Raw genomic sequence first — 110953 nt, forward strand, 5'->3', positions numbered from 1 at the left:
CTGAAAGGCCAGCAGCAGTCCTGGGATTTAGAAGATCATGGTGAGGTTACTTCTCTCTGGGGAAGTGAAAGTCCACAAGAAGCCTAACGGGTTGGGTTCCCTGCATGAAGCACAGTTTATGAAATGGTTGAGTTTTCATTGATAGTGGGAAGAAGCAAAAGAGAGAAAAAAAAGTCAGAAAGTGCAACTTGAAAGATGAGGACTGGATATCAGGAGAAAGAAATGTCACTGGAAGGGCAGTGCTGTGGTGCAAGAGGTCACCCAGAGGGAGCTGGATCAGGCCACGCTTTGTGTTCCAAAGGACAGCCAGTGAGGGTGCAGACACACCAGTGAAGGTGCAGAAATGCTGGGCTGCGAGCAGGTAGGGAAGTGAGACGGGTGTCTGCAGCCTGCAGGGAAAAAGGGTCAGGGGTAGGACCGTGTAGATCAGCCTGTGGTGGAGATGGCAAAGGGCACTGACAAGGTTGGAAGGGACCAACAGAAGCCAGGTCTCTGTCCCCTTGGCCAGGGCAGTTGTCTCTGCCACTGAGGCCCAGGAGCAGACATGTTGTCCTCATGGCACTGGGGCTTGTTGCCTCCTTGCAGCCCCACGGGGAAGCTGGAAGTTGTTGTCCCAGTGTTGTCTTTTCCTCGACCTTGCACATCCACATCCACGGTCCCAGGAAGAGCCTTGAGCCGTGTGTGAGGGACAGGAACCCCCTTCCCATTGCCTGGAGCTCATGGCTTCTCCTTTCTGCTTCAGAAAGCCAACCAAGGGGTTTCTCAGCATCAGAGCTGAGGAAAAGACTAAAAGGAGACCTCATGGTGGCTTCAGCTTCCTCACAAGGGCAGAAGGAGGGGAAGGTACTGATCTCTTCTCTCTGGTGACAGTGACAGAACCCAGGGAATGGCAGAAGATGTGCCAGGAGAGGTTTGGGTTGGACATGAGGAAAGGGTCCTTCACCCAGAGGTGCTGGACACTGAACAGGCTCCCCAGGGAGGTGTCACGGCCCCAACCTGACAGTGTTCAAGAAGAGACTGGACAACGTCCTCAGACACACGGGGTGACCTGTGGGGTGTCCTGTGCAGGGACAGGACTTGGACTCCAACTCAGGACATTCTATGATTCTATGAAATACTAGGTCAATAGCCCATGTTTCCATTGTACAGATGAGATTGAAATATACACATCATGTGCATGTCCTTTGTGTGCATGTGGTGAGATGAACTCAAGTGAGTACAAATGCTATCAGCTATTCCTTGGGGTGCCTTAAAGGTCAGTGGGACAGAGATGGTGTTCAAGGGTCTCTTCCAACCTGCGTTATTGTAGGAGTCCATGAATCTTTTCCTTGGAGAGCTCTTTCACGTAGCTCATGGCTTGGACACGTGCACTCTCTACTGGGTCAAGAACTGGCTGGAGGGCCGGGCGCAGAGGGTGCTGGTGAATGGGGCTGCATCCAGCTGGCGGCCAGTCACTAGTGGTGTCCCCAGGGGTCAGTGTTGGGTCCAGTCCTCTTTAACATCTTTACTGACGATTTAGATGAGAGGATTGAGACCATCATCAGCAAATTTGCTGCTGACACCAAGTTGGGAGGGAATGTGGACCTGCTGGAAGGCAGGAGGCTCTGCAGAGGGATCTGGAGAGACTGGAAAATTGGGCCGATTCCAATGGGATGAAGTTCAACAAGGCCAAGTGCCGGGTCCTGCACTTTGGCCACAACAACCCCTCCAACAAGCCCTATGGGGAGAGGCTGAGGGAGCTGGGCTTGTTTAGTCTGGAGAAGAGGAGGCTCAGAGCTGAGCTCAGCACTCTCTAGAACTACCTGAAGGGCAGTTGTAGCCAGGTGGAGATTGGTCTCTTCTCCCAGGCATTAGCAATAGGACAAGGGGCCATGGGCTGCAACTCTGCCAGGGGAAATTGAGGCTGGAGATTAGAAAGCAATTCTGTGCAGAGAGTGGTCAGGCATTGGAATGGCTGCCCAGGGAGGTGCTGGACTCACCGGCCCTGGAGGTTTGTAAACTGAGATTGGACATGGCACTTAGTGCCATGATCTAGTCAATGGACTGGGGTTGGACCAAGGGTTGGACTGGATGATCTCTGAGGTCTTTTCCAACCCAGTCCATTCTGTGATTCCGTTATTCTGTGTGATTCTGTGTGTGGGGTGGAAGGAGCTTCAGAGGTCCCTAGTGGAAGTTACAGCTCAAAGCAGGGTCAGCTCTGGCATCAGACCAGGTTGCTCAAGGAATATCAGTGTCTGCAGAGCGTGCACACGAGCCAGGCAGCTGAGACACCATGATGGAAATGGAGACAGGTCTTGGGAGCAGTTCTCTGAACAAAGGGAGCTATCGGCATGCTAGGCCTCCTGGGATTCCTAGGAACACCGCAGCTTTTGGTCCAGAGGAGTGTGATCCCTCCTGAGGTGTCAAAACAACACCTGGGACTGGGGTAATTTCACCTTCAATGGCAAAATGCAGAGCAGGAGGGATCTCAGAGCTCCCAGGTCTCTGCGGGAGGGTGAGGACTTCAGAGACCTTACCAAAATGGATTTGCTTACAGAAATTCCTTCCTTTCGCAAAGAAGGCGGCAGAAGCACACACTGGTCGTAACCTCATTTTATTGCCACAAGAAAGGTGCTCTCAGCCGGGAGCGTGAGCCAGACCCTGTGTTAAGAATCTTAGTTCCTTATGAGCAACTCACATCCTCATATTTACAATGGACATCAACTCTCGGCTTTGCCCATGATATTCCTGTTGCCATTCACTTCTCAGTATTTCTACACGGGACCCCCCCCACATAAGGACGCTTAACACACATTTAGCAGCTGAGTCTGCACAATCTTGTTGCAACTTTGCTGCTTTCAGCCACTTTGATCCCGTTTCTCCTGGCAACCCCACTTGGATGGGTGAGGTCAGGCAGTGGAGTTCTCCTGCGCAGCCTGGAAGAATCTTTGCCCTCTGACCTTTTCTTATGTAAACTGCCACACTCCTGCTTTGCATGGGGGCAGGACACAGCACATGAGGCCACATGGCCCCACCCCCCCATTGTGAGGTAGGGCAGGACACACGGACACGGCCACGCTCGCCCAGCCTGGCGGGGGCAGATTTTGTCTGTGCTTCTGCCCGGTGAAGGGCTGCAGCGGCTGCAGCGGGGTCAGGGGCTGCCGCCCCTCACAGAGCCAGGGACCGCGGCCGTTGGTGCCCTGTGGCAGCAGCGTTTGGTGGCCGATGACATGACGCGTGGTACAAGAGGACGGGGGCCCGTGGCATTCAGCTGCCCTGAGCCCCGAGCCCCCGGCAGTCTCATGCAGGAGCAGGAGCAGAGGCAGGAGCTGGAAGTGCTGCGGGCTGACCTGGGGGAAGAGCGGCTCCGCACCCAAGAGCTGCGTCGCCGCTTTGCCGCCGAAAGCCGGGAGCTGAAGGCGGCTCTGGAGCGGGAGCAGCAGCTCCTGGCAGAGCGGCTCCAGTGGCAGGGGCAGCAGCGACAGGCGCAGGAGCTGCAGCAGCTGCTGGAGCTGAGCCAGCGGCAGCGGGTGGCAGAGACCCGCCAGCAGCTGTGCTGGAAGGTGGCTGAGCTCCGCCAGGGACAGGAGCTGCTGCGGCGGGAGTGCACCGCCGCCCTTCGCCGGGTGTGGGACCTGCAGCGCCAGCTGGCCCAGGGGATGGGGAGGCCCAGAAGGAGCAGCAGGGAGGCCTGAAGCAAGCTCCGGGACCTCCTCAGCAAGCTCTGCTGGGAGACGGATGGCGACCAGCCCACCCACATCCGCCACCTCCGCAACCAGCTGCAGCTGGAGAGGAGACTCTTCATCAAATACATCCTGCAGCGGTCCCAGGGCCAACTGCCCGCCTCCCCTGGCACGGCCCAGCCCCAAGGCCCTCCTGGGCACCAGGGCCACCAGGAGACACAGAGCTCCTGCTCCTCGTGCAGAAGAGGGCCCCAGGCCCTGGCAGCACCACAGGAAAGACCGCCAGAAAGCCACAGCGCTGGGCAGCAAACAGCATGCAAGGCTGTGGCAGCTGCTCGGCTCCAGCTGCCAGAGGGGGAAGCCTCAGTGCTGCTGGGCAGCACGTGCAGCCGCCTCCTGGAGAGGAACACCTGCCTGCAGCGTCTTCGAGAAGACCTGGAAAGGCAGAAACGTGCCCTTGAGAGGAAGAGCCACCTCCTGACAAAGGAAGGCTCTCCAGAAGCGGGCAAGGAGGCACAGAGGCTGCAGCAGAAAAGTGCTCAACTAGCTGCCCTGGCCTGGCAGCTGCAAGAGAGATCCAGACAACTGCAGGCCACCATCCATGGCCTGATCAATACTCCAGTGCCGCTGCCAACCCAAAGCCAGCAGCTTTCTCAGCAACCTGAACGGCTGCAAAGAGAAAGATGCAGCCATATCATTTCCAGGACACCTCAAGCTGACCTGGCAGCAGACAAGGAGTCCATCCTCCTGGAGGCCATGAGAAAACAACCGGCAGCACTCCGAGCATTCATAGCTCGATACAGCTATGATCCTTTCCATGGTCCCAATGAGCGGCCTCAACTAGAGCTTCCTCTGGTTGCTGGACAATATGTTTATATCTTTGGAGACATGGATGAAGATGGGTGGTATGTGGGAGAGTTGACCAATGGCACAAGGGGTTTCATCCCCTCTAATCTTGTTGAAGAAGTTTCAGATGACGAACCACCTGATGACACCAGCGTCTCTTCAGAGTCAAGTGACTGGTAGCAGGACCCAGATGATACAAGGAGGAATACAAGGAGGCTGTTAGAGTGTGCAGGGATGCGGTGAGGAAGGCCAAGCTCCACTTGGAATCAAATGTGGCCTGAAATGTCAAAGGAAGGGCTTTGTCAAGTACATGAGCAAAAGGAAGGTTGGGGAAAATGTAGGTCCACTGCGGAACGAGAAGGGTGCCCTGGTGACAGATGATACAGAGAAGGCAGAGATACTACAGAGTACCTTCTTCGTTTCCATCTTTAATGCTAAAACTGTTCCTCAGGTATTCCAGGCCCTAGAGACAGGAGAGAAAGGCTGTTGAAAGCAAGACTTTCCCTTGGTTGAGGAGGATCAGCTAAGAGATTGTTTACACAAACTGGACATCCACAAATCCATGGGCCTCAATGGGATGCAGCCACGAGTGTTGAGACAGTTGGCAGATGGTATGGCAAAGCCACTCTCCATCATCTTTGAAAGGTCTTGGAGAACAGGAGAGCTTCCTGAGGACTGAAGGAAAGCCAGTGTCACTCCAGTCTTCAAAAAGGGCAAGAAGGACAACCCAGGAAACTACAGGCCAGTCAGCCTCACCTCCATCCCTGGAAAGGTGGTGAAACAGCTGATTCTGGATGTCATCTCCAAGTGTGTGGCAGAAAAGAATGTTTTCAGGAGTAGCCAGCATGGGGTCACCAAAGTGAAATCACGTTTGACCAACCTGAGAGCATTCTATGATGGTGTGACTAGCTGCGTTGATGGGTGAAGAGCAGTGGGCGTTGTCTACCTTGACTTCAGCAAGGCTTTGGCAGTGTCTCTCACAACATCCTCATAGACAAGCTCAGGAAGCACAGGCTGGATGAATGCACAGTGAGATGGATCATGAACTGGCTGGATGGCAGAGGTCAGAGAGTTGTGATCAATGGTGCAGAGTCTGGTTTAGGCCTGTAGTTCACCATGGGGTCAGTACTGGTTGCAGTCCTGTTCAGCCTGTTCATCAGTGACCTGGATGAAGAGACTGAGTGCGCTCTCAGCAAGTTTGCTGATGACACCAAGCTGGGAGGAAGGGCTGACACACCAGAAGGCTGTGCTGCAATTCAGTGAGACCTGGACAGGCTGGAGGACCAGGCAGAGGAGAACCTGATGAAGTTTAACAGGGACAAGAGTAGGGTCCTGCACCGGGGGAGGAATAACCCCAGGCATGAGTACAGGTGAGGAGTTGACCTGCTGGAAAGCAGCATTGTGGAGAAGGACCTGGGAGTTCTGGTCGACAACAGGTTGACCATGAGTGAACAATGTGCCCTTGTGGCTAAGAAGGCAAATGGTATTCTGGGGTTCTTGAAGTAGAGTGTGACCAGCAACTCAAGGGAGGTTGTCTTCCCACTTTACTGTGCCCTGGTGAGGCTGCATCTGGAGTACTGAGTCCAGTTCTGGGCTCCCCAGTTTAAGAAGGAGAAGCAGTTACTGGGGGGAGTCCAGCGGAGAGCTATGAAGATGATGAGGGGCCTGGAGCACCTTTCTGATGAGGACAGACTGAGAGAGCTGCATCTGTGCAGACTAGTGAAGAGAAGGCTGAGAGGGGATCTCAGAAATGTTTATAAATATCTTGAAGGATGGATGTCAAGAGGATGGACCAGACTCTTTTCAGTGGTGCTCAATGACAGGATGAAGGGCAACAGGCACAGACTGAAGCACAGGAGGTTCCATCTGAATACGAGGAAAAACTTATTTACTTTGAGGGTGACGGAGCACTGGACCAGGCTGCCCAGGGAGGCTGTGGAGTCTCCTTCTCTGGAGATGTTCAAGAGCCAGCTGGACACATTCCTGAGGGATCTGGGGGAGTTCAGCCTGGAGAAAAGGAGGCTGAGGGGAGACCTTCTCACTCTCTACAACTGCCTTAAAGGAGGTTGTAGTATGGGAGGGTGTTGGTTTCTTCTCCCAAGTAGCAAGTGATAGTATGAGAGGAAGCAGCCTCAAGTTTTGTCAGACGAGGTTTAGATTGGATATTAGGAAAAAATTCTTCCCGGAAAGGATTGTCAGGCGTTGCAACAGGCTGCCCAGGGCAGTGGTAGAGTCACCATCCATGGAGGGGTTGAACAGACCTGTAGATGGGGTTCTTAGGGATGTGGTTTAGTGGCAGTGTTAACAGTTGGACTCAATGATCTCAAGGGTCTCTTCCAGCCAAAATGAGTCTATCATTCTAAGGCAAACAGCATCCTGGGCTCTAGCAGCAGGAGCATAGCCAGGGAAATAGATTATACCCCTTTTCTCAGCATTTCTTACACCATCTTCAGAATATTTCCTGCGTTTTGAAATCCCACAATGCCAGACAGACCTAGAAAAACTGGATCCAGTTCACCAAGGTGTTTAGGGTGATAAAACATGTACTGTGAGAAGAGGCTTGAAGATCTGGACTTGACCATCTGGTAAAAGACATCTTGGGAGGGAAAATGTACAAGTATTACAGAGTTCCCTGGAAGAATGAGCCAGATTCATGTCTGTGGTAAAAGACACAAGGACACGAGGCAAGAATGAGAGGCTCTGAGCAGCAGTGACTGGCCACATGTAGGTCTGGGAGAGAGGGTCAGGGAATTTCAGTGAAAAATAAGGGGATACCTGATGGGTTTAGTGAATACTTAAAACCATGTCTGAAAACAACAACAGAAAACAGTCAACACCTGCAGACGAAAGAGGAGCAGGACATTTCTCCTAGAAATAAAGCAAAAAGGAAGGCCTCTCCTGTCCAAATCGGGCATAATCAAGACGACCCGATCTTGTGTGCATGCCTCAGCCTGGCAGATGGGGAATGCACGTGGCTGGGTGTGGCTGTGCTCAGTCATTCACATGAGCTCACCTTGCTGGTCAATACTCTTGAATGCAAAGTCTTCAGTGCCATGGACAGGTAAGAGTGTAGTTTGCCAGGTACATTATGAAAACTCTTGTGTTCCTTGACTGTATCATCACGGGTGTCATTAAAGACCCCAGTGTGATGGGCTTTGTGTTCACACAATGCCTGCAGCTGTTGGATAGAGGAGGGAGAGACCTTGCCTCTTGGGTGACATCTGATGACTGATGCCTCTGGCTGATGGCATCAGCCAGTGGCACACAGGCAGCAAATACCTATCCCTGTGAAGCCGTCTGGGGTGTCTGCCACACACCTGTCCTGAATGGGAATTGCATTTATCTAAGTGTTCTGCTGTTCCTGCAGGCCCCGGCATCTCCTCCAGCTCTGTGGGCCTCAGTTTGAACACTAAACTGAGTAGGTACCCCGACTTCTGTAAGTCATTGCCAATATAGACAGTCACGATCCAGTATAAACAGCAGCAGAAGAGACACACTGAGCTCTCCCTATCACATGACTTGAACTGTTCACATGAACACCTCTATAGGCTGCCCTATAGGCTACTGGGATGAAGATACTGCGTGCACCCTCAGCAAGGGTGCACTTGACCTCGTGCTACTGCAGGTGGCATACTTCCTGTAAATGTAGTTCTAAAGATAGGTTGTGACTTATCTTGGGAGTTGGCCACGATGATCCTTATGGGTCTGTTTCAACTCGAGGTATTCAGTGATTCTATGATGAGCAATATCTGATTTATCCCATGGACAACAGGAAAAGGTGGAACCTGTTAGAGACAGGTTTGGGGTAAATGTTCCAGTTATAGGTGCTTCCACGGTGATTAGGAAACACCACATTTTCCTGGAAGAGAAGACACTTGGGTCTTGGACATAATCCAAGCCTCAGCCATGGTGGCCATAATCCTCTTAGTGTGTAAAGCATCCCATGTTTCTTCTTTGCAAACTACAGAGTCACCCAGATCGGTCCCTGAGCTGGGTGTTTAACCACCACCTCATCTTCAGGACTTTGATAGGGGTTCATTCCCTATATTCCCAATTATTTCTACTCCTGGGAAGATGTTTTTCCAGCCTTCCCAGTGGTGTTCACTTTAAGGGACCAAGATGATCTCCTTGTCTAGTTCCCCAGAGTGGTTTACCTTACTTGAGATTGGCAAACTGTTGTTCTTGTCACCTGTACTGCACCACGGGATCATAGAATCGTTTTGGTTGGAAGAGACCCTCAAGATCATCGAATCAAACCGTTAACCCAACCCTGGCACTGCCCCATGTCCCTGAGAACCTCATCTTCATGTCTGTCCAGCCCTCCAGGGATGGTGACTCCAGCACTGCCCTGGGCAGCCTGTTCCAATGCCCCACAGCCCTTTGGGGAAGGAATTGTTCCCCAGATCCAACCTCAACCTCCCCTGGCGCAACTTGAGGCCTTTTCCTCTGCTCCTGGTGCTTGTTGCTGGGGAGCAGAGCCCGACCCTCCCTGGCTCCAAGCTCCTTTCAGGCAGTTCCGAGATCAGGTCTCCGCTCAGCTCCTGTTGTCCAGCTGAACCCCCCAGGTCCCTCAGCCGCTCCCATCACACTTGTGCTCCAGCCCCTCACCAGCTCCGTTCCCTCCTCTCAACTCGCTCCAGCACTTCAAGGGCTTTCTTGTCATAAAGGGCCAAAACTGAACACATGATTCGAGATGAGGCCTCACCAATTGGTTTTCATTCCATTTTTCATTTTGTTTTCAGCCAGTGCTTCCTCTGGGCAGCACTCACTCATGCAGAGTATGAGTCTGTGTATAGACACAAGTGGCTCCTTGCTCCAGGACCATCTACACTGCTCTGAGCTCTGTCAGAGCCATCAGTCCCAACTGTGAAACCTTCCCGGAACTCTACCAGTTATCATGGAGGAGAGCAGCTGGGAGGGCTCCACCAGCATCCCCATTCACTCTACACTATCGCGTCGCTTGTTTTCCATATTTGTCTCATCACTTGTCACTCGATGATGGATGGACAAAGCCCATCACTGCACCGTAGTCTTCTGCATCACCCTTAGGAGTAATGGCTTTCCAGTTAAAATTGGTTTTAAACTAGGAATAGGCATAATTTATCTTTCCAGAGTTAATGGCTTGGTAGTTGGCAGCCCTTTGTACACCACGAGTAGCACTTTCTGAAATGGAGAGTAATTCCACTGGGAGCCTTGCCAGGAGTTAGAGCCAAAGGTAGTAGGGGACTCCTTCCTACCTTGTGCATCTTGCTGTCATCCCCTTTGATGTCCCTTATCACCTATGCCTATATAGAGAGTAAACGGGTGTGTAGGGTGGATGGGTCCCATAAAGGGGTAGGATGCATGAGTGGATCCTAGAAAGTGTGGGATGGATCCTATAGAGTGTAGGACGGATGGGTTCTTCCATAGAGTGTAGGATGGATGCATCCTATAGAGTTCAGGTGTCAAACACCTGGCCTGCCACCTTAGCTTAAAGGGGTACTCTTGACTGGGCAAACATTTCATTTTTTAATAAATTAGCCAGATACATGAACTTTAGCAATTACATGTTATTTTTTTAAAGTACCTGTAAAAAGATATTTTGCAACCAATAGCCAGGGTCCCACTCATGAACTCTACATTGTTTCCCATGGATACGACCCCCTCTGCCCTATGGGGAAGGGGGTTTAAAGGAAGGGTGGCCCTGAGTATTATTTAACCTGGTCCTAAAGGACATCTTGGTCTTTTGCTTAGGTGGCACACCATACCATCTTTGGTGGAACAATTTGAATTCCAAAATGTCCAGTAAGAGAGAGATTGATGCAGAAGGAAGGCAGTTTAATGATAGATGGGAAAGTGAATACATGTTTGTGTACATGTACATGTACATTCAAGCCTTTGAAGGCAACTGTGAGGCTGATGTGGCCCCTGGTGAAAAGGAGCCTGACACCCCTGCTATAGAGTGTAGGGTGGATGGATGGATCCTATCGAGTGTAGGATGGATCCTATGGAGTATAGGATGGATGGATTCCATCGAGTGTAGTGTGATTGGGTCCCATGGAGTGTAGGGTGGATGGATCCTATAGAGTCAGGGTGGATGGGTTCCATAAAGTGTAGGGTGGATCCTATGAAGTATAGGATGGATGGGTTCCATCGAGTGTGGTGTGGTTGGGTCCCATGGAGTGTAGGGTGGATGGATCCTATGGAGTCTAGGGTGGATGAGTTCCATAAAGTGTAGGGTGGTTGGGTCCCATGGAGTGTAGAGTGCATGGGTTCCATAAAGTGTAGGGTGGTTGGGTCCCATGGAGTGTAGGGTGGATGGATCTTATGGAGTGTAGCGTGGATGAGTTCCATAAAGTGTAGGGTGGTTGGGTCCCATGGAGTGTAGAGTGGATGGGTTCCATAAAGTGTAGGGTGGTTGGGTCCCATGGAGTGTAGGGTGGATGGATCTTATGGAGTCTAGGGTGGATGAGTTCCATAAAGTGTAGGGTGGTTGGGTCCCATGGAGTGTAGAGTGGATGGGTTCCATAAAGTGTAGGGTGGTTGGGTCCCATGGAGTGTAGGATGGATGGAACCTATAGACTGTAGGGTGGTTGGTGCCCACAGGGTGTAGGGTGGATGGATGGAGCAGGGGTGTCAAACTCATTTATACCTGAGGCCACATCAGCCTCGCAGTTGCCCTCAAAGGACCAAATGTAATTTTAGCACTGTACAAATGTAGGATCCTATAGAGTGTAGGGTGGTTGGGTCCTATAGAGCACAGGATGGATGGGTCCCATAGAGTTGGGTCCTGCAGAGGAGTAAGTAAGAGTTTCATCTCTTAAAGCAGTTGATGCTTCATCATTTTTCTGATCTCTGTTTCATACTGTGGAACTTTTCTACTTTTCTGGTTTTGTCTTCTTTTATATCTTCTACTTCTTCCTCTTCTTCTTCTGTGATGGATGGCACAGTTTTCCATCCTCCATCAGGTACCTGTTAACAACATTGTAACATCAGGTACCTACTAATACCAACATAACCTCTTGACTTGGTCCTTGCCGTGTTGGGTCAGAAATACCAGTATTTAATTCCTGTAAATGCCAGCCAATCACGTCCATACTTTGGCCAGTCGTTTCCTCATCTTGTCCCCTGATCAGCAACATCTACAAACTGTCAGATTGTCACTTGGGTTGGAAGGATAATCGATCCTACCTCTGTAATAACCAAATTATTAATCTAATCAATTAATTCTTTCATCTTATTGGAAAGGAGCTGGCGAGCACAGGTGATGATGCTCATCCTCCCTCTGCATCCCTGCGGCTGCGTGAGGCTGGACGTTAAACCTTGTCTAAGGGAGACTGGACTTAAACCTGGTATCAGGGGAAGCTGAACTTAAACCTGGTATCAGGGAAAACTGAACTTAAACCCGGTATCAGGGTAAGCTGAACTTAAATCCACTATCAGGGAAAACTGAACTTAAACCTGGTATCAGGGGAAGCTGAACTTAAACCCAGTATCAGGGGAAGCTGAACTTAAACCTGGTATCAGGGAAAACTGAATTTAAACTCACTGTCGGGGAAAACTGAACTTAATCCCAGTATCAGGAGAAGCTGAACTTAAAACTGGTATCAGGGGAAGCTGAACTTAAGCCCACTACCAGGGAAAACTGAACTTAAACCCAAGCTGTGCACCTCAAACTGTTAAGCCGAGTCTTTTTTTAAACGAAAGCAGCACACGTGACCCCATTGCTCTAAAATGCGTTTATTTCTTTAAAAACCACTTTTTTTGAGAGAGGTAAAATATTTATTTTAATAATATTTTTGACCTATTATTTGACTTATGTTTCTTTTTCTGGTGTAATTTCTATTTATAAGGTACGTATATATTGGTAATGATGTGCATGTGTATAAATAAATGCATATACATGGGGGGTGAACAATATTTTAGGGCTCGAAAAAGATTGGACACGATCCGGAGGGGGGGCTGATGGCGTCAGGGCCCCATTGACCACGATCCCCCCCGCAACGACATTTGGCGATGACGTCACCCCTCTTCTCCAGCGCGTGCCCAGTGCGGTGACACCGCCCCCCCCCCCCCCCCCGCCCCTCCCTGCGAAGCGCGGAGGATGCAGGGCCGCAGGTGGGTGCGGGGCTGGGGGGTCCGGGGTGCTGGGGGGGGGATGTGGGTGCACTGAGGGGTGAGTGTGATTTTGGGGTGCAAGGGGGGGCTGCTGTTGCGTGCGGGGGGTGGAGTGGGGTGAGTGCAGCGCGAGGGTCGCACGGGGGCGCGGGAGGGGGCCTCAGGGGGCGCGCCGGCGTGGTGCATTGTGGGTAATGCATGCATTGCGGGGTGCGGCGGGGGGGTGGATTTTGGGGGTGCATCATTGTGCAAGCTCTGGGGTAGGTCTGGGGGTGGCGCATGGGGGGAGGTGGATTTTTGGGGTGCAGCGGGGAGGTGCATTGTGGGGGGTGCCGGTGCTTGGCAGGGGGGGCAGCCCCGAGGGTGCTGCGCTGCACATCAGCATCCGTGCAAGGGTGGTGCATTGTGGGATGCGCATGCGCTGCCGGGGGGGGAGGGGGGGCACGGGTGCTTTCGAGGCATTTTGGGGTGTTGGGGGTGGTGTTTGCATGGGGTAGGGTGCATGCACAGAGCTGTATGTGTGGGATGCGGCATGTGCGGCATGTGAATGTTGCAGGCATGTCGGGGTGCACGGTGCATGCACAGTGCGCGTGCACGGAGATACATACATGCACTGCGGTGCACGCGTGTGCTAGGTGTTTGGGGGGGGCATGAATCCCTGGGGACATGTGGAGCTGCATGTGTGTGCAGCATGCACTTGCACCCGTGTGCACTGTGCATGCATGAGCCTTCATCTGCATGCACCCATTGCACATATGCACCCCCACATGTGTGCGCCCCATGGTGTGTGTGCATTCAGTGCATGTGCACAGAGCTGCAGGGGTGCAGGAGCATGCAGGTTGCATCCTGCACCGTGTGTACCTGCACAACCCTCTGTGTGCACACATCCCTTGCACACCTGCACCCCCACGTGTGTGCGCCTCACGGTGTGCGTGTGCTCAGCGTGTGTGCATGGAACAGCAGAGGTGCAGGAGCGTGGAGGGTGCATCATGCAGAGTGTGTACATGCACAGCCCTGTGTGCACATGCACCCCTTGCACACGTGCACCGTGACACGCTTGCTGCATGTGTGTGCACCGTGCGTGTGTTCGCTGCCAAGTGCACGCGTGTGAGCGTGTGTGTGCAGGGATGTGCACACGTGCTACAGATGTGTGGAGGTTCCTGCACACGCGCTGCTGCAGGCATGTGGAGGTGCACGTGTGCACGGTGGGTGTGTGGACGTGCTGCACTTGGGTGCGTGTGCACACGTGCACGGGCACTACTCAGAGCCCCAGTCTGGCTGGGTTTTCCCCCAAAAGCTACAGCATTTCTCCTCTTCCTCCCCAGGGAAAGCATGAGTGGGGCTGGGTAAGTGGGTTGGGGAAGTCGCACCTCTACTGGCTTACTACTAGGTTACTACTTGCTTCCTGAGATGCTACTGATAAGATACTGCTGGGATACTCTCAGCAACCTCATGTGGGAGTAGTGAGGTACTACCCAGACACAGCTGAGATACTCTCAGGGTACTACTAAGATGCTATCAGGAGTTTACTGAAATGCTCTCAGGATACTCTGCAGATAGTACTAAGGCACTCTCAGGGTGGCACTAAGATACAATCAGGATACTATGTGGATGCCACTGGGATACTGCAAGAACGCTGCTAAGGTGCTATCAGGGCAGTACCAGGATACTATCAAGACACTACGAAGATATTTGCCACATTTTTTCAGAGTTGCTACTGAGATACTATTATGAAGGTACCACTGGGGTAGTGCTTACTCACCATGAGGATACTCTCAGGATACTACAACAGAGAGGGTTAAGATGCTTTCAGCATAGTAACGTTGCACTAAGATAATATCTGGATGTTACATAGCACTATCAAGATACTATCAGGACACTACTAAGATAGCAGCTGTGAATATTACAACATGATTAGGATCCCATCCAGACACTGCTTATATGCTATTGCTCTAGACATAGTATCAGGATATTACTACCTGTGCTGGTACACCATCAGGGCAGTGGTAAACTATTCAATAGATGCTACTAGGATATTCTCAGTGTAGCACATAGGTACTATCAGGATGTTGCTAAGATGTTACCAGGATACTGCCTGGATACTCCAAAGATACTGCTGAGATACTGCCACAATACTATCAAGGCACTACTAAGATACTACAGGGCCATTACTAGGATACTACTAAGGGTACTGCTATGATACTCTGAAGATATTATCACAACACTACTAAGATGCACTCATTTTTTAGTAGGATACTTCTGAGATCCTACAAAGGCACCAGGAAAGATAATGGTAAGATACTTCTGGGATACTATCAGGGCAACACTCAAACTTTTGGGATACTGTCAACACATTTTTGATACTAATATGATACTTTCAGGCTACTACTAAGATAGTGATATAGTATAAGGGTACTACTAAGATACTACCAATTCAGTAAAAAAGATAGTGTTATGATACTTTTTACATACTATCAGGGTAGCACTAATATACTTGTGGACCACTATCAACACTTTATTGCTACTAGTAAAGTACTATTAGTATAGTATCAAGGTATCAGTGTATTTCTATGAAGACAGCACTAAGTTGCTGTTCGGATACTGCTAGGATACTATGGAGATACTGTTGATGTGTGAGCTCTGGCAGTAGGGTTTCAACCCATATGGCAGCAGCAAAGGGAACAAGGAGCCATGGTGTTGTAACCTGTGAGTAGCCTCACGGGCACCCTCTCCTCACAGCTAAGGTGACGTGTTGGCGTTGAGGAGGATGGAGGCGCCTCTTGTAAGCCTGGAGGAGGAGTTCGAGGAGGGGCCCGTGGACGATGTGGAGACCCCGCTCCGCACCGCCGACCCAGCGCTGGCCGAGCTGGAGAGCTTCTCGGCCGAGATGATGAGCTTCAAGTCCATGGAAGACTTGGTGCAGGAGTTCGACGAGAAGCTCACCGTCTGCTTCCGCAACTATGACGCGGCCACCGAGGGGTTGGCCCCGGTGCGGGGGCGGCTCCAGGCACAGGAGGAGGAAGAGCGGCTGCAGGATGAGGAGTGAGTAAGGTTCCCCATACTCCTGGGAGCATGTGCCTCCTCGCACGCCTGCAAAATCCACCCCCCGGTGCAGCGTGATTGTACAACACGTCAGGAGTAATGCTGTAGTATTCTATGAGTCAGAACTCCCTCAGGGTCTGCATGCCACCTTGCATGCTAGCAAGGTACACCTCACGTGCGACTCAGCCCCCTGCATTGTGGCACAGTTGTGCAGCAGTGTGGAGTAGCTGTGCAGTATCGTACGAGTCGCTGTATAGGATCCTATGAGTAGGCCTGCATGCCTCCTTGCATGGTCATGAGATGTGCTCAGTCCCATGGCCTGCAGGCCTCCCTACCCCATTGCAGCATGGCTGTGTAGCACATCAAAGTAGCGGTTTAGTATGCTATGAGTAACGCCCCTCTGGGACCTATTACACTTCCTTGCATGTTTACAAGATCTCCACTACATGCAAATCCACCCCCACCTTGTGGCATGATTGCATGGCACCTTGGAGTAGCTGCATAGGATCTTTGGACTTGCCATGTGGCATCCTTGAAGTAGTTTGTAGTATCCTTGGAGTAGCTGTCTAGAATCTTTGGAGTTACCATGTAGCATCCTTGAAGTAGCTTGTAGCATCTTTGGAGTTGCTGTGTAGCATCCTTGGAGTAGCTTGTAGTATCCTTGGGACTAGCTGTGTAGCATCCTTGGAGTAGTTTTGTAGGATCTTTGGACTAGCTGTGTAGAATTCTGTGAGTAGCCATGTAGGATCCTTGGAGCAGCTGTGTAGCATCCTCTGAGGAGGCACAGCAGGGTGCCCCATGCCACATTGCAATGGGGCCCAGTCTTTGGATGAGCACCCCCCAGAGGTTGAGCCATGTAAACCTTGAGTAAGTTGTGAGTAGAGCTCACCGTCCTGCTTCCCCCCCCGACAAAATACAGTGGAAATTGCATTAAAATCTATATTTTCATAAGAACCTTTTTTTTCCTTGAAAATGCCTTATTTTTGCCCAGTTAGTGTAACTTTCCTAATGGAGTTTTTTATGTGCTTAAGCGGGATTTCCACCCTCAGGCCACAATTCCTAATGCTCATTTCTCACAATGCAAAGTGGTCATTTTCAATGTAAAAACCCCCAAATCCTGAGGCCAAATTGCTTCTCAGAACTGGCGAAATCAATGTTTTTTGGGAGCAAAAAGGGCGTTTTGGCCCGGTGCCAGGGGCGCCGCGCTGTCGCCGGCAGCCGCTTCGCGGCGCCGCTTTGTGCCGCTCATTGTGTCTTTTTGGGTTAGTTTGGGCAAAACAAGGCCCTTTTTTTTTCATTCTCCTTGAATGAGCCTTGTGTGCATGGGTGGGGGATGGGCTGGGGCCTTAAAGACGCTTTATTTCCCTAATTATTAACCATTTCTGGCCGTAATTAACGCAGAATTCTGCTGCCGCTTTGCCTGAGCCCACAGGGTGCTGGCCCTTTAAGAGCGGGGCAAAAAGAGCTAATTTAGGGGGATAATAATGTATTTTTTTCCTTACATGCCGCATTTTTATGAAGAATAGGAGTATAGGGGTGGGGTTTTTTGTGAAATATGTAAGTTAGGGGGGAATTAAGATCAGGTGAGGAGGGAGATGAGAGAAATAGCCCAAGATGAGTGGTTTGGGGGACTGGGGAGGGGCAGGTGGTTTTGGGGTGTTTTAGGGGAAATCAGGATGTACGCGACCCCACGTTGGACTAAAATTGCCATTTCTGGTGGGAAAATGGGTTTACCTTAATTCTAATTTCTTTTTGTGCTTTTTTGCCCGTCTTTGGCCTATTTCTGCATTGTTTGACCTTGTTCCCTGGTTTTGACCCTTTTCTCCGTTTTCAACCCTTTTCCCACTGTCGCCACTTTCTCTTTCTGTCGCCTGGTTTCTCTTTCTCCTCCTTCTCTCCTTTTTTCTCCACTTTTCCAGAATTTTCCCCATTCTTCCCCTTCTTCCCCATTTTTCTTCCATTTTCCCACTTTTCCCCCTTTTTTTCCCCCTTTTCCTCCTTCCTCTGTTCCCCATTTCCCTCTGTTTCCCTCTCTCCCTTTCCCTTCCTTCCAGCTTATCCCCCTTTTTCCTTCTTTTCCCCCTTTCTCACTTTTTTCCATTTCCCCTCTTTTATCCCTATTTTCCTTTCTGCCATTTTCCCCATTTTCCCTTCTTTACCCCCTTTTTCTCCTGTTTTCCCCCGTTTCCCGCCTTTTTCCTCTTTTTCCTCTTTTTCCCCTTCCCCCCTTTTCCTAGTTTTCCAACTTTTCCCCCTTTGCCCCTTTTTCCCTCTTTCTACCATTTTTCCTCCTTTTTCCTCTTTCCCCCCATTTTTCCTCTTTTCCCCCTTTTTTCCACTTTTTCCTCTTTTTACCCTTTCCCCCCTTTTTCCTCTTTCCCTGCTTTTTCTCCCTTTTCCCCCATTTCCCCTATTTTCCTCTTACCTTTTTCCCCCTCCACCTTTTTTCCTCTTTCACCTTTTTCTACCCCTTTTCCTCTCTTTTCCCCCCCGTTTCGCACCCTTTTTTCCTCTTCCCATTTTTTCCTCTTTTCCCTTTTTTTACTGTTTCTCCCTCTTTTTCCTCCTTTTCACCTTTTTTTACTTTTTCTCACTTTTTTTGTCCTTTTTTCTCCACATTTTTCCCTCTTCCCCCCGCTTTTTCCTCAGTTCCTCCCACATACACCTTTTTGGGGTGAAATTGGGACAAACTGGTTCAGCCCTGTGGGTGAGAATCCAACACCCCTAATAGTGACACAGAGGAGGGGGGTTTGGGGGGGGTCAGGACAGTTTTGGGGTGTTTTGGGGGCATTTAGGAGCATCAGGGCCAAGTTTTGGGGTGGTTTGAGGCAGTTTTGGGGTTATTTCCAAGTGGGTTTTCCCAGCTGTTTTTCAGGGTGTTTCTGTGAGTTTTGGGGTGTTCCAGGACCATATTTTGGGGTGTTTCACGGCACTTTTGCGGGGGTGACAATTTGGAGTATTACCCAGTGGCATTTTAGGGGCATTTCAGCACATTCCATGGCTGCATTTTGGGCATTGCAGAAATATTTTGGGTTGTTGGGCAAGCTGAGGGATGTTCCAGAGCATCACCACAGTGTTTTGGGTTGTTTTCGGGCATTTCTTTGAGGTATAAGAGCAGCTTTTTGAGGCGTTTTTGGATGTTTCTGGAATATGTTTGACGACAGCATTTTGGGGGCTTCCCTGGGGGCATTTTGGGGTGCTTTGGGGTGTCAGGGCAAGTTTTTTGAGTATTCGAGAGCTTTTTGGGGTGGGGCTTTAGGGACAGCATTTTGAGATGTTTTGGGGTGTTCTGAGGCAGCATTTTGGGGCATTTCGGGCAGTATTTTGGGAAAACATTTTCTGGTATTTCCGGGTGTTCAAAGGTGGCATTTGGGGACATTTGGGGGCATTTAAGATGTTTTTTAATATGTTATTTGGTGTTCTTGAGCATTTCAGGCTGGCGTTTTGGAGCTTTAGGGCCTTTTGGGTCATTTTAGTGTGTTTCAGAAGAACATTTTGGTGTATTCCAGGGCAGCATTTTGAGGTGTTTTGGGGCCTTTCAGAGTCTCTTGGCACTTTGTTGCGGTGTTTTAGGACAGCATTTGGGGGTTTTTTGGGGGCTTTGGGGGCATTTCAGGATGTTTTGGGCATTTCGGGGCATCATGGTTATGTTTTAAGGTGGCACTTTTGGTGCATTTCAGGCTCATCTTTTGGGGCATCTGGGGACATTTTGGGACCGTCGCAGTGACCTTTTTGGGGCTGTTTTGATGGCAATATTTGCAGTGTAGTATTTGGGGGTATTTAATGATGATATTTTGAGAAGCATTGCGATCTTCTAAGGCAGCATTTGGGCTCTTCTGGATTATAATTTGAGTTGCTACGGGCTGTTTCTGGCATCTCGTGGTGTTCCGGGGCTGTGTTTTGGGGTGTTTTAGGGCATTTTGATGTGCCTGTTTTGGGGTGCATTTCTGGGGTTGGGGGCAAAATTTGGGGGTCACCACTCACCGCCCACCTCCCCGCAGGGTCTGGGACGCTCTCACTGATGGTTTCGCCCCCCGGGGCTCCCCCCGGCCCTGGCTGCTCCCCGAGGCCGAGACCCCCGACAGCACCGACCCCCAGGTACAACTGTGACCCCCCTTGGCTCCCCACATCCCCCCTATTCCCCGCATGATCCTGCGGTGATGCTTGACAGCTGTCAATCAACCCCAAGGCTTGGCGACAATCAGAGAGCACTGCAAACTACCCCAAAAATGGTATTTTGGGGGGGCCGTAGCACCAACGCAGCGGGTGTTAATGTTTTAAAGCGAAATCACACTGAAATGGGCAAGATGAAGTGTTTGATTTTGGCAATCTGGTCTTTGACAGTTTGCCCCCAAGCCAGGGGTGAGATGGTATGTTTTTTGAGGTAGAAAACAGTATTTTCTTCATTATAGTGAGTTCATGCTGTGAATAGTGGCATTTGGGGTTGTGGGAGGGCTGCAAAGATGCCCCAAAATCCACTGGGTTTGACCCATTTGGATGTTACACAACCTGTTGCTTAACTGGGGAGGAGAAGGTAAATATCTTGGCTTATTTTCTGCTAAAAAGGTGAAATAGCCTGCAAAAGGTGGTAAAAAAGAAGATGCCTCCCTGTCCAGCATCTCCATCCAACATCTCCCCATCCAGCGTTCCCCTCAAACATCTCCCCATCTGATGTCCCACCCAATGACTCCATCTGACCTCTTCCCCGTTGAGTGTCACCATTCATTGTCTCCCAATTCAACATGCCCACCATCTCCATCCAGCATCTCCAACACCTCCTCCCATCCAACATCACCATCTAATTCATTAATTCAAGCATCTGTCCATCCAACATCTCCATCCAACATCCAACTTCTCCATGTCCATCTTCACAGTCAAGTGTCTCCATCCAACTACTCTCCATCATCTCCCCATCCAACATCTCTGTCTCCTTGCAACATTTCCCTATCCAACACTTCCCTGTCCATCATCTCCCTCTCCAGCTTCTCCAGCATCACCATCCAGCATCCCTGTGCAAAGTCCCCATCCAAAGTCCCGTCCAACATTTCCCCGTCCGCCATCTCCATCCATCTCTACCCAGTGTTCCCTGTCCAACATCTTTCCATCCAGTGTTCCTATCCAATGTCTTCATCCAACATCCCCATCCAACATCTCCACCTAAAGCCCTCATCCTCTATCTGCCCATCCAACATTCTCACCATCTCCATCCAGCATCTCCAACACCTCCCTATCCAATGTCACCATCTCATTTATTAATTCAAGCATCTCCATCCAACATCTCCATGCAACACACCTGTACTTCAACCTGCTCAACTTCCCAGTCCAGTGTCTCCATCCAACAGCTCTCCATCATCTCCCCATCCAACCTCTCTGTCTCCTTGCAACATTTCCCCATCCAATGCTTCCTTGTCTGTCATTTCCCTGCCCACCATCTCCATCCATCTCTACCCACTCTCCCTGTCCAACATCTTTCCATCCAATGATCCCATCCCGTGTCTTCATCCAACATCCCCATCCAACATCTCCACGTAAAACCCTCATCCACTATCTCCCCATCCAATATCTCCCTGTCCAGCCTCCCCATCCACGTCCCCATCCCGTGTCCCCCCCATGCAGCGTGTCCCCCTGAGCTGTGGTTCCCTGGTGGCTCTTCCTGTCTCTTGTGCCAGGGCCATGTCTGTGGCTGTGCCCATGGTGCCACCATGGCCACCCAGCCCGTGTCTCCTGCAGCTCTGCAAGAAGGAGGAGGAGGAGGAGGAGGAGCTCACCGAGAGGAGCGAGCAAGACTCGGGCATCAACGAGGAGCCACTGCTGACAGCAGAGCAGGTACCCCTGGTCCTCATGGCCACCAGGACACCCACCTGTCCCTCAAAATCCAGCCCCAGCGTGGACTCAGCCCACCCCAACCCTGTGGCCACCTGCTGAAAGCACAAAAATAAGGCCAAATCCTGTTGTTTTGGGATGTGGGATGCAGGACATAGGGTACAGATGGGGATGTGGTGCAGGGTGTGGGGTTGGGGTGTGGGTGGGATTGGGGTGCGGGTGCGTGTGAGCGGCACAGGGTGAGGATGAAAACGTGGGAGGTAGATGTGGGGATCGGGGCAGCTTTTTGGGGTGTTTCTGGGCAGTTTGGGGTCTTCCCCAGGGGCATTTTGTGGGATCAGGGCAGTTTTTTGGAGCACGGGAGAGCTTTTTGGGGTGGGGGTTTGGGATAGTATTTTGAGGTGTTTCAGGGTGTTCCAGGACATCATTTTGGGACATTTTGAAGAATTTTGGGCGGTGTTTCTAGGTGTACAAAGGTGGCATTTGGAGATGTTTTGGGGCATTTCAGGGGTTTTTTTGGGGGGGAGTGGTGGTTTGGAGCATTTCAGGGTGACATTTTGGAGCTTTGGGACGTTTTGGGTCATTTTGGGGTGTTTCAGAAGAACATTTTGAGGTGTTCCAGGGCAGCATTTCGAGGTGTTTTGAGGCCTGTCAGAGGGTCTTGGCGCTTAGTGGGGCTGTAGGTTCCAGGTTGGAGATGAGGGGCAGGGGATGGGGGGGCAGGTGCAGGATCCAGGATGGAGAGTGGAGGGAGCAGGATGCAGACGCAGGTGCGGGATGCAGATTGGGATGCAGATGCGGATCTGGGGTCCAAGTGCCCATGGGGGGTGCGGGATTTGGGTGCAGATGGGAATGGGGGATGCAGCTGCTGGATGCAGATGGACAGCGCAGGTAGAGAAGGATGCGAATGAAGTTGCAGGATGAAGGGGAGGATGCAGGATGTCAGGTCCGAGATGCAGATGGAGGATGTGGGTACAGGATGAAGGGAGCAGGTTGCAGATGGAGGATGCAGGTTCCAGGATGCTGATACAGATGGGCGATGCAGGATGACAGGAGCAGGATGCAGATTGGGATGTAGGATGTGGGATTTAGATGCAGATGGGAATGGGAGATGCAGCTGCTGGATGCAAATGATGGCACAGGTAGAGATGGATGCAAATGCAGGTGCAGGATGAAGGGAGCAGGATGAAGGAGAGGATGCGGGATGTGGGGTACGGGATGCCAATAGAGATGGAGGGGGCAGGATGATGGGAGCAGGTTGCAGACGGTGGATGCAGGAATCATGGTCCAGGATCTGGATTCCGATACAGATGCAGATGCAGGATGAAGGGAATGGGATACAGATGCAGATGGAAGGTGCGGGATGCAGGATCCAGGACGCTGATACAGATGGAGGATGCGGTATGATGGGAGCACGATGCAGACACAGGTGCGGGATGTAAATTGGGATGTAGGATGTGGGATTTAGATGTAGATGGGAATGGGAGATGCAGCTGTCAGATGCAAATGGATGGCGCGGGGTAGAGATGGATGCAAATGCAGGTGCAGGATGAAGGGGAGGATGTGGGACACAGGGTCCAGGATGCCGATGGAGGATACAGGATGCAGGGTTCAGGATGCCGATGCAGATGGAGGATGCAAGATGGAGGATGCAGGATGGAGGGAGCAGGATGCAGATGGAGGAGGGGGGTTGCAGGTTCCAGGATGCAGGATGCCATTACAGACGGAAGATGCAGGTGCAGGGTACAGGGGATGATGCAGGATCCAGGATGCTGATACAGATGGAGGATGCAGGATGAAGGGCAGGATTGAGGATGCAGGTTCCAGGGTGCCGATGCAGCTGGAGGATGAAGGGAGCAGGTTGCAGATGGAGGATGCAGGGTCCAGGATCCTGTTGCAGATGGAGGATGTGGATGCAGGATGAGGGGGAGGATGCACGGTCCAGGATGCTGATACAGATGGAGGATGTCACTCCAGGATACAGTGGAGGATGTGGGATCAGGATACAGGATGCCAGCGCAGCTGAAGGATGTGGCTGTGGGCTCTAGGGTGTAGATGTGACATGCAGGTAGGATGCAGGTGCAGATGGAGGACACCGATGCCCGGCAGGTCATCGAGGAGCTGGAGGAGCTGATGCAGAGTTCGCCTGACCCTGAGGCCGACCCTGAGGGTGATGAGGATGAGGAGGAGGAGGAAGAGGAGGAGACTGAGGCTGATGCTGAGGGCAAAGGCGGTGGTGAGGGCACGGAGCCCATCCTCCTGCGGGAGCTGCGCGCTTTCCCCCCTGCCTTCAACAACAACTGCTCCCACGAAGGTACGGCCAGCAAAACCCCCGCCAGGCACCTTTTGGGGGCAATTCCAGCCAAAGTGGACAATTGAGTCTCTGCAGGCTGCAGTGTTTGCACGCTGTTTGGCCAGGAGAGGGCTCTTGGCAAAAAATTAACCCGACGAGGATCTTGCTTGTAGCGTTGCTTTAAATGCACCCAGGGTTTAGCCTCGCTCACTGCGCATTTTGCAAAATGCTTTGTGCATTGTGTGCAGCACTGAACGGCTTTTGCTGAGCACGTTGCGCTTTTCCTCAAAGCACTTGGCGTTTTGCAAAACACACCGCAGCAATGTCCTGTGCCTTGCATGGGTGGTGTCATGCACCGTCCTTTCTCCATGCACACCGAGCTTTGTGCTACACTTGCCCAGCATTTTGCACAAATGCCTCATGTTCTTTGCATTGTGCTGTTCGCAACCTGCATTTCGGGAAACGCACTTTCCTGACGGCACCATGTGTGTGACTGAGCGCGCCGGACGCTCGGCTGAGCTGTGCACGGTGCATGTTCCCAACTGCACGGGGCGTCTTGCTGCGTGTTTCACTCGCCTGAATGCACCGAGTGGCGCTAAATGCACCGCACACCAGGCGTTGACCTGATTGCACCCTGCGTTTTCCTGGTTGCGCCATGCATTTTGCTAAATACATGAAAAATCTGGTGGTTCTTTGGGACTAATTGCATTTTGCATTGCCTCAGTTTGCTAAGCACCCTGTGCAGCGCACATTTAACCGCACCGTGCATCATGCAAGGCGTCTCTACCTGTCCAGCATGTGCCACTAAATGCACAAGGCTTGTCGCTAACACCAAGGTGCATGTCAGTAACTTCCCCAAGCGTTGTACTAATTGCTCTGTGCATTCCCCTAATTGCACAGTGCGTTTCATTTGTTGCACCGTATGTGTCACTAATTGCACCAGGCAATTCGGTAATTGCTCTGGGTGCGTTGTTTATCACGCCAGGCCCGTCAGGAATCGCGCGATGTGTTTGTTTATCAGTGGCCCAATAAATGCACCGTGCAGCTCATTAATCAGGTGATGCATTTTAGCAGTTCCAGTCTGCGTTTCGCTAATTGCACCGTGCATTTCATTAATTGCCCTGGGAATTTCACTAATTGCACAGGTGTATCACTAATTCCCCTGGACGTGCCAGTAATTGCATTGTGCACATCACTAATTGCACCAAGCATGTTATTAATCATATCAAGCACTTTACTGTTTGCACCAGGAGTGACACTGACTGCACCAGACATCACTAATTGCACTTAACACATGGGGCGTTGCACCAGTTGCACCGTGCAGCACACTAATTGCTTCCCTTAATAATTACAGTGTGCATCTTGCTAATGACATATTGCAATTTTGCACCCCTCAGCCTGCATTTCCCTGATTTACTGTGCATGCAATTATTTGCATTGTGCATGTCACTAATTGCATGAGGCATTCAGCTAATCGCCCCCAGCACCTTAATAATGGTGCCATGTGGCTCATTATCACCGTTTGCAAACTCCAGCGTGCATTACGCTAATTGCCTTGGGCATCATGTTAATTGCATCAGGCATCACCCTGGTTGCAGTGTGCATTGCGTGCATTGCACAGGTGCCTCACCGGTTGCAGTGGGCAGCCCCATGCACCTAATAATTGCAGCCCGCACCGCACTAAGCGCACAAAGCATTTTGCAAATTTCAATATGCATTTTCCTAATTACACATCAGTGATTGCACCAGGCTTTTGATTAATTGCTCCATGCACGACACTGGTCGCGCCAGGCATTTCTTGCACTGCACGTTGCACTTATTCCACGTTGCATTGCACTTTTTGCACCAGGCATTTCATGCATTGCACTGTGCATTGCACTTTTGACACTGGACATTTCATTTGTTGCATTGTGCATTGCACTTTTTGCACCAAACATTCCATTCCTTGCACTGTGCATTGCGCATATCGCAATGAGCATTTTGCTTCTGCACTGTGCGTTGCACTTTTTGCACTGGGCTTTTCACTTATTGCACCAAGAATTTCATTTGCACTTTTGGCACTGGGCATCACGCTTATTGCAACTCTTGCCATGCACATTTCACTTGTTGCACCAAGGATTGCACTTTTTGCCCCATGCATTTAATGTATTGCTCTGTGCATTGTATTTTTTGCACCAGGCATTTCACTTATTGCTTTGTGCATTGCTTGCTTTTCACTGAGCATTCCACTTACCCCACCGAGCATTGCACTTATTGCACTGGGCATTTAGCTTGTTGCACCAGGAATTGCATTCATTGTGCTGTGCATTGCACTTTTTGCACTATGCGTTGCATAATTTGCCCCATGCATTACACTCATTGTGCTGCGTGTTGCACTTTTTGTACTGGGTGTTTCACTTATTACACCGGGCATTGCATTTATTGCAACATGCACTGCAATTTTGCAGTAGTCATTTCACTTCTTGCCCTGTTTATTGCCCTTATTGCACCAGGCATGTCATTTATTGCCCTGCGCATTGCATGTTTGGCACCAGGCATTGCACTTAAAGCACTTTGCATTTCATTTAATGCACCAGACATTTCATTTATCACACTGGGCATTTCGTTCATTGCAATATGCATTGCACTTTTTGCACCATTCTTTGCCCTTATTGCACCAGGCATGTCATTTATTGCCCTGGGCACGACGCTTTTTGCACCCAGCATTTCACTTACTGCTTTGTGCATTGCTTGTTTTTCACTGGGCATTTCACTTACTGCACCGAGCATTGTACTTATTGCACCAGGAATTTAAGTTATTGCGCTGTGCATTGCATGCTTTGCCCCATGCATTGCACTCATTGTGCTGCGCCTTGGACATTTTGCACCGGGCTTTTCATTTAATGCACCGCCCATTGCAATTTTGCACAAGGCATTTAATCATTTCATCTATTGCACTGTACATTGCACTTCTTGTGCTGTTTGTTGCCCTTATTGCACCAGGCATGTTATTTATTGCACTGCACATCACACTTTTGGCCCTGTGCATTGCATTTTTTGCACTGTGCATTTCAGTTTTTGCTCTGTGCATTGCAGTTTGTGCACTGTGCATGGCAGGTTTTGCACCGTGCATTGCAGTTTTTGCACCGTGCGTTGCAATTTGTGCACTGTGCATTGCATATTTGTGCTCTGTGCATTGCAGTTTGTGCACTGTGCATTGCAGCTTTTGCACCATGCATTGCAGTTTTTGCACCATGCATTGCAGTGTTTGCTCTGTGCGTTGCAGTTTGTGCACTGTGCATTGCAGCTTTTGCACCGTGCATTGCATGTTTGCACTCCGTGCATTGCAGTTTTTGCTCTGTGCATTGCACTTTTTGCACCGTGCATTGTAGTTTTTGTTCTGTGCATTGCAGTTTTTGCACCATGCATTGCAGTTTTTCCTCTGTGCATTGCAGCTCTTGCACCGTGCATTGCAGTTTGTGCTCTGTGCATTGCACACTTTACACTGTGCATTACACGTTTTACACTGTGCATTGCACTTTTCGCACCATGCACTGTACATTTTGCCCCGTGCAGTGCAAATTTTGCACCGTGCGTTGCAGTCTGTACTCTGTGCATTGCAGTTTGCGCTCTGTGCATCGCACGCTTTACGCCGCGCATTGCGCATTTTGCACTGTGCATTGCATGTTTTGCACCGTGCACTGCACTTTTTGCACCGTGTATTGCAGTTTGTACTCTCTGCATTGCAGTTTGCGCTCTGTGCATCGCACACTTTACACCGTGCATTGCACATTTTGCACTGCGCATCGCATCTTTTGCACTGTGCATTGCACTTTGTGCACCATGCACTGTACTTTGTGCACCATGCACTGCAAATTTTGCACCGTGCATTGCAGTTTGCGCTCCGTGCTTTGCAGTTTGCTCTCTGTGCATCGCACGCTTTACACCATGTGTTGCACGTTTTGCACTATGCATTGGATGTTTTGCACTGTGCCCTGCACTTTTTGCACTATGCACTGTACTTTTTGCACCATGCACTGCAAATTTTGCACCGTGTGTTGCAGTTTGCACTCTGTGCAACACACGCTTTATGCTGTGCATTGCGCGTTTTGCACTGTGCATTGCATATTTTGCACTGTGCATTGCACTTCTTGCACAGTGCATTGCACTTCTTGCACCGTGCACTGCAAGTTTTGCACCGTGCATTGCAGTTTATGCTCTGTGCAACTCATGTTTTGCACTGCGCACTGCACTTTTTGCACCGTGTGTTGCAGTTTGCGCTCTGTGCATCACACGCTCTACACCGTGCATTGCACGTTTTGCACTGTGCGTTGCATGCTTTGCGCTGTGCACCCACGCTATTTGCACTGTGCATTGCACTTTTTGCACCGTGCACTGCAAATTTTGCACCGCACGTTGCATTTTGCACTCTGTGCATCGCATGCTTTACACTGTGCATGTTTTGCACCATGCACTGTACTTTTTGCACTGTGCACTGCAAATTTTGCCATGCGTTGCACTTTTTGCACTGCACATGGCACGTTTCACCCCATGCGTCTCCCTAATGGCCCCGCGTGGGTCTCTGCCGGGGTGCCCGCTGCAGGGCTGGCCCGTTTGTCCCCGCGGGAGCTGGCGGCGGCGCTGGGGCGCGCGGAGGCGGCGAGCCGGGCGCTGTCGGCGGAGCTGGTGGCGCAGCTGGCGCGGCGGGACGAGCTGGCGTTCGAGAAGGAGGTGAAGACGGCGTTCATCGGGGCACTGCTGGCCGTGCAGGGCGAGCAGCGCGAGCAGAGAGAGGCCGCCCGGCGCCGCCGCCGCGACCGAGGGCTCAGCGTGCAGGGCGGGCGCCCCGCGAACAACATGCCCCGCAAGGTGGGGACATGGAGTGACGTGATGGGGGGACAGGGGACAGGGCAGAGGGATGTGGGGTGGGGAGACGTGGGGCAGGATGCAGGGACAGGATGAGTGACGGGGCAGGAGGATGAGGGACAGGGGGATGTGGGGACAGGAGGCACGGGGCAGGGGCATGGGGGATTTGGGGACATGGGGCAGGGGGATATGGGGACAGAATGACACAGAGGGACACGAGACAGGAGGGTGTGGAATGGGATGCCATTATATGGAACAGAACAAAGGGACATGGGACATGGGAAGCTGAGGTGGGAAATGACGGATGGGGAGACATGGGGTGTGGGGACAGCATGGGGACAAGGATGGAGGGGACTTGGGGGGGGGGAGATGGGGGCTTGTGGGGGACATGGGGTAAGGGGGTGAGGGGTGGGGTGACATGGGACAGGGGGATGTGGGGACAGGGAGATGAGGGATTTGGGGACGTGGGGCCGGGGGATGTGGGGACCAGATGGGTGATAGAGCAGAAGGACATGAAACAGGGACACGAGGCAGAGTCATGAGGGATGGGGGAATGATGGATTTGGGGATATGGGGCAGGGGGATATGGGGACAAAATGGCAGAAGGGGTTGTGGGACGGAGGTACATGGGACAGGATAAAGAGACATGGGACATGGGGACCTGGGGCAGAGGGGTGAGGGATAGCGGGTCATGGAACAATGGGATGTGGGGGCAGGGCAGAGGGATGTGGGATGGGGCAGAAGGACATGGGACAGGGACACAGGGCAGGAGGATGAGGGATGGGGGGATATGGGGACAGGGAACAAGCCAAAGAGAGATGGGGACATGAGGCAGGGGAATGAAGGATGTGCGCCGTGGGATGATGTGATGTGGGGACAGGGGACAGGGCAGGGGGATGTTGGGTGGGGAACGTGGGACAGGGATGAAGGGACAGGATGGGCGATGGGGCAGGAGGATGCGGGGATGTGGGGGCAGGGGGATGAAGGATTTGGGGACATGGGGCAGGGGGATGAGGGGCAAAATGGCACAGGGGGGACATGGGGCAGGGGCACATAGGACAGGATAAATAGACATGGGGACCTGGGGTAGGGGAGTGAGGGATGGGAGACATGGAATGGCATGATGTGGGGACAGGGCAGAGGGATGTGGGATGGGGGATATGGGAGAGGACAAAGGGACATGGGACAGGGGGACCTCGGGCAGGGGGAACATGAGATGCAGGGACAGGGGGACTTGGGTTGGAGGGAGCTGGGGGCTTGAGGGGACATGGGAATGAGGGATTTGGGGACATGGTCCAGGGGGATGCGGGGACAAAATGGCAGAAGGGGTCATGGGACATGTGGACATGGAACAGGATAAAGAGACATGGGACGTGGGGCAGGGGAATGAGGGATGGGGGGACATGGAATGATGTGATGTGGGGACAAGGGACAGGGCAGGGAGATGTGGGATGGGGGAATATGGGCTGAGGTGACATGGGACAGGGATGTAGGGACAGGATGGGTCACAGGGGATGGGGCAGGGTGAGGGATGGGGAGGATATGGGAAGGGGACATGGGGCAGGGATGTGGGGCCAGGGGGATGTGGGGCCACAGGACAATGGGAAGAGGGCAATGTGGAGACAGGGTACTGAGATGTGGGACAGGGGAACTTGACGTGGGGAACATAGGGACTTGAGGGACAGGGTAAGGAGATGAGGGGCCATGGGACAGTGGGATGTGGGGATAAGATGGCACAGAGGGACACAAGATGGGAATGTGGGATGGGGGGATGTGGGGACAGGGACATGACGGGCAGGGGGGGACATGGGACAATGGGATACAGGGACAGGGGATGTGGGACAGGGCAGAGGGATGTGAGGCAGGGGGATAAGGAATGGAGGGACATGGGGCAGGAGGACGCGGGGACAAAATGGCATGAGAGGACATGGGGCAGAACAAAGGGACATGGGGACCTGAAGCAGGGGAATGATGGATGGGGGGACCTGGGATGAGGGGACGGGGGGATAAAGGATGGGGGGACATGGGACAAGATGGGTGATATGTAGCAGGACAAAGGGACGTGAGGATCTGGGGCAGGAGAATGGGCGAACATGGGGACAAGGATGTGGTGACAGGATGTGGGACAGGGACACAGGGCGGGAGGATGAGGGATGGAGGGATGTGGGGACAGGGCGATATGGGACAAGAGGATGAGGGAACAAGAGGGGATGGGACAAGGGGACATGGGCACAGGAGGCTGGGGGCACATGGCTTTGAGTGTGAGTCCAGGAGCCGGGAGGGGACACGAGTGCCCATGGCGGTGCCACGGGTGACGTCCGTGTCTGCGGGAGGTGACAGGGTGACACGGGTGTCCCCAGCGCTTCAGCATGGAGGGCATCTCCAGCATCCTGCACTCGGGGCTGCGCCAGACCTTCGGCCCCGCCGCCAGCGAGAAACAGGTGCCCTTTGACCCTTTTTCCCCCCAAAATTGCCCACATTTTTAAATTCCATAACCTCACTCCATCCCCTACACCCCAAAAATCACATTTCACCCCCCAAAACCCCTCCCTGGGGCTTCACAGTTGGGTGGATTTTGCAGCACGCGATTAATTCGATACCCCCCCAAAATACCTGCGAGTTCCAAGCAATCGCAGCAAAAATCGTGGAGATTTTCCGTGTTGGCATCAATTTGGGGTGATTTGTGACAGTTTTGTGCCATCTGGGTCATTGTTTGGTTTGTTTTCAGTACCTGAACACGGTGATTCCCTATGAGAAGAAGGGCTCGCCGCCCTCTGTCGAGGACCTGCAGATGCTCACCAACAGTGAGTGCTCCTTCCAGCTGCCGTTTTGGGGCAAAATCAGCTGGTTTGCGTCACCCGATGTGGCGGATTTGGGACACAAACACCCCTTTTGTGTTGCTTGGGGTGTGTTATTGTGAATTCAGGACGGAATCCTCTTTCTTTCTGGTTTATTTGCGTCGTCGCTGCGCGGGCAACTCGAGGGGCGATCGGCCGTGTCGTGTCATTGCGACAAAGCCCATTTTGGGGGGGAAAGCCCCATTTTGCAGCACAGTTTGGGCGCGACCACCCATTTTCCATCACTGTGGCTGATGTGCAGCACGCACCTTCCCAATTTATCACCCTCAGCAGCGCCGATTTGGGGGTAAAACACCCATTTTGCATTGCTGCGGGTTGGCGATTTGGGGGTAAAAATGTGTTTTTTGGGGATCTCTGGTGCCTGTGGGGCTGTTTTGAAGGGGACAAGGGACATTTTTGGGGCCGCGGGGTCACCTCACATGTCCCTTTTGCCTCCCAGTCCTGTTCGCCATGAAGGAGGGGAACGAGAAAGTGCCCACGCTGCTCACGGACTATATCCTCAAAGGTACCTGCTCCCCCTGCATCCCTCGTGCATCCCTCGTGCATCCTCTGTGCATCCTTTGTGCATCCTTCATGCATCCCCTGTGCATCCTTCATGCATCCCCTGTGCATCCCCTGTGCATCCCTCGTGCATCCCCTGTGCATCCCTTGTGCATCCCCTGTGCATCCCCTGTGCATCCCTTGTGCATCCCCTGTGCATCCCTCGTGCATCCCTTCTACATCCAGCATGCACCATTGTGCACCCCTCATACGTTCCTCGTGCATCCGTTTCACTTTCCTTCTGCATCCTCTCTCCATCCCATTTGCAGCCCCTGGGCAGCCTCGTGCAGCACTCGTGTGCACTTGTGCATCCTTGCACACCCACACGCACACGGTTCTTCATCAACCCCTGTGCAGACTTGTGCATCATTGTGCACGCTTGCGTAGCCCAGTGCATGCTTGTGCACTCTGATGCGTGCCAGTGCAAGCCTCATTGTGCGCCCTCGTGCATCGTGTGTGCTCATGCATCCCCATGCACACTCATGCATCCCCCTGCACACTTGTGCATCCTCGTGCATCCCTATGCACATTTCTACATCCTCATAGATCCTTGTGCGCCCTCATGAATCTCTGTACATGCTCGTGTATCCCTGTGCACACTCGTGCATCGTTGTGCATCCTCCTGCATCCCTATACATGTTCATTTACACTCCTGCATCTCCATGCATCCCCACGCATCCCTGTGCGCACTTGCACATCATTGTGCGTCTTCTTACATCCCTATACACGTTCATACACACTCATGCATGCTTGTGCACCACCATGCAGCCCCATGCACACTTGTGCATCCCATGCACACTTGTGCATCATCGTGCATCCTCATGTATGCTCTTGCACAGCTGTGCATCCCCGTGTACACTCGTGCATCACTGTGCATCCTCAAGTGTGCTTGTGCATCATCATGCATGCCTGTGCACATCTGTGCATCGTCGTGTATACTCGCACATCCCCGTGCATACTTGTGTATCATTATGCATCCTCGTGCATCCCTGTGCATGCTTGTGCAGCCTCATACATACCTGTGCACTTTCATGCACACTCCTTGTGCATCCCTGTGCACACTTGCGCAGCCTCACACACACCTATGCATGTTCATGCCTGCCCCTCGTGCATCCCTGTGCACGCTCGTGCATCATTGTGCACACTCATGCATCCCTGTGCATGTTCGTGCATCCCTGTGCGCATTCGTGCATCATTGTGCATCCTCATCCTTATGCATGTTCGTGCGCATTTGTACATCATCATGCATCCCTGTGTGCTCTTGTGCATCCTCATGCGTCCCCGTGCGCCCTCGTGCCCCTGGTGCTGACCCGTCCCTTCTCTTGCAGTTCTCTGCCCAACCTGATGCCGCCGCCCCCGGAAAACGGGGCAAAACCCCAGGAAAATGGGTCACCCGCGACCCCCCCACCCCGCACTTCCCCCCTTTGCACAGCTGGGAAATAAATAATTCGTTTCATTAATTAACCAACCGGCCTCCAGCGTCTCCATTGTCCCCCCCCGGCTCGCCATGCGGTTTGGCAACCATTTGATCCAAAAAAATGCACTTTTTGAGGTGGAAAATACCACAATACAGACGAGGACTTTGCTGCCGCGCTCGTGAATATTCATCTTATCAAATATGCAAATTTCCAGCTCAATGAGCCGCCGGTGCGATTGGCACTGGATACGCGGCTGTAAATTGCAGTTTTGAGGGGATTTTTCCCGTTTTCAGGCTTTTCTGTGGCCCCATTTTCTGCTAAAAATGGTGCAAAAGTCACCTCCCTCTCCCCCCCCCCAAATCAAGCCATTAATTAGCAGCAGCTCATTAGGAAGTGGGCAGGGCAGGGATTGGATTTTGGGGAGAATTGCTGGGTTTTAAGGTTTCACCCTCATTTTTCAGGCTTGTCCCTGATTTTGGGGTTATTGCTCATTTTTGGAGACCATCACGTGTTTCCGGGCAACTTCAGGCAGTTTGGGGCAAAGTCACTTATTTGGGGGAGATTTATGCATTTTGGGGAGAGCATAGTTTTGAGGGAACATCCAGTATAATTTGAGGAATGACCTATTAGAGAGCAGCGTAGGGAAAGGGAGCTGGGGGTCCTGGGGACAGCAGGGTGAGCATGAGCCAGCACTGGGCCCTTGTGGCCAGGAAGCCAATGGGACCTGGGGTGGGTTAGAAGGGGGTGGTCAGTAGGTCAGAGAGGTTCTCCTGCCCCTCTGCTCTGCCCTGGGGAGACCACACCTGGAATCTTGTGTCCAGCTGTGGCCCCTCAGTTCCAGCAGGACAGGGAACTGCTGCAGAGAGTCCAGCGCAGCCACCAAGATGCTGCAGGGAGTGGAGCATCTCCCGTGTGAGGAAAGGCTGAGGGAGCTGGGGCTCTGGAGCTGGACAAGAGGACACTGAGGGGGGACTCATTGCTGGGGATCAAGATGGAAAGGGGCAGTGTCAGGAGGATGGAGCCAGGCTCTGCTGGTGACAACCAGGGACAGGACAAGGGGCAATGGGTGCAAACGGCAACACAGGAGGTTCCAGTGAAAGAGGAGAAGCAACTTGTTGGGGTGAGGGTGTCAGAGCCTGGCCCAGGCTGCCCAGGGGGTTGTGGAGTCTCCTTCTGTGCAGACATTCCAACCCGCCTGGACACCTTCCTGTGTAACCTCATCTGGGTGTTCCTGCTCCATGGGGGGATTGCACTGGATGAGCTTTCCAGGTCCCTTCAACCCCTGACACTCTGGGATTCTGTGATACAACACATTTTGGGGTGAACATTGTTCATTTTGGGGGATAATAATTTTTTTGAGAATACCATTCATTTTGGGGGAGAATCCCTTATTTTGGGGAGAATATAAGTGATTTGGGGGTGAGAATCACTCATTATGGGGAGAATCATTTTTGGAGACTAGAACTCATTTTGGGCTGAGCATCACAAATTTTGGGGACAATCACGGATTTTTGGATAATATCACTAATTTTGGGGGGGAATCACACATTTTATGGAGAATCCATTTAGGGGGAGAACCACTTGTTTTTGGCGAATATAACTAATTTTGGGTCAAAATCAGGTCATTTGGGGGGCGGGGAATCACTTATTTTTGTAGGTTTGTCAGTCGTGGATTCTGGGTCAATTCCCCCATTTTGGGGGGCTGATTCACCTATATGGGGGAGATTTTTACCCATTTCAGGGGGTTATTCACCCACTTTAGGGGATTATTCCCCCATTTCGAGGCTAATCCACCCATTTTGGGGGTTTTCTACGAAGAAAATACATCTGCAAACCCTCATCTCGTAGCACTTTATAATAAACCGCCAGGAATTAATACTAAATCACAACGAATCCTTTATGAAATTACAGATACATTCACACCAGATCAGTATCGAAAAATAGGCTTTTCTGCCCATTGCGTCTCTCGTCGATTGTTTCCACCCCCAAGTTGCTTTTATTTTATTCATTTCTCTCCTCAAGAGCCAAAAAAATAAGGACAAAACGGGCAAAAAGCCGCAAAATTCTTCTTACAGAAACCTGCATTTATGGGACGAACCTGCAGAAGAAAATTCCTTTATTATTATTATTATTATTACCCCGTGTTTTCTTTTGTGTTCCCCCCTGCACATTTTTAGGCAAAATCCACCCTTTTCCAAATTAAAACAACCTACAGTACATCAGGTTGTTTTTCCTGATCATCCCCTGTGGCTCATTTGGATTAAAACTCCACAATTTTCCCACATAATATCAGGGGAAAAAACACCTTTCCAGCAGCAATAGTGAATTTCCTCCTATCTGGGACGTCAACATTTCATTGTGGGTGAAAATCTGTGGTTTTAAATTCATTTTTATCCCAAATCGGTGCCAAAATGTCTCATCCCGACCTGGCGTCATCTCAGCCCTTTAGAATGACGGCGGGTTTTTCCTCCAGATTTCATGGGGGTTTAGCACATAAATTAAAGGATTTGGGGACATTTCCTCCCTTTTCCCAAAAGTTGCATCTGGAGTCAGCAAACGAGCGCAAAACGGGGAGTTTTGGGCAATCAGTGAAAACCTCAGACCCAATCTGAAGCAGAATTTGCGTTCGCCAATGATTCTTTTTCGCCGCGTGTTATTTATTCCCATGAGTTGTTTTTTGGGGGGGAAAAGACCCAAAAAGCATCAATCCTGGGGTGGTTTGTTGGTTCTTTTTGCACCAAGAAATCCAAGCGACGGACGCGGTGGTGCCCGGTGACAATTCACCCAACAGCGTCGTGTGGGGGGAACAGTTTCCCCTAAAAACGTTTTCTTACCCAAAAATGACGGAGGAAAGGGAAAAATAAAAATAGAACCTAAAAAACAAACAAAAAAAAAAAACCACCCAAAAAAATTAACATGGCCACAATATGTGCCTTGTAAACAAGCGTCTTTCGCTTCCCTGCGCCGACGTCGCGCTCCCTTGGCATCCGCCAGTGCCTCCAATTTGCTCTTTTCTCACCAATTCTTCTTTTGTTCTCGCCATTTTTGGTAATTTTTGGCATTTTGGGGGGAATCAGAGTTTGTGGTGCTGTCGCAGGTGTGGGGAGGGCACAGGACGAGCTATTCCAGCGAGTCACTGTGGTCCAAGCTGAGGTCAGTGCCAGGCGCTGCGGGGCCGCCGGGCTCTTCCTCCAGCTCTTCTTCCTCTTCCTCCTCCTCCTCCATCTCGTCCTCGTCTTCCTCCTCCTCCTCCTCCTCCTCCTCGGTGCCGTCGAGCGAGTCGTCGTGGGCGGCCAGCATGGCCTGCTGCATGGCCATGGTGGCCGTGGCTGATGAGAGGGGTTGCAGGTTGTCCATGGTGAGCGAGCCTGAAATTTGAAAACAAAAATGGAGAAATTACAGAAAGAAGGACTCCTCAGATAATATAAAAAAGGATCAAAAAAGTGCAGAAAGCAAGAAAAAAAAATAAGGAAAAATCTTGTTTTTAGCCAGAGTACGTGTCCCACCTGCCCCAGACATTCCCCAAGGCCCAATCCTTCATTTTTTTAGCTCATGTGTCTTCATCAAATAACAAGAAACCCTCACTGGTTGGGCACATCTTCATCTTCTCTTCATTTCCACTTTATCTTCATCCTCTTTCACCTTGTCTAGTCCATGCTCATCTCGGCTTCCTTCACCTTCTCTTCATCTTCTCTGCTCCTCTTCGTTGTCATCATCTGTTCTCTGTCCATCTTCTCTTCATCTTCTCTCTTCCCATCTTGTCTCAACTGTCTTCTCATCTCCATCTTCATTTTCATCATCATCTGTTCTCTGTCCGTCTTCTAATCTTGTCTCATCTGTCATCTCCATCTTCTCTTCATCATCTGTTCTCTGTCCATTTTCTCTTCATCTTCTCATCCCGTCTCATGTCTTCTCATCATCTCCTCATCATCTCATCATCTCATCTCATCTATCCCATCGTCTCATCTCATCTCATCTCATCTCATCATCTCATCTCATCTCATCTCATCTCATCTCAATCTCATCATCTCATCTCAATCTCGTATCTCATATCTCATCTCATCTCAATCTTCATCTTCTCTATTCTTCATTTTCACCATCTGTTCTCTCTTCTTCTTTCTCCCCATCTTCTCCCTTCTTCTGATCTTTTTTTGTCTCCTCTCCCCATCTCCTCCTTCATCTCCTCCCCAGCACCTCAGGAGACATGATGCCCCAGAGCAGATGATCCTTGAGGAGATGCCTCATCATAGGTGCCCTTGGCCAAATGGAAGGACCTTCTTTCATGAGCCACCTCTTCAACACGTTTTTTTTCCCCAGAGGAAGATAAAAGACTCTAGAAATCCTTAATCACCAACATCAGGCCGTAATTTAATGTGTGGCCACCCCACCCAGGAAGGGCAGAGGCCACCCAGGTTTGTCCTTACCATCAGGATTTGTCCCCGAATTGCCACCCTGCTGCTGCAGGACCCCGGCCGCGATGGAGTTGGGCCAGAACCGCTGGGTGGGCCGGTGCTGAGATTTGATTTTCTTGGCTTTGGGCGCTGGGTCGGGGTTGCTGGCGTCGAGCATCGGCTGCAGGATGCGCCGCCGGGCATTGATGAACCTTGCCGGGGAAAATGAAAGAGTTGTTAACACCAATTTTGGGTTAAAACAACAGAAATTGAAACAATTCAATGAGTTGTAATACAAAACCCTTTTGAAAGTGATTGCGCAGTCCAAAAAAGCTTGTGTTCTACCCAATTTGATTAGTCTGTGGCATGTTACCAATAATTTTCCCAGCAGAGTTGGAGGTGGCTACATCGTGGCTTCGCCAGGAGAGGGCACTGAGACTCCACAAACGAACACCAACAATTAAAAACACACCGGCCCATCTCCCAAAAATCGTCCCTAACCGCCCAAGTGACCCCCAAAAAAGCATTAAATAGCATGAAAAAGAAAATCTCTAAAGTCAACAAGATGACCGGGCCACGGACACGCTCACCAGTTGTTGACTTGCAAGAGGGTCAGGTTGGTCTGGGCGGCGATTTGCCTCTTCTCGTCCTCCGTGGGGTAGGGGTGCTGGAAAAGAAGAGAGATGGGGCAGCAAAATGACATCCCTGTGCGCAAAACAGTAGCGCTGAGTGAAGAATTTGGTGGTGTCCTGAATTTGCAAGACACAAAGGTGGCATCCGAGAGCATCACAGGTTCCCCAGTGTCCTTACGGCTCTTCCTTGAAGGAATATAGTTTGGGGTTTTTTTTAATAGTAGCAATTTTCCAGCAGTGGTTGTTTTTCAAGGTTGGATTTGGGCTTCAAACCCCGTCATCACCCAAAACGCTCCTTTGTCAGATGCATCAATCAAACACCCCAAAACATCTGCACTGGGAGACCACCAACACTCAACACTTCACCCAACCGTGCTAAAATCCTCCTTTCCAACCCCAAAAATTCAATTATTATCCAACCAGCCCCATATGTCATTTTTCAGAGCTACGAGCCAATACCGGTGTTGAGTTGCAACTTGTTTTCCAGCTGTTTCCCCCCAAAATGATGAGATTTCTTTGAGAGAACCACCCAAAGTCACGGTCCACAGGAGACTTCCATACCACCAGGGATGCCAAAGTGGTTAAAAATGTCTCTTTTTTGGTAAAAATCTCTCCATCGCTGATGCTACAAAACTCCAAACTCAAAAAAATGAGGAGCACCAATGCTCCGAGGTTTCAGACCACAACATCTCTGATGCCCGATGGAGAAATTGCCCAAGGGTCACAGAATCACAGAATCCCAGAATGTCAGGGGTTGAAGGGCCCTGGAAAGCTCACCCAGTGCAATCCCCCCATGGAGCAGGAACACCCAGATGAGGTTACACAGGAAGGTGTCCAGGCGGGTTGGAATGTCTGCACAGAAGGAGACTCCACAACCCCCTGGGCAGCCTGGGCCAGGCTCTGACACCCTCACCCCAACAAGTTGCTTCTCCTCTTTCACTGGAACCTCCTGTGTTCCCGTTTGCACCCATTGCCCCTTGTCCTGTCCCTGGTTGTCACCAGCAGAGCCTGGCTCCATCCTCCTGACACTGCCCCTTTCCATCTTGATCCCCAGCAATGAGTCCCCCCTCAGTGTCCTCTTGTCCAGCTCCAGAGCCCCAGCTCCCTCAGCCTTTCCTCACACGGGAGATGCTCCACTCCCTGCAGCATCTTGGTGGCTGCGCTGGACTCTCTGCAGCAGTTCCCTGTCCTGCTGGAACTGAGGGGCCACAGCTGGACACAAGATTCCAGGTGTGGTCTCCCCAGGGCAGAGTAGAATGACCATGACACCCAGGCAGAGAGCAAAGGTCCAACCATCCAGGAGAAAACCAATTTATTTTAGTCTTTTGCTCCAGTTTCAGAAATCTCAAACCATGGGGCTCTCCTGGCACCCGGCTCCTCAAGTTTCTGCTTTTCTACATCATCTTTCTGTTGGCAAATCTGTATCCAGCCCTCCAAAAGTATGGGAGATGCAGGACACAGCTTGCGATGGCAATGCTCTTACCCTCAATGCCAAAAATTCACCATTTTCCGTTTTAAAAAGACTGGAAAGTTCCCAACCAGCTGCTGTTTCATGTCCTGGGTCATGTTTAACCCCAAGCTACTCCTTGGAGATGTTATGGTCCATCTTGGGGGTCTCCAACCTTCCTGGCTGCTCAAGCAACCGGCTTCTGAGACATTTATCAGCCAAATTATGCAGAAGAAAAACACCTTTTTTTTAGCTTTCTGTCCTCCGTCCAGCTCTGCTTTTTCCTTGCATGAAAATAAACCGGTTGTGTCCTCTGAGCTCCCCAAAAACATGGTGAATTTTGCAATTCTGCATTTTGACTACCAGTTGACACAAAGCTGTGGAGCTTTTTCCACTCTGGTTGGCTGGAAAAGGGTATTTTTTGAGTTGTAAACTGCAAAAAAAAAATACCCATCACCCATCCATGATAATTTTTGGGAGTCTCGCTCTGTTTTTATTCGCTTCGTCATGCACTAAGGGAGTATTTTTGCCACCTGCAGCAAAAATGCTTGCAACCCAAAATACTCCTAAAGTAAATCAAAGCTGTGACTCTGAACAGAAATTCAGACAAACCACCACCTTGATTTGTTAATTTTTGGGTTTTCTTACGGCTTGCAGGGTGTTTTGCTCACCATGAGGTGCTGGAAGAGCCAGGAGCGCATGATGTTGGTGGCGTGTTTGGGCAGGACCCCCCGCTTGTTCTTGGACTTCTTGTCCTCGCCATCGAGGAGGGAGGTGAGATCCAGGTTCACCTGATGGGGGAGAGAATTGGCTGAAATTCCCCCCAAAATGAGCAAAACCACCCCCAAAAATGAGCAAAACTAACCTAAAAATGAGAGAGGAGCAAGTGCAACAAACAGGAGCTCATAGGGAGCATCAAAATCCTGTTTTTCTTCCCCAAAACAACTTCCATTAAAATCCCTTTTTTTCCCCAAAACGCTAGCATTAGAATCCCCCATTTTCCCCAAAAAACTTGCATTAAATCTTCAGTTTCGCCCAGGATCTCTATTAAATATCTTATTGTTTTGCCAATGCTTTGCAAAGGGCAATGAGCGTTTTCTCTCCGTGGTGCCACCGGCACAGTTGGGGACCGTGGTGATGGTGTCACAACCATTTTCGATGTGCAATGAGGGGGTTAAAGTACTATTTATTAAAAAAGAAATAGATCAAGGATGATTTCACATAGTAGAGGTTAAATCCCCACCACCCATCAACCTGGATTCCTCCCCCTCTCCCACCATAAGGAGCAACGTGCCCGTCCAGTGAAAATTTGCTTCCCCCCCAAAAAAAATATCAAAAATAAAGATGGAGGAGAAGTTTTAATGAGGTCACGGGAACTGAACAGTGTTTAAGTTTAAAAGGGATATTTTATTATGATTTTATTTCCCCAGCTCTTCATCAAAAGGCAGATCCGGGATGAATTAAACATCAGGCCCCGCGGTTCCCCTGGCTCTGGATGAATAAATCGGCGGCCGAGGTGCTTGTCCGGGGCTCCCCCCCTGCCCCGATATTCCCCGAGCGCCTGTTTTTCGTGGTGCGAAGGGTTTTGCTGCAAGATTTGAGTCTGTGGTGGCGAAATATTGAAGGCAGAAAATTAAAAAAGGTAATAAAACCTACCAGCTGTTGCTAAAATGCCCTTTTTTTACAAAATTAAATTGGAGTGTTTCAGAAAAAAATTTGCATGGGGGGATGTTTGTTGATCAGCAGAAATCAAGGGGTTTTGCCCAAATTCCTGGGGAATGGGGTTTTGGAGGAAATCGCAGAATCCCAGAGTGTGAGGGGTTGAAGGGCCCTGTAAAGCTCATCCAGTGCAATCCCCCCATGGAGCAGGAACACCCAGATGAGGTTACACAGGAAGGTGTCCAGGCGGGTTGGAATGTCTGCACAGAAGGAGACTCCACAACCCCCTGGGCAGCCTGGGCCAGGCTCTGACACCCTCACCCCAACAAGTTGCTTCTCCTCTTTCACTGGAACCTCCTGTGTTCCCGTTTGCACCCATTGCCCCTTGTCCTGTCCCTGGTTGTCACCAGCAGAGCCTGGCTCCATCCTCCTGACACTGCCCCTTTCCATCTTGATCCCCAGCAATGAGTCCCCCCTCAGTGTCCTCTTGTCCAGCTCCAGAGCCCCAGCTCCCTCAGCCTTTCCTCACACGGGAGATGCTCCACTCCCTGCAGCATCTTGGTGGCTGCGCTGGACTCTCTCCAGCAGTTCCCTGTCCTGCTGGAACTGAGGGGCCACAGCTGGACACAAGATTCCAGGTGTGGTCTCCCCAGGGCAGAGCAGAGGGGCAGGAGAACCTCTCTGACCTACTGACCACCCCCTTCTAACCCACCCCAGGTCCCATTGGCTTCCTGGCCACAAGGGCCCAGTGCTGGCTCATGGTCACCCTGCTGTCCCCAGGACCCCCAGCTCCCTTTCCCCTACGCTGCTCTCTAACAGGTCATTCCCAACTTATACTGGAATCTGGGGCTGTTCCTGCCCAGATGCAACCCCAGGTTGCAACGCAGCCAACAGGGAGAGCAAGTTGTCTCAATAAATCAGTTTTTAGTCCAACTTGATGCAAGAATGAGGCCATGTGGGGAAAACCTGAAGAAAAACAGAGGAAACGGCCAAAAAATACCCCCAAATCCATAAAGAAGGGGAAAAAAGGAGACTTTTCCCATGGGTGATGTTATTGCAGTAGCAGACAGGAAATGCTGGTGATACCAGAGCCAAGGAGTAAAATATTTATTATACATAAAATTAAAATAAAATAAAATAAAATAAAATAAAATAAAATAAAATAAAATAAAATAAAATAAAATAAAATGATATGATATGATATGATATGATATAATACCATATAATATTATATTATACTATACAATATAATATAAGTCTTATTATATTATATTGTATTATATTGTATTAATCATATCATATCACATAAAATATTATATCATTTAGATCATATCATTATCATATCATCTGATAATTAGGGCATGATTAATACTATATATTATATAATATAATGATATATGCTCTAATAGAATAATATATAATTATATATTACTATATTTATTGCATACTATAAATATTCTATATTGCTTATATAATTGTGTATAAATATAAAATTATATGGTCTAGATTATTAAGGATATATTGCAATACTCTATAACACTTGTTATAAGCATCACTACAATTTGTGAGGTCGTTGCTATAATTCATTGGGCACCCCAAAGCATCCAGCTGATGTATTTAATCAACGTTCCTTACTAATTAAGAATTTAGGATACTCCAGGGGTTGAATTTATGGAGAAATCGGGGCCACACGTCACAATGGGTCTCACCTGTGCGCTGGGGATCTGCAGGGCGCCGGGCGCAATGGCCTGAGCCAGCACCTGTCCCTGCGACGTCACCATCGTCACCGGCTGGTACAACGCGCCGCCTACGGAACAACCCAAAGAAAACACCTCACGGGGTGGTCCCGAAATCCCCACACATCTCCCGCCATCGCGCCGTGGTCTCACCTGGCACGGCGGGGGAGCCGCCGCCGCTCATGGCCAAGTTTGACGGGGGGAGCGCCGCCGGCACCACCACGCCGGGCGCAGCGTTGGGCGCGGGCGGCAGCGCCGCAGGGGAGCTCTGCAGCATCTCCTGCGGAAAGAAACACACCACAACCCTAATTTTACACACACGCAACATCCTAATTTTAAATACCGATAATTCCCAAATTGAACGATTTTTGAGTATTTAATGCAATATTGGACGGAAGAGGAAGGGGGAGGGGGAGGGGGAAGGGGAAGGGGGAGGGGGAAGGGAAGGGGAAAGGGAAAGGGGAGGGGAGGGGACGGGAGGGGAGGGGAGGGGAGGGGAGGGGAGGGGAGGGGAGGGGAGGGGAGGGAAGGGAAGGGAAGGGAGGGAAGGGAAGGGAAGGGAAGGGAAGGGAAGGGAAGGGAAGGGAAGGGAAGGGAAGGGAAGGGAAGGGAAGGGAAGGGAAGGGAAGGGAAGGGAAGGGAAGGGAAGGGAAGGGAAGGGAAGGGAAGGGAAGGGAAGGGAAGGGAAGGGAAGGGAAGGGAAGGGAAGGGAAGGGAAGGGAAGGGAAGGGAAGGGAAGGGAAGGGAAGGGAAGGGAAGGGAAGGAAGGCTGTCATCATTATGGGGGAATGCAGAGGGATGCAGGACTTTTGTGCATTACACTGATAATATTTAGAAAAACTTTCATTTCCAATAAGCCAAAGAAAACTAAATATCTCTAATTCGCCCAACTGTAATGGAAATAAAACCGCCCTCATTTCTTGCAATAAAAACCTTTTTCCCCCTTTCCTACCCATTTTCCCTGGTGTCCAAGTGGTTTGCAGCTGTCGAACAAAATGCCAACAAACGGGATTTTTTTTCGCCTTTTTCACTCAATTTCCCCTAATTTTGATGCATTTCTCCAAGAAACCCATTTTTTGGGCTTAAGAAAATAGGATTTATCTGGACTATTAATAAGCAACAACACTGGAAAATGTGACCACGCAAATGTGGACGGGTCAGGAAAAGCCATCACTCCTCTTTTCCTTGCAAGTAAACTAAAGAGATGGTAATTTGAAGGTACAAACTAATTAACTGGACATCTAGACATGATGTGGGTGCATCATTCGGGTACCCTTGTGTCCACTTCAGTACAATTCCCATTGCTGGGGGGAAAACATGTCATTGTTGGGCCTTTTATGGGGGGAAATATCCCTAGGAAACCAAACGTCCTTGGAGAACCTCAAAAACCTGGGGGTGACCAGAGATGTGGATCAGCCTGGGGACCTCCTGTTTTATCTTGTTTTTCTACGATTCCTCAAAAAAAAAATGACATCTACGAGGGAAGAAATTGGAAGAAATTGGGAAGAAATAATTTAGGATATCACAAAACTGAAACAAGAAAATGCTGTTTCCAGATCTAGTGGTCAAAGTCATTTTCAACAGCATTTTAGGAAAACTGTCCCAAAACACCAGCTCAGCAGTGCCCAAAAAAGCAGAATATTACTAATTATTAGAAAAAGATACAAAAAAAATATCACATTTTTTCTGCAGTGACACTGAGAACCCAAGAGCACCCAATGGAAGTAAAGACTCAGCCTTAAAATAAATACAGATCACAGAATCACAGAGTCACAGACTGGACTGGGCTGGAAAAGACCTCAGAGATCATCCAGTCCAGCCCTTGGTCCAGCTCCAGTCCATTGACTAGATCACGGCACTAAGTGCCATGTCCAATCTCAGTTTACAAACCTCCAGGGCCGGTGAGTCCAGCACCTCCCTGGGCAGCCATTCCAATGCCTGACCACTCTCTGCACAGAATTGCTTTCTAATCTCCAGCCTCAATTTCCCCTGGCAGAGTTGCAGCCCATGGCCCCTTGTCCTATTGCTGATGTCTGGGAGAAGAGCCCAATCCCCACCTGGCTACAACTGCCCTTCAGGTAGTTCTAGAGAGTGCTGAGCTCAGCTCTGAGCCTCCTCTTCTCCAGACTAAACAAGCCCAGCTCCCTCAGCCTCTCCCCATAGGGCTTGTGTTCCAGTCCCTTCCCCGGCCTTGTTGCTCTTCTCTGGACCCTCCAGCACTTCAATCTCTTTCCTGACCGGAGGGGCCCAGAACTGAACACAATACTGCAGGTGTGGCCTCCCCAGTGCAGAGCACAGGGGAAGGGTCACTGCCCTTGTCCTGCTGACCACGCTGGTTTGGATACAGGACAGGACACCATTGGCCTTCTTGGCCACCTGGGCACACTGGTGGCTCCTGTTGAGCTTCCTGTCCATTAGTCCCCCCAGGTCCCTTTCTGCCAAGATATCTCCAATATTTTAAAAAAATATATTTTGCGTGCTAATTGCCTTGGATGGCAAATGCCAGCCAAAATTACATTGCACTTGGGGTTTGCTGCAGTGGAAAATGTTTGATATTTTAGGTCTCAAAGTTGAAATGTTTCCAGCGACTTGGAAGCTTGAGTGTAAAAAGAACTGTTTCAGTAGGTGTCTCTGCAGAGCCGCATCTCAGTGCTGATGGGAAAACATGATCTCTCCAAATTAAGTCACTTTAATGAAGAAAAAGACCAAAAAAACATGAAACAACCTTCCTTACAATGCGTCAACTGCCAGCGATCAAGTGTCCAAGTGTAGACAAATGCTACTTGGGCTGATGTCCTTCCTCTGTATGATGTTTATTAATTTTTATTTATTTTGGGGTGGCACACACCAAAATTTGCACCTCATCCCAACTCTGTGAAATGTGCTTGCGATCGAGATAAGTTGGGGAAAAATTGGGGAAAAAAAGAAAAGAAACCAATGAGTTTAAGGAGAAAGAGTTGGTCAACCTCAAAGTCATGGAAAGGAGGTTCTTAAAGCTCCTTTGTGGAAGGATGGAGATGGAAAAAAGAACAAAGTTGGATTTAAATATTAGTAACAGAGAAACTCCGGCTTGTCCACTGGGCAAAGTTATAGAAATTAAGATTTATAGAGAGAATTACTGCATCAAGTCCAGCCAACCCAACTGTCACCTCCAACCACCCACACAATGGGTGGGAAGATGAGAAGAAGAAATGGCATCCTGAAAATGCCAAATATGAATAAATAGTGCCAATCTGCTGCGATTCTCACTCAAAACAACAGCTGGGAAATGTGAAATGTAACCCAATGTAAGTGTTCCTAGAAGTATGGGGTTCCACCAGATGATCGGCTTTGTGGTGGGGTTTTTCCTGGAAGCGAAGTCAACTGGAGAGCAGTGAGGACAACTTGGATGTTGAAGGGAAGTTGAACTGTTGGGTTAAATTGGATTTTCCCCATGCAACAAGCACCTCTCCTTTCCTGTCCCTGTCTGAAAAACACTCAAAAAATATTCGTTACATGAAGGGAGAGAGTTAAAGAGTCTGGTGAGGACTCACAAAAGTGAAAAACAACCAAGAAAAATGGAAGAAGAAGAATTGCTTGGTGGGTTCGCAAGGCAGAGAAGCTAAAACTCTTCCCCAAAATAACACACAGTACAAAGAACAAAGTGATGGAGAAAACAGGGTAGAAAAATGTCAGTAAGGTAACAAAGGTTCAGGGAAGGCTGAGAACATAGCCAAAAATGCTGGATTTTCACCCAAATGTGGCCAACACCAGACTTGGCAGTGTGAGATTTCGGCAAGAGGCAAAACACTTGTTTGGGTCTTTCTCTCCTCTCTCCATCACCTTCAGGCATATCTGCATTTCCAGAAATTCTTGCATTTTTCATCTTCGAAAGCACAAACGACACCAAGCCGAGGGCCGTGCTATTGGATACACCAGGGAAATTCAACCACAATTCTCCCGCGACAACATTTTGACAGCTCTGGATGTTGTTTTCTCAATTTTGGTTGACATCATTGTTATTGCGCATCCATAATTTCTTAAGCAGGCCGTCCTGTGGCAAAAATCTTCACAAAAAAAGGAAATATTTGGCTTTCGTGACCAACCTGGTGCATCTGCTCATAAAATGGTTGATGCCGCTCCCATGCCCTGAGAAAACCTTGTTAATTGATATTAACCACATTTCCTTTATTTTGATTTTTTAAAACAATTAGCCACCCCTTAGCTGTTTTACCTGCGTTACAGAATCCCAGAATCACAGAATGTGAGGGGTTGAAGGGCCCTGGAAAGCCCATCCAGTGCAATCCCCCCATGGAGCAGGAACACCCAGATGAGGTTACACAGGAAGGTGTCCAGGCGGGTTGGAATGTCTGCACAGAAGGAGACTCCACAACCCCCTGGGCAGCCTGGGCCAGGCTCTGACACCCTCACCCCAACAAGTTGCTTCTCCTCTTTCACTGGAACCTCCTGTGTTCCCGTTTGCACCCATTGCCCCTTGTCCTGTCCCTGGTTGTCACCAGCAGAGCCTGGCTCCATCCTCCTGACACTGCCCCTTTCCATCTTGATCCCCAGCAATGAGTCCCCCCTCAGTGTCCTCTTGTCCAGCTCCAGAGCCCCAGCTCCCTCAGCCTTTCCTCACACGGGAGATGCTCCACTCCCTGCAGCATCTTGGTGGCTGCGCTGGACTCTCTGCAGCAGTTCCCTGTCCTGCTGGAACTGAGGGGCCACAGCTGGACACAAGATTCCAGGTGTGGTCTCCCCAGGGCAGAGCAGAGGGGCAGGAGAACCTCTCTGACCTACTGACCACCCCCTTCTAACCCACCCCAGGTCCCATTGGCTTCCTGGCCACAAGGGCCCAGTGCTGGCTCATGGTCACCCTGCTGTCCCCAGGACCTCCAGCTCCCTTTCCCCTATGCTGCTCTCTAATATGTCATTCCCCAACTTACACTGGAACCTGGGGTTGTTCCTGCCCAGGTGCATAGGACAATAATTAGTGAAGTCGTCCCACCTGCCATTTTTAAACACCGGTCCCGTGATTCTTCAGGCCTCTGGCCCTTAAAACTCAACTGATGGGTACAGAGTATTTCCACCCTTTTTTTTTACAGCTTATTCGTGACAACTCAAAAAGACTCAGCGAGTACTGAGTATATTCAGGCACTTGAAATTTCTTGGTTGGATAATGAGAAAAAATTTTCTGTCATATCATCATCGCTCCGTCATCCTCATCCAACGACCAGATGAGACAGCAGCTCCTTCTGGTCTATCACCGGGAATATTTTGGTGCCCGTCACCGCTGAGACGGTGTTTCCCCTCCACTTGGGTCTTTCTGGGGAGAATTCTATTTAGCAATTGCCTCCAAATCTTCACTTGAATTTCTCAACTTTGTCTTGCCCGGAAGGCAAACGGCGGCGGCTCCGGATTCGCAGGAATCGGAGGCGCTTGGGACGTCTCCACGGGCCTGATTATTTTCTGATGACTTGTGCTAATTTTCTGATACGATCCCCACCTCTTTGTGAAGCACTAAATCCTCATTACTTTTCCTGACCGATGCATTCTAATTAGATCAACACTTTAAAAAAAAATATCACAATAGCCACAGGACGGCTTTCCATCTCATTAACTCCCTCACTTATTATTTTCATGAAAATTACTGATAAAAACCGTGCATCTCCATTTGCTGGGACCGGGAGCTTCGTCGGCTCATATCTAACATCTCTCTCATCAGCCGGGATGCGAGCTGTTGCCATGGCGACGCGCAATAATAGAAACTAATAAATTACAAACGAGATGCTCGTTGAGCAATTATTGTTCTCTTTTATGCAAGTGTCTTGCTAATTTTGATCATAAGGAATGCTCCCATAAAGCAGCGAAGGGATAATAAGTCCATTTCTAGAGATTATTAGGAAATAGAGAGAGGCCGGGGTTTTTTTAGAGCAGCGATTAAGTGGTTTGGTGCTTTCAGGAAACTCAAATAAGAAAGTAAAACTTTTTGGGGGGGTTTTCCCTTCGCGGCACTGGGGGAAGAAAGTGGCCACAAGCGTCATGTTGGCATCAAACTCTGCGGTGCTCGGAGTTCAGCTGCTAAAAATTACTCTTATTTTTCATTTCTACCAGCCTAAAAATGTCCCGAAAAGCCCTAACAAAGCCCCCAGCCTCTGGTTTATTTTGAGCTGGCTGCACTTATTTCAAATTTCATTTTCTGCCTAAAAAATCCAGTATTTGAGAGCCACAAATCCCAATGTCACATCAAGGAAGCTTTTGGGGCCAACCAGCCGACATTTATCCCATGAAAGCCCCAAACCACGGACAACATTTTTCCAAATATGAAGTTAAAGATCCCTCATTGTGCCCCAAATTCCACCAAGGTGCAGCTTGGTTTGGCCGTTTCACTTGGTATTTCTGCAGTACTTGGGCACGTCCTTGCACTTGCCCACTGTGCCTGAGTCACCAGATGTTTCCTTCTCCCGGTTAAAACCCAGATTACGCAAATAAAATAAAAGTCAAGGTGGGATTGCTGGGGGAGAACTGGAAAACATGACGAGGAAAAAAGGAACCGCAAAGCCAAAAAGGGTTTTTGAGATCCAAAAATCTGTTACAGAATCACAGACTGGACTGGGCTGGAAAAGCCCTCAGAGATCATCCAGTCCAGCCCTTGGTCCAGCTCCAGTCCATTGACTAGATCACGGCACTAAGTGCCATGTCCAATCTCAGTTTACAAACCTCCAGGGCCGGTGAGTCCAGCACCTCCCTGGGCAGCCATTCCAATGCCTGACCACTCTCTGCACAGAATTGCTTTCTGATCTCCAGCCTCAATTTCCCCTGGCAGAGTTGCAGCCCATGGCCCCTTGTCCTGTTGCTGATGCCTGGGAGAAGAGCCCAATCCCCACCTGGCTACAACTGCCCTTCAGGTAGTTCTAGAGAGTGCTGAGCTCAGCTCTGAGCCTCCTCTTCTCCAGACTGAACAAGCCCAGCTCCCTCAGCCTCTCCCCATAGGGCTTGTGTTCCAGTCCCTTCCCCGGCCTTGTTGCTCTTCTCTGGACCCTCCAGCACTTCAATCTCTTTCCTGACCGGAGGGGCCCAGAACTGAACACAATACTGCAGGTGTGGCCTCCCCAGTGCAGAGCACAGGGGAAGGGTCACTGCCCTTGTCCTGCTGACCACGCTGGTTTGGATACAGGACAGGACACCATTGGCCTTCTTGGCCACCTGGGCACACTGGTGGCTCCTGTTGAGCTTCCTGTCCATTAGTCCCCCAGGTCCCTTTCTGCCTGACTGCTCTCCAGCCACTCTGTTGAGCTGCCCTGAATGAAGAGAACGGAGAGAGAGGAGATGGTGGATACAATCACGATGTTTCTGTTCCTCCCATCAATAAATAATTATTTTTTCACAAAAAAAAAATGCAAATTTCTTGCCCACTTTCTGCAGTTCCATCCCCGTGACGTTTCGTTGCTGCAATGGAAGAGTTTCAGAGAAGTTCTCATCTCTCCATTGTGCGGAGACACAAACATTGGGGTTGTGGCTCTGCCCAACCCGTGGATAAAAAGGTCAGAAGAAAAAAAAGAAAAAAATGAAAAAAAATCACCACAGCATCATTTATTGCACCAAATGAGCAAGATATGAGTTATTTGTAACTATTTTCCTCAACTGGGAATGAATTTTCAGAAATTTTCAGGAGGCCTCAAGAGTTGTAGAGAGACCCTCAACTCCCGCATCGGCCAACATGCAACAATGGTGATTACCGGCCATATTTAAGGTGTTAAAAAAGCCCATTAAAAAAGAAAAAAACATTAACCACAGCGTCATTTATTGCACCAAATGAACAAGATATGGGTTATTTGTAACTATTTTCCTCAACTGGGAATGGGTTTTCATTAATTTTCAGGAGACCCCAAGAGTTGTAGAGAGACCCTCAACTCACCTGTTGGCCAACATGCAAAGCTGGGGATTACAGATGATTTTTAAGGTGTTAAAAAAGACCATAAAACCCCAAAATTATCCACAGCATTGTAGAGAGACCCTCAACTCACTCATTGTCCAACATGCAACACTGGGGATTACGGGCGATTTTTGAGGCGTTAAAAAAGGCCATAAAACCCCCAAATTATCCACAGCATCATTTATTGCACCAAATGAGCAAGATATGGGTTATTTGTAACCATTTTCCTCAACTGGGAATGGGTTTTCATGAATTTTCAGGAAGCCCCAAGAGTTGTAGAGAGATCCTTGACTCACTCATTGGCCAACGTGCAACACTGGGGATTACGGGTGATTTTTAAGGCGTTAAAAAAAGCCATAAAACCCCCAAATTATCCACAGCATCACTTATTGCACCAAATAAGCAAGATATGTGTCATTTTTAATTAGTTTTCTCAACTGTGGATGGGTTTTCATGAATTGTCAGGAGGCCCCAAGAGTTGTAGAGCAACGTGCGACTCACCCGTTGCCCAACGTGCAACGCTGGGGATTATGGGCGATTTTTGAGGCATTACCTGGGGGTGGAGGCTGATGGAGGAGGGGTTAGGGGAGTAGGGCCCCCCCAAGTCGTTCCTGAGTAGGTTATCACTGTGCATCTTGGTTTTGAGGCAGGTGATGTAGCGGTTGCAAAAGTCTTTGCACAACTCGTTGACCTTCTCCAGCTCCAGGAGGTGGATGCGCAGCACCTGGATTGCCTTCACCATCTATGCAAGGATAATAACAGCAGTTAAAATAGGAAAAAAACCCATAAAAATTAATATTCCCACCCAAAATCTAACCTGGAACTGATCCTTATGGTAGAATTAAATGCATCTTCTTTCTCAAAACAGCCCAAAAAATCAATATTCGCACTGAAAATCTAACTTGAAGCTGATATTTACAGTAGAATTAAATGTATTTCCTCTCTCAAAACACCAAAATCAGCCAAAACAATCAATATTCTCACCCCAAACCAATCCCAGAGTCCATCCCTCCACACCTGCAGGTTCCTTTTCCCTCCCCATCAATCACACCTCTGCAAAACGCACAAAAATTCTCGTTGCCTTTGTGGGAATTGCTCTTCTTGCCCCCCAAAATAAGCCCTGGATGTGGAGAAGTGTTTGGTTATTCTCCGGAGGCCACTTCTTCTAACGAGATTATGGGGCTGCGGCTCCGCCGTCAGCCTGGGCCTCATTAAAACGTACCCCATAAACGGGAAAAAATTTACACATAAAACATTCCTCGTGCCGAGCCTGAAACCTGAAGTTTTACAGCTGCTGTTTGAAATCTTGCATAATATATAAAATTTCAGCTATTCACTCCGGGGCAATAAATTGGGTTTTATGTAACAAAGCGTCTTTGCATTTCAAAGGGTGTTTTTAACTTGCAAATTTTAGTGGTCATCTTTACAAACTGCCGGTCGCCACGGTGGGGAAACATCCGCAAAAATCCAAACTCGGGTGGTGGCTTCACCACGGAGAAGGTGAATTTTTGGCGGGTGAACAACAGGGATGCCAGGTTGTGGCTGCAAAAATTCTATTTTCTTTTTATTCGCCTTTCTTTTTGAATTTTTTTCCTTTATTTTCCTTTTTTCCTTCTTTTTCCCCTGCGAGCCGCGAGGCGGAGGCGTCGCGTCCCGGCTCTCTGCATCCTCCCAGGGCTCAACGGCCATGAAAGTCAATATTCAAGGGCAAAGGCAAGAAGACCTGACACATATATGTATAAAAAATAAATCTCTCAATTATCTCAGCTCATTTGCTTAGGGTCTCATTTTATGTCCCCGCTCCACTGCGTCGTATATCTGTCCGGATAAAGAGTTACAGTCTGACGGCGGACGTGCGCGGGGTCGTAAAAAATACAGATGCTGAATTAATTGACTGTGTGGCACTCGGCAGCTGATTGAGTTGATAATGGTGATATCTGACCTTTTTCTAATTTCTAATTATGTGCATCTCGGCGGTGAGGAATACATGACTCTTATTCTAATGACGGCTAAGCCACCGGTCTTTTCGGCCCTGCTTTGCCAGCACCAATTTCCCGGGAATTGGTGTTAGAAGAAAAAACACCCCAAAAAGCGCAGAGTGGAAATAGGGGGGAAATACCAGTTTAAAATGTTAAATTATGTGTACGGTGAGACTTTTTCATCCCAAATTCCCTTTGTGCCAATAGGAATGTTCTGTTTCAGCATCACGTTAACCACGTCTTGATGGAGGCCGAACACCCTGGGCGACGTGGCGGCTTTGGGGACATTCTGGGCATTCAAATAGAATATATACATACAGATATATCCCAGAAATAGGAGAAGAATACATATATATATATATATGAGAATATAAATATGTCCAGTGCTGTGATCCCATCCATACGATTGATGCGTTTCTCCACAGCCAAATTTCACCTCTGCAGCAAGAGTTACTCCCAAACAAGGCCCAAAAAACAAGATTGGTGTTGGGTTTTTTTAGAAGAAACCACCAAAAAACAGTGAAAATTGCCTCTGTGGACACATCTCCTGCACTAGGTGTTTGCTGGAGATGTTTCATCTCGATATATGTAGGAATAGATTTTCCTCCCCCAAAATTTCTGACCATTTTTAGCTTCATCTCTCTCCTCTTGTGAAGTCATTGCACCCATTTGTAACTAATTTAACACAATATTTCATTTTGGTTTGTTTGTCCACCTCAACACTCAGTGCATATTCAGTTCTCAAACTGAAATAATCCAAAATGTTGCTTTTTCTGGTCTGTTCTTGGCTACAGAAACTGCCAAATGGGTTTTGGAAGCTGCACGTGGGGCTTCACACACCCCATATTTTTCGGGGGACTTTCCACAGGCTCCTAAACCACTCGGGATTTAAGGATCTCACAAAACAAGCTGAAATCGGGCTCAAAAATGCAGGATTTTAATCCATCTTGCAACTGTTTCTTGGGTTCTTTTAGGACTTCACACTTGGATGAGCGTTTCTCCTTCTTCCTTTCGTATCAGTCGTTGGACAAACTCCCGTCCTCAATATCTGAAATATTTGGGAAAAGATGCCTTTGAATCGCCCCATTTTCTTCTTTTCTGGGACAGAAATCCCTCTGTAATGTGTCCCAGGGGACACACCAACCCCCGAGGAAGGTGTTTTGCTCTTTGCATGTTCAGAGGTGGGCAAAATTGCTTTTGACCCAAAAAATTTGCTCGCCGAGCATCAAGAAGGATGGTGTCATGGACTTGTCCACTCAGCTTGCCATGGAGACCACCTGTGGAGGCTTCCTGGACAAAATAAGAGGATTTGGGGATGTTTCCTGAGAAAAGTTCCATCCCAAGCAGTCTTCTGAGGCACCTTCCAGCGGCAATAGGTACAGTAGGAAACTTGGGTTGCGATGATAGAGAAGCCACCAAAAATGGCCCAAAGTGTCCCAAACCATTGATACACATCACCCTTTTTGGATAAAAGCTCTTATTTTGCCTTTTCCAGGACAAGAGCTGCCCATAATACTTGAAACAAGATGGTGCAAGACAAGAACGCAGTTGCTGCTGCATGTTGCCCTGGAGAGCAGGAATTCCTGCAGAAATCGCAAGTTTTGGAGCACAAACCTGCCCTCAGTCTTGGGTGTTCCCAGGAAATAGGCTGATGTCATGACATTTGTGTGGCAAAACCACCCAAAAATTGGGCAGGGGTTTGTTTCCACAAGCAATCTTACAGAAAAGGTCTCAGAGAAGGTCCTAGAAAAGGTCTTGCAAGTTCTATGGAGAACACTGCCAAGATGGTCAACACTACCAACAGAGCTCCAAGACGTTGCCTAAGGTGGTAGATCTTCATAACTTGTTCCTCATCCCCTCTCCCCAAACCCCCCAAAACCTCCTGCCCACCCCCAGTTGCCTCTACCAGGTTGTCCAGCTCGGGGTCATCACTGAAGAAGGGTTTGTGCTCCTGCTCCTGCTGGTGGACAAAGTTCTCGATGTCGACGTCGAAGCTGGCCGAGGTGATGCACTCGGAGCCCTGCGTTGCCTGCTCACACTTCTCAAAGAGCAGCGTCAGCAGTGGGAAGAGCGGGTGCCTGCAGATGACAAAGGAGACCCCCTAGAACACCCACTGGTTTAGGTCCCATTTCCATTTACACCCCACACCCTCCATCTGTTCCTTCCCAGCTCACAAGAAACTGGTGATGCAAACCTCACTCCCAACCCAACACGGGAAGTGCTCCCTCTGAACCTTTTCCAACAAGAAAAAAAAGCTTTAAAACCAGCAAAGTTCACCATCTTCTCCACCAGACAATGACTTCTGCCAGTGTCTTGGTGCCTTCCATCATATCACCAAAGCCACGGGTGAAAAAAGTTTGGTGTCATGGCGGTTGTCTTGAAGGCATCTACTGTCCTGGTGGATTCACATTTTGGGGATGGACATCAATATTTCACCCAATGGTTGGAGATGTCAGATGGGATAAGCCCATGTTCCTACATCCCCTCAATATCCTATGGACACACCTACAGGTCCCACCTCCACCAAGAGGTACCTCCATAAAGTACATCCAGGTCTACACACGAAGGAAAAAATGGGCCAAATCCCACTTATTTCTCATCAGGAGATGAATCTTAGAAAACAAAGTTCTTCATACGGTTCTACAACTTGCAATTCTTGCAAATCCATAATTTGCTCTAATGATGATGGAATATAAAATGCAAACACACTTCCAACACCAAAGCACATGGAGAAGAAGGGGCTGAAGATCACGAGTTAGCACGACCCTCAATGAACCTCTCTGTGCAATTAAATTAAAAAATCAAAATATTTATGGAGTCTTACAGCAAAATGCTGCTCCAGGGATGGTCTTCCCCCAGCACCCCAGTTATCCCAGCACGATGGGGTTTGCTCCACTGGTTTATCTCCAAAAATGGTCCAAAAGATGATTATGAATCAATTCCCGATGGTCTTTTCCAAGACGGAGTCAGGCGAAGGGGTTAAATCTTCATTTGCAGCCGCTAATACCGTGGCATATTCGAGTTTAATCTCTCCTGATCCCGGTTTAATGCAAGATTCACTGAGGATGGAGCGGAGAACGGGGGTGGGGGGAATAATTTCATAATTTCGGCTCAGCCCGGGGATATGAAAGGCAAATTCCAAGCAGAAATATTGGGATTTATGTACCGCCAGGTCCCTGCTGACGTTTCTGCCAATTCACAGAAAAGGCACAGAATTACCCGAAAAAATTGGGCTTTTTCGGGGGGGTATTGCAGCCCTGGAGCGATTTGCAGCTGCAGGTACCAAGGGGGTTTGGGGCCACTCAGGGTTAATAATCGGGGTTAATAATCAGGGTTAATAATCGGGGTTAATAATCAGGGCCGCGTGGCCACTGCCCCCGGGAATGGCCGGGAGAGACGGGAAGGACGGTTTGTTTGCTTTGGAGTTGGGAAGAAAATGAAATAAAAGGAAATCAAATAGAAATACTAAAATTAAAAATAAAAATTAAAAAAAAAATTGAACTAAGTAATAAAAATAAATTATAACAATAAGATAATGTAAAAACAATAAATTAAATAATGCAATTAAATAATAAAAACATAAGATATAATGATGAAATATAAAATAATAATACAAATAACAGAAAAAAAGAAAAGAAAGAAAAAGACAAGAAGAGAGAAGAGAAGAGAAGAGAAGAGAAGAGAAGAGAAGAGAAGAGAAGAGAAGAGAAGAGAAGAGAAGAGAAGAGAAGAGAAGAGAAGAGAAGAGAAGAGAAGAGAAGAGAAGAGAAGAGGAGAAAAAAAAGAAAAGAAAAAAGAAAAGAAAAGAAAAGAAAAGAAAAGAAAAGAAAAGAAAAGAAAAGGGAAAAGGAAAGAAAGAAAAGAAGAAAAGGAAAACGGAAAAGGGGGAAGGGAAGGGAAGAGGTAAGTGGGGAAAGGGAAGGGAAAGAACAATAAATAAATTAAATACATAAAATAAAATAAAACAATAATAAAATAAAAACTAAAAATAAGATTTAACTAAATATATATTGAAATGTAATTAAAACAAAGTAAAATAAAAATAATAACATGAAGTAAAATAAATAAAATTTAAACAAAATGACAGAAAAGTAAAATAATCAAATCAAACAAGGGGGAGGTGCCAAACCCCGGGGTGGGTTCAGGGGGAGCCCTGAGCCGATCAAGTATCGCGGAATTTGAGTTTCTGCCTCCAGTTTTGAACTGAATTGTCACTGAATTTCTTTTCCTTTCCATGTGCAAAACAAATGGCCAATGAAAAAAATCCCCCTGATAACACAAGGAAGAGCTTTGGGGTGGAAAAACCTGCTTTTGGTCAATATGGTTTTGATTTTTCCAAGGAATTCTCCAAATCCAAGACCCCAACCAGCCCTGACATTTTCCTGCAGGACGGAGGTCATTTGCAGCTGCTCATAAAAAAGCTCCGACACGGGCTAATAAAGAGGAATTAATTGCTCTAACGGCCTCATTTTGCAGCTTCAACTCCGTCCACAAAAAAAATTAATAGTAGAAAACAAACATAATGCAAAGAAATCCGTTTCCCACTTGGAAAAAATCCCTCTCGCCGCACCAGGGTGAGTTTGTTTCCCTTTTTCCACCTTTTTTTTCTATGTTTTATGGTTGATAAAGTTCCTGCTGGAGCAGAAAACCCAGCAGGGACTTGTCCAGTGGTTTCAATATTTCGCATTTTCCCGGCAGTTGATCAACCGGCCTTGGTGCAATTATTGAAAATGAGCCAAAAATCCAGCGTTTCAGGTGGAGGCTGAAACCCATGTACATTTAATGACACACAATCCATGTTAAACGCTGCAAAGATGAACATCCAGATTCTGCACCAGTGAAAAAAAAGGCTCGTTGGGTGTGTTTTTAGAGATAAAAATATATTTCAGGGCTACTTTTGGCTGGGACCCAAAAATAAGCAGGTTTGGGCAACCAAGTCCATGTGTGGGACGAGCCAATAATATTTTCCCCACTTTTGGGGATGAGAAATAGCTCCAAAAAATGGTGTTTCTGGCATGACACCAAGTTGGGAGGGAGTGTGGACCTGCTGGAAGGCAGGAGGCTCTGCAGAGGGATCTGGAGAGACTGGAAAATTGGGCCGATTCCAATGGGATGAAGTTCAACAAGGCCAAGTGCCGAATCCTGCACTTTGGCCACCACAACCCCCTGCAGCGCTCCAGGCTGGGCACAGAGTGGCTGGAGAGCAGCCAGGCAGAAAGGGACCTGGGGGGACTAATGGACAGGAAGCTCAACATGAGCCAACAGTGTGCCCAGGTGGCCAAGAAGGCCAATGGTGTCCTGTCCTGTATCCAAACCAGCGTGGTCAGCAGGACAAGGGCAGTGACCCTTCCCCTGTGCTCTGCATTGGGGAGGCCACACCTGCAGTATTGTGTTCAGTTCTGGGCCCCTCCGGTCAGGAAAGAGATTGAAGTGCTGGAGGGTCCAGAGAAGAGCAACAAGGCCAGGGAAGGGACTGGAACACAAGCCCTATGGGGAGAGGCTGAGGGAGCTGGGCTTGTTTAGTCTGGAGAAGAGGAGGCTCAGAGCTGAGCTCAGCACTCTCCAGAACTACCTGAAGGGCAGTTGTAGCCAGGTGGGGATTGGGCTCTTCTCCCAGGCATCAGCAATAGGACAAGGGGCCATGGGCTGCAACTCTGCCAGGGGAAATTGAGGCTGGAGATCAGAAAGCAATTCTGTGCAGAGAGTGGTCAGGCATTGGAATGGCTGCCCAGGGAGGTGCTGGACTCACCGGCCCTGGAGGTTTGTAAACTGAGATTGGACATGGCACTTAGTGCCGTGATCTAGTCAATGGACTGGAGCTGGACCGAGGGCTGGACTGGATGATCTCTGAGGGCTTTTCCAACCCAGTCCATTCTGTGATTCCGTGATCTTTTTGACCTTCAAATGAAAACTCCAAAGGGTTTTTTGGTCTTTGTTGGCACGCAAACACAACAAAACTCTTCACAGAGGTGCAAAAAAAGGTGTTTTTTTTTTTCCTTGAATCGACCTTTTTCACTTTGAGAAAATTATTTCCATCGTTGGAAAAATCCTTGAGACTTGCTCGGGATAACTGTGGGCATTTGCCTGGGAAATCAGAGGTTTATTCTGTGTCTCCGTCCCCTTTTCCAGGCCTTTTGGACTCTTCCATTGGAATATTTGGAGTAAAAGTATTTGAATTCCTTCACTTTCCAGCTGTGGTTCTTTGGTTCACAAACCTCGCGGCCCCTGCCATTCATTAACCCTTAAATTTAAATCTTAATCCTAATTACATTATAATATTATACGTTACTGTTGTAGCATTACTGTATACATTATAATATTGTAAATAATTACATATCGCTTATATAATTACATATTACTTATATAATTATACTATTTACATAATTATAATGTTCCTTCTGACAACTATACAATAAAATCACTGCATATATTACAATATCATATATTGTTATCTCCAAAGTGACAAAAAAAGGAACTGGGCGGGGGAGGCTTGTCCATATTTCTCCAATATTGCCCCATATTTCAGGTTCAACTTTGAACTTCAGTCCTTCTGGGTGGTTTTTCAGCCCAAAATCACATGGGTTTGCCCAAAAAAGAGGTGATTTTGGGCTTTTTGGGGTGCGAAGGTTGGATTTGGCGGGGGGCAGGTCCATGAGGAGCTCCCACACTGTGCATTATTATCAAGAACAATTGCTAAAAAGGAGCTAATTGCTAAGTCCTGTGTAGCTAATTAATGCATGAGAATAATATTAGAATGCGTTAGAATAATTAATGCATTGGAATCACTATGATTGGAATATGATGCATCGATGAATCAGTTGCATTAACTGATGCATTAATTAAAGCATTGACAAATTGATGCATTAACTGATGCATTAATTAAAGCATTAATAAAGTGTTAGAATAACGCATGTGTTAATGAAGGAGTGGAGGGTGTCACCTGTAGACGGCTCGTTTGTCGGCCTCCAGCTGCGCCTGGGGGTCTCCGGGCGGCACCGGGGCCGGGGGGGGCGGCTGCTGGTGATGAGAGGTGAACGGGCTGAGCCTTGGGGGGCGGCTGCGACGCGGCCGTCATCTGGAACAGGAAGTGGGACGGGAAGTGGGAGAGGAAACGGAAGAGGAAACAGGAGGGGAGGGAGGGAGAGGGAAAGAGATAAAAAGAGTGGAAGAGAGGAAGATACAAGGGAAAGGGAAAGGAAGGGGAAAGGAAAGGAAAGAAGGAAAGGAAAGGAAAGGAAAGGAAAGGAAAGGAAAGGAAAGGAAAGGAAAGGAAAGGAAAGGAAAGGAAAGGAAAGGAAAGGAAAGGAAAGGGGAAAGGGGAAAGGAAAGGGGAAAGGGGAAAGGGGAAAGGAAAGGGGAAAGGAAAGGGGAAAGGAAAGGGGAAAGGAAAGGGGAAAGGAAAGGGGAAAGGAAAGGGAAGGAAAGGGAAGGAAAGGGAAGGAAAGGGAAGGAAAGGGAAGGAAAGGGAAGGAAAGGGAAGGAAAGGAAAGGAAAGGAAAGGAAAGGAAAGGAAAGGAAAGGAAAGGAAAGGAAAGGAAAGGAAAGGAAAGGAAAGGAAAGGAAAGGAAAGGAAAGGAAAGGAAAGGAAAGGAAAGGAAAGGAAAGGAAAGGAGGGAGAAGGAGAAAAAGAGAAAAGAGAAAACCAGGGTTTAATGCACTTTTCCAGAGAGTTTTGCCACATTCTGCACCACTGAGGGGACCCCGCGCTGGGGCTCTGAGCAGGACAGGTTTTGGGGTGAAAACACATTTACATATATTCAACAAAAACACACAGACATTTCACCTGGAAAGCCCAAAATCAGGATTTTCCCACTTCTCCCTCCACTATTTTCTTGAAGAAAACACAGGCAGAAATCCCGACAAAGCAAAGTAAAGCTAAGGGGGGAATTTAGTCAGTTATTCAGTGATGATTCACCGTGATTTATTAACTTGGAATTATTGTCTAGACACACAGGTATTTCCAATTTTCTTCCAAAATTACATGACGCTTTTCCAACCCGCCAAACCCTGGGATGAGTCATTATTGCGCCGTGAGAATCCAGCCAAAATTTTTGTTTTAATTTCATTTATTTCTATTTTCCTCGTGCCCAAATTATCCGGTTCTACCCTCAGATCACAGCGTGCCAGGGCTGGAAATGCCCCGCTATGAGAAATGCTAAACTTGCGGTAATTTGAGTTAAATATTTGTATTTTAGGATGTGAGATGCGCGGGTGCAAATTTGTGGCATTGCCACAAAATCCCATGTACGGGATTGCAAATATTTAGGGATCATTTTCACTTAAAATTAACAATTGCATTTAAAAAAATCAGAATGATTTGCCGACAGGTCCAACGTACGCATCCCTTTCTTTTCACAAATCCCCCAAATCTCGTGGTTTTCACTCAAAATCTCAGTGGAAAATGGACACAAAGGGGCGATTTCACCCGCTCTGATGGGGAAATGTTCCCAAAATTCACATTTATGTGGTTTTGCTGGGAAATCTTCAATTTTGGCATGAGATGGGAGCAAAAAGTAACCTCTGCCTCTTGCAAAATATTATATATATATTTTATTTATTTTATTTAATTTATTATATATATTCATATTTAATTTACTAATTGTTTAATTGTTTATTAATTTAATTTAATTATTTATATAAATTACTGTGTCCAGTTATATATAAAGAAAATATATTTATTATTTGTCTTCTCTATTTATATAAATATATTTATTTTATATTCATCTATTTTTATATATTTGTGTCTATTTCTATAGAAATAAGATATTTTAATATATATATTATTCCTATATAACTAAACAGGTTTTTAATATTTATATATATTTTTATTGTTTTATCTATTTATATAAATATATTTATTTTATATGTATTTACATTTATATATTTATGTCTATTTATCTAGAAATAAGATATTTTAATATCTATTATTCCTTCAGTTGTCTCCTATACTTCTATATTTATTTCTGTGGTTATTCATATATAACTAAAGAGTTTTAAAATATATTTTATATATATATATATATTAATATATGTTATTATTTTTTAATATTTATATTTTTATATATGTATATATTGAATATCAGATTCTCGGCCTGAAAAATAAAAGCCCATTTCTCGCTTTTAAAGCAAAAAGCTGCGTAAACCTGAACCGGCCCAACCCCTTTTCGCTTCCGAGTTGTTTGACTTTAATAAATCTCTGGCCTGACCTTTTCCTTGCTCGGATTTATTTTCTGTTCTGTTCTTTTGTCATCCCCTTTATTGTTCGTAACTCCCGAGTTCAGCTCCGGCACCTGGAATTCCCCTGTACTGCATTTTTTTCCAACACATGCAAATTTCCTACCCAAATCCAACCAATTTCCCCCCTAATTTCCCATTTTCCCACTTCCGCAAACCTACTGTCTTTTTCACACAGAATCACAGACTGGACTGGGCTGGAAAAGCCCTCAGAGATCATCCAGTCCAGCCCTCGGTCCAGCTCCAGTCCATTGACTAGATCACGGCACTAAGTGCCATGTCCAATCTCAGTTTACAAACCTCCAGGGCCGGTGAGTCCAGCACCTCCCTGGGCAGCCATTCCAATGCCTGACCACTCTCTGCACAGAATTGCTTTCTGATCTCCAGCCTCAATTTCCCCTGGCAGAGTTGCAGCCCATGGCCCCTTGTCCTATTGCTGATGCCTGGGAGAAGAGCCCAATCCCCACCTGGCTACAACTGCCCTTCAGGTAGTTCTAGAGAGTGCTGAGCTCAGCTCTGAGCCTCCTCTTCTCCAGACTGAACAAGCCCAGCTCCCTCAGCCTCTCCCCATAGGGCTTGTGTTCCAGTCCCTTCCCGGCCTTGTTGCTCTTCTCTGGACCCTCCAGCACTTCAATCTCTTTCCTGACCGGAGGGGCCCAGAACTGAACACAATACTGCAGGTGTGGCCTCCCCAGTGCAGAGCACAGGGGAAGGGTCACTGCCCTTGTCCTGCTGACCACGCTGGTTTGGATACAGGACAGGACACCATTGGCCTTCTTGGCCGCCTGGGCACACTGTTGGCTCATGTTGAGCTTCCTGTCCATTAGTCCCCCAGGTCCCTTTCTGCCTGGCTGGCAACTCTTGGCTGCGGCTTTTCCTCCAAACCCGCTAAACTGAAAGAAAAATGCTCCAGCAGCCCCTTGATAGGGAAAAAAATGAGGATTTTGGTCAACGATGCTCCCCCAAAATTCAATATACTACAATGTGGGGGGGAACAGATAAGCGACAAGTACGGGGGGGGTGTATCCAGAGGATGTTGCAGCAAAAGTCGGTGATTTTAAAAGTCCCTTAACTTGCCCATTAGGACTCAAATGGCACCGTGTTTCGACAGTGGGGGAGAAAATAAAATAACTAAAACTAGGAAGAAAACCCCTCTGGGAGCAGCAGAGCGAAGTGCGGAAATGATGACACAGGAGTTGGACGAGCCGTAAAATCCCCCACCGAGGGGTCGTTGGCAACGAGCGACCTTTTCCCGCCAAAGGAGACGAGTGGAAAGTGGATTTATTTATTTTACTGTGCAGAGAACAGGTTTGATTCGGGTGTTTTTTTTACCCTGGGAGGAGAGATTTTCTCGCGGCCCAGATTTGCAGCAAATGGAGGAAAAACCTTCAAATTTCCCAGAGGAACCTCCAAAAAAAGCCACTTTGAACGGGGATTCAGTTCAGCGCTCGATCTGGATCAACCCCGAAGTGGAAACATAATGTGGATTGGCCCCAAAAACCATCTCGGGATGGTTTACTATGTGTTTTTTTCCCCTAAAACCAGCTAAGGACTGTCTACAAAATCCCACCTCAGCCCCATTAAGATCCTCCAGCAGAGTTTACCTTGGACAAGCTCTTCTTCGTATAATAAATTAACTCCATAATGATGCTCAGAAAAGTTATTCCACCCTTAAGAGTAACAGCACAGATGAAATATTTTATTCCCCCCATGACCGATTGCCAAAAAACGCCATAAAATAAATTAAAATGCCATTCCAGTCTTCCTATGGCTCAACCCATCCCGGTTGATCCAGACGTTGCGTCTTTCCAGCTCGTTAACCTGCTCCCCACAAAAACATCATCAACCTCAAAAAAAGCCAGAAAGGAGAAATATAGCTCAAATATCGGAGACTGCGTCAAGAAGGGTTTTAATTTTTGCGAGTCTTTAAAATTAGTTTTGGGGTGAAATACTTTGTAAATGGTCATTATTTAGCAAGTAATTAATGCGGGAGTTGGGGGGCATGAGCGGTCTGGGGGAGCCTGCGGGTGTTGGGGACACTCACCTGTGGGGTGTCTTGGTAGGGAGGAGGTGGCACCGTCTGGGTGGCCATCATCGTCAGAGCCGGCGCCGGGGAGACATGGTGCATCCTGGGTGGGAGTCACATCGAGAACCTGCGGGCGGGAGAAACGTCACTGGATGACGAGGGATCTGCAGCCTCAAAAATCCCTCAAAAAGAATTAAAAAAGGGACAGAAAGGAGAGGTGACGTTCCTCCCACAAGCACACAGCGCTCCACCACCCAGTCCCTGGAAGAAACCCCAGATGATTTGATGACCCTTCTCATAATTTGACGATTATTGGAGATTTGTGATTTTAGATAAGGAAATTTTCTTTGCCTTTGGCCACCATGGAGTCACATCCCCAAGGACTGCAGCTCAATTCCAAAGGGACATTGTGGGTCATGCTGACAAACCCAGTTGACTCCTATGTTGTGCTGACCAACTCAAATGACTCTAACATTGAGTTGACCAACCCAGATGACTCCTATGTCATGTTGACCAACCCAGTCGACTCCAGCATTGAGTTGACCAACCCAATTGACTCCAACATTGAGTTGACCAACCCAGTTGACTTCTATGTGGTGTAGACCAACCCAACTCTAACATTGAGTTGACCAACACAGCTGACTCTTACATTGAGTTTACCAACCAATTTGACTCCTACATTGAGCTGACCAACCCAGTTGACTCCCACGTCATGTTCACCAATGCAGTTGACTCCAGCATTGAGTTGACCAACCTAGATGACTCCAGCATTGAGCTGACCAACCCAGTTGACTCCTACATTGAGTTGACCAACCCAGTTGACTGCTACACTGAAGTTGACCAACACCATAGCACAGAAATGAGGGAAGAACATTCAAGCCCTTGCTTGATTTCCACCAGGGAGCAAACCCTTCATCCTGCATGGCCGCCTTTGAACCCGGGACTCCGTCTGAGACATGTCACCCTCAACGGCTCTTGAAGTCGCTCTGCTTTCTGTAAATCCATAGTTATTTTGGGGAAAAATAGACTCTTTTTTTTTAGTATCTTCAGGTCCCAAGGTGATGGAGAAAGAAGAGGGGCACCGGGAAGGACAAATCTGTAGAGCAGCTCTTGACTGGATGACCTGGGGGAGGGTAGACCTGGCGACAAAATGTAACCAAAAACCAGCCCTTTACCAAAAAAATGCCTCTTGTCGTATTATTTCACTGCGGCTGCCCAGTTCCTTCAGAAGGAAAGGCAATAATCTTCCTTAAATCCTCAAAGAAACCGTCCTGGGTCCTCTCTGAGGCTCTGTATTGAGCCAACTCACAAAGCCACCTGGGAAAATCTCCCCAGAGTCTCCAAAACCACATTTTTTCCCTGTAACGACTCATTTTTGGAAGGGATGACATCTCACCAAAGGTTCACCCATCGTTGCTTTGGGTTCCCCGTTGGCTTTTCATCTGCAGAAGAGCTGGGTGCCATGCCATGTGAAGAAATTTAAAAAATTCTATCAAGTCATCTGATGTTGTGAAGGAATCTACCAAAAAATAGCATCAGCGTCGTTTTGCCATGAAACTGTTCCATGTGGGAAGAACCACGCTGGCACAAGGAACAGGGATACGATGAGCTTGGTAAGAACGAGGCATATTTGGGATCTTTGGATGAGTCCCCACAGTCGTTTGGGGAAGATCCACAATATTCTCATCTTCTCCATGAGGTCCATGTTTTTTCAGGGGAAAATTCGCAATATTCTGGTCTTCTCCATGAGGTCCGCAGTTGTTTGCGGGAAGATTCACAATATTCTCGTCTTCTCACACAATCCCAGAGCGTCAAGGGCTGGAAGGGCCCTGGAAAGCTCATCCAGTGCAATCCCCCCACGGAGCAGGAACACCCAGATGAGGTTACACAGGAAGGTGTCCAGGCGGGTTGGAATGTCTGCACAGAAGGAGACTCCACAACCCCCTGGGCAGCCTGGGCCAGGCTCTGCCACCCTCACCCCAACAAGTTGCTTCTCCTCTTTCACTGGAACCTCCTGTGTTCCCGTTTGCACCCATTGCCCCTTGTCCTGTCCCTGGTTGTCACCAGCAGAGCCTGGCTCCATCCTCCTGACACTGCCCCTTTCCATCTTGATCCCCAGCAATGAGTCCCCCCTCAGTGTCCTCTTGTCCAGCTCCAGAGCCCCAGCTCCCTCAGCCTTTCCTCACACGGGAGATGCTCCACTCCCTGCAGCATCTTGGTGGCTGCGCTGGACTCTCTGCAGCAGTTCCCTGTCCTGCTGGAACTGAGGGGCCACAGCTGGACACAAGATTCCAGGTGTGGTCTCCCCAGGGCAGAGCAGAGGGGCAGGAGAACCTCTCTGACCTACTGACCATCCCCTTCTAACCCACCCCAGGTCCCATTGGCTTCCTGGCCACAAGGGCCCAGTGCTGGCTCATGGTCACCCTGCTGTCCCCAGGACTCCCAGCTCCCTTTCTCCTACAGTGCTCCATGAGGTCCATGTTTTTTGGAGGGAAGATTCACATTATTCTGCTCTTCTCTACAAAGTCTGTGGTTATTTGGGAGAAAATCTGCAATATTCTGGTGTTTGCCTCGAGGCTTCAGGCTTCTCAGACACCAAGCAGATAAATGCACTGAGCCCAGGTGCTGCCGGCATGGGATGAGTGTTGACCACTCTCAATGTTTTGCGCAAATACACTAAGTTTTTAATTCTTTTTACTTTGCACTAGTATGGATGTCCTGCGATTTGAGTATTAATTAGGACACCCCAAATCCTGCACCTTGGGAAGGTGTTGGGCTCCTCACGGCGCAAAGGATTTTGTATTTATGGGATTAAAATGATGCTTTTCATCTTTTTTTTATCCCAACAGCAAAATAGTGGGAGGCGAAATTATCCGCTCCTGAGTGACCTCGCGGATTAAAACCTTCGGTGTCCGGTATCCAAGATCTGAGCAGACGCCTCCCCGGGGGAAAACTCCCCCAGAAACAGCCGCAGAAAAGCAGAATTCAGCACCACGACGGTTGAGACATCTCGGTGGGAAGCTAAGAAATGTAAGAGGTTGATATTTTGGGATAAAAAAAGCAGAAAAAAAATAAACCCTACTCGGCATCTATTGTTCACGCCAGGAGGGAACCTACCTCTAGCATGAGGCAATTTATTGCAGAGTTGGAGCTTTTGGGGTGAATTTATGCCCAGAAGGTGGCAGTCTGGAGGCCGATTTAATCGCCAAATATTGTACGACTTGCTAAAATCAAGTCGTTCAGTGAGGTTTATGGGCGTCGATTCGTTTGGTGAGTAAGACTTATGGCTGAATGTCAATAAAAATGAATAAAAAGGCATAAAAGTCAGAGACAACTGTTGCCAATATGTCCATTTAGCTGCAGGCATTCTCGACCATGGGCATCCAGACAGCGCCAGGAATGGGCAGCGTCGCCAAACTCTGCCCGACCCTTGCGCATCAGCCCAAGACAATGACCAAATCTTGGGCCAAAAGGGAATTTGGGTGGGTTGAGGGCCAAGAAGAGCAGGAATCAGAGGCAACTCTTTGCAGGGAGGTAAGAAACAGCCAGCAATAAAACCCATAAAAGCGCTTTAATTTCCGGAAGCGGCAGCACTTTCGGTTTTGGCAGCAACCTGAGATCCTAAATTTCTTTATGAAATAAAACGATTTCAGCTATCGCTGAAATATTGCCATGACGTTAGAAATGTATTTCTCGCGTCTACCTGAACAAGCCACAGATTTATGAGCTGCTTTTTCTTTTTGCCGGCCATCTATTACCTCCTATTTCAAATTAAAATCATTAAAGACTAAGTTGAGAAGTTGATTTTTTATTTCAGTGTGGTCACTAAAACATTTAAAAACTCAAAATATTGCAGACAGCTGACCACCCCCCCAGGTGGATACAACCTCCTCGATTAATAAAACAGTTGTAAAACCATATTGGACATTGAGTTGAATTTAATAAAGAAAAATAATCACATTGTTGGACTCCACGCCAGCGTTTTCAGCGGATAATGTTCATGTTGGCTTTGGAAGGTGCAACTCTTGTTTCCAAATCAATGGAAAACGGGATGATTTTTCTTCTTCTGGCTCATTCAGCAGCTTCTCTCCCACAGCAAAACAAACAATTGATAATGGAGGATTCAACGTGAGAAATCCAAAAATCAGCTTTTCAGGCTTTGCTTTTTCTCTTCCCAAAGTTTTAAAGTGATTGGAGACACTTGAGGATGTTTTTTCCAGTCACAAGAAGGTATTTTTCTATATTAGGGGAAGACCACGTTTTCTAAAAGTTTGGATTTTATATATATATATACATATATATATATAAGATTTGCAATGACGCCGCACTGGTTCTGCTCCCTCTCCAAGTTTTTTATGCCACCGCCTTCATGGCGGGCTCGTCCGCGCCGAAGTCGATGATATATTCTTTCATTATATGCATCTATCGAAGGGAAAATGAAGAAATATAGCGGAGGGGGACGGGAGAGGCACCTCGGGAGGACGATACATCTTGCTCTCAAGTGCCAGCGACGACACGTTCACCCTTGGCGGGTGATGCCGAATCTTCACCGGTCATAAAGTGAATAACAGAACATCCTTGAAAGTCTCATTTCTACCTGCCAACCTTCACCCTTTTTTGCTTGTTTAGACCATCATGAAAAAAAAAACACTCGGTGCTATTAAATGGTCAAAAATAGAGAAAAAATCCTGTTTTTCATAGACATTCTGGGTCACTTCTCACATTGGAGTGATACCTCGTCTGAGGATGTGATTGCGCTAGAAACACCATTGGGTCACTCGATATTTGTTATTTTTAGGAATATTTGGTAGCCAGATTTCCTCTCTGCAGACCCAGGTGGGTTTTGCACTAGGGGAATCCTCCACTCTTGGCCAAGATGCTCGTTCCCCACACACCGATCTTGATTTATGCCCCATTATCGTGTGATTTCCCAATAAAAAAAGGACGAATCGAGTCTGCACTTCTGCTCCAACCCCGGGCTAAAGCAGCTGGAGATCTGATATTTCTGCAGCATAAACCCTGGACTAGACCAAAAGCCTTTTCTGTTTTTCTCCTTAAAAAGTTCTTGGTTGCGATAAACGGGAGAAGGAAACTGCACCAAACGACGCCAAAAAACTCTTGCCAAGCGCCCGTTCGGTCCATCGCCGGATGGGACATCTCTCCTGGGTGCTTTTTTTGCACTTATTTCTTTAATACTTGCATTTATCTCTTTAATATTTGCAAATCCTCCGCGCAAATCCAGATCCATGGAAGGGGGGAGCTGCTACAGGGATTTTCGGATGAGAACAATTACCGCTCAGTATTTCTCTCCTCTCCGACGATACCCATCCCTAAAGGGCTCCAGGGATATCTCTGCAACATAAACACATGAATAAAACCTGCGAGCGCCAGGCAGAGCTTTAGTAGACAAGGTTAATGTACCTTGAACGGCAGCATTAAACAACTATGTTCTTTTTTTAAGTGGAGAGCTGAGATACCTACCTACATTTTAAAGCCATGTTTTTCTAGAGGAAGACCATTAAAGCACGTTCCAAAACAAATCGACACAGGGAAACATCAAAGAAGCTTCTTCAAAGCAACCTGAAAATACTTGTATTTTGTGCCATCCAGTCCCCAGCCCAGCAAAAGTTCCCTCAAGAGCAAACTGTGAATTTTTTCGGAGGGCAAACTGTGAAGCTTTGAAGTGAATCACAGCCCAAGAGCCCCAGAAAAGCACAAACTTCTTGCCAGACGTGGATAGTCCAGGAAAAGTCGCCGATTGCCTTCAGAGCGATTGCAAAAAACAAGGAGCAGATTAATTTTCCAACAGTTCTTGGCTGTGAGCAATGAACTGCGAATAATTTCCGATGAACGTATTTCAAACCTTGCCTTGCGCGCTTCGTTTTCCATCATAACACACTAATCCGGTGAGAGGGGAATTGCTGAGCACCCACGTTTCCATGATGCAAACATCAAATCTCAGTCCTGCAATGGGAAGGTCCCGACCCAAATGTCCCAGCCAGGAGCTTCTTGCAGCGCGAAGAAGATGACGGTGAATAAATTTTGGACAACAAATTTTGGAGAGATGGGCTGGAAGAGGCTGGAAGAAGCGGCTTAAATTATGGCCAATGAATGAGGTGCTGAGAAAATGGGAGATTTGTCGCTTTTGCACCTTTTCTGTGCCACTGGCAAATGCAACATCGAAGTTGTTGCTTCAAGGACGGGCAGATGAGAAGGAACACGCTCAAATAAAGTCCCGCTCAGCAAAAATTTGACCATCAGTGACATTTTTCACCGCAAATTGACAACTGCAGAGCTTCAGCAATTTTTGGCCAGCACAAAATTGCAAATTCCTCCCCCAGCCTCTCCATAGTCAAATGCCAACGATTCCAGCAAGGAACCCACCGCAAACCACGTGAGCACATAACAAGATGGATGGATGTTGGCAGAGCGGTGGACGTGATCCACCTTGACCTGAGTGAGGCATTGACACAGTCCCCACAGCATCCTCACAGCTGAACTGAGGGAGTGCGGCTGGATGAGCGGGGAGTGAGGTGACTGCGAACTGGCTGAAGGGAAGAAGCCAGAGAGTCGTGGTCAATGGGCAGAGTCAGGTGAGGCCTGTATCCAGTGCAGTGCCGCAGGGGCAGTGCTGGGGCCGCTGTTATTCAATATATTCATCAGTGATTTGGACGAGGGAACAGAGTGACTGTCAGCAAGTTTGCTGGTGACACCGAGCTGGGAGCAGTGGTGACACTGGAAGCTGTGCTGCCATCAGAGACCTGGACAGGCTGGAGAGCTGGGCGGGAAACATTTAATGCAATAGAACAAGGGCAAGTGTAGAGTCTTGAATCTGGGCAGGAACAACCTCAGGTTCCAGTGTAAGTTGGGGAATGACCTATTAGAGAGCAGCATAGGGGAAAGGGAGCTGGGGGTCCTGGGGACAGCAGGGTGACCATGAGCCAGCACTGGGCCCTTGTGGCCAGGAAGCCAATGGGACCTGGGGTGGGTTAGAAGGGGGTGGTCAGTAGGTCAGAGAGGTTCTCCTGCCCCTCTGCTCTGCCCTGGGGAGACCACACCTGGAATCTTGTGTCCAGCTGTGGCCCCTCAGTTCCAGCAGGACAGGGAACTGCTGCAGAGAGTCCAGCGCAGCCACCAAGATGCTGCAGGGAGTGGAGCATCTCCCGTGTGAGGAAAGGCTGAGGGAGCTGGGGCTCTGGAGCTGGACAAGAGGACACTGAGGGGGGACTCATTGCTGGGGATCAAGATGGAAAGGGGCAGTGTCAGGAGGATGGAGCCAGGCTCTGCTGGTGACAACCAGGGACAGGACAAGGGGCAATGGGTGCAAACGGGAACACAGGAGGTTCCAGTGAAAGAGGAGAAGCAACTTGTTGGGGTGAGGGTGGCAGAGCCTGGCCCAGGCTGCCCAGGGGGTTGTGGAGTCTCCTTCTGTGCAGACATTCCAACCCGCCTGGACACCTTCCTGTGTAACCTCATCTGGGTGTTCCTGCTCCATGGGGGGATTGCACTGGATGAGCTTTCCAGGGCCCTCCAACCCCTCACACTTTGGGATTCTGTGATTCTGTGACTTTTTGCAGCCCACAAACACCCCAGGAGCAATGCCGACATTTTTAATAATGCCTTTTTGGGGTGTTTATTTCGCACCGACTTCACGCAAATCTCCCAACATCTCCGTGAGTAACCATGCTGGGTGAACACAAATGGCAATCTGGGTTTTCTTGCAGAAATTGGGCTAAAACTAGCAGAACCAAAGATTTCCCCACCCGTGGGAAAGCCCCGAAAACAGAGCAATGCCACAGCACACCTAATAAAACCCTCTCCTCCCTTAAATCTGCCTCGTTTCTTCCAATATCCTGCTAACACACTCACAAATTTTCCCTTTGGGAGAGGGAATGAAATCCCTGCGGAGCTGCCGTTCTCCTCTTTCCCATATGGCAGATAAATCAGAGCTCCCGACTTGCCGCGTTTCCACTTCACATTCCCCTCAACAGCTCCTCCTGCGTGGAAACGGGGCTGAATTTCCTTTTCAAATGCAAGATATCCACTGAGAAATTACTCTACTAACCAGAAAATAAGAAGAATCCGGTTTTCCTCGAGTCTCGCCACCATCGGCGGACCTGTCCCCATCCAAGCGCTGAGCCAAGACACCAACGATTGCGCTGGGAGCTGCTCCATTAATTGCCTCCATTTAAACATCTTTCATTTGCCCATTTGAATGCAATTTTTTTGCCATTTTTCCAGCCTTGCTGACACAAGAGAGGTTGGAGCCACAACGCGGTGATTTATACAAGCTCCAGCTAAGGAGCTACAAATAGTTCTGAACTCCTTTAATTACACTTAATTACACTGTCTTCTCCATTTACTCCGAATGGTAGACTCTGAACTCAGCGCAATGTGGAAAATGAGGACAAGAAAGGACTGGGAAGTGTTTATGGTGTGAGACAAACCTACTAAATCATTTTTGTGACTTCTTTTGCATGGTGACACAAGGTACGATGAAGGTGCAACACCGTGAATGTCCCGGAAAACAGAAGGAGCCACGTACAAGGTGGAAAAGGCCACAGAAAACCAAGTTATTTCTCAGGAGAGGGAATTTCTGTCATTAACCGCTTAGAACAAGGCCAACCTTTGGTGGACACTCATCATCACGTCTTTCTGGGCCTTTAGTGGAACTCATCTGGCACAGTTTGGGTTCAGTCCCACAAAAATACTGATGGGCCAAAGGGAATTAAGGAGATTCTCCCCAGAAAAGGGTCCTTGTGGTGACCCCGAGCTCCCACAAACGCACCCGAGATATGATTTCCAGGTGAGCCAAACCTGCAGCTTTCTGGCAAAACCAGACTAATGAAATACAGCCACTTCATCACATCCTTAATCCTGGTTTTATTCAGTCGAGGGAAGGACAGCGGCAAGAATTGGGGCTGAAAGGGCAGCCCAGGGAAAATAATCCTGCCGGTATTGGCTGCTGGTTATTAAAAGGGACTTTCAGAGGAGGTGAGACTCAAAGAAAAGACTCGAAAACCAAATGAAACCTTCAGGCTTTCCCCTGAGATGCCCCCACTCTAAAAATCACCGGTTTAGGAAGAAATCACGCATATTTTTCAGGGTATTTGCACAAATTAAAGGAGGCACCTCCCTTTTTGTGACCGGAGATTTCTCTCCAGGGGGACAAAGCTGCAGCCAACAGGGTTTTATTTGCTTTGTCATCTGCGGGTCTGGCACAGATTGAGCACATTTGTCACTCCATCAAGCCCTAATTTTAGCGCTCGGGGTTGACCGAAGGACTGTGAGACCCTTGGATTCACGTACGTCTTATTTTAAGCGCCGCGTTGCCGTTATTTTTAGCCAGCAACCGTTTCTCCACATCCTACTGCTCTGCCAAATTTCTGCAGAGATAACAGCCCGTATTTCAGGGTATTTGTACAAAAATATATCTGTGTTTTCCTCCAGGCCGGTCGCAGCCTGTCGGGCTCATAACAACATGTTTGCGACACTTGAGCTTTACATCAGGATTCCCTGCACAGCCTGATTTCCAAAACACAAAGCAAAATACAGCAAAAAGCTCTGATTTCCCCGCTAAATGCTCATTGAGTTTAAAAAAGGGGTGATCGAAGTTAGTGTCCTGGTTTTGTCAAAAACAAGACCGGTTCTCTTTTAGTGGTTTTCCATTCAGCTCAGTTCTTTAGGTGGCTGTACTTTTCTGAGTTTTAGCTACATATTTTTCCTCGGATGCTGCACTGGGTGCTGATAAGAGACCAATGGAATGCTGAAAAGCTCATGTTTAGATTTATTACTATGGTAGCCAAGAAAGACTGATAAGTTTTCCCACATTCCATTGTGAGAGGGGCGTGTTTGAGGAGGGGTGGATGGAATAGGTGACTAGAACTGACCAACAGAAGTATTCCACCCCATAATTGTCATATCCCCTATATAAGAGGGTGATCACGAGGGTCACGCTCTCCTCGACCATGAGGCGTCTAGAGAGGACACTGTCTGTCTGTCTGCCTGTGATCTATGGGCCTCAGGCCCCGCATCCTGCAAATCGGTTCTGGTTTGCTGTGCAGTCCCACCCATGACTTCCAGGGGTCTGAACTGCAGCTGCTGGAGCCACCAGCTCCGCACCCCCAGCACTCCAGGTTCCAGTGTAAGTTGGGGAATGACCTATTAGAGAGCAGCGTAGGGGAAAGGGAGCTGGGGGTCCTGGGGACAGCAGGGTGACCATGAGCCAGCACTGGGCCCTTGTGGCCAGGAAGCCAATGGGACCTGGGGTGGGTTAGAAGGGGGTGGTCAGTAGGTCAGAGAGGTTCTCCTGCCCCTCTGCTCTGCCCTGGGGAGACCACACCTGGAATCTTGTGTCCAGCTGTGGCCCCTCAGTTCCAGCAGGACAGGGAACTGCTGCAGAGAGTCCAGCGCAGCCACCAAGATGCTGCAGGGAGTGGAGCATCTCCCGTGTGAGGAAAGGCTGAGGGAGCTGGGGCTCTGGAGCTGGACAAGAGGACACTGAGGGGGGACTCATTGCTGGGGATCAAGATGGAAAGGGGCAGTGTCAGGAGGATGGAGCCAGGCTCTGCTGGTGACAACCAGGGACAGGACAAGGGGCAATGGGTGCAAACTGGAACACAGGAGGTTCCGCTGAAAGAGGAGAAGCAACTTGTTGGGGTGAGGGTGGCAGAGCCTGGCCCAGGCTGCCCAGGGGGTTGTGGAGTCTCCTTCTGTGCAGACATTCCAACCTGCCTGGACACCTTCCTGTGTAACCTCATCTGGGTGTTCCTGCTCCATGGGGGGATTGCACTGGATGAGCTTTCCAGGTCCATTCAGCCCCTGACATTCTGGGATTCCTGCTGCTGGGGTGACACCAACTCCACATCAAGCACTGAGACTGGTTTTGTATATTTTGTATATATATTCTCTATTTATTAGTAGTATTAGTAAAACCCATTAAAACTCTCCAACTTGAAGTCTAAGTCTCTCTTCCTTTCCCCTTATCTTTCTTATCATTTTTCCGATCTAAACGAAGGGGTGGAGGGAGGTAAAGGGGATAACAGGGAGCATCTGCCATGGTTTATTGCCACCTTGCCTTAAACCTTGACAGTTAGGCATAGCCAAAAAGAGCAGAAATCCCCCCAAATAAAGCACTTCCAACGTTATGACTCACCACATGTCACTCAATTAATAAACAGAATTGCCCGATGAATACAAAGTGAAGCAGCCTTACCGTTTGGGGAGCGCTCAGGGAGCCGCTGCCCGGCAAACGTCCGCCTGATGCCCCAAAAATGAGATTTTCTGGGTGGGGATCACGACCTGGGAAAGTAAAGGGTGAAATATTTGAATATGGGAAGGAAATGACGGAAGGAGAAGGGGAAATATTAAGCTCTTTGCACTAGGGAAGGTTTTTTGGCCGTGTCGGCAAAGCCATTATGGGTACGTCCGCTCTGAATGCACTATTTTTGGAGGATAGGGGGAAAAATAGGAGGAATAGGTGGGAACATCCCCTTGGGGGTCAAAGAGTCTGATCAGACCTCCAGGGTTTTGCACAGGAAGGTTTGAAAATCTCCAAGCAAGGACAAAAAATAAATCAGATGTTTTAAAGTTCGAACCAAGATGTGTCCGGAAAACGACGTCGCGTTCGCTGCCGGTCTGGCCGTGATGGACGAAGGGAAACGCCGTCCCGTCCCGTCCTTTTCGGCAAATCCCTGGCACAGGGTCTCACTGCGGGTTGGCGGTACAATCCGGGGCTGAAAAGGAGCAAAAAAGGGGGATAAGGAATGAAACAGCATCGCTGGCAGCCGTGGCCCCGTGTCGCACCAGCTGTCACTGTCCCCATGGTTAATTATAATCTTCACTTGAGTGTAAACGCGCTTTGAAAGTGGGGAAGGGCCATGAATTCAAAACCAGGCGAGCTCCCGGTCATTAGTTAATAAGGAAAAGTCCATGCGCGTGTTGGAGATGATGCCGCATCTCCCAAGGATGTGGGTTTATGGAGGATTTTGAGACACATCTGGTGGGAAAACAAAGACGGGCTGAGCACGAACCAGCACGTGGGGGTGGGTTGGGTGTGAATGCAAAACAAAGGGGTAAAAGAGAGAAAATGCCCCGGATCTCTGAATATACACCAGCTCCAGCGACCCCTCGTCTCCAATATATGTCTGATAAATATAGCTCGATATACATCCCCTCTAGGTGATATACATCCCCTCTAGGTGATATACATCCACTCTAGGTGATAAATATCACCCGAGATCTCCGATATATGTCTGATATATCCACCTGGATATATATTATCCAGTAGAGAGCTGCTCAGATCTCAAGTATGTGTCTGATATATGTCCCTTGACACAAAGAATCTCCGCAGAGCTCCTCAGATCTCTGATATAGATCTGATATACATCCCCTGATACCCATCGCCTCTAGAGAGCTCCTCACATCGTCACATATATCCAATATATTGACCTTGATATGTATCACCTGGCACAGAGCTCCTCAGATTGCTGATACATGTCACCTCTCTCTCTCTCTCTCTCTCTATATATATATATATGTATACAGGCCTTGATCTATTCATCTGCTCAGACTGGAATATACATCTAAAATACGCACCTGAGGCCGCACAGGACACGCACAAGAAGCATCTTCCATGGTTTTAATTCCACCCCAAAGCCCATGCGACACCAACGCTGATGTTTTTGTGCCCTCACAGCCCGGATCCATCAGCTCAACCGGGAATACAGGTTCAAAAGTGGCGTTTTTGGAAACCTGGCTGTCATCGAGGCCGTTGCCCAATGCAACACAGGGTGATTTGGGGGTAAAACAGCACAGAAACCCGCAAACCTGGAAAATTTGGTGAAAGGGGCAAGAAGTCAAGATTCCCCTTGACTTCTCAAGCAAATGTGGGTCCTGCTGAGAGGTTGAGAGGCCAAATCTGGGTTCTGCCAAATCACAGAATCACAGAACGGACTGGGTTGGAAAAGCCCTCAGAGATCATCCAGTCCAGCCCTTGGTCCAACCCCAGTCCATTGACTAGATCACGGCACTAAGTGCCATGTCCAATCTCAGTTTACAAACCTCCAGGGCCGGTGAGTCCAGCACCTCCCTGGGCAGCCATTCCAATGCCTGACCACTCTCTGCACAGAATTGCTTTCTAATCTCCAGCCTCAATTTCCCCTGGCAGAGTTGCAGCCCATGGCCCCTTGTCCTATTGCTGATGCCTGGGAGAAGAGCCCAATCCCCACCTGGCTACAACTGCCCTTCAGGTAGTTCTAGAGAGTGCTGAGCTCAGCTCTGAGCCTCCTCTTCTCCAGACTGAACAAGCCCAGCTCCCTCAGCCTCTCCCCATAGGGCTTGTGTTCCAGTCCCTTCCCCGGCCTTGTTGCTCTTCTCTGGACCCTCCAGCACTTCAATCTCTTTCCTGACCGGAGGGGCCCAGAACTGAACACAATACTGCAGGTGTGGCCTCCCCAATGCAGAGCACAGGGGAAGGGTCACTGCCCTTGTCCTGCTGACCACACTGGTTTGGATACAGAAATGCTCAGAAGGGTCTTGAGTCCAAAACTCTTCCGCTGCAACAGCAGCTGAAATATCATTAAAGGTATTTATGATCGGGAATAAAAAACCCTATGGGCTCATGTCACACAGAAACTGATGCCAGATCCACACCGAGCACCCGGGACTTGATTTGCATTGGATTTGGCCAGACAACGTGATGAAAAACTTGTGTTTCGCAGCAAATCTTCCGTCCTGTCAAGACGTCATTCCGTCTCGTGGGAGACTTTGGTAATTTTGGCTCATCGTGTGAGCAAAACGTGGGGAGAGGAGGAAGAGGAGCAGGTAAGGAGCTCTGGGAGAGCGATTTTCATCCTTGCAGGTGATCGAGGCCGTGAACTTTATGACAGAAATAGAGGTTTGCACGCCTTCTGCACCAAAGATGCCACTTCGTCCCTATCACAAAAAGCACCAAGAGCCGACCTCACCGGGGACATCTCCCCAAACGCTCTTGCAGAGGGTTTTTTTGAGCCAGAATGCACTTTTTAGAGACTTCAAAAGGCGTCCTTTGAAGTGGAGCGGAGGCCTTTGAAGTCTTCCCGATGCGAACGGGAGCGGAGGAGACGCCTCCTCCGAGATGCTCGACCGCGGGCGACACGAGATACAGGGCGTCCCATGGAGGGTCGTCAAGGAGACGTGGTTAACGAGAAACCATCAGTTCCCCCCAAATACCCTAATGAACCCCCCAGAATGCCCTAACGAATCCCACAAAATGCCCTAAATCCTCATCTACTTGACCTGCAAAACACCCAATGGCGGAGACGGGAACCAGCGTCCTGGGACGTCGGAAAAAGCCAAGGGCATCCCCGTTAATCAAGATTTAATTAAGTGTAAGGGAATGCTAATAAAGCTGACATTTAGCCAAAGAAAATCCAAGATTTTTGCAAAGAATGTCTTGGATTTTACAGCAAGGCGGCTTTTCTTGCCGTTTCCAAGGTGAGCAAATCGCGATGCTTCCACCCTCGTCGTATTGATGCCGTTGAATTGCGACTATCATTTTTTAATAAACTTAATGCCAGCTCCTCTGACTTAAGTGGATCAAACGAACGGTGAAATCCCTACTAACGCCGCTGGGGTTTGCTGGATTATTTCTTCACCCCACATTACACCCAGGAGCAAGTTGTGCTGGCACCAAACTACACACCCCCGGAGAAAACCAAAGAAAAATGCGCGAAAATAGAACAAATCAGAGCTCAAATTTCAGTTTAACTCCTTCAGGAGAGCCAAGGGGTGATCGTGACTTTGGTAACACCCGCTGGCGTCAGCAATGAGGATGATTGGGATGAAAACCTTGGATTTTGGGGGGTTTTTTCCCCAGTTTTTGTAGCATCTCCAGCCTCTGAGCAAGGGTCGGAGCTGGATTTTGGGGATGCTCAGAGGTGCAAAGAGCAAAATGGAATTTTCACCCTTCTGCATCCCCGGTTTAAACTTCACTCCGAGAGGGGGAAAAGATTTAAGACGTGCCCACACACCCCGAAATTTCCATATTTATCTGTCCATAAATAATGGAACGTCCGAGCGCCGGTGGAAGCGGCACCACACGGTTCGGCCTCGGGCAGGACGGGGGAAATTCAGTATCCGCGAGGTCTGGAGCGGTGGGATTAATAACACATCAATTTTAATGGAGGATGGGTTGTGGGTTGGTGTTTTTTTCCTTTTCTTCCCTTTTTTTTCTGCTGCACAAACAGCAAAGTGAATGTTTGAGCATCTCGGCAGGGGGTTAATGAGGACTCTGATTAGTTATTCAGATTTGTGCTGCCTCGGATGGGGGAAGAACAGGAGAGGGTTTGCAGAAAACGCTCTTAAAGACGAGGCGCTCAGTTTCACGGCTCAGGATTCGGGGGCTCGTGCCACAGGGATCCCCCAAACCAAAGCCCTAGTGCCAGCTTTGGGGTGGAAAGTCACCTTTTTCCGTCATTTTGGGGAGGTGAGGGATGCGAAAAGCGGCTGCGTGTTGGGCCACGCTGGTTCCTCTAAGGGCTCAAGGGGAACAAATTGGGTTTGTGTGTTTTTTTGTGTGTGAAAATCAATTTATTGTCAAATTTGTGTGTGATTATGATCAGAGGTAGATTGCAAAATATGAAAGATGAATAGTTGCAAGGACACACGGCTGCACAGATGGAAGGAAGGACAGACGGACAATCCCGTACGACGTCAATGGGCGGCCAGAAATGCAACATCTTCCACAGTTGCATAATCTACACATCATGCCATAAAAGTCTAATAAAACCCTTGATGTCCTCACACAAAAACAAGGAGCTCAACTCTTTGCTCCTTGGCCCAAAAATATTTGATGAACATCGGCGCTTTATTTCAAGTTGGGTCTAGAGACCTGGTTGCCTCTTGCTTTGAGCATCACTCAATGCTCAACCGGGTTTTTGGGGGGCTAAACTCCCCGGTATTGGTGTCAGAATCCCAAAATAAAGACAAACTGGAATCCTCCATCGGATTTTGGGCTCTCCAGCCCAAACAGGCTCTTTTCCGCCTCCACGTGTGTCGTCTCTGATTTTTAAATGGCGCCTTAATTGTTCGGAATTAACAGCTCCAGCTGGAGGAGCAAACAAGCAATTTGCAGCCTTAAGATAACGCCCAACTTATCTCAAGTGATTTAAGTTGGGTTTCTTGTTGGTTTGGGTTTTTTTTTGGAGGGGAAATCTCGCCGTTCTGTTTGCAAATGAATCGCTCAGACCTGGGCTAAAATCACATCGAGAGGAGCCGGGATGGTAGGACAACAAAATGAAGTAAGAAATCACTTTAGTTGCCATTTAATTCAGCTTAATTTCAGATGGGGAAATATAATCCGGACACAAGGATTGCAGTAGGGCTCATAAATATTTTCTCCTTAATACACTTTAAAAAATTATATTTACAATTTGTTTCAAGATATTTCCAGCTTCATCCCTTTGCTCGCTCTCATCTTTTTTCCTTTTCTCTTTTCATTTACTGCTACATAGAGGAGATGAGAACAAAAACCAACTATTTGTTTACAACTCCGGATCTTCAACATGGGTATTGGTTTTTTTTAAATGGTCATTTTCACCACTTGAAATCCTTTCTAATATCACCCAAGAAGCAAAGTCCCCCCTCATCTCCCCACTCCATCATGCCGGGTTTCAAGAGTAACAAACGGTGCTGGTGGCGAAAAGGACTCAATGTTACTTCTCCCTCGAGAATGAATTAACAGCTTTTGAAAAAGTTTTTGTGATTAGGAATAAGTGTCCGGCACCAGATTGAGCGTAAACTCCTCTTGTCACCCCAGCCAAGGTTGAGTCAGGAGTCAACATCCGTTGACCTCCAACGTCTTTCCGAGAGCGTCAAGGTTGGTCCTGTTGGGTGACGGATGTTGTTGGTGGAGTCGTGGTCCCCACCAGCGTCTTCTGCTGAAGTCGCACCAGTTCGTCTCCGTTTTCCAGGGAAAAAGGGGGTTAATTGTTCCCCAAAGACACCAAGAAGGCATCGAAACACAATGACGCGTCCTCCTCCACCCTCCACCCTCCAGACCCAACCTTGAAGGTCACGGGCAACGCTGCTGGGACGCGGGAGCCTTGGAACCTGGACCCCCCGGGGACAACAACCATGTACCAAGTGGAGGAGATGCGATAAATCACTCGGGCGCCTTCCCCGGGCACCGCGGCCCTTGCTAAAACCCCACATGGAAGGGAGGCAGCTCAACACCGCGCGATTCCCTGAGCACCGTTAGGCAGATTAGTCCTTCTTGATGGAGAATTACAATTAGGGCTCCGTCGTAAGGAGAGATCAGCAATCAGATACCTTATCAAATGCCACCTCAATTATTCAAATAATCCCCGGCTCTTCGATTTGGGTGCTGTTGAGGGAAAAGGGTCCGATTAATGCGCTGCCACTTCCCCAGCACGTCCCACACCCTCAACTTCACGTCTGATTACAGAATTTGCATTCAATTTAATTTTTTCTTTTCCAGCTGGAGTAAATGAATAATCCGAGTACCTACCCCAGCCTTAATTACATTTGTTAAATTAAAAACCTGGGATGTGAGACATTGAAATGCGAGCAGCTCCGCGGCCAAACCCGCACGTTCAACCTGCCGCCTCCTGCTCCAATTTCTTTCCCTTCCCCGCAGCCGAGCATCAAAGAAATAGCGGCGAGAAAACAAAAACTCTTTCTAAACACCGAAACAATAGATGATCTTTTGACATTTCCAGCGCTGTTTGCAGGGGAACGAGATAAAACGTAATAAATTCAGATAGTTCTCTGTGTTTCTTGGCTCCAGCAGCTCGAATTTCCATCTCTTTATGCAGGAGTCCTGGGGAGCAGAAATCCTTGATAATACCAAACAATTCGACACTTTATTTTCTCTTTACTCAGCACCGCGCGAAACGGCGGCTTCAAGCTGCCGGCTGCTGGGAGCAAAACCAGATGCCACGTCCTTTTTCCATATGGGAACAGAAATTGGCCCCTCGGTCGCAGCCCCCCCGGCCCCGGGGTTGCGATCGGCACGCGGCAAAACCTCTTCCCAACAGCAAAACACCGATATTGCAATGGTTTAATTGTACATTACTCCAGGTTCAGGTCGTCAGTACCATCAGCCCCAAAATAAAACAGGGAAGATTTGCCCCCAGGGCTGCCAGATTTCTTAATTTTTCAATGCAAAGGTAAACAGGGAGGTGGAAATAAAACGGCGGAACTTGGTAAATCCCTCTTCTTTGGGAGAAGATGAAACTGAAAAGGTTGGAATTAATAGGTGGACTCAAGGCATTGGAAAGAAAAGAGTCCAAATAATTAAAGAACAATTAGACGTAAACGAAAGATAAAGCATTTCCAGCTCTGGTCACTTTTAGGAGCAATACTCCATATATTGCATGACGGGAAGTGTCAAAGGAATATATTTGGGTGTTAATCTTGATGTCGGCAATAATGAAAACATTGAGGGAAGTCTGTTCTTAGACCGAATTAAATAACCAACATGTGAGCGAGCGCAACCATAATAATCCCCCAGGCTGGGCCTTGCAAGACGGGCAATAAAACGTGGCTAAAAATATTCCGGGAAGCCGCACTCGGGTAAAGTGAGACAGGTGAGAGCGGAGCTGAAAATAGCTTTTCCTTCTGCTCTAGCGTGTTCCCGGCTCTGGAGACACTTCTGCACCGCGGGGAAGCTGGATTTGAACTCCCCACCCCCAAAAGTCCCCCGGGGGGGGTTTAACAGAGCGCGACCCTCTGGCCATCGGATAAAACACCACGGCTCAATGCGGTTTGAGGGCCGTCACAGTTCCTCGGCCTTTCTCCGGCTTTGTTTTGAGTTAACGGTTCCGGTGCTGGAGGAGAAAACATCATGTTTTCACAATGAGGTCCCCGGTGAGGTGGTTTAAAAATTAATTAGCGTCATGCAATGTCTTAACGATGAACAGTAATTTTAGATTTTGGATCTGCTTCAGCACCTTTTACCCATCTACGGTCTTCCCAGCCAACAGGTACCCAAGAAATTGTTGCCAGTGTCTCCTGGAAATACCTGATTTGACACCAAACATCCCGACCATGTGTTTTCTGTGGGGTTTTTAAATAACTTAAGGTCATGGTTATGGAGCTGTGGCCAGAAAGGAGGAACCTGCTCTGCTCGTGGAGCAGTTCCCATCATCCCGAAAGTGACGGCATCCAAGGGCACGAGCTTGGGTAGAGCCCTCGTGGTTCCTGTGGAGAAGAGTGTGGAGAAGGTTGGGGTGTGGAGAAGGTTGTGGGTCCTGGTTTTGTTCAGGACAGAGGTTCTCCATGGGTGGAGATCCTTCATAGACGGAGATCCTCCAGCTATGAGGATGGAGAACCTTTGAGGATGGAGAACCTTCAAGGATGGAGATCCCCCAACTCTGACAATGAAGAATCTTCAAGGATGGAGATCCCCCAACTACAACGATGAAGAATCTCTGAGGATGGAGATCCCTCGTAACCAATGACACCAAACCCAAGGATTCAGATTCCCTTCAAAACCCCAGGAAAAAGATGTCCATAGTCCAAAGATTCTCTCAGCTCTGGAGGTGAAGATGCCCTAGCCTCATGGATGGAGCTCCACAAAACAGAAGGGTGAAGATCCTCCTAATACCAAGTGTGGGAATCCTGTCAACCACAAGGACGGGGATCTCACAACCCCACAACTGGAGATTTCCAAAACCCAAGGATGGAGACTCCCCAAAGTTTGAGGATGGAGATACTCCTAACACCAAGTACAGGGATCTGAGGATGTAGATCCCCAAAACCCACAACTCTGAGGATGGAGATTCCCCAAACTCCAAGGACGGAGATCCCCCAATGTAAGAATGGAGGCCTTCCAAGGAGAGAGATGTCCCCTCCAGCCACGAGGATGAAGATCTCCCCGAAACCCAAGGATGGAGACTCCCCAAAGCTCCAGGATGGAGATACTCCTACCTCCAAGTGCAGAGATTCCCCCAGCCCAGAGGATGTAGATACCCAAACCCCACTGCCCTGAGGATGGAGATTCCCCAAACTCCAAGGACCGAGATGCCTCAGCATAAGAATGGAGACCTTCCAAGGAGAGAGACATCCTCTCTAGCCACGAGGATGAAGATCTCCCTGAAATCCAAGGATGGAGATTCCCCAAAGCTCCAGGATGAAGATACTGCTAACCCCAAGTGCAGGGATCCCTCCAGCCCTCAGGATGTACTGACAACCCTGATGGAGATTCCCCAAACACCAAGGATGGAGATCCCCCAACATGACATTGGAGACCTTCCAAGGTCCCCTCCAGCCTTGAGGACTGAAGATCCCCCAAAACCCAAGGACAGAGATTCCCCAACACAAAAATGAAGACCTTCCAAGGAGACATTCCCTCCAGCCACGAGCATGAAGATCCCCCCAAAACTCAGGAATGGAAACCCCCAGAAGGGCAATCGCCCCCTGGGACCTCCGTTCCTCACCCCACACCGCATGAGGCAGGACCTGGGGGCACCAACCTTGTCCCCCCAAATCACAAGCCCAAACGAGCCACCATCCCGCTTCTTCGGGCAGTGAACGAGGCGGCGAGGCCCAAAGAGCCTCTTGACGTCGGCCGCCTTCAGGTGGCCGGCAAAAGCAAAGGGAATTTGCAGGGACATCTGGAATCGATCGGTTTTACGGCATGTTTCATATCACAGACAGGTACTTGGAGGCAGTTAAGCAGTAGCCGGGCGGCACGTCCCCCTGGGTGGGCTGCGGTTTGGGCTTTCAGCCCCGAGTCGCCCCGACATGACGAAGGGGCTGGGGAGATGGAGCTGACATTTCCCAAACACAGTTCAGTGCCTCTAGGGGCAAATCCAGAAATAAATTCAAACCCCAAAGGCCAAAAGACAAAAAAAAATAATAATAATAAAAGAGAAACCAACCACCACGTTTAAGTGATGTTGATCCCCACATCGGGCTCTTAACGATCCCATCACAAATTGTAAATGGCTCCGATAAATTAAAGGGCTTAGCAGCTGCGAGGAAAGGCCCTTCTGAAGATTCATTTGTTCGGCGGAAAAGCAATTAGTCGGGAATTTTAAATCTTTTCCAGCAGCTCAACGCGGCCGCCCGGTCAGAGCCCACGTGTGGCTGCTTGCGCGGCCCCGGGATGCAGAAGGAAAAGTCCGAAAGCAGGGGGACGCGGGCGCGTTCTCAGCTAACGAGGCTGCGCCTCCTCCCAGCAAACTTATTAAAAGCCTCGAGGGCTGAAAAGGGGAAGATTTGACCCAAAACCTCCCCAGGGTGAGGGAAAGGCAGCAAGCGGGTTGCGATTAAAAAATACAATAAAGCGGGGGGAGACGGGAACGCGGGGAGGGCTCGGAGCAGGGCGAGAAGTTGGGGGTGCAGCCCTGGGTGCAGTGAGGCACAGTGATTCACCCCCAAAGAGAGGGAGCAGCGGTGATGTACCCCCAGAAGCAGTGAGCTGCAGTGATTTCACACCAGATGCACTGAGCTGCAGTGATTTACCCCCCAAAATAAGTGACCTGCAGTGATTTACCCCCCCGAAGCACCGAGCTGCAGTGATTTACCCCCCAAAATAAGTGAACTGCAGTGATTTACATCCCCCAAAGCACTGAGCTGCAGTGATTTACCCCCCAAAGTAAGTGAACTGCAGTGATTTACCCCCCGAAGCAGTGAGCTGCAGTGATTTACCCCAGAAGCACTGAGCTGCAGTGATTTACCCCCCAAAATAAGTGAACTGCAGCGATTTACCCCCAGAAGCACTGAGCTGCAGTGATTTACCTCCCAAAATAAGTTAACTGCAGTGATTTACCCCCAGAAGCACTGAGCTGCAGTGATTTACCCCCCAAAATAAGTGAACTGCAGCGATTTACCCCCAGAAGCGCTGAGCTGCAGTGATTTACCTCCCAAAATAAGTTAACTGCAGTGATTTACCCCCAGAAGCACTGAGCTGCAGTGATTTACCCCCCAAAATAAGTGAACTGCAGCGATTTACCCCCAGAAGCACTGAGCTGCAGTGATTTACCCCCCAAAATAAGTGAACTGCAGTGATTTCACACCAGATGCACTCAGCTGCAGTGATTTACCCCCCAAAATAAACGAACTGCAGTGATTTAACCCCAAAAGCAGTGAGCTGCAGTGATTTACCCCCCGAAGCAGTGAGCTGCAGTGATTTACCCACCAAAATAAGTGAACTGCAGTGATTTATCCAAGATGCAGTAAGCTGCACTGATTCAACCCCAGATGCACTGAGTCACAGCAATTTACCCCCCCAAAATAAGTGAACTGCAGTGATTCAACCCCAAAAGCAGTGAACTGAAGTGATTTACCCCGGATGCACTGAGCTGCAGTGATTTACTCCCAGACGCGACGAGACGCAACGATTTACCCCCCTCCCACCAAAGCAGTGAGCTGCAGTGATTTATCCAAGATGTAGTAAGCTGCACTGATTTAACCCCAGATGCACTGAGCCACAGTGATTTACCCCTCCAAAATAAGTGAACTGCAGTGATTTACCCCCTTTTAGCTCATGCAAAATTGAGGCGTTGGGTTTTTTTTTTTCACCTATTTTGCAGGCAGCAGCATCTCAAACCCCCTTTTAGGGAGAGTTCCGAGGTATAAAAGATGCAAAACACCCCTAAATTATTCACACCCTGATATTATTTCAATCGAAAGGATAAAGCGAAGGATTTGGTGATAAGAGCTGCGACCCTGGGATGTCTCCTGGTCTCTGTTTGGATGGAAAAGCCCTTCCTGGGGAGAAGGGAATGGGGGAGAGGGTAAAATAAAAGGGTTTTCCCCACCCAGAAAAGGGCATTTTTCAGGTTCATCCGACCAGAGCAACCCATTCGCGTTTGTCTTTCACGACACTCAAGTTTCCCCAAACTTTTAGAAGACTTGAGGAGCAAATTAAAGCAGGACATGGGATGAGAAATTGCAAAACACCCCGGCAAGAAGGGATAGAAACACCCAAAAATATGATGAAAAATAAATAAGAAAGTCGAAAGTGATTTTACATTTCAAATACGGGAGGGGTTTGAAAAGGAAAAACTCTGGAAGGTCTTTTTTTCCTCTATTTTTCCCTCTCTGTTTTGCTCCTTTCTGTCTCACTGAGTAACCAGGTGCTCCCCAGCTGGGATTTCCATTTCTCTGCCTCTTCCTCGGGGCAAAACCCCAACAATTCAGTGCACCATGAAAGTAGGACAGCAAGCCCCGCTCAATCCAAACTCAGCTTGATGCTCACTAATTACCCGTTAATAGTATTTATATGCTGCCGGCACGCTCGGAAATGTAGCTCCTAATAACCAGGGTCCGCATCAATATTAATGTTCCAGCTTGACTCTCAATACCCGGGGACCAACGGGAGACAAAGAAACATCACAGTGGAGTGAAAAGAGGGGAAGAAAATGCATCTTAAAAGTGTTTTCCTGTGTTTGGCAGGAAGGGAGAGCTTGCGATCAAATGAGGGGATTCCCCCCACGGCGTGTGGCGGCAGTAAACACGAATAGATACTCTAAGTTTCCATGTCTGAAGCTTTGGGTTCAAGAAATGCCACTCTTGGGGAGCATTTTTTGCCCAGCGATGCTTCAGTCCTTACAGAAAAGGGCGCATGTTCCCCCAAAATTCATCGATATTATATCTCATGTGAATATCTGCAGAGACGCAGCCACATGGGGCACGACGCTGGTCACAAATGTGCTCCGGAATACCATTAAAAACCTTGTTTCTTAATAGTTTCTATGCGGAGATACTCGGCACAGCAGGAGCATTTAGGCCGAGCTTAGACGGAGTTAATAAATGGTTAATAGCCCACAGGAAGGCTGGGATGGGTTTGAGCTGCATGTGCTTCATGCAGCTCGGTACGAGGTGTTATTAGTGACGTCTGCGCTCCGCAAAAACATCACAGAGAAGTTCCATGAAAAATGCAGCTCCAGAAAATCCAACGTTTCCCGGGGAAAAACGGGTATTTTCAGGATTTTGCCCCTCAAAAGGAAAGATGGTGTTTGAGAGGAAGCGCAGATGCCGAGTTTAACCCTCGGAGTGTTGGATGCGGTGTCAACCTGCATGGTTGACCCATTAATTAATGTTGATCCAGGCTTGTTAGTTATTAATATTCAATGCAAATGAACGGAAGTCATAAGTTCACACACAGCAACTCAATGTGTTCCCGGGTCAGTGCCTTTTGGTGCTTCCATTTCCATGGAAGTTGAGAATTTCCCCTATTTTTAGTCAAATACTAAGAGAGATAAAGGCAAATTCTGCTTCCCCAAAAAACTGTGGTCACAAAGCATTTCCTGACACAGATTTTTTGAGCAGTTATTAAACAATGGCAACAAGGAACATGTTGACCCTTCAGAGAAGACTCAACCCTATGTTGACAATTACAACGAGTAACACATTGACCCTTTACAGAAGATCCAACACTGCACTGATGACTACAACGGCAATGAATAACACTTCGATCCTTCATAGAAGACCCAACCCTGCGCTGATGACTATGAGTAACATATTGACCCTTTAGAGAAGACCCAGCTCCATGTTGACAACTACAAGTAATGTGTTGACCTTTCAGAGAAGACCCAACACTACACTAATGACTACAACAGCAACAAGAAATACATTGACCCTTCAGAGAAGACCCAACCCTATGTTGACGACTACAACAAGTAACACATTGACCCTTTACAGAAGATCCAACACTGCGTTGATGACTACAACGGCAATGAGCAACACTTCGATCCTTCAGACAAGACCCAACCCTGCACAACAACTACAACAGCGAATGATATGTTGAACCCTCAGAGTAGACCCAACCCTGTGTTGACAACTACAAGGAGTAAACTGTTGACCCTTCATAGAAGACCCAACCCTGAGCTGATGACTATGAGTAACATATTGACCCTTTAGAGAAGACCCAGCCCCATGTTGACGACTACGAGTAACGTGTTGACCTTTCAGAGAAGACCCAACACTGCACTAATGACTACAACAGCAACACGAAACACATTGACCCTTCAGAGAAGACCCAACCCTATGTTGACGACTACAACAAGTAATACGTTGACTCTTCAGAGAGGACCCAACCCTGAGCTGATGACTACAACGGCAACAAGTAACATGTTGACCCTTCAGAGAAGACCCAACCCTGTGTGATGACTACAAGTAACACACTGACCCTTCAGAGAAGACCCAACCCTGTGTGATGACTACAACAAGTAACAGGTTGACCCTCCAGAGAACACCCAACTCTACATTTACGACTACAATGACAAGTAACACGTTGACCCTTCAGAGAGGACCCAACCCTGCGCTGATGACTAGAAGAAGTAACAGGTTGACCCTCCAGAGAAGACCCAACACTATGTTGATGACTGCAACAAGTAATGTGTTGACCGTTCAGAGAAGCCCCAACCCTGCGCTGATGAGTACATTGAGCAGAAGCAGGACTCAAGCCAACTGCCCAAAGATCGCCATAAAAATCAAACGCCGCTATAAAGTGACTTCAGATATTGCCAGAAATCCCCAGAAGAAACTATAAACCTCGTCTGTGCTGCAAAGAGCGCTCTGTAGTTGTAGGCTTGGCCATCAATTCTGGTCAAACTCCAGAAGATCTTCCTTAAGAGCCACTAAATGACCAAGTGGAAACAGTAATTTTGTATATGGAAATTTTCTTCGAGCTTAAAACATCCTTTTTATTAAAAGCTTCTTAGTTCTAACCTGTGGGAAGAGGCAACGAGGTCTATTCCAAGAGGAGCCATCTATGAGAAGCCAGAGGGTAGAAACCAGTCTTTCTAAAGGAAAAAAACATGGATTTTCACTCCAAAGATGCTGATCGACACCACGGGAAGACCCAAAATCAACACCCAAAAAAGAGCTTTTCAGAGTGACTTCATTGGGGTGATGGACTGCCAACCTTATCCAGGTGCTCATCACCTCGGGGCATTCAGCAATGGCATTTCTCCAACTCAAACCATGTCGAACCACAAGAAGAGCCTTCCCCACCACTTCTAGACTTTATTTACCATGAAACGGGTGCTGTGAGGACCATAATAAATCAAAATAAAAGTGATTTTGAGGGTTCTTGTAGCTTTTCAGCTCTGCTTGGAGCAATTATTGGCCGATCTCCTCCGGCGCATCCCACCTCCAACACCATTGGCCATTGACCAACATGGGAATAAATTAAAATGTGGCGGGTTTTCTTTCAGTTGATGGGAATTACTTGGGGATTTTTATATTTTGGGAGGAGGAATACACAGGGATTTATCCAATATTATAATTAAATAGGAAAAAAAATCTCAGTTTCTGTATCATCTCCACCAAGATGAAGATGGAACAGAAGTGGGTGAAGTGAGTCGGGACAATTTAATACCAAAACTGGGGAGAAATACTGGATTTTTCAGCAATAAATGCTCCTTTTCCCAAAGTGCTACTTGAGAACAGCGAAAAACATCGCGTCTCGAAACGCTCCAATGAGATTTAATTTTGGGGTGGGATCGCGAGCAACGCTCGGTGCCGTTTTCCTGCTGTTTTCAGTGGAAATGTCAATTGGAAACTAACATTTGAAAATGTCAAAACATTTCATGTCTAAGCTGAGATCAGTTTTTTGCTTCCATGTGTCCAAATACAAAACACTTTTGGCATTTTACCAATAAAAATAAAATAGATATAGACATAGATAAAACAAAAATCAATATTTTGATTTCTTGGAATGCAAACAAAATTAAAATACAATATTTCCTCCAGGACGCAAACAATATTTTTGTCATCGAACCCTTTTTTGCCAGTTATTCCTGTATTTCCCAAACTTTTCTATCTGATTATATCCCAATTGAGAAGTTCTACCACCCAGTTGGCGGCCAGTCACTAGTGGTGTCCCCAGGGGTCAGTGTTGGGTCCAGTCCTCTTTAACATCTTTACTGACGATTTAGATGAGGGGATTGAGACCATCATCAGCAAATTTGCTGCTGACACCAAGTTGGGAGGGAGTGTGGACCTGCTGGAAGGCAGGAGGCTCTGCAGAGAGATCTGGAGAGACTGGAAAATTGGGCCGATTCCAATGGGATGAAGTTCAACAAGGCCAAGTGCCGGGTCCTGCACTTTGGCCACAACAACCCCCTGCAGCGCTCCAGGCTGGGCACAGAGTGGCTGGAGAGCAGCCAGGCAGAAAGGGACCTGGGGGACTAATGGACAGGAAGCTCAACAGGAGCCACCAGTGTGCCCAGGTGGCCAAGAAGGCCAATGGTGTCCTGTCCTGTATCCAAACCAGCGTGGTCAGCAGGACAAGGGCAGTGACCCTTCCCCTGTGCTCTGCATTGGGGAGGCCACACCTGCAGTATTGTGTTCAGTTCTGGGCCCCTCCGGTCAGGAAAGAGATTGAAGTGCTGGAGGGTCCAGAGAAGAGCAACAAGGCCGGGGAAGGGACTGGAACACAAGCCCTATGGGGAGAGGCTGAGGGAGCTGGGCTTGTTCAGTCTGGAGAAGAGGAGGCTCAGAGCTGAGCTCAGCACTCTCTAGAACTACCTGAAGGGCAGTTGTAGCCAGGTGGGGATTGGGCTCTTCTCCCAGGCATCAGCAATAGGACAAGGGGCCATGGGCTGCAACTCTGCCAGGGGAAATTGAGTCTGGAGATTAGAAAGCAATTCTGTGCAGAGAGTGGTCAGGCATTGGAATGGCTGCCCAGGGAGGTGCTGGACTCACCGGCCCTGGAGGTTTGTAAACTGAGATTGGACATGGCACTTAGTGCCGTGATCTAGTCAATGGACTGGAGCTAGACCGAGGGCTGGACTGGATGATCTCTGAGGGCTTTTCCAGTCCAGTCCAGTCTGTGATTCTGTGAAAAGTCTGGATAAAAGACTTTTTCTCCTCCAACATTTGATTTGGGGGGATTTTCACTTTATTTTGCATTAACAACACCCCATTACCCACTAATTTAGGGGGGAAACGGCACTGGGAGGTGTTTTCCATGCACACGGGATGATATGTAGGGGGGCAGAGGGTGTTTCATTCAATATAAATGTAATTTTTCCAGTGATCTCACCTTAGGAATTCCTGCCCTGGCCACATGCTGCCAAAAAAAATACAATTAAAAATATAATTTTAAAAAAATTAAGAAAAAATAGATTTTGGTCCCCAAACTTGTAGTTGCATCATCATCACTTTTGTATCTCCCCCAAATTCCTTTTTTTCTCTATTTCTTTTTCCTGCCCGGGCTCCAGCCCCACGTTGGGAATAAGTACAATTATCTCATCTCGCCACATTTTTCCAGCCTTGCCTGAGGTTTAATTAAAGAAAGAAACACAGTGGAGGAGTTTCCGATATCGCCCCAGCGCACGTGGCCGGAGGGGAAGGTGGGGAAAATGGGGGAAACAATCAAAAGCTTTCTTGTGGAGTTTTTAAGTTAGCAAACCTTGCTGGGTGTCGCTCCTTTATCATATTTGTGTTAAAAATAGAAATAGAAATAATAGAAACAGAAATAGAAATAGAAATAGAAATAGAAATAGAAATAGAAATAGAAATAGAAATAGAAATAGAAATAGAAATAGAAATAGAAATAGAAATAGAAATAGAAATAGAAATAGAAATAGAAAAGAGATAGGGAAGAAAAAATAAAAAAAAAATAAAAAAAAATAAAATTAAAATAAACATAAAAATAAAAATAAAAATAAAAAAGGAAAAGGAAGAAAAAGGAAAAGAATCACAGAACCCCAGAGTGTCAGGGGTTGAAGGGCCCTGGAAAGCTCATCCAGTGCAATCCCCCCATGGAGCAGGAACACCCAGATGAGGTTACACAGGAAGGTGTCCAGGCGGGTTGGAATGTCTGCACAGAAGGAGACTCCACAACCCCCTGGGCAGCCTGGGCCAGGCTCTGCCACCCTCACCCCAACAAGTTGCTTCTCCTCTTTCACTGGAACCTCCTGTGTTCCCGTTTGCACCCATTGCCCCTTGTCCTGTCCCTGGTTGTCACCAGCAGAGCCTGGCTCCATCCTCCTGACACTGCCCCTTTCCATCTTGATCCCCAGCAACGAGTCCCCCCTCAGTGTCCTCTTGTCCAGCTCCAGAGCCCCAGCTCCCTCAGCCTTTCCTCACACGGGAGATGCTCCACTCCCTGCAGCATCTTGGTGGCTGCGCTGGACTCTCTGCAGCAGTTCCCTGTCCTGCTGGAACTGAGGGGCCACAGCTGGACACAAGATTCCAGGTGTGGTCTCCCCAGGGCAGAGCAGAGGGGCAGGAGAACCTCTCTGACCTACTGACCACCCCCTTCTAACCCACCCCAGGTCTCATTGGCTTCCTGGCCACAAGGGCCCAGTGCTGGCTCATGGTCACCCTGCTGTCCCCAGGACCTCAGGTACCTTTCCCCTACACTGCTCATCTTCTCCAGGCTGAACAAACCCAGGGACTTCAGCTGCTCCTCATACGGCTTCATCTCCAAACCTTCACCAACTCTGTGTCCCTCTTCTGGACACTCTCTATCTCCTTTTATCCTCTGTCCCCAGCCCTGCACACAGTGAATGCTTCAGGTGAGGCCACGCCAGCGCAGAGCAGAGTGGGACAATCCCCTCCCTGTCCGGCTGGCGATGACCACTAGGACACAGGTCCCTCTTGGCTGCCCTGTTGGTTCACGTCCAACTGGTGTCAACCAGAACCCCCAGGTCCCTTTCACCAGAGCTGCTCTCCAGCACCTTCAATCCTGGGGGCAGTTTTGGGCTCCTCATCATAAGAAGGACCTCGAGGTGCTGAAGCCAGTTCAGAGGAGGGAACGGAGCTGGTGAGGGGCTGGAGCACAAGTGTGATGGGATTGAGGGACCTGGGGGGTTCGGCTGGAGAACAGGAGCTGAGGGGAGACAGGGACACAAAGAAATGGCCTCAAGTTGCGCCAGGGGAGGTTGAGGTTGGATCTGGGAACAAATTCTTCCCCAAAGGGCTGTGGGGCATTGGAACAGGCTGCCCAGGGCAGTGCTGGAGTCACCATCCCTGGAGGGTTGGACAGATGGACATGAGGTTCTCAGGACATGAGGCAGGGACAGGGGTGGGTTATGGTTGGACTCAATGATCTTGAAGGTCTCATCCAACTGAAACGATTCTATGATTCTGTGATTCTATGAGTCCATCTCGTCCCACGTCCGTCTGTCCAGCCGGGGTTGACGTGTCCCAGGCGCAGAACCCAACACCTACCCTTGTTGACCCTCATGTGGTCTCTCTGCCTCACAGCGTCAGCAGCTCCTCCCAGTTCAACGTCCTCCCCAACCCCTCCAGTCCTGCGTCCAACTCATAAAGACACTGAAGAGCAACAACACTTCCAACAATATGCAACCATAATTTGGAATTTGTCCTTAATTTCAGTGGTTTCACCCACGGTGAGGAGCTGGTTGACATAGAACCCCATGGAAAAAATGAATAATTAATCATTCCCCACTGGATTAAATTAATATTAAAAAATAATGACTACATACAGGGTTTTAATATTACGAGAAGAACGAAGCGACATCGACCTAATTCCAATGTTGCCCAAATTCTTTTTTGGGGGGTGAAATGGGCCTCGTTTTGGTGTTTACAAGCAAAATCCCATCGTTTTCAAGTCCTTTTTGCTGGAAAATCTGCATTTTTAGCTCCTTTCCCAACAATCGGGCAATCGGTTCCCACCAAATCCCAATTTGTTTTCAATTTTCACCGATGTTTAGGGAATTCCAGCATGGAGATGGTCTTCAATTATAAAATTAATAAAATTACAATAAATAACAAACCCAAACTTGGAAATATTTGGAGGAATTGTTAAAAAAAGAAGCATCACATGGGGTAACAAAGTGGTGATGAAATTGGTCAAAAGCTCCAAATTCATGAATTTCCAAATAAGGAATTAATTTCCAAATTAATTAATTTATTCCCAAATTAATGCATTTCCAAATTTCCAAAATTTGGGATATTTTTCCTCAATTTCTTGCGTTTCTCGTATTCCAATTCAGCAAAGCCACATCCCAAACCAGAGCATTAAAAATAATACAGAGAAGCGAAAATGAGCTTTTTCAAGCACAAATTCTCTCTTTTTTAAATATTTTTTTGCGTCTTTTCAGCGTGTTTTAAAGCTTCCACAAGGACCAGTGGCCCCAAAATTGATTTTTTTTTTTTCCCAAAACTCCTGCACTTTTTCATCTTTTTCTTGGATGTATTTTCATTTCTCTTCTGCGCTGACCCCGACACCTTCACGGGTCTCAGGAGGGAAGAGATTCCGGTTGTCACGGTGTGGCAGAACGCAAACCCCCCTCTCTCCCCTCCCTCCTTCGCTATGGAAGGAGCAGACACATCTCCCTCTCTCTGCTGCTTGAGGCCAACAGCTCCTTTGGTTTGGCCCCAGAGCCCCTGGCCGGGGCCGTTAGAAGGGAGCGCCGAGGCACCAGGAGCCGCTGGGTGCCCACGGCCAGTGTGGGGGTGTTCGGAGGCTTCAGAGGCACCCACAGCCAGTGTGGGATGCAGAGAAGCTTCTGGAATGCCCACAGTCAGATCTGATCAGGCTATAAAAAGGGGATTCTCGCCGAGGCTCCGCCTCTGGTGCAGATCTCTTGGAGCACGAGCGAGACGCTGCGGCCGAGAGCCCCCCCGGGACGGAGACTCCGCTTGATTGCCGCCACGGGTGGGACTAAAATTAACCCTCGCAGGATTGCGAGTGTATCTACTTTCCGTGCACATTTGCACGTGTATTTATACTTTCTGTGCACATTTGCACACGTACTTTCCGTGCTCAATACGAGCACGTGTATAAATTATTTCCTCGCGTAACCATGGGTGTATTTTCCTCCCGTGCTTGCACATAAGCGTGTGTAATATCCCATGCACATTTGCACACGTACTTTCTGTGCTCAATACGAGCACGTGTATAAATTAATCCTTGCACAATCGCGGGTGTATCACATGTGTAGTATTCCGTGCACATTTGCACGTGTGTTTCTCCTCGTAGGATTGCAAGTGTATTATAAATTAACCCTCGCAGGATTGCGAGTGTACACTTTCCGTACTCACTACGAGTACGTGTGTCCCTTTAAAACAACCCCACACCGTGTTCAGACGAGTGCGGACTCTGCCCGGACTCAGGGCCGGCTCCGGCGTTGTTTTGGTGAAGCCACGTGCATGCACACTGCGGACCGCCTGTTGTAATAGTTGCTGCCCCTTCATAATTTCCTCAACTGATATCCGAACCTGCATTCAAGTCACTTTGGAGTGCTAAAACCCTGTTTCTCAGCGGTTTAATACAAGTTGTTTTGGATCCTGTTGTCCCTTAAACCAACCTTGAGGTGCCTCCATCACACATGGGAACGGAAACTCCGGAGTCGGAATAGACCAGAATTTAAAGCTTGAACTAATTTTGGACCTTAAACCCCCGTTTTTGCAGCCGCGTTCGGGACTTTTTGCTGCAAAAAATAAATCTGCATTTCAAGCAATACAAACATGGGTTTAATGGCCTTACAGATGTTTTCCTGCAGCTGGATGCATCCAAACCCAGGAATAAATGTTAGAATTTAAATCAGTTTGTGTTTTAAATGAATTTTTTGAATTAAAAATAAGGATTGTGGAATCAACGCTCTGCATTGACCCCATTGATGCACCCAGATTTAATAAGAATTTTTGCAGGTAATTCAAGAAAATCGCTCATGATGCTTTGTTTTATTTGCTCAAACTACACGGCGATAGCTTAACAAATATTAAATGACACTAATAAAGCCCCAGCGCTAACGATGCTCAGCCGGAGCATCCGCGTTTCCCGCGACATCAATAGTTCTAAGCAACTTTCAGAGCCGGCGTCTGCAAAATTGCTCAACCCAAGCAGGAAAAAGCCCCGTGCAAAGGAAAATAAAGCAATTTTTACTTCATTCTAAGGACTAAATTTGCAACAGGTCATGTAAGAGAAGGGAAATGGTAATGAAAGGATGATTAATTAAAAGGGGTGGGGGGAATCCTGAGTGCAAAGTGAGATTCCCAGCATTGCAGCGGAACAAGAGGGGATTCATTCCCCCGTCGGAAAAACACCGAGCGACTGGAACTAATTTGTGGCGGCGGCAACAAATGGACTAGGCGCTGGTGCCTGGGGACTCGGCAAGACTGCAGTTTTGCAGTGCAAAGTGGTTGCAGGTTTTGCATTGGAATGTGTAGGGTTTGCAATGTGATGCATTTGCAGTTTTGCAATGCAACATGTTTGATGTTTTTGCAATGCAATGCAAAACGTGTGTAGGTTTTGCAATGCAATGCGTAGGTTTCACAATGCAACATGTGTGTTTGGAGCCTTGGCAATGCAATGCATAAAGTCTGCAGGCTGCGCAGTGCAATGCATTTGCGGTTTTAGAATAGAACGTGTTTGCACATTTTGCAATGTAATGTGCTTGCAGGTTTTGTAATGCACTGCAATGTTTTGGCAGGTTTGCAATGCAACAAGTTTGAAGGTTTTGCAAAGAAACACAAAAAGGTTGTAGGTTTTGGAATGCAAAACATCTGTAGGTTTTGCAACACAAAACGTTTGTAGGTTTTGCAACACAAAACGTTTGTAGGTTTTGCAATGCAAGTGCTTGCAGGTTTTGCAATGCAAAACGTCTGTAAGTAATGCAGCGCAATGCATTTCCAGTTTTGCAATGCAACGTTTGTAAGTTTTGCAATGGAACATGTTTGTAAGTAATGCAATGCAACGCATTTCCAGTGTCGCGATGCGCTGTGTTTGCAGGTTTTGCACTGCAATGGGCAGGGTTTGCAGCACAGTGCGTTTGCAGGTTTTGTGATGCACTGTGTTTGAGGTTTTTGCAATGCACTTGCAGGTTTTGTAATGCAATGCGTGTGTTTGAAGTGTTTGCAGTGTAATGCAAAATGCTTGTAGGTTTAGAATGCAATACATTTGCAATTTTGCAACACAACGTGTTTGCTGTTTTGAAATGTCCTGCGTTTGCAGGTTTTGCAATGCAAAACGTTTGTAAGTTTTGCAACACGATGCATTTGCAGTTTTGCAGTGCAACGTGTTTGATGTCTTTGCAATGCAGTGCAAAATCTTTGTAGCTTTTGCAATGCAATGTGTTTGCAGTTTTGCAATGCACCGTGTTTGTAGGTTTTGCAATGCAATATGTAGGTTTTGCAAAGCAATGTGTGTGTTTGCAGTTTTTGCAATGCAATGCAAAATCTTCATAGGTTTTGCAATGCAATACATTTGCAGTTTTGCAATACAATGCAGGTTTTGCAATGCAATGCAATGTGTTTGCAGCTTCGGAAATGCACACTTGCAGGTTTTGTGACACAATACGGCTGCAGGTTTTGCAATGCAAAGTGTTTGTAGGTTTTGCAGTGCGTTTGCTGTTTCATAATGAGGGTCACCTAATGCCATTACATATCATCTATATTATTCCATGTATCATATACCACATCAGAGATCATATATCACATACTCTACATCATATCTCAACCACGTACACATCGCATCTCAGTTATTCGCTATAACACACTAGATATTTGATATGATTTGCCATAAATGAAGATACAGATGAGAACGATACGTTATTTATTGGCTATTATTCCCATCTAGGGTAATGTATATGTGGTGGGAATAACACATAGTATACTAGCTTTTATTCCCATATACGTTCGCTTTTATTCCCATAGATATTATCTCTTATTCTCATATATATTAGCTATTATTCCCATAGATATTAGCTATTATTCACATATATATTTCCTATTATCCCCATATATATTATCTTTCATTCCCACATGTTATTCCCGTATCTATTAGCAATTATTCCCATATCTATTACCTCTTATTCCCATAAATATTAGCTATTATTCCCATATCCATATTATCTCTTATTCCCATAGATATTAGCTATTATTCCCATATCTATTACCTCTTATTCCCACATACATTAGCTATCATCCCCATATATTTTATCTCTTATTCTCATACACATTATCTATTATTTCTATAGATACTAAGCTATTATTCCCATATCTATTAGCTATTATTCCCATATATATTTACTATTATCCCCATATATATTATCTTTAACTCCCACATATGTTATTCCCATAGATATTAGCTATTATTCCCATATCTATGACCTCTTATTCCCACATACATTAGCTATCATTCCCACATACATTAGCTATCATTCCCACATATGTTACCTCTTATTCCCATATTATCTATTATTCCTATAGATATTAAGCTATTATTCCCATATCTATCAACTATTATTCCCATACATATTATCTATTATTCCTATAGATATCAAGCTATTATTCCCATCTATTAGCTATCATTCCCATATATATTTCCTCTTATCCCCATATACATTTCCCATTATTCCCATATAATCTCTCATACCATAGAACCACCAAGTCCTCACGCTGCCAAGTCCACCCATGACATATTTAATATTGCACGATATACACGGGCGCAATAAACGATCTATATTCCCATCTAGGTGAGCATATATAACGGGAATAATATAGAATATATTCTATATATTAATAATTATACATTTTCAAGTCGGTGCCTTTTCCCACCCCTGGTTTGTACCCGGACTCAGTTTTCAGCCCTTCCCGAATCAAAACTAAATGAAAATCAATTAGTCAGGAGCGGCCCCGCTCGTTAAGAGTGTCAGGCAGGAACGGACGAGGCGGCTCCGGAGAATTTAAGGGGGGAAAATGCAAATTCTGCAGCAGAATAAGAGGCGATTTTTCCCCCTAATCGCCCCAATCAAACGCAGCCGCAATTACGAGCGGCCAACGCGCCGGGTTCGATTCTCCCCTTCATCTCCGGCCACAGCGAGAGGCCGCGGCAAATGGTTCATTTTCATCAGAATGAAATCTGGACCCTGCAGAAAGCGGCTCCGCTAATGACGTGTTTACACAGAAAAAGACAATTTCTATTTAATGGTGATTACCAGGCAGGAGAAATTAAACTTCCTGCAGTTTGTGGGTTAGAGATAATGGGGAGAGAAGAAAGAGAAGGAAAGGAGGGGGTTGTGCACATGCCTGTGTTTGCCTGCGGCCAAGTGTGGCTGTGTCGCACCTGCAAACATGCAAATGCGCATGCAAACTCAGGTGCGAACATGCAAACCCCCGTGCAAACGCGCAACTAAATGCACATGCAAACTTAGGTGCAAACATGCAAACGCACGTGCAAACATGTAAATAAATGCACATGCAAACTCAGGTGCAAACATGCAAACGCGTGCAAATGTGCACCAAAAATGTCAAGCGTGCACATGCAAACGTGAAACTGCACGTGCAAACAAGAAACTGAATGGGCACGTTTGCAAACTTGCATGGGAACTTTCAAACATGCACCCGCAAACGTGAAGCTGCACATGCAAACGCAGATGCAAAGAGGCAAACCCACATGCAAGTTTGCAAATGTACATGCAAATGTGCACAGGAAGTTTCACGCATGCACATGCAAATGCACATGCAAATGCAACACACGTGCAAAGATGTGCAGGCTAACGTGAAACTGCATACGCAAATGCACAAACATGCGCACACAAGCGCGGGTGCAAATATACATGCAAGCTTGCAAATGTACATGCACGTGCAAACATGCACGTGAACTTGCAAGCATGCACATGCAAAAGCACATGCAGACATGCACACTTACATGTAAATGGATGTGCAAACACACAAACACACATGCAAGCATGCACGTGCAAAGCTGCACAGGCAAACATGAAACCGCACATGCAAATGCACATGCAAACGCACATGGCAGCTTGCACAGGTATACATCTGCGCTCATGCAAACGTGTGCAGGAACTTTCAAGCACACAGATGCCAGTGCACATGCGAACATGCACGGGCAAATGTGAATCTGCACACGCAAATGCACACAAGAATAAAGCTGCACATGCAAGTGCACATGCGAACGTGCAAATGCATGTGCAAGTGCGCATGTATGAACATGCACATATACAAATGCACATGCAATGTGCACACACGTGCATGAGCACAGGAGCCCTCGTAGCAAAAGAGATTGTTTTTGTACGCTCAGCTCCCCGGGTCCCATGACCTGGGGTGGATTTTTCGCACCTACATTGGGTGAAAAAGGTGCAAACCAGGGTTTGATGGCAGAAATTCCCGGTTTTGGCACGTCAAGTTAGTTCTGCTGATCCTATTTTCCGGGTTCCTCTTTGTGCCATTTCCATCTCGCGCCAACCTGCGCAAACCCATCCCGGGGCGAAATCATTCCGACGTCGGGTTTTACCGTCTGCTCTTCGCTAAAACGCGGAGCGAGCATCTGCAGAACAAGCCCAGATGTGCGTCGCTCTCCCCTCCAATAACTCAGGAATTTCAGCTCTGAGGCACTTCGCAAGACAACGGCTGCGATGCTTTAATAATAGTCCAATTAAAATCGGAGCGTCGTGCACAAAATTAAATAAATAAAGCCAAGCCAGAGCTGAAGTCTCCGGGGAACTGTTGGTTGGGAGGAGTGGGGAACAAGGCACAAAAATGCAATTTAATTAGTGGCGCGAGGCTTTAGAGGGAGCTCCAAAATAGCTCCAAAATGACTTTTTTTTGAATCATAGATTTGTTTCAGTTGGACGAGATCCTCAGCATCATGGAGTCCAACCATAACTTCAGTCTGGCATTAAACCATGTCCTTAGAACCTCATCCCAGTCTGTCCAGCCCTCCAGGGGTGGTGACTCCAGCACTGCCCTGGGCAGCCTGTTCCAATGCCCCACAGCCCTTTGGGGAAGGAATTGTTCCCCAGATCCAACCTCAACGTCCCCTGGTGCAACTTGAGGCCGTTTCTTTGTGTCCCTGTCTCCCCTCAGCTCCTGTTCTCCAACCGAACCCCCCAGGTCCCTCAACCCCATCACACTTGTGCTCCAGCCCCTCACCAGCTCCATTCCCTCCTCTGAACTTGCTCCAGCACCTCGAGGTCCTTCTTATGATGAGGAGCCCAAAACTGTCCCCAGGATTCAAGGTGCAGCGCCCAGGACAGTGGCACAACCACTTCTCTTGATGATCCATGTTGGTCTCGTCCACCTCAGGACATTCTATGATTCTATGAACATTGATCAGATCCCTCAGCTTCTCCAGGATGAACAGCCCCAGCTCTCCCAGTCTCTCCTCATATGATGCCTCTCATCATCTTCATGGCCCCCGCTGGTCTCCCTCCAGTAACTCCTTGTCCTTCTCAAACTGGGGAGCCCAGAACTGGTCGCAAAATCCAGATGTGGCCTCACCAAGGGAGGAACAACCTGCCTGACCTGCTGGTCACACTCAACGCCCCCCGGTACCGTTGGCCTCTTGGCCATGTTGGTGACTCGTGTCAGGTAGTTGTAGAAGCACTAAGGTCTCCCCTCAGCTCCTGTTCTCCAGCTGAACCCCCAGGTCCCTCAACCCCATCACACTTGTGCTCCAGCCCCTCACCAGCTCCGTTCCCTCCTCTGAACTCACTCCAGCACCTCAAGGTTCTTCTTATGATGAGGAGCCCCAAACTGCCCCCAGGATTGAAGGTCCTGGAGAGCAGCTCTGGTGAGAGGGATCTAGGGGTTCTGGTTGACACACTCAATGCCCCCCGGTACCATCGGCCTCTTGGCCACATTGGTGACTTGTGGTCACCCTGTTGGCCACCAGCACCCCCAAGGCCTCCTCTGCAGGGCCACGTTGGGCAGAATTTTGCTCATATTTTCAGATGTCGCGGTGTCGGGAACGCTCAGCCCGATTTCACGCTCACCGGGGCAAAATGCCGCTGGTTTTGCTCAGTCTTTTGATTTATTTAGGCGGAGAAAAGGAAATATTGGGCTTGAACTTGGGTGCACTAAGAGGGATTTGCCACCCACGAGCCAACGAGAAAAAGTGCCAAAAACAACAGGAATGGGCAAGAAAAACATCTAAATTCAGCTCTTCAACAGTTCCATATTATTACTATTATTTTATTATTATCTATTATTTTATAATTTTATAATTAAAGAAGTACGCATGTCCATATTATTATTTTTATTATTTTTTTGAGCCTGGGATGAAGATTAATTAAGCCCTGGATGTTGCTAAAGCCCGGCTTAAGCTTGTACCCTAAACCAAATTGTAACTGTAAACCTCCTTTTTTTAATTAGTAGTAGTAGTAGTATCAGTAGTATTATCAGTGCTAATTGTTTATTATTTTATAATTAGTTATTTTACTTTATTTCTATTATTTATTTTATAATTATTTTAAGAACTGTGCCACTCTATGATGATGATGATGGTGATTATTATTATTATTATCATTATCATTATTAACTATTTATTCTCCAATGATGTTACAAAGTCCGTCTGATGATGGTCCCACCCCAGGTTTTCCATTGTTCATATTCTACCTCGGCCGATCGCCAGTTTGTTGCAAACGGGGCCAACGCGGTTTGACGAGCTCCGAGCTTAACGAGAGCAGCTCATTAAAACCAGGGGCTGGTTCATGAACGGCCAAAATTCCACAGCAAATTAATAGAGCAAATAAAGCAATTGAATCAATGAAATCAAAATAAAGAATGAAATGAAATCAACTAATTAGTTAATTAGAGTAAGTGGAATAAATGAATAAAGTGAATTGGCGAAATAAATAAATAAGGTGCAGTGAGTAAATGAAATAAAGGGAATAAATAAATGAGTGCGATAAATATGGGAAATAAATAAAGGAAATAGGTAAATAAAGAAGTCAATGGAATAAATAGAAATAAATACATGAATGAAATAAATAGATGCAAGAAGTACAGGAAATAAAGAAATGAAAGAAATAAGATAAATTAATGAACTAAATGAATGGAATAAATTAAATAAATAAAGGAATGAATAAATTAAAAGTTAGACGTGATAAATAAAGGAAATAAAGAAATAAATGAAATAAAGAGGTTAGATTCATGAACTAAATAAATGGAATAAATAAATAACGTAAATTCACAAATGACGTAAATGGCTAAACTAATAAATAAATGATGTAAATAGATGAGATGACTAAATGAAATAAATCAATAAAATTAAGAAATTAAATCAATCAATCGACTAAATACAATCAATGGCTGAGGATGTTTGCGGCGCCGTGTCCGTCCAGGGGTGCGAATGAGCAAAGAACCGTCAGGTTCCCAAAGAGCCGCGGCCAAAGCCCCAAATCGGCGTTTCCGACGGGATTCTGAACGGCATCGCCGGGCGGAGCAAAATTCCCCTCAAATCCATTTTGGAGATGCTGATTGGCAGCATTTTGTTGGAATTTCCCCCCGTCCTGGGGGCTCCGGCGCAAAACGCGATTCACCAAAATTCACCACCCCCGTTTTCACATTTCTCTGCTTTCTGCACCTCAAATGGCAGCTCAGAGCACATTTCGGGTCCCCCCGGCGCGAGTCGCCCGGTTACAACGTGGTTTTGAACGGTCACATGCCTCAAAATGCCGTTTCTATCAGAAAAATCCAAGCGGGGCCTTGGAGCCGTTTCTTGGGTGGAACACGGGAACTTCACCTTGTTCCCCACAGGACGCACCGTCTGATATTTACATTATTCAGCAGAAAAATAAATATATTTACAATGATAACCACTTTTTATCTATATAAAATATAGAGATGTGTGTCTTTAGCCGCATTATCCAATTATATCCATCCAATACATAAATTCCTGAATGACTATATGTCTATAAAACATCTAAGTATAAAAAGTATATCATTATAGATATAGATATATATAGGAAGGGGAAGGGGAAGGGGAAGGGGAAGGGGAAGGGGAAGGGGAAGGAGAAAGGGAAGGGGAAGGGGAAGGGGAAGGGGAAAGGGAAGGGGAAGGGGAAGGGGAAGGGGAAGGGGAAGGGGAAGGGGAAGAAGGAGAATAAGAAGGAGAAAAAGAAATCTCAGGCTGGAGCGGGGGAACCGTCCCCAGCCCAGCGATGCTGCAAATCCACGTCCCCCCAACCCCCCGAGTCATCTCGACAAACCCAAAGAAACTGTTTAAATCTCTTTTTTTCTTCCATTCGCCTTTAATGAAGCGAAACCCCCATCTCGGCGGAGCCGCCTCATCGAGCGCGATGGTTTTGTGCCCATTACGGAAAGACAATTACAGGAGTAATTGGAAACGCCGGCAGGAGCCGCCAGGAACCCCCATAAATAAAAATATTCCCCTTAATAAGCTGCACCAGGGGGGGTGGCTGAGAAAATCAACATAATTACAAGCGATGGAAAAACAACCAGCGGGCGGCGAAGGGTCCGCGAGAAAACTTCAACTTTGGGCCAAAAAAAGGCAAAAGTCACCATTTTTTCCCACCTGGATGGAGCTTTTTGGGATGTGACGTGATGTGGACGTGATCCACCTTGACCTGAGTGAGGCATTGACACAGTCCCCACAGCATCCTCACACTGAACTGAGGGAGTGCGGCTGGATGAGCGGGGAGTGAGGTGACTGCGAACTGGCTGAAGGGAAGAAGCCAGAGAGTCGTGGTCAATGGGCAGAGTCAGGTGAGGCCTGTATCCAGTGCAGTGCCTCAGGGGCAGTGCTGGGGCCGCTGTTATTCAATATATTCATCAGTGATTTGGACGAGGGAACAGAGTGACTGTCAGCAAGTTTGCTGGTGACACCGAGCTGGGAGGAGTGGGTGACACTGGAAGCTGTGCTGCCATCAGAGACCTGGACAGGCTGGAGAGCTGGGCAGGGAAACATTTAATGCAATAGAACAAGGGCAAGTGTAGAGTCTTGAATCTGGGCAGGAACAACCCCAGGTTCAGTGTAAGTTGGGAATGACCTATTAGAGAGCAGCGTAGGGGAAAGGGAGCTGGGGGTCCTGGGGACAGCAGGGTGACCATGAGCCAGCACTGGGCCCTTGTGGCCAGGAAGCCAATGGGACCTGGGGTGGGTTAGAAGGGGGTGGTCAGTAGGTCAGAGAGGTTCTCCTGCCCCTCTGCTCTGCCCTTAAAAAAAGAGTTTAGTTCAGATACTATCAGGGTATACTTGGGGAACATATATATACACATACATATATATATATAATATACACAGCCATACCACCCTGAGAATGCCCGATCTCGTCTGATCTCGGAAGCTAAGCAGGGTCAGGCCCGGTCAGTACTTGGATGGGAGACCAGCTAGGAATAGCGGGTGCTGTGGGCTGAGCCAGCACTGGGCCCTTGTGGCCAGGAAGCCAATGGGACCTGGGGTGGGTTAGAAGGGGGTGGTCAATAGGTCAGAGAGGTTCTCCTGCCCCTCTGCTCTGAAATACAACAAGGGCAAGTGTAGAGTCTTGCACTGAAGCCAAAAAAATCCCAAAATTGGTTCCTCTGGTGCCGCCATTTTGAGCCCTGAGGTGATTCTGGTGCCGCCATTTTGAGGCAGCTCGGGGGTCACTCCCTTGTTCTCCTGCCCCAAACAAAATGGAACACAGGAGGTTCCAGTGAAAGAGGAGAAGAAGCTTGTTCAGGGTGAGGGTGGCAGTCTGGCCCAGTGTAACATACATTCCTCCACAACAGGTTGTTGTCTTATTTTTCTATGCAAAACACAATTATTTGAGGCTAACTTAGGTTAGTTTAGTGTTAAAATGAGGGTTTGGGAAGCGAGTTTGCTCAGTGGAAGGAGGAAAAAGGGGTATTACTTCCTAAAATTGTGGGGGTTTGCCCCGAAATCTGTCCCGACGTGGCTTTAGTGGAGTCTGTAAAGCAGTTTTAAGAAAAAAAAAGGCCTTGGAACTGGTGTTTCCACCCCAAAAAAGCCACTCAGGCAGCAAAAAGGGGCTTTGAAAGAGGAGTTTACACCCAAAAATGTCCTTAAAATGGGGGCTTGAAGCAAAAATGTTCTTAAAACAGGGGTTTGCACCCAAAAATGGCCTTAAAATGGGGGTTTGAAGCAAAAATGTTCTTAAAACAGGGTTTTGCACCCAAAAATGTCCTTAAAATGGGGGTTTGCAGAAAAAAATGTCCTTTAAAGAGTATTTTCCACTGAAACCCGCACAGGGAAATTCTATATTTCATGTTTTTATAGATATATTGGTTATAATTTTGTTGTTATTTGGAGTCTTGGGCGGGTGGAGAAGCCGAAGATGCTGGAACATACTCCCCAATATTAATAGAATTCCCCCCCAAAATAATAAAATATGCCTTCGAATTATAAAATACTCCTAAAGAAATCATAAAATACACCTAAAGAAATTATAAAACACCATAGAAAATCATAAAATGCCCACCAAAATGCATAATTATTCCAAAGAAATAATTAAATACTCCCCCAAATTAATAATACCCCCCAAAATAATAAAATACTCCCAATAAATTCATAAAATCCTCCCTAAATAAATCAGAAAATCCTCCAAAATAAAGAATAAAATGCCATGAAAAATAATAAAATACTCCCCCCAAAATAATAAATAATAATAATAATAATAAGTAATAATAAACCGCCCCAAATGTCGCCTCTGGTTTAAAAACCACGTTCGGGTCGTTATCGCAGAACGAGGTCGACGATAAAACACTTTGATTTCCTTTCTCTTGCCCTTCCGGGGGGATTTTCCAGCTCCTATGGAATCCACCCCACGCTGAGATTTAATGGTTCATTAATATCTATATATTTTTTTCTTAATATATCTATTTTTAATATTAATTTTCTGCATTTCTGCTCGGTCCCCGATTATTTTGTTCTCGACGGGGCTCTCACGATTCTCCCCATTATTTTTTGAGCCTTTGTTGCGACATTAAATAATGTTAAATAATAATAAATCGTATCAAATAATATTAAATAATATCAAATAATGATGTTAATTGTATTAAATAGTATTAAATAATATCAACTATTAATAGATATTATTAAAAGTCCTGCAAATTTTCATGCATAAAGATCCCGGAGCTGCAAATTCCCCCGAGTCCTGTGGGAGTTTGGGTTAAATTCTTGCGAATTTGGGGAGGAAATGGGGCGATTTGGGAAGGTTGGGAATGGGGTGGTGGGGTGGTGGGAGTGTGTAAGGAAATGTGTAAGAAAACGTGCAAGGGAGCGTGCAAAGGAGTGAGCGGGGAGGGGGAATGGGAGCTGCGGGAGTGCAAGGGAGCATGCAATGAGCGTGCAAATAAGTGTGCAAGGGAGTGTGCAACAAGTGTGCGAAGAAGTGTGCAAGGAATTGTGCAAGGGAGTGTGCAAAGAACTGCGCAAGGGAGCATGCTGGGAGTGTGCAAGGAGAGTGTGCAGGGAGCGTGTAAGGAAGTGTGCAGGAGAATGTGCAGGGAAATGTGCACAGAAGGATGAATGGGAGCTGGAGGTGTGCAAGGAGTGTGCAAAGAAGTGTGCAAGGGAGTGTCCATGGAGTGTGCAAGGGAGAGTGCAGGAGAATGTGCACAGAAGAATGAACAGGAGCTGGAGGTGTGCAAGGAGTGTGCAAAGGAGCGTGCAAGGGAGTGTCCAGGGAGTGTGCAAGGGAAGGTGCAGGGAAACGTGCACAGAATGATGAATGGGAGCTGCAGGTGTGCAAAGAAGAAGTGTTCAGGGAGTGTGCAAAGAGCCTGCAGAGGAACAGCCATTGGGGGATGAATGGGAGCTGCAGGTGTGCAAAGAAGCGTGCAAGGGAGCGTGCAGGGATTGAGCAGGGGACAAGCACTGGAAGGTGAACAGGAGCTGCTGGTGTGCAAGGAGTCGTGCAAGGATGTGTGCACAGAGTGTCCATGGAGGATGAACAGGAGCTGCAGGTGTGCATATATCATCATATATCATATATATCATGTGTATTACCTATATTGCCTATATTTTCTATATTATATGTTAGTATAGAATGTATAAGATATATATTATATATCTCATGTGTCATAGTAATGTGTAATAAATAATAAACAATAAATATTGAATAATAGTAAACAATAAATAATATGTAATATATAATAATATATAATATGTTATATATCATGCATAATACATAATATATAATGCATAGTAATAGCAATATATAATATGCATTATAAACATACATAGTTAATAGTTCATTATATATAAATAGCTCATTATTTATCTTTAAAGTTCATGATGTATTGTATTACACTATACTGATAATATTAATTATATATTATTCATACAACCTATGCTATCTATATATTATATATATGATGAATATGCAGACATAATATATTCTATACATATACATTATGTAATATACATATTATACACTATACAGATGATACTGATAATCTAGATTATGCAGATAATACATATAATGTAAAATATATTACCTATATCTATCAGTATATGTTTTTTATATATATAGTCTATGTAATTATACATAACTTACAATAAATATATTTTGATGTATTTTCACACACATATAATGTAAATGTATATTACAGTATATATTATAAATGGGCAGAAAAACAGTTATTCTACATAGTATATATGATGTATTATATATTCTATATATCTTGGTGGCGCGTCCCTCTCCAAACCCAACTTCACGTTATTCCCACTGATTTTGTGACAGAGCTGAGATTGATTCCCAGGGTCGGGATCTGGCGAATGAGCCACGTCCTAGAAATACATCATCACAATAACCCTGAGAGGTTCGAGACAGATTGAGAAACCCTCATATTTGAGATTTTCGAGAGAAATCTCCTTTCCAGAGCCCTATTTGGTTGGATTCTATTCAATTCGAAGTGAAATTGCTGAGATTTCCACAGGGTTGGCAGAAACAGAGATTTTTACAGGAAAAAAAACAGATACAGAGACGCGCGACTTCTGCTCCATCTTCTGTCTGGAATTTGCACGGATTCTCTTCCTCAGTTTCCAGAATTCATTTTCCTAAATTTGCTAAATGACCTGAATTCATTCTCTTGAATTCCCTAAATTTCCCAAGTTGCCCAAATTCATTCTCCTGAATTTCATTCATTCTCCTCCATTTCCTGAATGCACTGACTTCATTTTCCCGAATTTCCCAAATTTACTGAATATACTTCACAGAATCCCAGAATCCCAGAGTGTGATGGGTTGAAGGGCCCTGGAAAGCTCATCCAGTGCAATCCCCCCATGGAGCAGGAACACCCAGATGAGGTTACACAGGAAGGTGTCCAGGCGGGTTGGAATGTCTGCACAGAAGGAGACTCCACAACCCCCTGGGCAGCCTGGGCCAGGCTCTGCCACCCTCACCCCAACAAGTTGCTTCTCCTCTTTCACTGGAACCTCCTGTGTTCCCATTTGCACCCATTGCCCCTTGTCCTGTCCCTGGTTGTCACCAGCAGAGCCTGGCTCCATCCTCCTGACACTGCCCCTTTCCATCTTGATCCCCAGCAATGAGTCCCCCCTCAGTGTCCTCTTGTCCAGCTCCAGAGCCCCAGCTCCCTCAGCCTTTCCTCACACGGGAGATGCTCCACTCCCTGCAGCATCTTGGTGGCTGCGCTGGACTCTCTGCAGCAGTTCCCTGTCCTGCTGGAACTGAGGGGCCACAGCTGGACACAAGATTCCAGGTGTGGTCTCCCCAGGGCAGAGCAGAGGGGCAGGAGAACCTCTCGGACCTACTGACCACCCCCTTCTAACCCACCCCAGGTCCCATTGGCTTCCTGGCCACAAGGGCCCAGTGCTGGCTCATGGTCACCCTGCTGTCCCCAGGACCCC

The 110953-nt window shown here is 47.8% G+C and overlaps 2 protein-coding genes across 2 annotated transcripts; one reads left to right on the top strand and one right to left on the bottom strand.

Annotated features, from left to right (window-relative positions):
• Nucleotides 1–15372: 15372 nt before the first annotated feature.
• On the top strand, nt 15373–33351 carry FEZ1 (fasciculation and elongation protein zeta 1; the record flags this gene model as incomplete). Its single annotated transcript, XM_080357972.1, has 9 exons — nt 15373–15647; nt 19649–19745; nt 21378–21473; nt 23580–23784; nt 28346–28611; nt 30969–31049; nt 31337–31412; nt 31906–31971; nt 33335–33351. The coding sequence occupies 9 exons, from the start codon at nt 15373–15375 to the stop codon at nt 33349–33351; spliced, it is 1179 nt and encodes a 392-aa protein (XP_080214098.1).
• A 2642-nt stretch (nt 33352–35993) lies between these two features.
• PKNOX2 (PBX/knotted 1 homeobox 2) lies at nt 35994–64545 on the bottom strand (the record flags this gene model as incomplete). Its single annotated transcript, XM_080358071.1, is given in 11 exon segments — nt 35994–36792; nt 37849–38027; nt 38406–38482; nt 40566–40685; nt 43263–43360; nt 43443–43569; nt 51758–51946; nt 55090–55261; nt 60124–60197; nt 60199–60258; nt 64462–64545. Coding segments are annotated over 11 exon segments (1428 nt in total). The 3' UTR covers nt 35994–36544.
• Nucleotides 64546–110953: the final 46408 nt, after the last annotated feature.

This window comes from Nesoenas mayeri (genome assembly GCF_963082525.1).
Source record: "Nesoenas mayeri genome assembly, chromosome: 22".
Lineage (NCBI taxonomy): Eukaryota > Metazoa > Chordata > Aves > Columbiformes > Columbidae > Nesoenas > Nesoenas mayeri.